Source organism: Zeus faber (genome assembly GCF_960531495.2).
Source record: "Zeus faber genome assembly, chromosome: 5".
Taxonomy (NCBI): domain Eukaryota; kingdom Metazoa; phylum Chordata; class Actinopteri; order Zeiformes; family Zeidae; genus Zeus; species Zeus faber.
In genome coordinates this window covers 5686432-5811431 of record NC_137192.1, presented here as the reverse complement: position 1 = coordinate 5811431, position 125000 = coordinate 5686432, and the positions used below count along the sequence as shown (strand labels likewise).

Below are 125000 nucleotides of genomic sequence, written 5' to 3'. Positions count from 1 at the left end.
AGACGCTAGGCCATTTGGAAAAAGCTGTGGTGTTGGAACTCACTCTCAAGCACGTGAAAGCCCTGAGTTCTGTCCTGGAGCAGCAGCAGCAGAAGATTATGGCATTGCAGAATGGCCTGCAAATCGGTAAGTTTGATGCCATTGATGTGTATGAACGGGAACTACACATTTGGTCTTTTACCTCATCAGTGATCGGGACTTATCTTTCTCCCATATATGCCCCCTGAAGGTTTTTGTTGGATTGCAAATTGGTACAGATTCTGGTTATTGAAACCTAAACCCTTCCCCCTCTCTCGTCAAGCAGGTGACCAGGAAGATGAAGCTGCAGAGAACAGCGAGATGTTCCGCTCAGGCTTCCACCTGTGCGCAAAGGAGGTCCTGCAGTACGTGGCCAACCAGGAGAGCAGCAGGGACCTGACCGCCGCCCACATTGTCAGCCACATCCACAAGGTCGCGTCGGAGGTCCTGGATCACCCAGTGAGCCCGCGCACGGGCGAGGCTGCCCGCAAGTCCTCGGAGAAGCCGGTGAAGGCCGTGGGGCAAGCCGCGCAGGTTTCTGAGGGCCACGCCATGAACTGCGTGCCAGTCATCCAGAGGACTTTTCCCCATGGAATGGGGGAGCTGAGTGGCAGTGACACGGACACTGATAGCGGTTATGGGGGGGAACATGAAAAACTGGACAGCAGATCTCAGCGGCCGATGTGCCATGCCAAGGAAGAGGGGCAAAGGTCTAAGAAGATGGCCGGCACCGTGAAGCGGGAAAGCGATGAGCCCAAAGCTAAGAGGTCACGGTCTGAGTCGTCTGAGGACGATTGCCTCAGTGTGCAAGCGGTAGGAGGTTCTGGCAGCTATGTGAGCTTCTCTCCCAACCAGCCCCCGTTTTGTGTGCCCTTCTACCTCATCCCCCCCGCAGCCGCTGCCGCCGCAGCCTATCTGCCTATGCTGGAGAAATGCTGGCATTCAGGTGGTATGCCCATTATGTACCCGGGCATGAGTGTCTCTGCGTCCAGTCTGCCTCCAGAGGGACTCTCTTCATCTCTGGGGATGTCTCCCAGGTCGGGCTCCCCCTCACCCAACCAGTCCCCCATGGAATCCCCTGCCCTTCTCCAGGCTTTAAGACAGATCCCTTCGCTCAACTTGGAGACCAAAGATTGAACTTTTTTTTATTTTGGTTTGAGTCCTGCTCACTGAATGTTGAAGGGTTGAACTAGTCGGCCCACTGGAAAGCCTCGGGGAGAGATATGGACGGAAGCACCGGCGAATCTCAAAAACACCACTTCAATCGTGTGATCCATCAGATCTCAGATCCCCACCTGTGCAGATCACCTGTCGCGTAGCTTTGAATCACTGTGAGGACAGTTGAGTCAATGTTGAAAAAGAGAAAAGAGACCGAGATCGAGGGCTCGGCTTCCTCTGCACGTTGTGTTGAATGTCAGAAGTAAAACAAAAAACATAATGCGATGCAAATATTCCACACCGCCCAAACCATTCGGACCCACCCTTGCCCACTTTACATTTTTAACGAATGTAAAGATTGAATAAAAGCCCCCTATAGATGCTGCTTGAACTATGACCTGCTGTGGGCCTGAAGACCTCCCTGTATTTCCCATGGAGCTCCGACAAATACGACTCAACATTGTTTAGACTTATAGCGACACCAAATAAGAGCCTGGTTAAGGTCAACCGCGGATGTTGAAAAACGAAACAAAAACAAAGCATCTATCGCCCGCTTCACCCACAAATCGCCATGCAGCTACACGGACACAATTGTTTATTATTGTTCCAAGAATCAAGGCGTTGTCACCACACCCGTCATGGCAACTCGTGCCTGTTGGAGGGTGACGTGACCAGAAATACTTTTTACATTTGCGTTAGCGAGGCGTTTTTTATTATTTAGTGCAAATAGATGGCGTTCCTGTGAAGTAATGTGTTGTAATTATTTTTGGTTTGGACTTAAACCTGTTTGTAAGTCTTTATTTTTGATACGAGACCCACCGTGCGTGTATTTGCATTGTAACCAGAGGGAGTCTGAGGTAGTTCCACGCTGTATACCAACAAGACATGTACATAGCATCGTGCTCCAACCAGATCCGCGTCATACTAACAAGGTTTTTAATTTGATTATTTTTCCCGTCTAGTTATTCCCGATCTTAGTCCATACTGTTGCCTTTACTGGTGGGAAGCAGACGCAAAGATGCCAGACGTTTTCCAATGTATTCGCGTTAAATCTCGGGTCTGCAGCGAAGAGAGAATGTATTGTCCAAACAAAAAGATAATAGTTTTGTAAAGGAAGAGGTACCAGGTATTTTTTATTTCGAGACGTGACACAAGTTTGTTTGTTGTACATACGGTATTTTGTCTAAAGTATTGTTGATATACATAAAAAAAAATAAACAATAATAAAGCTTTTTTTTTCCCCAAGGTGGATATTTCAAATGTCTTTCCATATCGCCCCAACGTGTTGCAGCTAGTCGAGTTGACGGCTCCCCAAAACAACACAGACTTACATAACACTTACATAACCCATAAAACAGCCATGCCTGTGTAAATTAATAGGGCCTCTCAGATTACAAGCCCTCGACCATTCAAATATAAGGACATTTATGATAAGTCACAAACACATTATGGGGGATTTGGAAGCCAGTCAGTTGAATTCAGTAATATGAATTAATAATAAATTAGTTAATTTATGATAATTCTATTTCGTCATCTTTTAAAGAAGATTTTCAAGTCAGTGAATTATATGGATAAAATGCAGACAAGCAGGATACCTTTCTAAACAGTAGTAAATCGTATTAATAATAAAATGACTTAATTGTAATAGCACTTAATAATAGATAATTTAATAAAAAAGATATCCTTATAATAGCGAGTTCTGCAATCCATAATATGAGATAATACATAAAATGTACAAAAGTTAATATAGATATATGTTGCCATTATTCATGATTCTCTTGGAAGGATAAAAGTTTATTTTGCATCTTGGACCAAGATGGACAGACTTGCTTTATGGTGTGATTTTAAAATGATATTCAGATTATCAGCTACATCCTTTTTTTTATATATGCAATGTATGTATTTTTTGCTGTTGATTGGGATATACATGCATACATTTAACTTTATCTATAACACAGGGAAGTTTAAGTTCAGGTTTTTCTCTTTTTCTTTATGGAAAGGGTCTGCAGAGCGTCTTGTTGAAGGGTGAAGTTGTATACAGTACTATTATACTCTACTATTACTATGCAAGTCGTCCAATGCACCTCCACCGCCACCTTGTGTCTTTTACGAACGGCGTTTTATTCACTGCGGGCCGCTACGGCCCAAACAAAACAAAACAAAACAAAACAAAACAAAACAAAACAAAACAAAACAAAACAAAACAAAACAAAACAAAAAAACCCAAAACAAAACAAAATCAAATCAAATCAAATCATATAAATGTAAGGCTGTCCAAGTTCCTTCAGATGAATTCAATTAGGTCCACCTAATGTTTTTCTGCCAATATTTAAATATCAGCCGATGGGCGTAGAAAGACACTTTGAGTCGACGGAGGAATGAATGTACTTTTCTTGTGAGTATAATAATGAAGGGGGAGTGGTGAGGGTTAGGGTCAGGACGGGGAGAGAGAGAGAGAGAGAGAGAGAGAGCTTTAAATAGTTTGGTTTCATCAAATCCAAGTTTCAATTATTTATTTATTAAATTAAGTTATATAATTTCAGTTTTTAATCGTATTAGCATTTAATGTATTGGGTTATTATATATATATATATATTTTTTTTTGCACTTTTAGCAGCACTTTGCTTGCTTTTTTTTTGGGCTAATATGAAGCACTTCATTGGGACACTGCTGTGTGCATGTGCGTGTGTGTGGGTGTGGCCGTGTGTGTAGGAGCTGGGAAACAGTCTGGGAGCCAGTGTGTAAGAGATCTAGTAGATCTAGAGATCTAGAGGTCTAGTATCTATTAAATATTATTATCAAACTTGTAATATTATCAGGTTATATTATTATATTTTAAACCATATTATACCATCATCAGATTTGTAATTGATCAGATTAGTTGTTATCTCATATGATTATTGTTGTTATTATTATGTGTGTGGTGTGTGTGTGTGGGTGTGGCCGTGTGTGTAGGAGCTGGGAAACGGTCTGGGAGCCAGTGTGTAAGAGATCTAGTAGATCTAGAGATCTAGAGGTCTAGTATCTATTAAATATTATTATCAAACTTGTAATATTATCAGGTTATATTATTATATTTTAAACCATATTATACCATCATCAGATTTGTAATTGATCAGATTAGTTGTTATCTCATATGATTATTGTTGTTATTATTATGTGTGTGGTGTGTGTGTGTGGGTGTGGCCGTGTGTGTAGGAGCTGGGAAACGGTCTGGGAGCCAGTGTGTAAGAGATCTAGTAGATCTAGAGATCTAGAGGTCCAGTATCTATAATATATTATTATCAAACTTGTAATATATACTTGTAAAAAAACATATTATACTATCATCAGATTTGTAATTGATCAGATTAGTTGTTATCTTATATGATTATTATTATTATTATTATTATTATTATTATTATTAGTAGTAGTAGTAGTAGTAGTAGTAGTAGTAGTAGTAGTAGTAGTAGTATCAGATTTATATTCCTATCAGATTATATTACTGTTATAGTATTATTACATTAAAATTAATTAATTATTTGCTATGCGCATAGTACATAATGTGATAATATAATAGTCATTGTAATAATAGTATTATATCTTGTTTTATTCATACATGTGTACTATGGCATGCATTTCTTGGTATTGATTTTCGATTGGTTGACAATGAGCTTCTTCGAAACTCCAAATGCAGAAAAACCTTGGTATTACAGCGCCCCTTGGTGTCCAAACTGGGTATTTCTCTCGAAGGAAAATAATTCCAGCAGAGCAAGCGACAAAACGTGACACTGAATTCATTTTAAATGCCTACACGTTCGAGTATTGCAGTACGTGCATACACAATTTCATGGATCGTATTCAACGTTTGTATGCAAGGTTTGGACTTAACACATTGAATATTATCGTCACTACGTCAACCATAAATGCAAACGAACCCTTACTTTGGCCATTTACATGTTTTTAATTGCATGGAGTTATTTATAACTTAGGGTTAGTTAGTTCGACTTGCAGGAAGTAGCCTTTACGAGTATTGTTTATTTTAGATTGTCAATTTCTTTCTATGTTATCTTTCTATTTTCGATTTCGAGAAAGACACATGATCCATTTTGTTCTTTATTTGATCGCATATTTGTTCTGACGTGTGCTGCTGTAACATCGCAATTAAAATGTCCTATAATATAATATAATATCATATAATATAATATCATATAATATCATATAATAATATGATATTATATTATGTATTTATATAATATAACATTAAATAATATAATATAATGACATTTTATGATATTATATGATATGATATGATATGATATTATATTATATTATATTATATTATATCATATTATATTACAATATATTATATTATATTATGGTATATTATATTGTATTATATTATATTATGGTATATTATATTATGGTATATTATATTATATTACATTATATTATATTATATTATATTATATTATATTATATTATGGTATATTATATTATATTATATTATATTATATTATATTATATTATATTATATTATATTACATTATATTATATTATATTATATTATATTATATTATATTATATTATATTGTATTATATTACATTATATTATATTATATTATGGTATATTATATTATATTATATTATATTATATTATATTATATTATATTGTATTATATTATATTATATTATATTATATTATATTATATTGTATTATATTACATTATATTATATTATATTATGGTATATTATATTATATTACATTATATTATATTATATTATATTATATTATATTGTATTATATTACATTATATTATATTATATTATATTATATTATGGTATATTATATTGTATTATATTACATTATATTATATTATATTATGGTATATTATATTATATTATATTATATTATATTATATTATATTATATTATATTATATTATATTATATTATATTATATTGTATTATATTACATTATATAATATTATATTATGGTATATTATATTGTATTATATGATATTATGGTATATTATATTATGGTATAGTATAATATATTATATTTTAATGTTTATTTGAAAGTTTGGTGAATAGTAAAGTGTGGAAGGAGCGTAGGAAGTGACGTCAGGGCGGGTTTTCATTTCCTGTTCGCGCTAGCCGTCACAACAAGCGGCGGCTGATTAATTCCGACACCTTCTCGGCAGCGGAGCTTTTTTCGCGATTTTTATTGACGCACGACTGTTTAGAAAGCTTGAAAAATGATTGGCGCTTCTTTCGACGAGGTTGGGCTGTTTGTGCTTTCGGCGGGTTCGACGAGTTAAGGTAACGTTAGCAAACAGGCTAATGCTTTGCAAAGTAGGGACTGTGACGTAAACTTGAGCTGACAGACGTTAGACCTGTGGAGCGACGGACATAGATTTGAATCGTTGTGTCTGAATGTGCTTTTTATCCGGTGTGGGGTCGCTTGTTTGTGAGGTGCCGTTTGTTGTTCATCAACAAGTGGTCTCCTGTTGCACTACTGTGGCAATCAGACTTTTTGTGCAAAACTCCTGGCAGCATGTGTCAATAATTGATCGATCAAACATCAGATCAGGTTGTTTCTATGTCTGGAATTAGCTCTTGTTGAACCCAACCCCTTCCGTTCTTATAGATAGATAGATAGATAGATAGATAATAAAGAATCAAAATAAAGAGCAGGAAAAATAATTGGCAATGTGCAATACACCTAAAAATGAAGCGAGAAATAGAACAAAATGCCAACAAGATAGTACTTTAATATACAACAAACCTAAAATTAGCTAAATAAATATAAAAAAAATTGCAGTATACAATAAACCAAAAAAAAAATGACAATTTTTTTTAAAATACATTTTTAGATGCAGTAGTGGCCCATGCTCGCATAATCAACATAATCAAATGTTTCGTCCTTTAAATTATTTTATCTATTTATGTGTTTTTAACCGCTGCTGTCCTGCAGGCAAGGCATGCAACAGAGGCTATTTTCTTGCATCCAAAACATTTAATCTGTAAGTCTTCCATTTCGCAACCTGCAATGGCAATCTTTAATAATCATCCAAAACCCACTTACGATAACGCCCTTCTTTGCATGAATTTTGGAATGTCAAGAGCACCGCACTTATTATTTTTATGTTTGTGGCCACCACCAACCCAGCTCTTGCCATGCTTTGACCAACTAAACAACTGATCATCACTGCTCCTCCAAGACGGGATACAAGTGAAACATAAACAAACAAGACAAAACACAGTTTATACGACAAAATTGGGGAAAAAAATTGGAATGACAATCTTTCCTGGAGTGTACATGGAACTTTCTGTGCTCTCCATCTGCCCTTTTTTGCCACAATATTACACTGTGCGATTGGGACAGATTGTATGTAGGGGGTGTGTCTCCAACCAAGCTGGGATGGATGAATCAGGGCAGATTTACTGTCTCCTGAAGAAGATTACAGTATGGGATACACTTTGCTGCATTTCATGTCTTATACACAGAATTTGTCTTGATTACGGTGCAATGACATGGCAAAGCATTAATTTCTATACAGGTACTCCTCACTTAAAAACCTACCTGTTTTACGACCGTTTGGACTTGTATGCCGTTTACAATACCGCAGCGTCTCGGCGTCAAGCATCTCATCATGCATCACTGTTCTCAGTCTCAGTCTCGTTCCCGCAGTCTGTCAGTATTCACTACACTAGCGTTCACAATCCCACGCCCCCTTGCCGTGAAATGCACGGATCCTTACTTATCGACCAATTCGCTTAAAAATCTGGTTGTATGAACGGAACTCAGGCGTTAAGAGAGAAGTACCTGCACAAACTACAGGAAAAAATACTGTAAAAAGTGTAGTACAGGGATATTCAACTGTATTTTGCTGGCTTAGGGGCCTGACAAATTAAACACTTGTTAAACAAAGAACGAAACGCAAAACCACCTTTATATTCTTCAAATTGTCTTAATCGATTTACAAAATGCTTAAATGTATTAAGATATTATTCCCTCAGCTTTCATGTTGAATGCACACTGCTTCTGCATATGGTTGTTGGTTGCATTTCTGAAATGAATGTAATTACACATTATTACTACAATCTAATTTATTCATTGCGTGGATAGGCCTGGGGTGGTATATGATAGCATTTGCATACACAGCCCAAACCTCAGAACACAATCTCCAAGTCTAATCACCCTTACAGATTAGATGTTTTTTCCTCTTTCACATGTAGGCCTTGGTTAAGTTTTCCCTCCCAGCTCCCATTGCTGAATCGCACCAATATTTTATGTATTATTTCTGCTTATTTCCCCCCCTGAACAGACATGTTCTTGCCATGCCAAATAGGCAAGGAGGCTGATAATTAATGTGCATTCATATGTTGCTGTGATTCGTTGCACCGACAGAAACACTGCTTTCATATCGGAGCCAATCAAGCACAATGAGCATGTTGATTTTGGAGAATTTTACCTCACATGGCAACAATCAAAGAAGAGTCACTTGATTTATATTTTAAATGCCTTTTGATCTCTCTCACACACACACACACACACACACACACACACACACACACACACACACACACACACAATTATTATAAAATTCGATCATGTACAATTATATTGTAAAGTAGAACAGTCAATAACGTCGTCACCCCCCGAGTTTGAATCACATTTTTAAAGTTTCGGCTTGACATGAAGGCTGCTCAAAAATATTATAGTATTTATTATAGTATACTATTATTCTATTGATGCCTCCTGTCAGCAATTAGGCGATTTCTATATGTAGAATTGTGCAGGACTTTGTGTAAGTGAAAAGGAGGCAAAGAGCACATTCTAGATTCTACTACGTAATGTGAGACGACTGTGTGGTGAAACTTCGTCTTATAGAAGGAACCTCCTTATCTTTAGAATCAGAGCTCAGTTTAGTACGCAAATGTTTGATGAACAGTAACCCTACATGCGTTGGTTTGAGTGTATTAATGGTTGAATTGTGTATGCTAAATGACATTTGTTCCTTAACTATCAACTTTCCGTCATCACATTAGCCCCACCAACCCTGGGTTGTGTTTTTTTTCACCACTTTTTGTGAATATTTTCTGACCTTGTTGCCTGGACTCTTTCCCTTATGAGATCTTATTCTTGTCCTTACACAGGGAGGGTGGGGTGGGGTGTGTGTGGAGGTGGGGGGGGTCTCTTTATTAAGGCTTGGGGTTGAAAAGAGCAGCATGCTAAGGAGGAAGACAAAGTGTATGTTCAACAGAAGCTAAACTGTTCCCGCCCTTTTTGCAACACTCTATTGTTCTCGTTCGATTGTCAATCAAATATGGCATTTCCAGTGCAGAGTGGGTATAGGAGCAGCTGGGCTATTAAATAAACTCAGAACAATATAGGATTATAATTTTTTTTTTAAGAAAGGACGGAACATTAACAAAGTGGCTGACTATTTGGAAAGTGGTATCTTACAGTAATATGTTTGAACCTCTGCTTTAAAGGTACCATATTTAAGCAATTTTATATCTTTCTACAATGTCAACTAAACATGTATTTATTTAGTACAGGTACTCCTCACTTAACAACTTACCTGTTTAATGACCGTTCGGATTTACAACCAGCTCTGACCAGTCTGTTGTACGTGGCGTGTGCACTGCGTGCGCAGCGTCTTAGCAACAAGCATCTCATCGCACATCACTGTTCTCAGTCTCAGTCTAATTCCTGCAGTCGGTCATTATTCACTACACTAGCGCTCGCAGTTTCCAAGACTGAAATAACAGTAAGGCTACCAGTTATGTGTATGTACATGTTTACCTTCAGTGTAAACATGTATATACACATGACTTACCAGTTATCTACCAGTTAGCTTAACGACCTAGTCGTAGGAACGGAACTTGGTCGTTAAGTGAGGAGTACCTGTATTCAAAAAAGAAAACCAGCATAACTGAGAGATCGGTTGGGTGGGTGTTTTTTTGCATACCGTAACCTGATTGGCTTACTGACTGTGAGTGACAGTCCTTCTATCTCCTGCCTGGTTTCTCACTGAGCAAGTTGCCACTCAAGCTAGCATGTGTCGAGAGGCAGGTTTATACAAAGTGAAGTGTCAGATATTATTGGCTGCAGCCTAGAAGCTACAGTAAACCACGCCTGGAGCCAAATCTCTGTTTTTTCAGAGGAACTCTGGAAAAATTTGTTCGAGACCTGTTGGGAACAAAATGCTAAAATATTTGGAAAACCTTGAATCATATGAAATGGGAACCATTTTTAAACCAACGTAGTAAAGTGTTACTGGTCATAATCTTGTTTTTTTTCGTTAACCCACTTTTTTGGTTCGCCTAGCCTGGAGGTTTACCGACAACTGCTACCGCTATTTTGTCTTTGCGTTTTTCCATTTCATGATGTCTTTCTACCCCCCACCTTTTTCCAGTGAGAGCCATGGACAGCTCGGTCACCCTGTGGCAGTTCCTCCTCCAGCTCCTGTTGGACTCCAGCAAAAAGCCGCTGATTTGCTGGACCAATGAGGAAGGGGAGTTCAAGCTACTGCAGGCAGAGGAGGTGGCCAGGCTCTGGGGTGCTCGCAAGAACAAGCCCAGCATGAACTACGACAAGCTGAGCCGTGCCCTCAGATACTACTATGACAAGGTATACCGCCCACTACTGGTAGCGCAGCACAGTGCAGTTTTTATAGTACAGGTCTATGAACGTAATATTGGACCTGATGCCAGCGTCCGTATTCGTTAGGCGGTAAGAAAAATCGATTCGGTTATGTATTGCGGTTCTGGTCACCAACAATTCACAAATCAATTTTTCCAGGAAGAATTGATTCGTAACTCACGGTTTCTGGGTAACATCATCCAAGTGCGCCATGATGTCATACAAGTGCGCCGCTGTATCCTTAAGACGTGCGGCAATGAGTCTCCCTTCGGCTTTTACAGTGTTGATGGGAAACTGGATATGACCACTGCAATATGCAAACATTGCAACAGCAAGACAAAATATTGTGGCAACACCTCAAATATACTGGTGCATCTCAATCGCCACCCCCCGGAGCTAAGTGCAGACAAGTTGCTAAGAGGCTACCGAAAGCAACCAGCCAGCCAACAGTCAAAGCAGCGTTGCAAAAATTACCAAGTAGATCGGAGTGAGCAAAATGAATAACAAGCGCAATTGCACATTTCATTTGCAGGCATTACGCCCGTATAATGTGGTCGAAAATGCCGGCTTCCGTAAAATGCCTCAAACACTTGAGCCCAGATATGTCATCCCTTCACAGATTTATTTTTGTATCCTTTACAGATGAGTCTAAAGAAACTCAACTCAACTTTATAGCACCTTTGCTTTACAGCCTTTCCTTTGCCTACAGCCCAAAGGGCTTCACATAGCAAAATTAAATGGACACAAATTACAACAATGAAACAATAAAATGTTAAGTCAATACACTAAACTAAAACACTACTCAAAAGAATTTAACTTAATATGAAAGTAACTTCAAATGTTATGTTATAGAGCAAATGTCATAGGCAATGTCAAATGGCAAAATAACACAACTTTTCATTTCAAAGCAATAGGCCTGTGATTTAAAGAGTAGTCAAAAGAAAATGACAGTACATATTGTATCACAATACTTGCAGAATCGCAATACATATTGAATCGGCACCCAAGTAATGCAATACATATCTAATCGGCAGGTCTCACACCTACCCTTCACCCACCTGTTACTATCTTGGGCTACAAAATGGCGGTAGTCATTGGTGGTAGTTTTAACAACAGATTCATGGTTATAACAAACATGATTGTATTAGTTTACTATAAATGTGGTTGATTCTTCAAGGGCAATTTTACAGGAGTGAAGGCTCCCCCACTTGAGGTCACAAACTGGTAGTATGTTTAATTTTAGCTAGCAATATATTTCACTCTTATCTGTACATACCTCACTCTAATCTGTACCTTACCTACAAGATACAGTTTAGCTCATCAGTCATGAACTACATTTGTCCAAGGGACAGAATTTTTCGAAGCCGGACTTAAAAAAAACAAAAAAAAAAAAATAATATTTAGGCCTGATTAACCTATTATTGTTTCATATTTTCCACTTCAAAATGAATGTATTTTATTAGCCTATATCAGTGTAAACAGACTCCTAACACCTATACTGCAGCCAGCCACCAGGGGGCGATCTAGATAATTCAGCTTCCCTTTTGGGGAGCTGTCATGTCTTCATCAGTGGTTCTGATGCTATTATGCAGTGTCCTGATTGATGGAAAACGCTTGCATGAAGAAACGCCTTGTGAATTGTTTGTCAGGCAAGCAATAATGTGACTCAAGAGCCGAAAGCGGAAAGTTACCTAAATTCTATATTATAGAATTTATATTATAGGGTATTCATCAACAGTTTGTTTGATAAAAGAACATGCTTTTATTCAACAAATTGCACATGAATACCCAACCAATTAAACAGAACATTAATTTAAATAAGACAGTATAAGAAATGAAAGTTTAATTTCCCCTGCTCCCTTTAAATCATTATCACTAAACTCAACAAAAACCTCTCTTGAAATAAACAAATATCTGGGGGAAAACAACACAAATGACCAGTTTTCTGATATTCCCATGGCGTAGCGTCACTTCCTGCTTTTTGAGCCCGTCCAACGGGAGAGCAGTGTGTGCTTCTTCTAACAGAGAACGAGTCCACTAGTTAATTGATCACGGATGCCTTCGTCCTTTCAGATAGATAAAAAAATAAAAATGAATTTTCTAAAATGAGATTATAAAATTATTTTTCTTATTCATCACGTTTCAGGCAGTCTTTTGCGATGTCTTTATGCACATGTTCATATCGCAATGACGATGAAAATACGATTTATCGGCTAGCACTACTAGATATCCTAAATACCGGAGCACATTTTCTTTCCTCCTCACATTATCTGAATTTATTAATATTCTGCTGGCCGGATTGGAAGCTTTGGCGGGCTGGATGTGGCTCGCGGGCCGCCAGTTGACGATCGCTGAGCTCTTATCTTTCACCACAGGCTTGACTTTAATGTGCAAAACCTAGACCTAAGATTACTTTTAATTATCTGGAAACAAATTGAGCCCTCAGAAATAGATCTGGCATTGTATTACATTGATGTCAGTCCTTCTGTATCGTAGCCACATCATATACGTATTAACCCATAACTAGTTGGTGTTTGCTACAGCTCAATCCTCTGCAAAGAACCTTGATTGTACCCTCGCTCTCGCTGCCTGTAGTTTTGGCCCTAAAAACAGCCTTCTTTCGTGGGCGTTCAGGGCCGGGCTGCTTCGGTATGTTTGGCTGCAGCATAATTGGCTGCTACTTGGGTAGAAGCAGGAAGGATGGAGCTGTTATACGCAGGTTGCTTTTCTGTGGTCTGACTCTGATCTGGTCTCTTAATTTCATGCATATAAAAAATAATTTAAAAAGCATAGCACTTTTTTAAAATCTAATCACATGGCATTGATCTAATTTAGCACCCATGCTGCCTCACGCAGTTTTTTATTTTTGAACTTGCCAGACAGTACAAAAATGTACAATCTGTGTGCCGGTGAATTTAACTGGCACAGAAGTACAGCGTTTATTAGCTTATGAATGCCAAACTGGCACTCCAAGTTTATTTTTTACCGTAACAGAAGGTGGGAAGAAAGCAAAAATATAGCATCTCTCCAAAAAAAACACACGCCTTCAGTTTAAACATGTTCATACACATGACTTACACCTAAATAATGTGCTCTTGCATGACTATAGATTCACCCTTTGAATATCATAGAAGGTTAATATTCAACTGGAAAAAATGCCAAAAATTGGCCCATTGTTTCCAAACGAAATATGACCAAAGGTCCTCCAGTAAAAAGAGGCAGTTTTCCTATGTTGTCTCACCCATTGCAATCTCAACCAATCATTTTGCTCACTCACTTTCTGGCAAACGACTATGTTTTTAATAGTCCAATATATTAACCGTGTTGATTGGCTAGTAAACAGGCCCAAGCATGAAAACATTCTTAAGTTGGCAAGGTGACAAAATGTATCTGTTCATAGTTGGCTTAATGTGATAAATTTCGCTGAAAGTAATTAAAGAACAATCACAAAGATGGCTATGCAGAAGCAGTATAAATCAATATGAAATAATACTATTAACATTTTTGGTGTGTATTTTCTTTTTCACTATAAACACCCCCCTTCTCTGCAGAACATAATAAAGAAGGTGAACGGCCAGAAGTTTGTCTATCGCTTTGTGTCCTACCCGGACATCTTGAAGGGGGACATGGCCACTCGGGCTGAGGGCGGCGACCTGGTGGTCCTGCCGCTGTCAGAAAGGGGGGACGATGGCAACGCTCGACTGGAGGGCGAGCTTGTAGAGTGCGGGGGCAGGGTCGGCACGGGGGCGCAGAGCTCTGCCGCCAAGCAGTCCAACCGCAACGACTACATCCACTCGGGCCTGTACACCTCCTTCACACTCAACTCGCTGCAGAACGGGCGCCAGCTCTTCAAGTCCATCAAGATGGAGAACCCCGCAGAGAGGAGGGCAGACAGGCGCGGCCAGGAGCCGACCCCCACCCCGCCCCAGCTGCAGCGGCAGCAGCCCTGCGTGTCGCCATCTGTTATCAAGTTTGGGAACGCCCCCCCCAAACCCAGCCTGGCCCCTCCTCAGGTCACAGCAGAGCCTGCCGCGACATCCAATCAGGCCGTGTATCCCCTTCAAACTCTGCCCCCCAGGGCCCACGACATTTCCACACACTCCTCGCTGCCGTCCCAGCCCGTGTACTCCTTCGAGCAGGTCCACCCATCCGAACAACAACAATTCAGCTTATCGGAACTCCCCACGTCGCCAAGCTCCTCCCCGACTCTCCATGCCGACTCCCCCGAGGAGCTGGGGATCTACAGCGACATCGAGTCCATCGCCTCTCAGCCCCAGGAGTTAAAAGTAAATACACATCACGCCAGGGCAAATAGGAGGGATTTATTATCGTGACCGTCTAAGATTTGACACAGTCTCTATTTGTCTCAATGTCTTGAGATATATTCAAAACCTTTTTGAATCTGTATCTCTTTCTTTATAATCTTTATAATCTCTTTTATCCAGTTTATAATCATATCCATGAGGAATTTTAGGTGAACTTCTCTTACCATTTAAATAAGCGGCAAAGCTTACATGGGTCAGTTAATAGGGTTAAGGTATCTTAATTTCACAATAATACAAATACCAGTGAAAGATGATGAGTTGTACTGTAGATCTATCTATAGTATACTATGGAAGCGTGTATGTAACTATTTCACATATGATTTAATGGTCAATTGTGATTGCTAGCTAGTATTGATCGCAAAAAAGGGGTCATTTTATTAGTGATACAAATGTGATTAATAAAAATGCCACTGAAATTGTGGTTTAATTTCCCAATTTCAAGTAATATTCAACTAAAATATGCTTCCATATTATGTACAGGTGGGTTTGTAATGCTGAAAGCAAATTATTATCTTTTAATCAGATTAATGTCTTTATAGTTAATTGACAAAATAATCTATCCAATGTTGTTTGCACATCGTAGTGTCATGGTGTTTGTGACTCCCCGCTGTCTGTCCACTAGGCCGACGGCATGGAGGAGGTGAGCGCCATGTCAGCGCTGAGCACCAGTGCGCTCGGCTCGGGGAAGACGCGCAAGGCGCCGAAGGTCCTGGAGCTGAGTGCCCCGACGCTGCTGGTCACCACCTCTGACTTCCCCACGATGAACATCTGCAGCCCGTCACTGCCGACAGCCTCCCTCACACCCGCCATGCTGCAGGTCAGAGCTCTATCGAACAAAATGAATTGGGCTGAACAAAATCTACCGACTAGGATAGCTTGATAAGGAGCATTGATTGCTGTAGAAATGTAGTGTCATTTTTCATCAGTTGGGGTTCAAAGGGAATCCAGAAATTGCAAATGTCTGTTGTTGAGAGATTTAGGACAATTCCATATTTGTAATTGATACAACTTCATAATATTGGTAGTCATCACTATCAATCATTTCTCAGATTTGGGCAAAAAAAACTCACTTACACTTGTTAATGCTGTTATAATGGTGATTCAACTTAGTGATGCGTCAGGGAAGGCTCCCAGCATGGATTGATGTAAATAAAGACATAATACTTGACATACAGTGGGGCAAAAAAGTATTTAGTCAGCCACCAATTGTGCAAGTTCTCCCACTTAAAAAGATGAGAGAGGCCTGTTATTTTCATCATAGGTATACGTCAACTATGAGAGACAGAATGAGGAAAAAAATCCAGAAAATCACATTGTCTGATTTTTAAAGAATTTATTTCCAAATTATGGTGGAAAATAAATATTTGGTCAATAACAAAAGTTCATCTCTTGTTATATATATTATATATACTTTGTTATATACCCTTTGTTTGCAGTGACAGAGGTCAAACGTTTTCTGTAAGTCTTCACAAGGTTTTCACACACTGTTGCTGGTATTTTGGCCCATTCCTCCATGCAGATCTCCTCTAGAGCAGTGATGTTTTGAGGCTGTCACTGGGCAACACAGACTTTCAACTCCCTCCAAAGATTTTCTATGGGGTTGAGATCTGGAGACTGGCTAGGCCACTCCAGGACCTTGAAATGCTTCTTACGAAGCCACTCCTTCGTTGCCCGGGCGGTGTGTTTGGGATCATTGTCATGCTGAAAGACCCAGCCACGTTTCATCTTCCATGCCCTTGCTGATGGAAGGAGGTTTTCACTCAAAATCTCACGATACATGGCCCCATTCATTCTTTCCTTTACACGGATCAGTCGTCCTGGTCCTTTTGCAGAAAAACAGCCCCAAAGCATGATGTTTCCACCCCCATGCTTCACAGTAGGTATGGTGTTTTTGGATGCAACTCAGCTTTCTTTCTCCTCCAAACACGACAAGTTGAGTTTTTACCAAAAAGTTCTATTTTGGTTTCATCTGACCATATGACATTCTCCCAATCCTCTTCTGGATCATCCAAATGCTCTCTAGCAAACTTCAGACGGGCCTGGACATGTACTGGCTTAAGCAGGGGGACACGTCTGGCACTGCAGGATTTGAGTCCCTGGCGGCGTAGTGTGTTACTGATGGTAGCCTTTGTTACTTTGGTCCCAGCTCTCTGCCGGTCATTCACTAGGTCCCCCCGTGTGGTTCTGGGATGTTTGTTCACTGTTCTTGTGATCATTTTGACCCCACGGGTGAGATCTTGCGTGGAGCCCCAGATCGAGGGAGATTATCAGTGGTCTTGTATGTCTTCCATTTCCTAATAATTGCTCCCACAGTTGATTTCTTCACAACTGTTTACCTATTGCAGGTTCAGTCTTCCCAGCCTGGTGCAGGTCTGAAATTTTGTTTCTGGTGTCATTTGACAGCTCTTTGGTCTTGGCCATAGTGGAGTTTGGAGTGTGACTGTTTGAGGTTGTGGACAGGTGTCTTTTATACTGATAACGAGTTCAAACAGGTGCCATTAATACAGGTAACGAGTGGAGGACAGAGGAGCCTCTTAAAGAAAAAGTTACAGGTCTGTGAAAGCCAGAAATTTTGCTTGTTTGTAGGTGACCAAATACTTATTTTACCGAGGAATTTACCAATTAATTCATTAAAAATCCTACAATGTGATTTCCTGGATTCTTTCCCCCCAGTCTGTCTCTCATAGTCGAAGTGAACCTATGATGAAAATTACAGGCCTCTCTCATCTTTTTAAGTGGGAGAACTTGCACAATTGGTGACTGACTAAATACTTTTTTGCCCCACTGTACATACACTCACTGGATACTTTATTAGGTACACCTTGCTAGCACTGGGTTGGACCCCCTTTTGCCTTCAGAACTGCCTTAATTCTTTGTGGCATAGATTCAACAAGGTGTTGGAAACATTCCTCTGAGATTTTGGTCCATATTGACTTGATAGCAGCACAGTTGCTGCAGATTTGTCGGCTGCACATTCATGACGCAAATCTCCCGTTCCACCACATCCCAAAGGTGCTCTATTGGATTGAGATCTGGTGACTGGAGGCCATGGGAGTACAGTGAACTCATTGTCATGTTCAAGAAACCAGTTTGAGATGATTTGAGCTTTGTGACATGGAAGTAGCCATCAGAGGATGGGTACACTGTGCTCATAAAGGGATGGACATGGTCAGCAACAATACTCAAATATGCTGTGGCGTTTAAACCATGCTCAATTGGTACTAAGGGGCCCCAAGTGTACCAAGTAAATATCCCGCACACCAATACACCACCACCACCACCACCACCACCAGCCCGAACCTTGATACAAGGCAGGATGGATCCATGCTTTCATGTTGTTTACGACAAATTCTGACCCAACCATCTGAATGTCGCAGCTGAACTAGAGACTCATCAGACCAGGCAACGTTTTTCCAATCTTCTATTGTCCATTTTTGGTGGGCCTGTGTGAACTGTGGCCTCAGTTTCCTGTTCTTAGCTGACAGGAGTGGCACCGGGTGTGGTCCTCTGCTGCTGTAGCCCATCTGCTTCAAGGTGCCACGTGTTGTGCCTTCAGAGATGGTATTCTGCATACCTTGGTTGTAACGAGTGGTTATTTGAGTTACTGTTGCCTTTCTATCGTCTCGAACCAGTCTGCCCATTCTCCTCTGACATCAACAAGGCATTTTCGTCCACACAACTGCCGCTCACTGGATATTTTCTCTTTTTCGGCCCATTCTCTGTTTACCCGAGAGATGGTTGTCTGTGAAAGTCCCAGTAGCTCAGCAGTTTCTGAAATATTCAGACCAGCCCCTCTGGCACCAACAACCATGCCACGTTCAAAGTCACCTAAATCCCCTTTCTTCCCCATTCTGATGCTCGGTTTGAACTTCAGCAGGTCATCCTCACCATGTCTACATGCCTAAATGCAATGAGTTGCTGCCATGTGACTGGCTGATTAGCTATTTGTGTTAACAAGCAATTGAACAGGTATACCTAATAAAGTGGCCGGTGAGTGTACATACATACATACTCATGGCTTATATTAGGCTTTTTAGGCTTTTTAAGCTGAGGTGTTTTACTTGTCCGATAGCCAAATTTAATCAAAATGGAAAATGTAGACCTATTAAAACTAACAGGCAACGTGGGAAGGAATATTTATCTGTTTTTATTGAATAAGGTTTCATTTGAGCATAAGGGGGTAGACATTAGGTGGGGGTCTGATCAGCCCTTAGGAAATTTTGAGCGTCAAACACTTTATTTCTGGTGAATTTCTTCACTTATTTGTGCCTTTTCTGCATCAATTTGTGGTGGTAAATAGCTTTATTTATGTAAAGGAAAACACAACACTATTCTTTTGGGGGGAGGGGGACAAATGCACGTGTTCTAAATTGAGGGTGGCGTGTCACCTGCATCCCCGCCAAAATCTACCTCGCCAAATGCAATCTTGGCTAGTAAACAATAACTGTTAAGAGGTAGTCTAGATTTTTCAGTGAACAAAGCTAAATGATAATTCTAACTGAACCATTCAAATGCTCTGCACTCTGTTAGAAGACAATGGAGCAAGAAGAATATATATGGTATATAACATTTTATTTAAAACAATAGGATAGGTTTTTTTCATTTAATGCCTCGCTTTTATTATAATTGTGTAATTTGTTTTAGAGGATGTTAATTGAGTCCAGTCACATTAAATCCTGATGAATAATGTTATTTTTTGTTGTGTAATCATTATAAACAAAATATTTCATACAATTTCCTAGTTAGAATAAATGATTGGGAACTGTAAGAGCCGGCTCTTTTCAGTGAGTCGGATCATCCAGCCCATTGAAAAGAGACAAATTTTTCAAAACTACTACAAGTCTTCTCCTACTACCTCTATCTATACCTCTACTATCTCCTCCTACTCTTCTCCTCCACCCGCTGCATCCTTGTTCGCTCAGTACGTTCTTCTCTGATCTGACTTTTTTCCAAAGTTTACTCGTCATATCACAGCATCATGTTCTGTTTAACGTTATTATCTTATCTTTGATATCACCATCCAAATCATATTTATAACATTAACTACTCTTATGGAGCGCGTGCTGTGCCTACTGGCACTCCTTACAAGCTGCCTGTCTCTGTTCTGCCCCTCTCAAGTGGACAAATCAAGTGGACATATTGTAAAATATATTTCACACATGCACTGCAACGCTGAATTTACCCGGACACTACCCGGAGTAGCTGTATGTGTGAACGCAAATATCCGAGTCATTTTGACCGGACATGACCTGGACTTTACCCAGCCAGCGCCCAAGTACAAAGTCTGCATAATGTCTGATTGAGCAGTAGGTGTGACCAGAGCAGATGTAAATATTTAGAAGACAATATGCAACCATTTTCTCAATTTCTTAGATGAATGCCTATTTTCGCTGAAATTAGGTCTTAAAATATGAAATTGAACTTGACGATGCCCACGGATAACCACCAGGAAGCAGCATTGTAGCGGTATTCTATCTCGTTGCCTCTTGCCTCATGCATCTTGTTTACACAACATTTAATAGCTACTACTCCACATCTTTTTGGAGACCAAATGACTGCGTGTCCCACCCAGGACACTTCATTAAATCTGTCGGGCCTGACAATAGCTAGCATTGTTCTGCTGTGAATTAACTGTTATACAATAAAATGAAGATATGGCAGGATAATGGAAAATAAACCTGACCTTTTCAAATCAAACAGTATAAACCTGAACATTTTGAGCGGTACAAACCTGAGGAATACCGATAATAAGCCTAAAATCCCCAAATGAACAGTACACAGCAAACATACTATTATTAGTATTAGTATTAGTATGAACACATCCACACCACAGGTTGTTGTACAAATGTATATTTTCCTTTATTATTATTTTTTCTTGGATTCCTTTATTTATTGTTGGTTTGTTTGTTTGCATGTGCCATCCCCCAGACTCCCACCCTGCTGCTGACGCCCAGCCCCCTGCTGTCCAACATCCACTTCTGGAGCACGCTCAGTCCGGTGGCCCCACTGAGTCCGGCCACGCGCCGCCAGGGGGGCCACCTGTTCCAAGTCAGTACTCGGTCGTCAGTTTCTTTTGTTTTCTTGTTCTTCCTTTTCTTCCTCTCGCCAAAACCTTCTTGACACCCCTTCCCCATTCTCTCTCTCTCTCTCTCTCTCTCTCTCTCTCTCTCTCTCCAGTTTCCCTCTGTGCTCACCCCGCAGTTCCAGATCCCGGTCCACAGTCTGGATGGGACCAACACGCCGGGGCCCATCTCCCCGGACCCCCAGAAGACATAGGAGCCACAGACTCTCACCCCCCTGCCCCACCCCTGGTGCTCGTATAGTCAGATGAAGCTAATTGACACTACACTCAACATGCGTTTTTGGGAACCTCTCGGGAGACGTTGAAAGCAATCAAAACAGACTTTCTTTGGCAGTGGGGCTGTTTCCTCAGCTTACCTCCGTTACAAAAAGAAAGTCTCAATTACAACGTGACGCTTGTAAAAATTTGACGGTAACCCGCCGATTGAAAAGTGACTTGACGCGCCCGAACCGAGAATGTTGAGGCGATGCTCCTGGGGAAAATAGACGAAAAATATATCAATCACGGTTTGGAGGCATCTGGAAGGGCAAGGGAAAAAAAAAAAAAAAAAAAAAAAAGATATTTAAAAAGGTTCAAGTCCCCAAACCTGGAATTGAGAAATTTTCACAATCGCAACAGCAATTTTTTGAAAGGAAACGTTGTTTCCTGTGCAAAGCAAGTGGGGAAATCTCTAAACTACCAAGAATTTGCAGAACTCGTGCAACGCCGCAGCATTTATCCAGCATGAATTTTCCAATCCCAAAGTTTTTAGTCAAATTTTGTCTCTTTTTTTTTTTTTTTGAACCCCTAACCCTCACACACAAATTCTATGATTCCTTATGAATACTTTTGTACAATTCCCTCATGTACTTTTGAGATCTTCGGTCAGCTGTCTATGGAAAAGGGGCAAAAAGGGTGTATCCATGGCAACTGATGCAGCTTGCAAGTCGAACAGCAAGTGGTTTAGGTGAACGTCTTGAAGCAACGGTTCGACCAATGGTATTTCAGATCTATTATATGATATATCTGAACCCTTGAACCCCCTCCTCGTTTCAAGGAATTTCCTTGTTTGTTTGTTTTTTTTGGTGAGCGGCAGTTTTTTTTACATGTCCCATAAAACAAGTGTGGTCCTTTGTGAGCAAGGACATTTGAAAATAGAATGGTGAACTCTATTCTAAAGCTATTGTAGAATTTCGCAGGTTTCTATTTTTTTTTTAATATATATATCTATATATTTTTTTCTTTTGAAGATGTAACAACCTTGTTCTCATCCAACGGGTAGTGACTTTTTATGTGTTTTCTTGACTCCCCCAACCATGGTGTGTGTTGTCCGGTCTGCTTTTTAAGTCTTTTAACCAGATGTCCTTCACGTTCTCCTTTCTCTGCTCTCACCAAAAGGGCAGGACTCAACGCCTCATAGTTGTGCTTGTTTACCTAAAAAAAAAAAAAAAAAAAAGTTTATCTCCCACCCCGCCCCTTTTATCTTCAATGTCAAAAGCTCAAAACGTTGATGTCAAAAGAATCAACAGCACTTGTGGATCCGTGGAAATGAGGAGCGTCCACCCTTCACTTTAGAATTGTGCGTATGAACAAGGCTATCGAACAAATTCAGTTTGCCAAAGAAATTGTGTTTTTCTAAACGGCCATTTAAGAATTTAGTAGAAGATAGATGAGTTACAGCAACTCTCGCCAGAATTCAATTGAGGTACACAGAAATGGTATCAAAAATACGCGTGTGCGTGCTTGTGTACACACATGTGTATGTATGTGTATGTATGTGTATGTATGTGTATGTGTGTGTATATATGTATTTTTTTGTTTTTGTTTTTTTTCCAGGGAAGACTGCACAGACGGGGCCCAACAAGTGTACTACTGTATAGCCATCAACCCTCAGAAGAACCTTTTTTTACCTTAACACGTGGCCATATCGTAATGAACCCCGAACCAACCCCCGCTCTCCAGGTGGCTCTACGTAAACGTCGGCCTCACCGACCTTATTTGCGACAGATCGGCCCTGAAATCCAGCGTGGCCCAGTCTCTCTGCGCCTCTCAGGTATCGAACAGAGACAGAGAAGCCATAACTGATGTTAACCAAAAACACCGCCTACACCCGCTAGCGTCTCAACGCCCTCGCCTTAACCTCAACCCTGACCCGTAACCTTAAAGGCGCCCGTATACTTCATGGGAGAAGGAAACTGAACAACTCGCAGAGTCAGTACGGGGGCTTTGGGACCTCACACTGAGGTGAATAACCTTCAATCAGTGCGTCCGGGTACAGCTCTGTTAGAACGAGTCCAAATCGTCACATGCTGCCCCCAGTGTACTGTCGGCTACGACCAGTCAACAATCTCAACAAGACTGGTTTTGTTTATAGCGTACTACCTGGTACGTGTGCTTTCTATCAATAAGTAGTTGTGACCTGCGGTAATAAATTATTTTTTTCTTACTCCTCCTGTTTTTCCCTGAATTTTTGAAAATTAACTCTTTCGAGGAAAGTCTTGCTGAGATAGCGCCCGTTTTTCCCTTGATGAGTGCCCACTCATCTGGTCACACTGGGAATGCTATGCTGGCCTTTGATCAGAACACTTCCTATCGCAGATGAAGTATACTGGAGCCATGATCCCACCCTTAACCCAGCTACCTGTTGCACCCACCTTAAACCCGAGCTGACGACTGTATTCAAATGCCGCCTTGGGCCATTTTTTGAGGGAATGTTAGCCATTGAAAATGTGTGCCCCGTTTTGGATATGTCTTTGAAAGCCATACATTCTGACGCAGGGTCGAGAGCTGGAGCCGGGGGGGGGGGCGATGAATCAAAGTTGTTTACATGTAATACTTTGCGCACACCTTTCTTCATGGCGTGTGTTTAAGCAAGTGTTCCTCTAACACGGGGACGAATAACCAGCAAAATGTCTTTCCTGGGAGGGGGGCAGTTTACTCAACTTATACACGTTAGCCCTCATAGCCCATGCAATCACAGTGCCTTACCAGAGCCTAGTCCGAGCAAAATCAACCCCCAAAACCTGAAGAGGTCTTTAATTGAATAGCGAACGTAGATTAGCTCTCTCATATATATATATATCTCACTCCTTTCTTTTTTATGTAGGGTGATTCTTAATATTACACAACTTTGAGACCAAAACAGCTCTATCTCCTATTTTGTAGAATTGTAGTTATTTAGTCATAAAGCTTATATCAACACTATGACTATTGAGTTTTTCTTTGTAAAACCCAGACGATAGAATGTCGCCTTTTTAAAATCTTTCCTTGGTCAACGTAACTTTTGATGTTTTGTTCCATGCATGTTTTTCCTCAGCGGTTGTATTTGGGAGGCGGCTTACTGTGGAGGAGTATAACGTTTTTTTATTTTTTTTAAATGTTGACTGTTTTGATGGTGTTGCTTTCGTACACGCAGATATGACGCAGTGTTTGCACTTCGTATTCTGGGATTCCTGTTGTATTGGATTCAAAGCTCTTTTGTCTAAGATTTGGGGAAAAGTCATATTTTTACCGATGCCAAGTTTAAAGTTGTTGACGTGAGTCTAAATTTATGCACTAAGTACTTTATACTGTAAATAAAGCGCCACAACTAAACTCTTTTCTAAATTAAAATGGTGTGGATTTACGACAGTAGGCCGTACAACAGAAAATGTCTATTTTAGCGTAATATTTCAACATAGCCGAACAGAATTAGTGGACTATATTATATTTTTGCATTATCTTTTTGTAAAGGACTATCAAATAGCCAAATCCCCCATGCCCCCTCCAGTACCAAGTGCATGTATGTTTTGGTATTCCTTTGAATGTTCCTTTTTACTCTTGTCAAGGGGGGGAAAAATGACTTCAGTTCTTTGTTCTTAACATTCTTTTCTATGTTTGTTTTTAAAGTTGTTTTTTTTCTCAAATGTTTACAAGCTGCTTGTCTTAAGTGGCATATATGTATGTTTGTATGTATGCGAGAGAGCGACACAGAGGAAGCACTTGCATGTCTGTATGGGAGAAATTAAAGAAAGAGCCTGGTGTCACTACGTGGCTGTGTCTAATATTAACATCCCACACAGGACCTCAGGGTTCCATTCATACAGTGAAGCAATTCAACACTTGTACTTGGAAGTCATAATATATCTGTACACATATCTATATATACACAAATATATATACACACACACTTTTTTTTTTAATCACTTGTATTTTTTCCTAATCAAACTTTACAATACGATAAAAATAGTTTCCATTGCATCACATCTCCCAATATGAGTCATAAGTCCACTGATATGTATTTAGATTATTTTTTGTAACGCTGAAAGGTTCCCGAGAAGCTCGACTTGTTAAAAAAAAAAAAAAAGTGTTTACATAGAATCGCCCCCCTCCCTGAGATCATATGCCATCTTCCCTTTATATTGTCCTCACTCGACACAAACTCCACACACTAGAGTCTTTGTCTTCTACGGCTTTGGTCTCGAGCTCTTGTTGCGTTGTGGGTCACATGCCTTCTGACTTCGACCTCTCTGTCATGGGGACGTCCTTGGCCGGATCTGAGCGATAAGATAACACTCTGTTAATCCCTGGCAGAAGAAAAAATGAAAAAAGATTTAAATGTCTATGTATGTGTTATATATCAATAACATGGCGGTTGGTGCAAAGGAATGCAGTTTAATGCTGCATTCAACTTGTGCCTTAAAATGTTACAAGAGCCAAACTTTTGAAATGACATTCCAGCATGATTTTATCTTATCAGAAGTAATACGGGGGAATTTGTATTGAGTACAATGAAATTACACCCTAGAAAGTTAAACAAATGAAGCAACCTGCAAGTACATCCAGCCAAATGTCTAAAATGTCCCATGTCAAAGTCTGTTTGGCAGTGCATGTGGCGAGATTTGTTTATTTGAATATACTACATTGTTATTTTGATTAAATATCAAGGGTTTCTTTCTACAAGTATCCTCCAAAACGTAGAGAACTACATTAAGAGGTGTTTGTACTTGACTTAAGTAATAGTGTCTTTTGCTCATGACTTGTGCTTGTGACTGAATTGCGAGTACGATTTATTCTTCACTAAAAGTGCTTTTCATATAAGCAATACAGTCAGCAATTCAGTTTACAAAGGGTTAATTCTCAAGTTTGAGTCTGCCAAGAATAGTAGGATTCGTTTAGTGCAACCAAAACTGCACAATCAACATTTAAACCTTAACTGTCAGAGATTTAAGGATAGGTTGGCTATTTTTCAATGCAGGCCTCAATAAGCTGTTGGCGCCTATCCATTAGAACTGTATGGATGGAATATTCATACTCTTAGGTTCTACTAAGCTGAGTAGAATGTTTAACGGAGGACCTTTATGTGTTGGGTTCTTTTTACACTCCTCCGAGTCTTCAGTACCTGGACGGCGCTGGGCGTGAACCCTCTGGACGTAGAGGAGCAGCAGGAATAGGGTGAAACCGATGCAGGACACTATGGTGCCGCACAGCATGAAGGCATAGCTTCCCTTACTGTTCATCACCTGCGTTGGGAGACAGTCACGGAATCAAAGGAAACTTCATAGAAACAACATTTGTGTTAAAGGTAACCACAGCGTGGTGTAGGGATTTCTTCTCACTGCCGATTCAGAGTCCTAAACATTAAGTGCTGTATCCTAATCTGATCCTTTACTTTTTGTGAGCAGTGCAGACTCAGACCATGCACTTAGAACACTTATGGCCCTAATATACTGGCTTCCAACTACGCGACAGATGTGCAAGATGGCCGCCCCGTGTATCCTGCATTCCTTTGGAGCGTTGGTTGTGCACAAAATTTATGCTACGTGTAGATACAATTCAACACATGACCGCGCAGGCAGTATATCAGGAAGTGACATGCTGGTCCGTAGCTGCTGAATGTGATCTTTTCCTCTCAAGAAGATATTCTGGTGTCGGCCACAGCTTCGGCCCTCATCTGCACACTGGCGGATAGATGTTTAAATCCTCCAGGCACACACTAAGTACGCAGGCAAGTATGTGAACAATGACGAACACGTCGCAGCCGCTTGTCTTTGCGCGTATTGAGGGCTTTGGACTTAAACCATGCACTGTACTCCATAAACATCTCAGAAGCTTCTATGCATCAACAAAGCAGAAAAATGCAAGTTTTTATTCCCAATACAAAATTGGCATAATGTTATATGACTACCAATATCCTATTGTAATCTGGTATTAGATGTCAGAGTTGTTAGGATACTGGTATGTGACCAACATTATTTACCAGTATTAGTATTGCTGCATGCTGGGCAGCTTCATTGCATTTGTGCACATTCATGCAAGTTCTCAGTCGGAGATTTCTCACCGATCCGACGAGCACCTGCAGCACCATCTCTCCTGTGCTGGCGCTGGTCACCAGCACAGTTGTGGCACAACCTTCAGACATAAAAGGGGGAGGTTGTTAGGGGCTAACATTCTCAACAGATCAGGAGCGTTTGAATGTAAACATTTTATTCTGAATATAATCTTATTCTGGTAATTTGTTTTGTACGTGTGCTTGTGGATGCTTTTGTGTGTGATACCTTTATAGTCCAGTATGTCCTCTGTGAGGGCCAGCATGCAGGGGAACACGCTGCTGATGGCCAGTCCCAGCACACACGTGCCCATGAAAAGAAACACTGTGCTGAAGTAGAGAATCAACAGCATAAACTGCACGATTATCACCGCCACCTGCAGTGAGACGCAGAGGACAATGGCATGTAAAGAGGGAATCTTGGTGTACAACAAGAGCAGACATAAAGAGCCACTTGAGAATACAACGCTAAGATAGAAAGTGGACTTGGCAGGAACAACCTGAAGCCGGTGTGGAATGGTACGAAAACCATGGTTGGGTGAAATGACCAAAGAACATTACATTACACGAAATTGTTTTTATCTCAGTTTTGACAGTTAGGATTTTACAAAGGATGTTGAGGAGATGGGCTTCACAACATGGGCTACTCCTGAGGTATAAATGTGAGAAAATGCTCAGGGACAGATGCTGTAACACTAGTGGACATGTCCTTATGTCATGTGCTGAGCGGCATCTTCCTTAAGATCTTCATGAAGTCCCTCCACCCGCAGAAAGTGACCATCATCTGGAAACGGGTCCCCAAGGGAGCTAAATGACTTTAGAACTGTGGTCCTGACCATCATAAATGATGAAATCCTTTGAAAGCATTCTCAAATAGAAGAAGCTGGCTGCACCCTCTGCAGTTTGCCTATCGGGCAAACAGAGGGGTGGAGGATGACCTCATCACCTTGTTTCACATCAAGAACTAAGCACCTTGAAGGTCCCAAGGTGCTTAGTGCTTAGATTTTATTTGTGGATTTTCCATCTGCCTTCCATCCCATCCAGCCCCATCTCCTGGCTGATAAGCTGCTGTCCAGCTTCCTGCTGGATCATCTTCTTCATGGTGGATTGGAGTCCACGGAGTAACATCTCTACAGCTTCCATCATTGTCCACTTCATCATGAGGCTGCAGGAGTCTGTGTGAGGACAGACAGATGACCGTGACAGTCAACCCCCTGCAGGATGGTGAGACGGGCCTGCCCTGTGGTGGACCAGTTTGTCAACTGAGCGAGACGGCAGCTTCTAGGGACTTAACATGTCCGAAGCAAAGGAGATGTCCATTGATTTTAGGATGTCTCGTCACTCAGTCTCCTCCTGTCTTCAGAGAGCAGGCAGTGGAGACGGTCAGGACCTACAAATATCTGGGCAGATTTTTATGGTCTCGATGGGAATTTTACGTGTGTTTTTTTAGATATTGACTCTTGGGAGGTTAGGGTTGTTTATTTATATGTATAATTATAAACTATCCTGGTCTTGTTTTTGTTGTCTTTTACTTAACTACACAACACATTTTCTAAGGACAAAACAGATTAATTTACTGAGAGGGATAGACAGACGGATCTGAATTTAAAATGTCCCATGCACTGCGAGGTGGCAATTTCCATTTACACAAATTCTTCTGGCTGAGTGGGAACCTGCAGGAGACGCTGTATTTGCATTGATGATCCTGGTGCTTGTATGCGCAGCGTTGCAATGATCCCTTTTAAATGTCGCCGCCTGTCTTTCTCACAGACATTACATCCCCACCCAGTCCAAATATTTGATTGCGCCTGGAAGGGCTGCACACCCGCAGCCTCACACATTAGTACTGTACGTGCTGAGCTCGCCAGGTGAGACGTGTTGGAGAGTTTCTCCTGCTTGGTCCGTGAGGTTAATCTGTCCCCTCCAGGAAAACAAAACTGAGAGTATTAAAGATATTTATTCTTCAGAATAAAGAGAAAGATTGAGTGCTGCTTCAAAGCAGTGTTCTGACCAGTCTGCCCCTACTTTACTTGACGAGGCCTTTATAGTCATGAGCGGTTGTGTCCCATTCTGAGACTTGCCATGTGATTGGCTGTTGTCTTCAGTAACAGCTGAGAAAACGTTTTTAGGAAAGAAAACAGAACACTATCGGTGCTGCTAAACGTACGTTGAGTGTTTACACAAATGGTCCTTTTACGAGCTAAAAAAAACAGAGATAACGACAAACATTTGTGACAGTGGTTTACAGGAATGTAAGATCTCTTGTGAAAGTCGGGTGTCACCAAACAACCACATGCCCTAGCATTTAGACATCACTTGGTGGTAGAATTATATCATCCATTAACCTTGATCATTATCTTTTCTCTCACAGATGGGAAAAATTGCAGGAATGGAAACAAATAAAAACTTGTGGTGGGAGAAAAAAAAGCAAATGTCATATAGGTGATGCTGCCAAAATCAAATCAAAAACAATTTACATTGACTTGCTTTACAGTAACAATCACATGACTTTCAGATTTCAAAGGTTTACAAAACAAAACGGTCTACTTTGGACGTTTGAAGGGTTAAGTACATACAGTATATTATTACTTTCTAACACTTATAGTTTGAATGTTAGTTTAGTATATTATTTCAGTTTGTTTTGTAACCCTTCTTGTGTTAAATATACTAACAAATATAGATTAAATCCAGCAAATCCTGCAGCATCTCCATTGTCAAAGGCCAGCATGCCAATGAGAGGTTCCATGTCAACAACGAGCCAATACCAACAGTTCTGGAGAAGCCTATCAAAAGCCTTGGCCGCTGGTATAGCACAGAACTCAAAGACTCGAAGCAGGTAGAACAATCAGCGGCCTCAAGCAGATCAACAACACTGCTCTCCCCGGGAAGCTGAGCTGTGGTGCTTTCAGTTTGGGCTGCTGCCCCGTCTCATGTGGCCAATTTCCATCTATGAGGTCCCTCTATCCCATGCCAGTCGGCTAGAAAGGCTAGTAAATGCACAAGTAAGGAAGTGGCTTGGACTGCCGAGATGCCTTACCAGCATTGGCCTGTATGGCAGCGGAACCCTCTCCCTGCCAATCTCAAGCCTGGTGGAGGAGTACAAATGTGCCAAATCAAGGCTGGAGATGACTCTCACAGAATCATCCATTTGTCAGAGGTGCTGCTCCAACCCCAGCGACGGGGAGGAAATGGAAGCCATCGGCAGCAGTTGCGGTGGCAAAGACGGCCCTCAGGCACCCGGACGTAGTGGGGCATGTCCAGCATGGCAGAGGGGGCCTTGGCTTGGCAACAACAACACCCACATGGCAAAAGGCTACTCCAACCGAACGGCGGCACATGGTTGTGGAGGAGGTGCGCCACCAGGAGGAAGCAGCCAGGTGTGCCAAGGCAGTCTCTCAAGCCCAGCAAGGCCGCTGGATGAAGTGGGATGGCGTGGAGAAGAGGAAAATGGTGACAGTGGAGCAAGATGTGGGGCATGGAGTCGAATAGGCTAGGTTTCATCGTCAGAGCCACTTTTGATGTCCTGCCCTCCCCAACAAACCTACATCTCTGGTATGGAGAGGACCCAGCCTGTCTCCAGTGTGCAGCCCCAGCAACCCTCAAACACATCTTGGTGGGTTGCAAGACCAGCTTAACGCAAGGAAGATACACACCTGGCGCCACAACCAAGTGCTGAAATCTTTGGCTGCCGAAATCGAGAACAAGAGGGTTACCACCAATGCCATGCCCAGACTATCTTCCCACGGAGAACAACCTTCATGCGGGAAGGGGAGAAACGGCGGACCAAGCCATCACTCCCTGCCAACTGAACGCAGCCCGGGATTGGGAAATGCGGGTAGACCTCAGCCAGAGCCTCACCTTCCCACCCAAATTGCAGTTACCAACCTGCGCCCAGATCTTGTACTCTGGTCCAAGTCCTGCCGGCGAGTCTTTATCATTGAGCTGACTGTCCCATGGGAGGAGGCCATCGATGAGGCATTCAAACGGAAGAGGCTGCGGTATGCCAACTTAGCAGCAGAGGCAGAGGGGCAGGGCTGGAACGTGAAGGTGTGGCCAGTGGAGTTGGGCTGCAGAGGTTTTGTAGCCAATTCCACCACAAGGCTCTTGAAGGAGGTAGGGATCAGAGGGCAGGCCCAAAGGAAGGCAATCAAAGAACTTGCCACTGCAGCCGAGCGGAGCAGTCACTGGTTGTGGCTGAAACAGAGGGACGCAACATGGGCTGCCAAATAATCATGTTGGTGCCACCGTGCGACACACACTCAGGTCTGATCAACCTGTGGTGGGCCAACCTCGGCAGAGGGTGTCTTGTGATAAATGGCCGAAACACCCAATGAAGCCGGGGCACACAACTGAAGATGTGTCGCATTGGTGGCCTGTGATCTGTGCAAAAGCTCACCCCACCCAAGATGACATTCCCAACCCTCTCAATTGTTGTGCTGAAAGTTTAGGGATTTTAACAATTAGTCCTATGAAGAATCCTATAAAAACATTGAATTCAGATAAGGTGCCAATCTCAGATTCAGGATTTCAGGGCCAAGATTCTACCATGAAAAGTTCCCAAAATTAAATGAGCCTGAACCCAAAACCAAAAGATGGCTGCACGAGTTGAATGATCTGATGTCAGTTCAGACGCCTTTCCTACCAGACTGAGGAGGAGCAGCCTGGTGGCGGTGTATCTGTAGGACAGGTAGATGGACGCCAGTCTGCCGGCCGTGATGGACACCCAGAAGAGGCTGACCAGGTAGCCCGCCGTCTTGTGGCGCATGGACAGCGGGGCGGACACGCCGTAGGTGTAGACGAAGCTGGCGTACGAGCCCTGGGTGGAAACAAAAAACAAAACACAACACATTTGGTCTAAAGTAGCGTGGATCCATCCTTTTTGGATAAAGCCTTTTTGCTTTGAGCCTTTTCAGTCCAAAACGTTTTAGTTGAAGCCTCATATCAGTAATATTTGCATATTTAATGACAAATATCTTTGTGAGTTACAAAACTCTTTATCAGAGTGACCATAACATTTTTGATCATTCAACCTAGATTGAACTTCTCCAATTTTTTAATACATATTTTCTTGTTGTGGGACATTTTTACTCCAATATCGCAGAAACGCCTCCTGTGCCAAACAGTCCCACAAGAAGAATGCTTGACTACACAGTTGGAGAAGTTGACTGGTCAGAGGTGACATTCACTCTCGATTGGACTTTGTCCTTCCCAAAGTTTAATCTCACTTTGAATCAGGGTTTTGTAACTCACACGGCCGTTTCTCATTAAATATGCAAATATTCACATTGACTAACGTCACAGGAACACCTCAGATGCAAAATTGTCCCACAAGAAGATCAGCTTTGACAGTCGGAAAAGTTGATTGGTAACAGGTGACGTCACCCTTCCAGCCCCGAGAACCAAGAACCAAAGTCTTTGAAAATGTTCACGTCACTTCCAATCAGGGTATTGGAACTCGGACAGCTCATTAAATATGCAAATATTACTGATTAACTAACATTCTCAGTCATTATGGTTGCACCGACTCGTGATCAAAGTGACCAGGTCATCTACAGAGCAGGGTACATGGTTTTCCGTCCTGGCTTTACGGATTCCACCACGCCCGTCTGGCTGTGTGGACGTTGTGGACGGCACAGAGTCACGCTTGGCAAGCCGCTAAAAGTCCTTTTGGTTTACAGCGTTTTGGTTTGTCACCGGCCATTGAACACTTGGTCAAGCGCCATCGCTTTTCCAGAAACGCCAACTTCGGCAAGTTGCACACCTGCCCCAGTCGTAACAGATTATAAATGCAAATTGTTCCTAAATTGGATTTTTTCTCTCTCTCTCTCTCTCTCTCTCTCTCTCTCTCTCTCTCTCTCTCTCTCTCTCCACTTTTCACAATTCTTAAGTCGGACGTCTCACTATGATGCCGTCAGTGAAGAAGAGCACGCCCCCGCCGAGAATATGGAACAGGAAGAACGTCGGAGGGCGACCTCGCAGACTGCTGGGATGGCAGCAGCCGAACACACTGCCGTGACCTGGGAAGACAAATGAAACGCAAAACGTTTATAAATACCAAATGATGCCAAAACACATATGTGTTTATGAGTGTGTGTTTTGGCATATACTTAAAGTGGACAGCCTATAGAGGAGCACGTCCATAATGCAGATATGTTCAATGGCTGTTTCTAAATAAGTGAATAGAGTCTAATAGAGATTAGTACTCTAAATACACTGTCAAATATGCAATTTCTTTTGAACAAAATAATATTACGGATTACCACTTTAATCTTCTAACATCACCTCCTTGGTAGACCCCTGAGCCTACGGAGGATTCTCCGGCCAGGAGAGGAGGGCTCGAACTAAAACAGGGCAGAAGCCTCTCGTGATACATCAGCGCCAACACCGCTGCAGGGATAGGCAGCTGGAGGAACACACACAGACACCCACACCGTTTACACACACCAGTGGACTCACCGGTCGACACTGAACCAGTTCAACAATACTGTGTGACCTACAAGGAGTGTGACCTACAAGGAGTGTGACCTACAAGTGACTCTTATCTGAATGATCGCTGACTGAATCGTGTCAAATATAATTTGACAAAAGGTTTTCAAACAAAGGCTTAGGTTTTCATGAGAGCAGACCCCAGGGAAGAGTTTGTAACACTGTTCAAGAAACCTTGTGTTGTCTTTCCCCCTCCCGTTAAAAAATGTTCCTGCCCACCCGGCTATTTTTAACGCTCAACGGTTGGTTATCTTTTGGCCCGATGTTTGCATTTCTGCACAGCATGCATTCAGATTCCGCCTTGAGGATCAACACCTATCTGTCTTCCACACGCATATGCTGTTTTATCTTTACTTCGATTCCAATAGCACGCAAACTGCTCGTCGTGTAAGTTTCACTGTTTCACCTGGAAACAGTCTCATTGGCGAACAGTTCCCTCCCTTGCATGTCAACTTTTGACTCCATTTCTATGTTTGTCGTTTACTTTGAACTCAGGTGTTCAGTGTTTGAATCAATATATACAGTAGTGGTTGGCCAAAAACAGTCTTCGAAATATCAGACACCTTTGACCTGACACATCAGAGGAGCTCACTCTCAAACTCTGTCCCTTTTTTAAGATTCGATCCTGACGAGTCACTCTGTAAAAAGAGCCATTCTATTTCCATTTCATTCCATTAATTTGATTTGGCTGGTGAAATGACTCAGAAGAGTCCTTTCAGCTCTGTCGGACACAGAATTCCTGCAAATACAAAAGTGTGTGTGACTCACAAACTTGGTGGAATGCAAGGCGTTTTCTATTCATTTAGTCCTATTATTTTCAGATTGCGAGTTGCAGATTCTGTCGCTCGCCTGCTCCCTAAATCGAAACACACGGAGCTTGTTTGGCCATGTTGCTCTTTTTGTTTATGAGCCCCAGTGAAGGCCTGTGTGTTGGGCTGCAGCTACCGAATCGCCAATGAAACAAATGAAACGACTCTTTTTGCCGGAGTCACTCCCGAATACAGAGTTGCTAAAAAGATTTGTTTGCTACAGACGAATTGTTTTGGAATCGTGCATCGCTGATGGCAGGTTTTGAGCTCACGTTGATGAGAGCCATGATCCAGAAGGCGTAGGACACCCTGGTAGTGACGATGCCGCTAGTATACAAGGAGACGTTGTGCAGCCCCGGTGTCTTCCCTGCCAGGCTGCTCCTCAGGTGCTGCAGGTCCGAGGAGGACGAGGAGGAATTGGCGGTCCAGTTGGCCCGCAGGACATAACTGTCTTCCGCCAGGAAGGGGTCCGCCACCAGGGGGCTGACCAGAGCCCCCAGGCCGATGAAAAAGTGCAACGCCTGCATGAGGGACCACAACATTAGAGTCCATTATTTGATCTGTTAGATTTCTATAGTGACAATTGACTCATTCTTTCATTCCATCTAGGATATCTTTCCCAGAGCTCTGGTCTTGGATAGTTTGGGTTTGGATAGTATTAATGACTGAGCCACCCATTAATAAGGGCCCTGTTTCAAATTATGAGCTATAATTACTTCCTGCATGAGGAGCAGCTTCATTTTGACGCAACATACACCACGACAACTTTAAAGGAAAATTTTACTTCCTTATTATTGTAATCCATTGTAATGCCAACATAGGGTGTGAGGATTGGTGTGGATTGGTGTGGCGTTGGTGTCGTGACCTAGAATTCTCTCTGACCTGCAGGAAGATGGCCGAATCCTTCTGGTACAGTTTGACCAGCTGCAGGTTGGCTATGGTGTCGATCACGCCCATGGCGGTACCAGCTATCGCCATTGCAACGGAGAGAAGAGCCACGTGGTGGCACAGCGGAATGGCGGCGAACACCAGCGAGATGATGAAGGTGCAGCAGCAGAGAGCGGCGAGAGAGAAGAGGAGTCTGGGAGAGGACGGGAGGCACGACTGTGAAATTCACATACTTATACCTGAATAGATCCAAAATGTTACCTAAAAAAATTAGTTCATTGTTCAGATCAGTTCCAATTTTTCAACGCTGATTGAAACAACAAGCAAGAATTAACTTTAAAATTACCTTTTCTTTTTCTCCGGGCTGTTGATTCAGAACTTTGATCCATCAAAGTCACCTTTGTGGGGTGGCATGTCAAAGAGCGTTTATTTACCTTGTCAATAGTGTGAATTATCAAAGGCCTCAAGCCCCACTGAACTGGTACTTCCTTTATCTACTTTGCTTTTGCCATTTCTCCTGCCAACTTTCCACTTGGCATCCATCATATTGGCATACAGTATGAGGTCACATTGGATTTCAGAAGATCCTGTTTTTATATTTATATATAATAGTAATAATAACTTAATAATAATTAGAACTATAATACTACTAATATTTAATTATTAATAACTATTATTGTTATTATAAATAATAATAATAATATGAACAATATTATTATGAACAATAATTCTGTTCATAATGATACAAAAAATAAACTAATGATAATAATAATAATTATCATTATAGTCTGAAATATTGTATTGTTATTATTGTTGTTATTATTATTTCACATAAATATTGTTTGAATGACTTTTTTCAGTACTTCTCAGGCTACTACTAACTTAGCTAGGTAGATGTTTTTCTTTCTTGATTCTTGATTCCTTGTCCATTCATGAAGGCTGGTTTGGTATTGGAATGACTAGTGACCGAGACCGCCAGAAAATACACTGTCAGTTATCACATGACTAATAAGAGATAATCGTTCCAACCAATCAATGTACAACTACGCTGTCGAATAAATTGTTTCTTTCTTTCGATGATTGTGTGGGAAAATGTGTTAAGCGCCAGAACATGCAATGGAAATCTTTTGTAAAGCATAATAAATGTGCTGGAACTTTTCACTGACATCAGTTAATATGTCTGTGCACCCCCCAGCGCACACTGCATTTGTTTACCAGCGGAGGCCCCAATACAGCGACCATGTCGGACAATATTACCCACAAAAATACGGGGAGAAGTCGCAAACCTGCTTGCGATTTTGAAGTTCAAAATTGAACGCTCATTTGGATCGATTTTCGATTTGGAATAGTGACACCCGTGCATCACCCGAACATTTGGCATCTTTGACTTGTATGAGCAAGTATCTGCCAAAGACCACGAGAGGCAGAAAAGAGCCGGGTGGAGCTCAACAGAGTACAAACTCACTGAAAACCCACAACAAAGTGATGAAGAACAAGACAAACAAGCAGTGGCTGGGTGAGCTCCTGTGCACACACAGCATAAAAGATCACATCAAGTTGGTCAGTCGAGCAGACAGTATTGTCACTCAGCCTCTGGCGAGGCAGACGTCTCCGTCCTCTTATTCATTTTGGATGCAGCCAGGCGTAAGGCTACAATTGTCAACATTCTAAGCTACGACACTGATGTGTTTGTGCTCATGGTATATTGCTGCTGGTGGGTATCACATGTCACCAGCAGATGAAGAGATGGGATGACACTTTCCTCAACATCAATTTCGGTAGTAGAGAATCTGGTTGAGCAATGTCGCTCCATCCTTGCTATGCATGGTCTCTGCGGGTGTGACACCACCTCCTATCCAGCCGGGAAAAGGAAGGTGTCCGTGCTCAAGGCCATGAGAGTAGTACCTGGTGACCTGCTTTCACCTCATCGGAGAGGGAGCTCCTGATTTTCAGATCACAGAGGCAGTGGGGGTGTTTCGTCATGGCTCTGTACAACCAGAGGAATTCTGCATCTCTAAATGTCGCCAGATGGAGTGCAGTCTGCACATAGTTTTCTGCTCTGATAATTTTGTGTATACTTGTTCTAAAAGTTGTTTCAGGACTCAAGTGTTCTACCTGTAAAACATTTTTTTGACTTGTATTATACTCCCTATAGAAATGTTAGAAATGGATTCAGCATCCTCCATAACCCCCAAGACCACTCTAACATTGTCCAAATCGGCCAAGCAGTTGCTAAAATATTGTCCATATACTGTAGGTTATTATGCTAATTAATGCCAATAATAAAAATTGCCCAACATATGCAAGTTAGAACCCAACAGTTTCTAAATGCTGGCAACCCATTCTGTACATTTATAATATAAAACACTGGAGTACTCAATATTTCTGGGTTCACATTGCTGGCAAGTAGACTTATTGTAACGTAGTGTGTCTGTGTATTTTTGTCAACAATAAAATAAATTTCCTCAATAAGTTGTACTTTGTAAATACTGATCTCTTTATGGGATTGTATATAGATACTGAAATCTTGAGCTCGTAACACTAACACAATAAATACATTGCTCCTTCCTTTCACTGTGTAATTTATTATGGTTGATGTTTACTACAATTCACAACGTCACATTGGTTGTGTTACTAATGGGCTGCGCTTTGTTTAAAGAAGGATACAGTTCATTTACAAGTGTTTATTAATGCACTGCGCTTTGTTTGAAGGCTAATACAGTTCTATTAAACGTGGTTATCAATGTGATGTGCTTTGTTCAAAGGAGAATACAGTTCAATTAAACGTGGCACTTCTCCACGGGTACTACTTTCAGCAAATTATTTTAAAAGATAATTAAGGTCATTAGTAATAAAGAAATAAAGTAATATAGGGTTATGCTACATTATCCACTTTCCAAACACAGCACCTACCTCATGAGTTATCAATAATCCGGAATTAGATGCTTCTTCTGCTTCTTTTGTGGTATTTAACGGCGGTTGTCAATCTGTAACTCTCCGTATGTAGTCTGTTAGAGTTTGTGTTTAAAATCCCTTAGTTAAAGTCGAATCGAAAAGTGCAGTGAATAAAAAAAATTGCGGCAGGTATTGTATCTTGGCTATTTACAAATGGCAGGTTTTTCAATGATGTCCCGTGTCATGCAATGATGACACAGTGATGATTCTTTGTGATGACCAATCAGTCTGAAGTGTTCTTCTTTTGGTATTGCTAACAGGATGACAAAAAAAAAAAAAAAATGTTTTTACAAACTTCTCCTACAAATATAGACCGATGTGGATCAAACCTGGACTACGGCGTGGATGGACTGCCCCAAATACAACTATCTATCATTCCTGTCCGGGGGTTCCACGGTTTCTGAGCACCAGATACTTTGTCATGTGATAATGACTAAGAAGATTAACAAAAACAATAGGGTTCCCGCCCTTCTGGCTGGACCCCTAATACTAATAAAATTAATAATAATAACAATAATAATAATAATAATAATAAATATAGCTGCAGGCAGCAATACAGCGTCCAGTTTAGTCGTGTTGGGTGCATTTTACAGTTTCCCAGGTTCTCTGATACACAGCACGATTTTCCAAGTTTACTCCCTTCAGTCTGTCTTCTCAGGGAGCAACCACTATGCATCCACACAGCGCAACCCTCCTGTCTTTAAAACAACCATCCATGTTTGCTTGTAAACCAGAACTTCACATTGTTAGAACTTACCATGTTGTCTGTGGAAACAGGGTGGCCGTTTGGTGCTGTGTTGGGCACGCCATTTCTTTGTTGCCTTTTTTTTATTTGGATTACATTTCCAGTGAGTTTCCATGGAACACGAGAAACGTTGCGGTATTCCGGTGCGTAATTACGACTGCACAGATTTTATTTTTCTGACATCTTGCTGGATCTTGAACGCGTCACTCAGTCGCACATTTCAGTGTGTTTCGAGAGACGCGCTGAAGAATTTTTAAGGATTTGTTTTTATTATTTTTTTCATTAATCCGGCAAAGCAATGTGGTCCATGGATTTGTAAATATCAATGAACAGATTTACTGACATTACATAACACTACCAGGTAAGAAGCCATATAAATATACACGTAAAACAATAGCTTGGTAACTTGTAAAGACTACAAAGTGTAATTTTCAATCGGAATCTGTACATTTATTGTAAATTATATGATGATTCCATAAAGCGCCTTACTGTAAATCTCATCGAATGCCATCTTTAAACGACACCTCAACCTTGCTCGTAGCTCACGCCGAAGTATGTGTTCCAGATAGTCTTAGCCGGGTTGGACATATTTCGTCGTCATTTCTGGCTCGTCTGTGCAATATCGATCAGAACTCGGTAGGTTTTATAGCTATTATCTGCTCCGATTTGGATGAAACTTCAAACACGAGGTCTTTGTGACAGCGCGGTTCAGACAAGACGCCACCGTGTTCGTGTGATGCCGAAGTTGGTGTTCCAGGTAGTTTCAGGCGTCAAAATTCCGATAATTTCCCCCCCCCGAACAATAACAACAATATAATAATAATAATAATAATAATAATAATAATAAACTTTATTTGTACAGCACAATTCACACAGAAGATGCAAGAGCTTCCGAGAGTTAAAAAAAAAAAGAGGGAAAAAGAGTAAATAAGTTAAGAATCCCACCCCACTTTGGAACTCACGTTTTCTTGAAGAGTCCTCCCAGGATGCTGCCCAGCAGCAGGAAGAGCTGCTGGGCGAAGAACACCCAGGTGATCTGCTGCAGCGTGGACCGGGTCTGGCAGCTCAGGTCCAGGATGGTGGGACCGAGGAAGGCGACGCACAGGCCGAAGCTGAAGAACACGCTCCAGTAGGTGAGGGTGCGCTGCCAGTGGGTCCTGAAGAGCCCCCACAGCCGCTCGTCCAGCAGCATCTTCGGGGTCTGAGTCGGACAGATTAAGTGGGACCGAAAAATACAACTGCCATCTTTCCTAGCACGACAAGTCATCACCAAACGAGCAACCGAGAAGGTAAAAAGTTTCATCTTCGCCGCAGGGCAACTTTTCCGTGGAACTGATTGGCTGTTTGCTCAGGGTTCCCCGCTGATTGGCCGTTAGGTCGAGGAGCCAGCTGATTGGCTGTCATTTCAAGGCGCTCGCTGATTGGCTGTTAGGTCAAGGCGCCTGTCGTTTGGTATTGGCATAAAAAAACGTGCAAAAGGAGTTTCGTCACCTTCAGGGTGTGTGACGCCATGTTCCTGTTCCATCAGGTCTGTTTCCTCCGTTTACCATGAAATTCACCCTTGGAATTCCGATTTAAATGGCCGTTTCTTTGTACTTTTCCAAAGAGGTTTGATTTTTCCCAGTTCCCGACTATCATGGAATCGGAATAACCATATAAATAATATTACGATATATAATAATGTAGTAATAAAATGATAATAATACTAATTATACTACTAATAATAAGAATCATAATAATTAATTATAATAATAATAATCCGATAAATATTATGAAAACGATTGGCCAAATGTCTTTATATTCTTTAATTCATGGCTGGACTTTCCCATGGCCAAAGGACCTGGTGTCAAATCTTATTTCTTATTTTGATAATGCAGCCCTTGTATTATGCAGCAGTTAAGAAGGGAACAATGACTTTTATTCAAAGAAATACACATGATTAGCATAGTATCTTAAAACTGCAAATACGCAGAAGCCTATTGGCCCCCATCGTTTTGATTTGAATCTTTTTATAATTAATGTTTTGATTCAGTGACACTGACAATACACAACACATTTGCGGGCCTCGGCAGCTGTAGTCCAATGGCGCCATCTTGTTATGTAACTAGTGACGTTCTTCGGCTTATCTCTAGAATATCTTCTATTTCTGCACATTTCAGCCAAAAAAGTAATGAGATGCAAGATTAAAAAACAAACAAACAAAAACACAGCAATCCGGAACTAGAACAGTTTTTATTTAATTATTAATTCATTAATTCATTAACAACTCAATCAAGTTTGGCTTCCTGGCAGTCACAGTACATTCATAAATTTCTCATTTTAATAACAGCATGGACAATCACATTAAAATATTGAATATCACATCTCATACAAAATCTAAACCTTTTCATCTTTTATAAAACATTGAGACATCATCTACAGTTTGCACTTTGTCATTTAAATACAGCCTGCGCTCGCTTCACTCAGCAAAAAAACCCACTGAGATGAAAATGTCTGCTAAAATACATTTATATATCAATATGTATATATTTCTTTCATTACAGTATTTAAAATAGCTTCATTTTACCACAACAAAACACTTACAGTAATACTTCTGCCACTGGGGAAGAGTGGAATGGAAGGAGTGGGTGAGTGTGGTTGTTTTGGGGGTTTAATGTACCCACAGAAAGATCCCACCTGAGGCCCAGCAGTCCTGCCCTCAATATTTAAAGATTTATTTTATATATATAAGATTTTTGCTCTTTTTAAGCGGAATTTGCCCTTTGCACTGTACTCTCATGCTCTCACACACACACACACACACACACACACACACACACACACACACACACACACACACACACACACACACACACACACACACACACACACACACACACACACACACACACACACACAAATCTTTAAACTGTTCAACACCCAGTTTAGGACCCTTTAGGGGTTATTGAGTGGGCGGAGAAAATAATTAAATGAAACTCAAGGTCACTTTGGTAGTCATGATGAGGCCCTGTTCCTACTCTCCCCCCACCACCCAAAAAAAATGTTCATTACGGAGCAAGGTCTTGACCTCATACACTTCTTCATCTTCTCTGGGGCATCATGGGGCGGTTTCGGAGACAGTTTAATCTAAAGAAGGACAGATTAAATGAATTTAAATGTATACAGAATTAAAAAATGCCTTTCCGAGACATTGCTTAAATTAAGAAGAATTAGTTATAGATAAGGAAGTCCCAGACAAAGGACTAGTCAGCTCCTTGTGTCTGGACTTGGTGCTGCTCTTGGTCCAGATAATCCATTTCCTCTGTTGTCAAGGTCGACCTGGAGGCCAACACCCATTATTCCAAAGATAAACCTGCATCTGGCCAGGTTAAAGTTAAGCCTATTTTAAACTAGGACTGAGAAAGGCCAGTTCTTCAATTGGTCCAGATTAAAACTGTGTTTTAGTCTATGATTAGGGATAGAATAAGATTACATCTGTGTTTGAGAAACCACCCCCATACTATAGCCTGGCTCCCCACTGGCAAATCAGGAGAAACATTTTGAAATAGGGAAGCTAATCACTGTGTCAATCAATCGCTAACGTACCAGACTTTGCACAGACCTTCGCAGACATTATTAGCCATAAACGGCAAGGCTAGTACCCTACTGTTATTGTTCAGATTTTTATTATTATTTTTATTCTCCTTGCCATTTTTTGGGCTAAAAGTGTCTGGAACACAACAACCGCTCAACCCAGGGACATGGTTGAGGTATTTTTAGAACCAGGACATCTTAGACATCTTGTGGTTCACATTTGATCCATACCCATCTACATTTGGAGCAGGAATTGTTGAAAAACAGATGAAAAATTTACCGGAAGTAGCAGAACGTCGGCGTACCTTGATTAGTTTGTGGAGCGGGAGTTTTGTGACATCATCATCTAATTTGTTATGTATGTCCGGGTTTTGTCTCTGCGGGGGCATTCACACCTGGTGAGGTGCACAGTGTAGGGCTGCACGATCAATCGTATTTTGATCACATCGCGATACGAACATGCGCGATAAACACGTCGTAAAAGACTGCCTGAAACGCGATGAATAAACTAATATTTTATGAAATACCTTTTTTTTTTAGAGAGCAACGCCATCTGCAATCGATTAACCAGTGGACTCGTTCTCTGCATAAGATGCGGATGTGAACATACTGCTCTCCGGTTGAAAGCTCTCCAAAACAGGAAGTAATGGTGCGTTCAAGGAACTCGGAAAACTTGGAAGTAATGCTGCATTCAATTGAACTCTGATAACCGTAATTTGTGTTGTTTTCCACCAGATTTTTTTGGTATTTCAAGAGATTAGAAATAATTGTGTTATTAGTTGTGTTGTGAAATAATTGTATTGTTTATGTACTTTCGTGTTTCAGATGCCAAAGAGAAGCCGAAAGTCTAAGACAATAAAGAAGCAGTGGGCAGAACATCCAGTCTGCGTGAACTTGGAAATTTGTAATTGGTGAAATTGGTGACGTTGGTAAATTAAGCTGTGTTTCATGGGAACTCTGTAAACTGTAATTTGTAACTAACACGACTTACCTGGACCCTGTGTATTGCTGCCTGCAGCTATATTTATTATTATTATATTATTATTATAATTATTATTTCGAGCAGTTCGAGCAGCATTAGTGTGTATAACAGTTTTACTTTACAGCTGTAGCCATGAAAAGTTCTGGACATCGTGCTTGATGCCGATCCTTCCCCGTTAAGAGGATGCTACTGGAGAGAGACCTTCCTAGAGACGGTTTTCCGTGTCTTGGATAAGGTTGATATGATAAGGTTCCCCAATGAGGTGGCGGCTAATGACGCAGGCCCGAGGAGAAAAGCAAAACAGAGGACTTCGGAGGACACTTATGGTTCTGTGCAAATTAGGGATAAGACTTTTTGTGTAAATATGGACACTGGCGGCGAGGACACGGAACGGGAAGCCACCCACACACACACACACACACACACACACACACACACACACACACACACACACACACACACACACACACACACACACACACACACACACACACACACACACACACACACACACACACACACACACCTCTGAACGTCACAGGTTCTGGAAAATCAGCCAAGCTATGATGCACTTTTTCACTAAAGCAACTTTCAAAGTAAAAATCGAATAAAGTCAACTGACTGCAAGACTGTGTTTGTTTCCAAAATCATTTGTTAATCAGGAAGATCTGTGGTTCAACTATTCAACTATTGTTGCTTAGGGGTGGAGGGTTGTTTCGTTTAGTACTTATTGTTGTTTGCTGCAGCTGATGGCCAAAGTTGTGACTTGAGACTTGCAGATTGGAAGGTATAAGCTAGGGCAGTAGATTGATTAGCATGTTCTATTGGGCAATCAGTGTCTTTAGCAGAGTCAAAGCATTGTTTATATACGATGTGGGAAGGTCGTAGTTCAAGAAAGTACCACTGGGTGAGTGTTTGTGTGTGTGTGGCAGGAAAGAACTATCCAGTGCGTCCGGTGTGAGTGACATCATAGGTGTCTTTTTAGGGAGTGTAAAATGTGTGTGTGTGTGTGTGTGTGTGTGTGTGTGTGTGTGTGTGTGTGTGTGTGTGTGTGTGTGTGTGTGTGTGTCAGAAGCCAAGTCCATCCAACGAAACCACTGACCGCGAGTCGCAGGACTCACTCGACTTGGAGATGAATGTTCTGGGCTTTTGTCTGTGATGTGTACCGCATGTGTGTGTGTGTGTGTGCGTGTGTATGTGTTGTGTGTGTGTTCTGTATTGGGTCTGCCACCGAGGAATCCTCTCCACTGCTCTCTTTTGGCGAGTTTAGGGTGTTACCGGTCCCACTAGAAGATGCTCTGTCTCCGGTTCTTCCCCCGACCTGAAATTAAATGGAAGAGTTGGACAAAACAAATTAAATTGTGGTTGGATCCACACCATTGAAATACTACAAGCATGGACAGCGGCATCATTTTCATCATAAAGTCAAAAGATGTTACATCTCGAAGGGGCGTTTTCGCAGACACAGATTAGGCCTAATTGTGGACTAAATCACACTTTTTAATCTGGACTAACTGAAATGGCCTTTCTAAGCCATAGTTGAAAATAGACATTTATGGCTAATAATGTCTGCGAAGGTCTGAAGGTCTGAGCAAAGTCTGGCACGTTGGCGATTGATTGGCACAGTGATTTGTTTTCCCGTTTCTAAATGTTTCTCCTTGTTTGCTGGTGGAAACCCAGGCTATATTGTTGTTTCTCAAACACAGATGTAATCCTAGTCAATCCCTCATCATAGACGAAAACACACTTTTAATCCGGACCGATTCAAGAACTGGCCTTTTTCAGTCAGTTTAAAATAGTCAGATTTGCCCTCGTCTTGGATTTCCAGATAAGAGATAAGAGCTAATCTAGGTCTAGGGCTTCCAGGTTGATCTTGACAATCTGGACTAAGACCAGCACCAAGACCAGACAGAAGGAGCACACTAGTCTTTAATGACCTTAGTCTGACCTAAATCATTTTTTTATTTTTTTGCAGCCCTGATCCACTTTAGTAGCAACGAGATGAGGCAGAAGAAAACTTAAAAGGTTCAGAGGTGTACTCGATAAGCTTTTTTGTGTCGATAAAAGCCCTCTCATCGATATAAAGATTATATGGTGCAAAAAAGGGCAGATCAGGCTTCTATAAAAAGGGTCTGCCTCATGCCTCAATCTGCTTTTTTAACACTGCCATGCGGTGATGACATCCCCCATTTTATATCATGTAGATGCAGCCCAATTCAGCGTACCTGGGGCCTGGAACAAGGAGCTACGATGGCCCGGATCCTTCTGCAGCTGGATCTCTCTGACAGAGAACACAGAGGCCGCTGGAGTGGGAGGAGAACAAACTTAGCATGGTGTTGGTTTGTATCGGCTATGTGTGTGTGCGCGCGTGTCTGTGTGTGTGTGTGTGTCTTACTGTCGGACAAACTGTGGATGTTCTCTCCCAGGCTCAGGAAGTAGGTGTGATGCAGCGAGGCCTCCGCGGAGATCCTACTCCGGGTGTCGTACTGGAAATAGTGCACGAGAGGGGTAGCCCGTTTGTAAACACACTCACCAGAAAATAAAAATAAAACTACAGGATGCAACTTAAAGGTTGAATCAGTAATTCTAGGGTCACACTGCCGGCGACGGGGCTGCAGCGCGAAGCCGAGCAGGTCTTGTTTTGGGGCTTCTGTGCCCCTGGTGTTTGTGGGGGGTTGGCTCAAAATCGACTGGCTGTTGTGGGTGTGCCAAACATTTCAAACCTCTCTACTTTTCCAGATTTAATATACATATTACTGATAGATGGTGCCGTGTTTACTTATTTTATTATTAAAATGGTGTCGTTTGTTTACTTGACAAAATAAATAACCTCTTGAAAAAAATTACTTAAATAATCATGCCATCTGTCCCTTAAAATAAAGAATTGTCCTGGTTAAGAAACATAAAATTACGTGTTCCTTATTTTACAATAGTTTAAGGGATGTTTTTTAATTAAAAATAATAGGAACAATGCAGCGGTCTGAGTGTCCATTTTCCAAGGCTCAGCACCATTGGGAGCGCATCTTCCCTTTTATTGGCTGTTGCCCGGCCCTAAGTGCTGCTCATTTGCATGAAGTTGAGACCTGCTCAACTTTCCTTGTCGCTGTGAAGATGTCAGCTCATCCCCGGTCATCGTTCCACCCCCTGCAGCTGGATTAAGCCGCGCTCCTTTTGAAATGCATTACAGCCTGACGCTTTACAGCGCCAGGTGCTACAAGCCACAGGAAGGCGATAACGCATGGACTGGGCATCAAATAGCTGTGGATACTTCGATACCCTACACTCAATCTCTGCTAAGATGTTTGACTTAGTTTAGTATTTAATCAAGAATGGACAACTTTACTGATATAGGCTTTAGTACACCCTGACTGCCATTTATGTCAAGGCTGCGGAGTGCGATTATTCTGTTTTGTGGGCTCTTACCAGCAGCAGAGCAGTCAGGAGGTCGATGCCCTCGGTGTCTAACCTGCAACGGACAATGACAAGAAAAGGTTTCATGTAACAACAAGATCTTCCATGTAAATGCCAAAATGATCCCCTTCTCTACTTGTGGAGGTTTTTTTTTTTTTTTTTACGAAGAGCAATAACCTTTCACCCCCATCTGTTCTACGTCATGTTGGTCAACATGCCACTGTATGGGTGAGCCTCGTCAAGATCAGCAAATCAGCCACACTACCGGCGGACACACCGTTACCAGCTATAAATATGGCTGCATGTCCAATGCACACATTCTCTTTTTGTTAGATACCCTGCTGTTTCCTTCTTTGTTACTGCAAGCGGCTCCACCCACAGAGCCAAGGGTGATACTATTGTTTTGTTTTTTATCCCTTATATCTTGTATATATATTGTATAATTGTATAATTATTACTACCGCTGAGGTAATAATTATACAACAATATATGATATATCATATTATACAATAAATATTATATATATATATATATATATATATATATATATATATATATATATATATATATATATATATATGTATGTATATATATATATATATATATATATATATATATATATATATATATGTATGTATGTATATAAACATATTTTTAATAAAATAATAAATAGTAATGATAATAATTATATAAACATACACAGTATATACAAACAGTATAGTCTAGTGTGTTATAGGATCCTCATCACCCCAACAACGGACTGTTCCAGCTGCTGCGGTCAGGCAAGCACCTCCGCAGTCACACAGCGAGAACAGAGAGACTGAGACGGAGTTTCTTCCCTCAAGCCATAAGAACTGTCAATGCTGAACTCACCAGGGGTCCTCAGAGCCACACACATAGGCTCCACTACCTACTGTACTATATGTAGCATACTGTACCGCATACTGTGTCACTGTTCAGGGTTGTTCGTGATGCCGTATTGCTGCGCCGTACTGTTGTATACTGTGCAGTATTATCCCAAACACTACCTCACTCTATTCACATGCCACTTTAATGCACATATCTGTATATACATAGGCATATTCCCTCTATCTATTCCATTTTATTTCATTTTATGTTTATTGTATTTTATTCTATATATTTTTATCTTATTCTATAAGTATTCTACTTACTGTATTACGTTTTAGGAGTCAGTTATTCGTTCTATTAGAAAGGAATTTTTTACTTTTATTTTTTCCTAGGACATATTGTGTGCTATCATTGCATCGTTGCATTACATTTCACTGCATATATGTATGAAAGTATGTATATGTATGTGACAAATAAAAATCTTGAATCTTGAATCTTGCCAGGGCAGCTGAGAGTGCTCATCTGCCTCCTCCAGCCTCAGTGCCTGTGCCTTCAGTGTTCGATCACGGCTTGCAGCATCGGTGACCTGCCAGGTTTCCGGTGCATCCGGACTTGATGACTGAATAATAGTCATCTTGGAAGTCACTTAGCTCCTCTGCTCTCCCCAGGACTCAGCTGGACACACTGATCACACTGATGCAGCAGCCTATGGAGTTGTCACCGTCCCTCAGGTTGGGCCTACTTTTGCAATGCTAGCAGGGGCTACTTCCGAGGCTGGTCGTGATGCGAGCCACCTCAATTGGCGCTGCCGTGGCACTATCAAGCCAGGCTGGCTTGCACCAATTTCCTGTTAGTGGTCTATCTGGAAGGGCTGCTGCAGGATCTACTGCCCCTGGTGAAGAAGCCACAGAGATGCTTCCAGTGGTTGAAGTGTTGCTTCGGGGGACAAGTACTCACGCTAGGCCATGGGGTAGTCCATGGCCTCTATGGTCCAGGTACGCCATCAGGTGTGAGTTTCCCAGTCCAATATGTCTTGCCATGGACTGCACTGCCGTCCATGCAGTTCCCATCGTCCCTAGGGAAGTTTTTGGGCTATCAGCAGAATCTGCTCTTGAACAGTCTTGCAGGACAAGGGAGCTAACGCAGATCAGCGAGGTTCCAGCAGGGCCCACTGTTCACAGTTTTGCTGGGAAGCGTATTGTGCGTGGTGCCCCTTCAATTTGCTCAACCCACTTAGGTGGACGCCTTCCAGGGTCCCACAACACTCATGCGCCCAGTGGTCAGCCCCGTCGGTGACGGTTGGCGGCCTCCAGTGCCATGCTTTACAGCTGAGCATCTCCATCAGGGGTGCCAGTGTAACCGGTGCCTAGAGTCAGGGTACAGACTGCAATTCAAAACCAAGCCCCCACCCAGTTGCAGGGCATCATTACTAACATTACTTACATTACAGTCTTATTAAGATCAAGACAGGCTCTCAAGCTCTTTGAATAGAGGCCATGTGTCTTTCCATTCTTCTTTCACCCCTTTCCTAAATCTCAAGGTATTCCTTGAAACACCTTTCGGGGTTGGGGGTTTGTGTAGCCTGGAACCAGCAGTTTGTTTATTCCCTCTTTGAAACAGGGCTCGCTGAATCAACATTGAGGGGCTATTTGGCTGCCATATTAAGAGTGCTTTCTTGCTTGCCATTGCCTCTGGAAGGCGTGTGAGTGAATTACATGCACTGTCTGTACACCCCTCATGTATGCGGTTTGAGGAAGAGGGCTCAGCCATATCTCTACATCCAAATCCTGCTTTTAAACAAAAAGTCCTACCTCCGTCCCTTGTTTCTCGTCCATTGGTTTTGGAGGCTTTCATCCTCCACCTCATGACTCTCCTGAAGCAGTCAGAAGGCAATTACTGTGCCCTGTTTGGGCCCTGAGAAGCTATGTGGCTCGTGCCAGCACAATTAGAAAAACAGATGGCTTTTTGTTTGCAATGGAGATTAAGCGTGAGGCCAAGCCTTGTCTAAGCAGCGTCTGGCTCACTGGGTGGTTGACACAATATCTATGGCCTCCAGCAGTTCAGGTGTGCCCCCTCCCACTTAGTGACTCAGTGATACCCCTACTCCATCAGGGGTATGGCTGCCTCATGGGCTTTATTTTGGGGTGCTTCGCTGGATGATATTTGTACAGCAGTTGGCTGGGCTCCATCCATAACCTTTGCCAGGTTTTATCACCTAAATGTGGCATCATCATCTGTGGCCTCATCTGTCCTTGGGGCAATGGAGCACACCTAACGGGTGGACACAGTTCGGTGTAGTTTGTTTGTTTGTTGGTTTATTATTTTCTTGGAACTCCTTGCAGAATTATTCAATACAAATTTGTATTCGAACTGAAATTCTCATCATGAGCTTGGTTGCCGCACTACACCCCCCTCCTGACTTAATTTAGTGTTTAATTTATCATACAGTGACATGTTGATCGACATGAAAAGGAACAAATGGCTATAGAGGGTAACCTCGGTTCTATGAATGAAGGTAGACACAGCAATTGGTGTGGTCACTCTGGGAATTCTATGGCCTTCAGTCAGCAAAAGAGGATGTGTGAACGTACACGCAGCCATATTTATAGCTGGCGATGGGTGTCCACCAGTAGTGTGGCTGATTTGGATCTGTCCAGGAGAAGGAGACTGAACATCTCCTAGACAGCTCTTCCTCTCAGCGAGGCTGACCTATACAATGGCATGTTGACCTTCATTCATAGAACCAAGTTTTGTTTTCTTTGTCCCTTGATTGAAAAAAAACAACCCCTATTTAGATACATTTACTAATTGGAAATGAGCAGATAAGACTAGATGTCAATGTAGGGAAGGCCTCAATGGGACGCCGGTTCATGCCTACGAATCAGCACATGCTGCTGACGGGATAAGAAATGGATTAGCTTATACAATTTGTATTTGCAGCGCGTTATTTGACCTCATGTGTGTCGAGGTCGGTGAGACACACTACAGACGAGCTGACGAGAACTACAGACGAGCTAAATGTACTGTCCTGGCAGAGAAACACTTCACACTCTAGAGCTGGTTTATAGAAGCCTCATTGACAGCATTAGGTCTTTTAATATGTCAACATGTGTCACGTGGTAAGGCCCAGTAAATAGTGTCTGATTCGTACTAACTTTACAATGAGTTCTATTAGCAGCCCTCAAGGACTGAATTCTAAACTATGGTTATGTTTACTTCTGGCTCCTTAATTATTATTATTAACCTGTCTTGCAGTGCTTGCCTACACTGATGCTGCCTATATGTATTGTATTGACATTATTTATTCTGTTGTGTTATGTTTTTTTATGAACCACATAATGGCAAATTTCCACTGTGTGGACAATAACGTTTATTCTATTTTTCTATTCTATACTATATAGGTGCTGTGTTCTCACTGCAATGGCGCTGATTCAACACATCACAATAATTTATTTTACAGCCTTCATTCACACTGTCCTGTAGCAGCTTCTAAAGACGAGCGCTTTTGAAAATTACAGTCAGTGTCACCTCGGCACGTGGTTGATGAGCGCCTGGGCTCTGTACTGGGGAAACAGGTATGACTTGAACTCCTCGCTGCTGCCGATGCCCGGCCAGGTGTCCTCCCTCGGCGTCCCTGCAAGAAGACGGGGAGGACAGGGAGGAAGAAATAGACTTAAAAAATGTTTTTTAACATACTATCTAGTGGGCTTTGTTACTGCACTGGTGTCTCACCCAGAAGTCTGAATACTAGGTTTAGCTCCTCCTTCACTGTGGCACCGGGGAACATGGGACGTCCTGTCGCCATCTCATACAGGATGCAGCCCACGCCCCTTTCAGCAGGAAGTAAGAATGATTGTAAGAAAATACATCAACTGAAATTTGTTTTTAAAGTTCTATTTCGTTTTTAGAAATGAGGCATAGTGTCTGGCGGCCTGCGGGGTGTCGACAGAGGAGAGGGGCTGACATCCAGGTGACCTGCGCTGAGCACACTCGGCTACCTGGATGGGCGCTCGGGGCTTGCAGCTGGATGGGGCCTCTGGCCGGTTGCGGCCGCCTGTGGGGCGGGCTGTTCATACGGGGTGTCCGTCTGTCGGCACAGGACCTGGCTCTGTGGTCTGTGTCTGGGTCTGCAGACCTGGTTCTGTGTCTGTGTCTTTGTGCCTGCACGTGGGGGTGGGTTGTATGTGTGCGACTCAGGGGTGCAGGGTTTCAGAGGTGCAGGGTCTCAGAGAGGTGCAGGGCCTCAGGGGTGCAGGGCCTCAGGCGTGCAGCGCCTCAGGGGTGCAGCGCCTCAGGGGTGCAGGGCCTCCTTCCGCTCTCTGGGACTAGTTTATGCTCCTCAGGGCCAGGCGTGGGTGTTGCTCCGCGGACTTCTGGCTTCTCTGGGGGCTGGGGGGTCTTCTGTGGCTGCAGGGCAGGGTGCTCGGGGCTTTCCTGCGGTCGCGGGGTGTCTATGTGGCCACAGGCCTCAGGGATGGCTTCAGGGCCTTTTCCACTGCTTGGAGGCTCTACGATATAACCCCAACCTCATACATCAGAACCAATGGGGACAAGTCCCGTACACTCAACAGTGGACACTCACACGCACACACATCACATGCACACGCACACGCACACGCACACGCACACACGCACACACACACACACACGCACACACACACACACACACACACACACACAGTGTCATAAACATTACATTTTTTGTTTTTCAATTAAACTCATGGATGGTATTGTGTCTCAGGGCTCTTTGGATCACTGAAATAAATCTCAGACACCTGTGATAATTACTTTGCCAGGTGAGCCCAATTAAAGGAAAACTACTGAACAAGGACGTTCCACGTTATTAAGCAGGCCACAGGTTTCAAGCAATATGGGAAAGAAAAAGGAACTCTGTGCTGCCGAAAAGCGCAAATAGTGCAATGCCTTGGACAAGGTATGAAAACATTAGATATTTCACGAGAACCTAAGCGTGATCATCGTACTGTGAAGAGATTTGTGGCTTATTCAGAGCACAGACGCTGAGCACAGCTCAGATTAAGAGAGCAGCTGCTAAAATGCCATTACAAAGCAGCAAACGGGTATTTGAAGCTGCTGGTGCCTCTGGAGTCCCACGAACCTCAAGGTATAGGATCTTCCAGAGGCTTGCAGTTGTGCATAAACCTACTATTGGGCCTCCCCTAACCAATGCTCACAAGCAGAAATGGCTGCAGTGGGCACAGAAATACATGAAGACTCATTTTCAAACAGTCTTGTTTACTGATGAGTGCTGTGCAACCCTGGATGGTCCAGGTGGATGGAGTAGTGAATGGTTGGTGGATGGCCACCATGTCCCAACAGGGCTGTGACGTTGGCAAGGAGGTGGCGGAGTCATATTTTGGGCCGGAATCATGGGGAGAGAGCTGGTAGGCCCCTTTTGGGTCCCTGAAGGTGTGAAAATGACCTCGGCAAAGTATATAGAGTTTCTGACTGACCACTTTCTTCCATGGTACAAAAAGAAGAACCGTGCCTTCTGTAGCAAAATCATCTTCATGCATGACAATGCACCATCTCATGCTGCAAAGAATACCTCTGTTTCAATGGCTGCTATGGGCATCCTCCCCTGACCTCAACCCTCTTGAGAACCTTTGGAGCAAAGAAATTCCAGCAGAAACTCTCCAATGGGGATGGTAGCTCAGGAGGTAGAGCTGGTCGTCTACTAATCTAAAGGTTACTGGTTCGATCCCAGGCTCCTCCTGCTAGCATGCTGTAGTGTCCTTGGGCAAGACACTTAAGCCCTAATTGCTCCTGATGGCTGCGTCCGTCGGTGTTTGAATAATTGTAAGTCGCTTTGGATAAAAGTGTCTGCTAAATGCAATGTAAAAAAACTCACAAGTTCAATGGATGCAAGAACTGTGAAGGTGATATCAAAGTAGGGGGCATATTTTAACATGTAACTTGGCCTGTTAAGATGTTTTTGATTGAAATAGCTTTTGATTTCAGTAAATATCACCTCCTAATGCTGCACATTCAACAAATGACCATTTTCAGTTCTTTACAACCTATAAAATGTTGTGCATAATAATTTGGAACAGTGCATTTTGAAAAACATACTGTTATCATTGGGAGGTTTGTTCAATAACATTTGAATTATACCCTAACGGTTGGTGACTTGAAAATTATACTGACTGTCATTTGCATCGACTACTTAGGAAAATCAGAGAAAAATATCATTTGCATAATAATTTGGAATGCGGTATAGTCTTCTATCCAATGGGGGGATCTGAGCTCCTCACTCAATATTTTCAGCTCACTAATACCCCTTTCCCACTGCACCAATAAACTATAAATAGACAGGAATATCCATGTATCATTTGATTATTTCATATCCGATTTACAATCCAAAATCAAAATCAGAAGATATTGACATTTTTTCCGCATGGGGAACCGTAAAAATGTTGTGAGTGTGGGGATCGCACCATGGGGAGCACAGTGGGGAACCCCTACACTCCGGGAGCTCCAGCATCGCCCCAAGCTGTTCCCCACTGCCTGCCGCTGAAGGACCAATACTCTATGCTGCCTGTGCGCCATGCTGCTTCTACTGTAGTGTTGAGTCATTCATGAACAATCCGATTTATTTGAACGGCTCAAATACTTTTTTTCCTGCCACCAAGTTTCAGTGTAACGCAACCTCTAACTGTTACTAAGTTTTAGGAGGACACAACATATACAGTTACTAACATGGTAACATATAAATAAAATGTCCAGTTTAAACTTCAAATGAAAGTCTCTTTCACTTCAAGTGCAAATATACCTTTTATTATATTTATATGATACTTGCCATTCCAAAATAAATTGAAAAAAAAAAAGATATAATTATAGATGACCGACTCTTCTCACTCTCGTTCACTTGAACTCACCGTGCATTAAACTTCTTCTTCTCTTTCTTTCGGCTGCTCCCGTTAAGGTCGCCACAGCAGATCATCTGCCTCAAATACCTTCTGTTCTGCGCATCTTCCTCCCTTACACCAACAACCTGCATGTCCTCCCTCAACACATCCATAAACCTTCTCTTTGTCCTTCCTCTTTTCCTCTTGCCTGGCAGCTCCATCCTCAGCATCCTTCTCCCAATGTAACTCTCTTCTCTCCTACACACGTGTCCAAACCATCTCAATCTGGCATTTCTCATTTCTCCACCACACTGCCCAGCCTGAGCTGTCCTTCTAATGTACTCATTCTTAATCCTTCACCTTTCTCCCGCACTCTCCGCTGCTTTGGATGGTCGACTCCAAGTACTTGAACTCATCCGGCTTCTCCACCTCCACTCCTTGCATTCTCAGCTTTTCGCCGCCCTCCCTCCCATTTAGGTACATGTATTCTGTCTTTCTCCTACTGACTTTCATTCCTTTTCTCTCTAATGCATGCCTCCACTTCTCCAGGCTCTGCTCAACCTGCTCCCTACTCTCGCTACAGATCACAATGTCATCCACGAACATCATAGTCCACGGAGACTCCTGCCTGATTTCATCTGTTAACCTGTCCATCACCATTACAAACAAGAAAGGGCTCAGAGCTGATCCTTGATGCAATCCTACCTCCACTTTGAATGCCTTCGTCACACCTACTGCACAACTTACTACTGTCTGACTGCCCTCATACATATCCTGTACCACTCTTACATACTTCTCTGCCACCCCAGACTTCCTCATGCAATACCACACTTCCTCTCTCGGCACCCTATCATATGCTTTCTCTAAATCCACAAAGACGCAGTGCAACTCTCTCTGGCCTTCACTGTACTTTTCCATCAGCATTCTTAAAGCAAACATTGCATCTGTAGTACTCTTTCCTGGCATGAAACCATACTGCTGCTTGCTGATCCCCACCTCTCCTCTTAACCTAGCCTCCCCTACTCTTTCCCATAGCTTCATGCTGTGAATGATCAACTTTATTCCCCTGTAGTTCCTACAGCTCTGTACGTCTCCCTTTTTCTTGAAAATTGGTACCAGTACACTTCTTCTCCACTCCTCCGGCATCCTCTCCCTTTCCAGGATGGTGTTAAACAGTCTCATTAGGAACACCACTGCCATCTCACCTAAACATGTCCATGCTTCCCCAGGTATGTCATCTGGGCCAACTGCCTTTCCACTCTTCATCTTCTTTAATGCTGTTCTCACCTCATCCTTGCTAATTTGCTGCACTTCTTGATCCACTATCCCCACATCATCTACTCTTCTCTCCCTCTCATTTTCTTCATTCATCAACTCCTCAAATACTCCTTCCACCTTCTCAACACACTCTCCTCACTAGTCAGCACATTCCCATCATTATCCTTCATCACCCTAACCTGCTGTACATCCTTTCCAGCTTGATCCCTTTGTCTTGCTAATCGGTTCAAGTCCTTTCTCCTTCCTTACTGTCCAACCTCTCATACAACTCGTCGTATTCCTTTTCCTTTGCCACTTCTCTCTTCACCTTGCACCGCATCAACTTGTACTCCTGTCTACTTTCTTCATCTCTCTGACTTTCCCATTTCTTCTTCGCAAACCTCTTCTGCTCTATGCTCTCCTGTACTTCCTCATTCCACCACCAAGAGTCCTCGTCTTCCTTCCTTTTCCCGGATAATACACCAGGTATCTTCTTGGCCGTCTCCCTCACCACTTCTGCATTTGTTTCCCAGTCATCTGGTAACCATTCATTCTCACTTATTTCCTGCCTTACCTCTTACCTAAAACGCATGCAACACTCCTCCTTTTTCAACTTCCACCATTTTATCCTTGGTTCAAGTTCAAGAGATTATTTGTCGATAAAAGTACCGCTGTGTATCAGTGGCTGTTGAGTGAGACAGAGGGAGGGGAGGGCTTACAGAACCACAGGTCGTAGCATCAGGGATGTAGTTTATATACTGAATAAATGTATGGTATTGTTATTTATGGATTTATTTATTGTTTTCCATATGTATATCTATATATATAAATACATATATATCCTTTTTTTTGCGTAGGTTCAATTGGCATTTCCTACCTGCGTGTTTTGATCAAGAACTGCGTTGTTGGTACACAACATGCGTGCAGGTTGGCAGATCTGATGTTATCATTGTTCCCCTTTTTTTTTTTTTTTTTGAAATTACAAAATTTGGGAATTATTTTTTTCAACAAAAATTACGCGCAAAAGGTCTGAAATTTAAAAGTTCCGGTCCAATATCATACTTTACAACTTTACATTATGGTGTACTTGTAGTTCAATATGCTGAACCATGACTGCAGTTTCTTTTAACATGGGAAATTCTATTAATAACCAGATATTGTGGTGTCCTTTAATCTCATGTAAATGTCCCTCACAGTTAATGGGGAAATAAATGTCAATATAGACACAGGCATAACACAATTATCAAGCCTCTGGTAATGTCACGCACACTTCAAAGAGGGTTGATTACAAGTGCGACCATGTACGGTTTGAGTGTGAGCAAGCGCTCTATTGAACCAGCACATCGCCACTGGTTTGAGGGGAGCGCACAGAGCATAAGCGGGCACATGAAAGGTTTCCATCGCATCGTTTTCCCAAACATAGACATTTCTCAAGTCCTTGATGCTTAATTAATACTACGCAGGGTTTCTCTCACAAAGTGCTAATGAACATGTAAAAAAACACACACACACACACACACACACACACACACACACACACACACACACACACACACACACACACACACACACACACACACACACACACACACACACACACACACACACAACACACACACACACACACACACCAGCCACAACATTAAAACCACTGACAGGTGAAGTGAATAACATTGCTCATCTCGTTCCAATGGTACCTGGGTTGCGGAACGCGTCTGCTAAAGTGAGGGTGAATTAAAGTTTACATCTTCAATTTTGCTAAATAAATCTAGACCGTGGGCATGGAATTACAGGGAAACGCTCACAGTTCAGAACCGTGGTTGCTTGATATCACGGTATACCTTGAAACGGTATAGCGCTACATCCCTAGTGCCCCTGCTGACCCCTGTCCAATGCCGGAGGGCTGACAATGGGCAGGTGAGTGTCAGAACTGGACCATGGAGCAATGGAAGAAGGTGGCCTGGTCTGATGAATCATGTTTTCTGTTACATTATGTGGATGGCTGGGATTAGGGTCCAATCCGATCGAGCATCTGTTGGATGTGCTGGAACAACAAGCCCGCTCTATGGGGCTGCCACATCGCAACTTACAGGACTTAAATTAAAGGATCTGCTGCTATAGTCTTGGTGCCAGATACCACAGGACACCTTCAGAGGTTTTGTGAGTCCATGCCTCGACGGATCAGAGCTGTTTTGGCAGCAAGAGGGGGAGCTAGACAATATTAGTGGTGGTTTTAATGTTGTGGCTGATCGATATATATATATATATATATATATATATATATATATATATATATATATATATATATATATATATATATATATATATATATATACACACACACACACACGCACACACACACACACACACACATATATACACACACATGTATAAACTGTACATATGTGTATGTGTGTGTGTGTGTGTGTGTGTGTGTGTGTGTGTGTCTGTAGATATAAATATCATGTTCTGTTATTCATTGGAATTGAGACATGTGGCAGAAAATAACTCAGGGCGAAAGACAAGCGAGAAAATCTTGTCCCTGCATGTGTGATTGCTCCTTAGAGAGCTGATAATAGATAAAATGTATCCAACACATACACTGACCGCTTAGCACCTGTTAGTAACGGTGTCCCATATTGCGCCACGGCGCATTGATTGTCGGTTTGAACAGACTTCTTTTGACCCTTTGTCGTTATTTTTTCTTAGCTTTCATTTTTTTAGTCTCTTTAGAATTGATCTAGAACACTAAGAGAAGGTCTCACCACATGTCGATGGGCGTGGAGTATTCGGTGGAGCCCAGGAGCACGTCCGGGGGCCGGTACCAAAGAGTCACCACCTCGTTGGAGTAGGTTTTGGTCGGGACGGACTTGGCCCTTGCTAAACCTGGAAAGACGCAAGGCAAATGTCACGACAACGCCAGGCAACACAGTACAATGCAACAGATCCACAATGTTAACACAAGAGACAACGCAACTCAAGACAAATAACACATGTAACACCCAAAAGACACAACACCCATAAAAACCACAACGCAACAAACACAACAACAGAACAGACACAACAAACACAAACAGCCCAACACAGCATGAACACAAATTAAGACAACACAAATAAGGTAACATGAATGACACAAACAATACAAACATAACTGACAACACAAATAACATCACACAAACAACTCAACAGACAAATCACAAATAGCACAAGTTAACACAACAGACACAACACATCACAAATATAACAACACAGCACAAATAACAAAGCAAAATACACATCACAACACAACATATCACAAATATAACAGAAAGACACAATAACACAGAACAACAGACACATCACAACAGACAAAACACAAACAATACAACACAGCACATCCCAGTCAGCGGTTTGAACAACACATTCCACTTCAACACGGTCATGCATCATTGTATCTGGACTATCCTGGATAAGCATTAGATTAGACAGATTCCACAGAACGTGTTTGTGGCAGTGGATGCAGTCAGTTTTCCAGTGAGAGGACATTTCTACTGAAAAAGAGCAGGTTTTCCTCCTGGGAGTCTTCCGGACGTTCAAGCCACAACACAAAGTCACCGTCACCATCGTTCTGCTTTGACACCTGATCAGTTACCTAGTGCCATTATATAAAAAGATTTTAAACTGTTAAGAAGAATAAGAATATTTCTGCTGCGTCCTACGTCCGTCCGGGTCAATAACGGGCTTGTCGGCTCGGCCCTCACAATTACTCCCTCGCCGCACAATCTCAATGCCCTTTAAGGGACTGCTGTCCCTTTATAATGGTGCTATCATGTCCTTGTCTCTTGTTTTTTCGAAAAACTTTCCCACAAATAAGCCCCCCTGGCCACTGTTTCCGCAACCGTGACAAAACTAAGCTAAAATTCAGATAAGGAGGGAGGGAGAGAGAGAGGGAGAGAGAGAGAGGGCCACTGTTGCTAGGTTACCATGGGAGAGGTGCTAAAGCAACCGGGACAGCTCTCTGAATGGCGGTAAAAAATAATTGGACCTTGGCGGAAAATAAATACGCTATTATTTCTAAAGTGTGCCTCCACATTTGCATTATAATTACGCAGAAACATGGGCTTCTGTGTGTTTCTGTGTGTTAATGTGCGATTGGGGCGCATTTTACGCACCTTTTCCGACAGCACCAATGATACACACGCCAGCGATGGGGTGCCCGCGATCGGCATGCCAGAATAGCGTGTTTTTATTTTAGATGTGGGTTATTTTATTTTACGTCTCCTTATGGAACTCAATAAGTGCGTATGGAACAATATGGAATGAAACTGTGCGTAATGGGGACACGTTCTCTGTGACTCTCTCCCCGATCACCCTCTCTCCATGCATTATGCGCAGAAATTAATCTTAACTTAGCAGTGTTCACAACCGTGTCCGGGCACGGATGATTCACACATATAAAAATACGACTGCTCGACTTCTCAGTCGACTGATGGGTTTCAGACTGATGATTCAACTCGTCGACTTTCAGGGGGCAGTCCTATATATATATATATTTTTTTGTTTACAGAAAAAATTTTAGTTCTCACTGAATCTTAATATTACATTGTAGAAATAATGATAGTTTATATTGTGTTGCATTTTGTCTTTTATGCACCACATACATAGAATAGAATGAAATAATTCTGATTCTGTGTGTGTGTGTGTGTGTGTGTGTGTGTGTGTGTGTGTGAGTGAGTGTGTGTGTGTGTGTGTGTGTGTGAGACTGTGTGGGCGCGCGTATATGCCCCTCCCGCTTTACCGAAATCGGCCAGCTTGAGCTCTCCCTTGTCGTTAATCAGAAGGTTCTGGGGTTTGAGATCTCTGTGCAGGATCTTTCGATTGTGGCAGTAGGAGAGGCCGCGTAGTAGCTGAAACATGAAGATCTGCAGATGGGACAACAGAGAGAGAGAGAGAGAGCGAGAGAGAGAGAGAGAGAGAGAGAGAGAGACAAGAATGGAAGGATTACTCTTGACAACCTGATGTCAGTAGAACCAAAGTTGTTGGAAATGAAGACCATTTCCATCACAGCAAACTGAAACGTCAACACTTTCCTCACTTTCATCACATCAAATTTTACATACAGTGCATCGGAAAGTCATTGGAAATAATTCAACATGCGGCATCGCTCACCTTCACATTGTGTATGCTCATGAGGTTGCCGCAGCTGTCCAAGTACTGTTTCAGATCACTGTCCTGCAATGGAAACCAGAAGCAGCCAGTGTAATCAGCCAGTGTGTGTGTACGTGTGCGCGTGCGTGCGTGTGTGTGTGTGTGTGTGTGTACATGCGTTTGTGATTTCCGCTCACCAGGTACTCGAAGACCAATGTGAGGCAGCGATCTGTGTGGATGATGTCGTGCAGCGTGACGATGTTGGCATGCTTCAAGTTCTTCAGCAAAGAGACTGGGTGGGAGGTGAAGAGGGAGAGGTGACGTCGTTATATTTACCTCTACGCAAATCACAAAATAAATGAAAGAATTAACTGCAAAAGGTAGTGTCTCTGAAATTTTCTCTAGATGTTTGGGTGGTTTTTTTTGTCCTTCCATTTTTACCTCAAAGTCAACAACAAACTTTACTTGGAGGCAATTGCAATGCTACCATTGGCCACTAGAGGGCACTATAATGCTTAGAAACAAAAAAACGTAGGCTCTTGTAAATTGAAATTCAACTTACAACTGACCCCTGCATACTTGAGGGTAACATTTTGAAATTTGACATTTTTGTTTTTTCACATGATGAAAGTGTAGAAGTGTAGAATCAGCGCTTCAAAACAAGATACCACTTGTGGGAATCAAGCAAATATTTGGGAAGTTACGACTTATAAAAGATGAAGGTTGTGGAAACAGAAGTTCTGAGAAATTAGGCTTTAAAGTTTTAGAAGAATTTCCAGACTTTTACAGCACAAAATACACATACAGGAACACAATTAGTGCTTAAGATGGTTACATTTGGACAGTGCTGTACTCCTTCAATGAGATCATGTTGAATATGTTTTCCTGAAATAATATTTGAATCATTAATTTATAATACATATTGGAAAGTGCATAATTCAAGTTAATCCTTTAATTTTAAGTTTTAAGTCAAAATCTTCCCCCCATTCTCTTCTCTTTCATTTAATTTTTTTCAAGTTCATGCTCACTATATAAGCAGGACCCCTCAATTATTCTGTAACTTCTAAACATTCTTATTTACTACATTTATTGTTTTAGAACAATGATAGTTTTTACGAAAGTGGGACTTTTCAGAACACACACATGAAAACCAGGGTACAGCAATTCCCAGAATGCAACTGGCGGGTCCTCCCAGCCATTTGCATTCTGGGAATTATTGTTTTCTGGGAGCACCCTGCTCCGCCACCTCCCGCTGCCAGTTCCGCAATATGATTGATAGCTTCTGCCACCCTATTCTCGTAATCGATAACAACAGGGAGATGATGATGTTACGGAAAAGTTGCTTCAGGTGTTTGTTGTTTCTTTAAAACATTGTTTCCGGAAGTGACGTCAGCTTTTCTTCTTCCTGTCCTCTGATGCAGTGTCAGCACATTTTTTTAATCACACAAACGAGTTGTGGTGCAGTCATTCAGGAGTCGATACACTTTATAACCTTATTTTATCCAAACGCTTTCACATTCTGACTTCACATCACTCGGAATATCGAAGGATGATCTTGATCTGCATTTGCACCAAAAGAAACTCTAAGATGTTTAACAACTTGTAGGTGAATAACTCAACTAATTCTGATGGAGCACATAGTCTGAACTTGTTAATATTTATCTATTATTTTGAAATCAAATTCAGTTTTAAAAATATGTTGAGCGATAGAAAACAACATAAATCTAATATAATCTCATTTTGGACAAAAAAAAGGAAATTTCGATTCACACACAGCCCACGCCTTCCTCTCTACTGTGTGTGTGTGTGTCTGTGTGTGTGTGTGTGTGTGTGTGTGTGTGTGTGTGTGTGTGTGTGTGTGTGTATTTGTGTGTGTGTGTGTGTGTGTGTGTGTGTGCGTGTGTCTTTGTGTGTACCCTCTCGGATAGCCGTGCACGGGGCTCCCTCATCGTGCTCCAGACGAATCTCCTTGAGGGCCACCAGGTTTTCCGTCAGCTTGCTCCTCCCTTTAAACACTGTGGCATATGTCCCCTAAACACATGCATGCACACTTTAGCAGACTGCTGATGGCTGTAAAAGAAGCTCAAATTGATCCGTTCCACGGTGACGGTTTTTATCAGGGGATAAACACTGTAATTAGGCAATAATTGGAAAGCTAGGCAAACAATTATATCTAATTGACAGAATGTGATATACTTGTACATCCCAATTACTGCAATAGAAAAGCCATTAAGTAATTGGGCATAATTATGCTCTGATCATAAATTGTCAGTCAATATTTAATTGAAACTATAATTTGTCAAATTCCACATATTTCATGGAGGCAAAACAGTCACAGTTTTTTTTATAGTTTTTAAACTGTGATACAACAATCCACCAACTGAACCTGCTTGCATAGGTAAATCTGTTCAGTCAATACAATTTGTAGTAACGCAGATCTTTGGTTTCTTGTAAGACCTTGCATTAAGCTGAAGTCGATGGATCTCATTGAGAACGGAGGAAATGTTCACCAGCAGTTCAGCAAGGGCAAAGTAACCCCACCACCTAACATGTGCTAATTCTATTTTATATTCTTCACAAAAGAATACTGTTCTCTCCATTTTAGATAATCTATCACGGCCCGGGTAAATCTGTTACCGCCGCCATCACCCATGCCAATCCGGGCCCTAGAGTAGGAGGAAAGGGGAGTAGCCTTTGTGAGCCAAAGTTCACACTGATTGAGCATGAAAAGCATCTTCTCCAGAGCTGCCATCAGCGAGGCGCTGGGCTTATGTGGTCAGCTCATCTATAATCAGTCAGGACCATTAAAGACGGTAAACAGCATGAGGTGAATGCATGCATGAGGTTTACAGGGTTATTATTTAACAGCATTGCCGACGTTTGACTGCGCCGCGGTATGAAAGGGTGTCTCTATTCAAGAAGGATGGAATCAGACAGATTTAAGAAGAAGAAGAAGCATCTTTTAATTATTACGCAACACACCACACTACAACACATGCACACACACACACACACACGCACATGCTTTGGTTGGTGGCCGGTGAAATGAGGCCTCTGCATTTAAACCATCCTGGCTTGTCCTCCAGGTGCACAGCGACCAGCAGTGGGCAGCATTCGTGGACACGCCGAGGGGACCTGGTAACGAGTGTCCATCGCTGGTCAGACGATGATGTGTGCATGTTTTTGCTGGGGGTCCTTACTGACGTTAGGTGGAGGAAACCCCATGTGAGCACAGGGAGAACATGTAAACTCCACACAGAAAGGCTCTAATTTGGGAGATAACCCGCGGTGCCAACAGCGCCCCAGGCGGGAACCGAACCCAGGACCTTCTTGCTGTGAGGCAGCAGTGCAATGCACTGCTGCACTATAGCATAACGCCGTAATATAAGGAATAAACGTTACGTTATGATATAAGGGGTGAGATGCAAAATAGATTAAATGGAAAATGGAGCTAGCACACAGGGCTTGGATAGATCTGTTTCATTTTCGTGTCAAATTCCACAGAAACTACGACTGGGCAGTGGCATTGTTGAGGAAGACTCTGAAGGCCCTAATATACTTGTTTCTAACTACACAAACGTGTATGCAAGATGCCTTACCCTGCGTTCCTTTAGAGCGTTGGTTGTGGATGTCCTCAGAAATTAACGCTACAGGTCCACAAGATGCAATTCAACACATGACCAGGGGTAGTATATCAGGAAACAAAATTACTCGCGTTTACAGTGACAAATCTTCTTGCCAGAATAGCTGGTGTGAGATCTTTATAATTTTACAAGTAGACGGATCCCTGCAAAAACAAATGAAACAGGTCCGAAACCGTTGTGTACAAGCACGGAGGGAGATGCTGGAATAAAGGAGCGGGGACAATGACACCCACCATGAGCTCTGAGCACTTCCCGGGTTTACCCTTTTATTATAAGCGTACATTAAATAAGTTTCGGCGCGTTCCTTCCTGTATAAAAGGAGCGACGAGCCCTTCTTTAATGAAAAAAAATAAAGGTGTATCGCCTCCCCCCTCTCCGTCGCGACAGATCCACACTGGGTGTCTGCGGCATGAGGTTTATAGAGCGGCTCGGGCACTGCCTGCTACGAAGCAGGACCTTCAGCCCTCAATCGCACAAGACGGCAGTTAATCTGGGGGCTGTTCACGCACGTTACATCGCCGCTAGGCACGTGCTGCATCCAAGCGGGACCCTCACGGCTGTGCGGGGGCATAGCATCTCATGGGACATGTCCCCACTCAGCCTGCGGTGCATTGAGATGGAGGTAGGATCAGTGGAGAGGGCGCGTTCACAAGGTCCTCTCTTGGCTGACGACGCATGGAGCAGCAGCCAAGGGAAATATTCCGACCGCTCACACTGCAGTGCTTCAACATTTCAGCCTCTTACATCTTACCCGAACCTCCAGAATCAGTGAGACCGGGCTCCAGGCGTGGGTACACACCACAGCGGCGGTAGCAGCACACTCCACGGAGACGTGGGCGCTCCCAGTAGCGCACGTTCATCCCTGCATCTCTACCCCCCAGGTTGGGACCAGCAGCGGCGCATGCTGTCAGGGATCTGGAAGAGTGTGGATGTCCCACAGGTGGCTGCTCGACTATTATGCAAGCACTATGCTGGGTGGTGGCCTCTCTGTGTGCTGCTCCAGGGGACCTGGACGACCTCCAGATCCTAGCTCCCGCCATGGAGCAGCGGTCGCTCACACAAGGCCCCTGATCCCTCACCTCACAGACCTGGGGTTGGCAATAAACTAAGATAAGATAACTCCCATACCCAGCCAGCAGGTGATGTATCTAGGACTACAGTTGTACACCGTACAAATGAGGGCACGACTGTCTGAATCACAGAGGGCGGATATTACATCCGCCCTCGGGAAGCTCGAGGGGGCAACTTAGTGATGGCACTGACTATCATGAAGCTACTCGGGCTCCTGGCGACAGGCCACACAGTTGTACCATCAGGCATCCTACACAGCAAAGTATTCAGCGATGGTTTGGAGGACTGCGGTTTAACCTGGTGCGCCACAAACCATGTTTGCTGGTTGTGCCAGGTCTCTAGACACCTAGTCTTCCAGAGAGAACTCCAGACCCGCACACAGGGTGTGCATCTGGGTCGAGTTTGTTCTACACTCAGGTTTTCTCTGATGCCTCGTTGGTGGAATGGGGAGGGACCTGCCGTGGTCAGGTGGTGAGCGCCACATCCTGAACCTGCAGAGTGTGTTTCCCGTCTTGAAGCACTTCAAACCCCTGATATGGGGCCAAGATGTGCAGATCAGGTCATCCAACCGGGCTACAGTGGCATCAACAGTCAGGAGGGTGTGAGAACACCAGCGCTCCATTACGCAGCCAAAAAGCTGTGCAGATGAGCGCTACTATGGCTCCACTCTCTGTCGGCGAGCCATAACCCAAGCCATCTGAACGTGGGGGTGGACCTCATTTCACTAGGAGGCCTCCATGAGGTAGAGTGGAATCTCCACCTGAATATAGTGCTGCAGCCATGGAGACTATGCGACATAGCCCTATGCGCCATGAACCTACTGTCGCAGGCTGGGGCTCGGTGACCTAATTACTGGTCCTGGGACGCCCCTGTTAGCCTGGCCTGTTAGCGGCACAGGCTGGAACAGCATGGGCTGTCACAGGCTGTGATCTCCACCATAGTAAACATTCATAGACACAACGTGTTTGAGCGGTAATGTGCGGACAGGCAGGTTGACCCCTGCCTGCTGCAGCGTTGTTCAGATATTGGAATTCCTGAAGTCTCTCATGGACGAGCAGCACACGGCGTCCAACATCAGGGTGTACGCTACGACAGTGTCATGAGGTTTTCGCGAATGGGCCGGTGTTTAGTCAACTGCTAGTGAAGCATTTTCTCATGGGGCTGCGCATGCGCGTCTCGTGACGTGAACGGTCACCCCTCGTTGGGACTTCGGATCTGGCTTTGGACGCGCTCTGCATCTCACTCGCTCTGCCTCGCTGCTTATCGCTCTGACTTCTGCAAAGCATGTCAGGGATCTGTGCGCTCTGTCCGTGCAACCTGCCTGCCTAGCCATTAATGGCGATCTCAGCAGCGCAGTGTTGTGACCTAACCTGGCATTCACACTGGTGACAAGCTCATACAGATAGAGGTTGGTTACCCTCGTATACTTTTTCCCTCCTCCTCACCAGAGTGTGCAACAGGAGCTGCTTCATTGTCTGTGTCCCGCGCGCATGCTGGCGTGCTACGTGAACTGCACAGCTCCAATTCGGTCGTCATGACAACTGTTTGTGGAAGGGGGACACTTGGCCAGCCACTCTCTGCACCACGCCTTTCTCATTAGCTATGCAAATCTATCCCGATTGCTTATGAGTCGGCGGGTCAGGCTACACCAACCGCCCTCCGTGCCCACTCGAGGTGTGGCAGCAAAGACTGCCCTTTTTGAGGCATCAGGGTTCAGGAAAAATCTACGGCAGCATCCTGGTTGTCACCGTCACCATTTGTCCATTTTTACCTGCATAATGTATCCACAGGGTCTCTTTCCCACTCAGCGCTCGGCGTTGCGGCCAAGCGAATATTCTTTTTCACGGGCCACTCCGATTTTCTGTAGTGTTGCCTGTGTTTAGTGGCTAACATTTCTCTGTGTATAGTGTGTGTGGTGTTGTTTGCTTCCCATTGGCCCTTCAGTAGGGCACGATTGGTTGCCAGGATTGCGATGTGCATAGATTATGTTCACTGGCAGCTTCGGTTGCTTCAGCCTTCGCCCTGGACCGTTATACACTTGGTGCATATTCGAGTCAAGGGAATAGAGAATCGGAGTCTCTGCTGCTTGTATACCATTAGGAGCATAGCCCCTAAAGGGCGGAGCCTCCTGACAAAGAACGAGATATATTTCAGTTATGTAACTACAGCTCTATGAAGGAGGTGTAATTTCAGGAGTGTATTTCAGGAGACGATTAGCGGTTGCCAGTGGTTTATAAAACCATGCTGCTCCATCCTGATTGGCTGAAGCAAATGTATGAATAAATTATTAACAGTCTGCATACGTGGTTGTATGGATACCATTAGGAGCCTTCATCGAACTGTAGTTCCATAACTGCGGTAACTCTCGGTTCGCTAGTTTGTGCTAGTGATGCAGTGCATGTTAAGATATTTCTGCTAATGAAATGAATCAGAAGACTTCCTGTAATGTGATTGCTAATTGCTAAATTCTGCTGATCACCCTGAGAACCATCTCCCCAATCCACTGCTACATGGGCTTTTTAGCTAACTGTTTTCTTTTTTTTCTTTGTCTGTTAGCCAACATAGCTAACTGGTTAAATGGCTATCCCTCTTGTAAGACACGGCAAACAGCTCAGAATTCAATGGTACAGCAACCTGTTAAGCTCAATATGCAGAGAGAGTCTGTGTGAGGAAAAGAGTGGTTAATGAAGAGAATAGAACATCTAATACACCAAAAAGAAAAAAGATATGTAGTGTTAACGTGACCAACACAATGTGTTGTGTGGTATTGTACCTCCTCCTGCTTTCAGCTCTTGCAAGTGGTTTATAAAACCATGCTGCTCCATCCTGATTGGCTGAAGCAAATGTATGAATAAATTATTAAGAGTCTGCATACGCGGTTGTATGGATACCATTAGGAGCCTTCATCGAACTGTAGTTCAATAACTGCGGTAACTCTCGGTTCGCTAGTTTGTGCTAGTGATGCAGTGCATGTTAAGATATTTCTGCTAATGAAATGAATCAGAAGACTTCCTGTAATGTGATTGCTAATTGCTAAATTCTGCTGATCACCCTGAGAACCATCTCCCCAATCCACTGCTACATGGGCTTTTTAGCTAACTGTTTTCTTTTTTTTCTTTGTCTGTTAGCCAACATAGCTAACTGGTTAAATGGCTATCCCTCTTGTAAGACACAGCAAACAGCTCAGAATTCAATGGTACAGCAACCTGTTAAGCTCAATATGCAGAGAGAGTCTGTGTGAGGAAAAGAGTGGTTAATGAAGAGAATCTAACATCTAATACACCAAAAAGAAAAAGATATGTAGTGTTAACGTGACCAACACAATGTGTTGTATTGTACCTCCTCCTGCTTTCAGCTCTTGCAAGTGTTTCTTAATTGATTCATTTTCAGCGACCCTGACATTCACTTCTCGGCCACCGTAGGTAGACGTAAAAACATTTATTTGAAAAGAAAATTCTCATAATACAGAGTTTAAGAGTTCGATTGTTGTAAGGGTTGAATTGGTACATACCTCGCCAAGTTTGCCCAACTTTACGTAGGTTTCCAGCTTCCCGAAGCCTATGTCGGACTGATGGGTAGAGGGAGGGAGAGAGAGATGGAGTCCATCAAAACTACGAGCTAACAAAAGCGACAGAATACTTCAGCTGATATCTGCCTTGATGGCAGCCTTCCGATGGCATAAAAAGATTAACAAAAAATGTTTACGTCCCACAGGTAACAAAATATGTCCACAACAAAATCTTCTTTCACAAAAGTAAATCCAAAGTTAAGTAATAATTCCTTATATCACACAACCACAACTATGGTAAGAAAACTGTGTTGCTCTGCCTAAAACACCCCGCCCACTCCTCCGGCCCATAGAAGGAGACAGATGACTCAACAAGCCGCTCAAACAAGAGAAGAGTGGAGCGTGAAATGATCAAAGAAATCAGTTTTTCTTATCATTTGGTCTCATTGGGAATTTCTGCTGTACATTGTGACAATACATTGTGTGATCTCATCACGCTCACGTGATTGGACAGCTGCACAGATGGACTACTGCTGCAATTTTAAATCACAATAGTAAGATTGCTAATTTTGAAATTATGTTTATTATTGTTCATTATTCACTATGGAACAATAATAGAACATAAAACTGTCCCTGAGTTCCAATAAAATACATCAAGGAACGGTCATTGAGTTCCAATAAAATAGAATATGGGACTGTCAGCAAATTTCAGTAGAGTGCAACCTGTAACTCTAATTGAGTTACAGGTTGACATACAGTATAACTAACATGGACATGTCCAGTTCAAACATTCAAATTTAAGTCTCTCAGATTTTTAAGTGCAAATATGCCTTTCTATTATATTTATATGGTACTTGCCATTCCGAAATAAATTGCAATCGTTGCAAAAAAAAGAGGAATAATAATAAATGGCCGACTCTTCTCACTCTCGTTCACTGGAAGTCCTCCTTTGCTCACCATGCATTAAACCAACTGAAATAGAATCGAACGACTCTTTTTACTGAGTGACTCATCAAGAACCGAGTCTCAAAAAAAAGTTGAACCTTTCATCACAAGCTCTGCTCGTGACGAAAGGTTCGACTACGAACAACCAGAGCAGACACTCTGCTGGAGTGACAGCAATAGATACACAGTCTGCACAATTTTGGAATATTGTCAGGCAATAGATAAATCATTTATTTAAACCTCTTTGTTTACCTTGAAGTCCCTTCAAACAGCCGACATTTTCTTTCTTTCGCTCTCTTTTTTGAGAATCAACTAAAGGTACGCAACTACGTTACATTACATTGGTATCGGGTTTGAGTATTGCAGCATTATCACGAGTACATGAGCACTGTATTAGGCGTGTCAATTTTATATATCTGACACTGATCGGCTGGTCACTGGTCATGGCCACCATGGTCACTAGCTGATCGATCGGTGCATCTCACATTTTTTGTGCAATGATAATTACTCCCCCACTTCCCCTTTTACCTCAGCAATGCAGCGTTACGCCTCAGTGGATAATAAAGTACCACTGCGCATCAGTGGATGTTGTGAGTGAAAGGAGAGGGTGGGGAGGGGTTACAGAACCACAAGCACAAGGTCGTAGCATCTGGTCCAATCCGAAGGATATAGTTTAAATACCTATGTAATATAAATGTACGGAATTGTTTTGTATTGATTGATGGTTTTCCGTAATTAAACTACAATAATATATATACTGTATACTGTGTATATATATATATATATATATATATATATATATATATCTTTTTGTTTTGTGTAGTTTCAGTTGGACAGTAAGGAAGGAGAAAAGGACTTGTACCGATTGACACGACAAAGGGACCAAGCTGGGAAGGGTGTACAGCAGGTTAGGGTGATGAAGGATAATGATGGGAATGTGCTGACTAGTGAGGAGAGTGTGTTGAGAAGGTGGAAGGAGTATTTGAGGAGTTGATGAATGAAGAAAATGAGAGGGAGAGAAGAGTGGATGATGTGGGGATAGTGGATCAAGAAGTGCAGCAAATTAGCAAGGATGAGGTGAGAACAGCATTAAAGAAGATGAAGAGTGGAAAGGCAGTTGGCTCAGATGACATACCTGGGGAAGCATGGAAATGTTTAGGTGAGATTGAAGGTGCATTTCTAATAAGACTGTTTAACACCATTCTGGAAAGGGAGAGGATGCCAGAGGAGTGGAGAAGAAGTGTACTGGTACCTACTTCAAGAATAAAGGAGACGTACAGAGCTGTAGTAACTACAGGGGACTAAAGTTGATCAGCCACAGCATGAAGCTATGGAAAAGGGTAGTGGAGGCTAGGTGGGGGATTGGGGGAGAGGTGGGGATCAGCGAGCAGCAGTATGGTTTCATGCCAGGAAACAGTACTACAGATGCAATGTTTGCTTTGAGAATGATGATGGAAAAGTACAAGGAAGGCCAGAGGGAGTTGCACTGCGTCTTTGTGGATTTAGAGAAAGCATATGATAGGGTGCCGAGAGAGGAAGTGTGGTATTGCATGAGGAAGTCTGGGGTGGCAGAGAAGTACGTAAGAGTGGTACAGGATATGTATGAGGGCAGTCAGACAGTAGTAAGGTGTGCAGTAGGTGTGATGAAGGCATTCAAAGTGGAGGTGGGATTGCATCAAGGATCAGCTCTGAGCCCTTTCTAGTTTGCAATGGTGATGGACAGGTTTACAGATAAAATCAGGCAGGAGTCTCCGTGGACTATGATGTTCGCAGATGACATTGTGATCTGTAGCGAGAGTAGGGAGCAGGTTGAGGAGAGCCTGGAGAAGTGGAGGCATGCATTAAAGAGAAGAGGAATGAAAGTCAGCAGGAGAAAGACAGAATACATGTGCCTGAATGGGGGGGGGCAGCGAAAAGCTGAGAATGCAAGGAGTGGAGGTGGAGAAGGCAGATGAGTTCAAATACTTGGGGTCGACCATCCAAAGCAGCAGAGAGTGCAAGAGAAAGGTGAAGAAGAGAGTACAGGCAGGGTGGAGAACAGTGTCCGGAGTGATCTATGACAGAAGGGTTCCAGCAAGAGTAACGGGGAAGGTCTACAGGACGGTAGTGAGACCAGCAATGTTGTACGGTTTAGAGGTGGTGGCACTGACAAAAAGGCAGGTGGCTGAACTGGAGGTGGCAGAGTTGAGGATGTAGAGATTTTCATTGGGAATGACAAGGATGGACAGGATTAAGAAGGAGTACATTAGAGGGACAACTCAGGTTGGACAGTTTGGTGGAAAAGTGAGAGAGGCCAGATTGAGATGGTTTAGACGTGTGTAGGAGAGATGCAGAGGCAAGAGGAAAAGAGGAAGACCAAAGAGAAAGTATATGGATGTGGTGAGGGAGGACATGCAGGCGGTTGGTGTAAGGGAGGAAGATGCGCAGACCAGAAGGTATTGGAGGCTGATGATCCGCTGTGGCGACCCCTAACGGGAGGAGCCGAAAGAAGAAGAAGTAGATTCAGCTTGCAGTTCGTACCTGCATATTTTGACTAAGCTATACCACCTTGCTTGGCACACAAAATGTGTACCAAAGTATATTTGGTGACCCATTTCAGCAATTTCTATTTCCATTTTTTTATCCGTCTGAGAGAACGACATCATCCGCGATCAATTTTAGAAGACAGGCTCCAAGCATGAACTGATGCTGCGTCATTGGAACTAGAAAAACTGTAAGTGATGCTGCGTTCAGGGGAACTTGGAAAACACCTGTATCAGCATCGGCTGTTATTTTATGTTATTTTAAACATCAATATCGGCCCAGAATTTTACAATCTGTGCATCCCTAAGACATAATAAAAAAAGTTGAGAGATCATATGGGATTGTCCAAAAGAAAAAAAAGCAAAGGTTTGGTTCGGGTTAAGAGGTAAGAGACGGCCGTTGCTCCTATGTTCTCAATGTCCATATCCATATCCATGTCCATTCTTTTTCTATTCTAAAAGGGTCAGCTCTTCATCTGTTCATCTTGGACTATAGGTCTTTGTAAAAAATAAAAGAGAGCCAGGGTGTTCCCCAGAAAAGTTGTTAGGCCGGGTGGCAAGTATGGGGACCGGGGAGGAGTGATGCTGAGTGTCCCCATTACACACGGTGCTTTTTTTTTTCGTTCAATAAGGAAACTGAGTAAAATAATATACATCTAAAATAAAAAACACAATGTTTTTGAAGGCTCCAATGCTTGATCTAAATAAAAGATGAATAGATCCGGGGCTATTTTTTTATTAATCAAATTTTTGTTTAAAAAATATAATAACATTTAGATCTGAGCTATTTTAGACATTTTTTATGAACTATCCCCATTTGTCCTTCATTACTTGTCATGTACATTTTACATGTTAACAAATAACTGAAAGTTTATATTGTTTTATGTAGGCTAAGTGACCATAATGTGACACTGAAAAGCAACACTGCTGTTTGTATCGAGTCGCACGGGAGAGGAAAGCAGCGGCGCATCATACAAAGGATTTCAAGCGGCGTACTCCAAACCATAATGTTTAGTGAAGGCGCATGTGGCGGTTTCGGAGCACTGGAGGTGGTAGCTCGTTATGGCACCGAAATGAGGCACCAAAATCTTTGTTGCGATTCGGTCTGGTAGATACCGATCGTATCGGAACCTGTGCCATAGTGGTACCGGGTTTTGTGAGAGAGATAGAGAGAAGGGTTTGCAATACACTGGGGGAAACCCTGACAACAAATCAGCTCTGAGACGCTGCAATATCGCTAATACAGGCCACAGTAGGAAGATGAATAAATTAATGACAATTAAATGAATTGTGCTAGCCGGTTCAGAGACCGGGAGGGGTTTGGGGGGTTTTGTGACATGGTTTTGGGGTGCCACTGACCAGCGAGGCGCGGCGGGACATGCGGCTGAGCGGCTTGCAGGGCAGCGGCGATGTGTCGCTCTCCAGCTGTAGCTTCTTCAGGAACTCCGGCGGCAGGCGGATGTCCATGGGCAGAGACATGCGCTTGCTGATGTCCTGAAAGCACCCCAAATCAGAACAACATACAAACCAAGACGACACTTTTGTTTGACCAAGGACACACTTTTTTTGGAAAACAAACTTCCAGTCTTCCAGCCAAAATTTGTTCAAAACGTTCTTTCTAACTACTCTGCGAAATTGCACATTGTTCACTACATGGGCAATTTATCTGTCAAAACACATTTGGCTCTCCCTGTAGTGGAACCACTCTGCACTCTGCTTAGCGCTCTTAGTCAACATGATTTGTTCACTTTAATAATACATTTTGAGGTGCTTTTTGGGCAATTTCTATTGGAGTACATAGTGTATGGATTTTTCAAGTGAGATTTGGAACGCCCAACAAAATGGCTACAACTAAGCCTGATTTACACTGAACATAAATACATCCACAGTGCATTGCAGCTTACTGCGTATGGGGATGCGTAACCACAGACTGGTCAGACTGCCGATGCTAACCCCTGTCCACCACTAAAAGTGAATACAATTCGCACGTGAGCTCAGAACTGGACCATGGAGCACTGGAAGAAGGTGGCCTGGTCTGACGAATCACGTTTTCTTCTCTACATTATATGGATGGCCAGGGTTAGGGTCTGATCTGATCGAGCATCTATTTGATGAGCTGGAACAAAAAGCGCGATCCATGGGGACCCAACTTTGCAACTTACAGGACCTAAAGGATCTACTGCTAATGTCTTGGTCTTGTGGAGTCCATGCCTCAACAGATCAAGCTGTTTTGGCAGCAGAGGGGGAGCTAGACAGTATAAGTGGTTATTAGTGGTGGTTTTAATGTTGTGGCTGATCGGTGTATTAGTGGTGAACATGGCAACATCCAATGTTAATTAGAGGGTATATATGTAATTTTCAGTTTAAAGTAGGTTGTAACAAGGGCGCTTAGCAGTTGCTTGGCAATGGTGGCTTCTGGCTGTAGCAATGGTGGCGCCTAGCAGTTGCTTGGCAATGGTGGCTTCTGGCTTCTGGGTGTAAAGCTGGCTTTAATGTGTATCAGAATGCTTGTTTGTTTGATTTTGATTGTGAACGTTATAGGACATTACAGCCAAATTGTTATTGCAAAAAAGATTTTGATTACGACTGTTGTGAATGTTTCTAATAGAAACAATACATCTCTAAGATGCCAGTCCCTCCCAGTGACTTTAGCCCCTTTTCCAAAGGAGGGAAGACAAAGTTCAAAAGTGGAGAAAGAAAAGTCCCTGCAACCAAGGTTGTTAAGTCTAATAAGTTTCTGACCCAAGTTTTGTTTTGTTGTCTTTTTCCCCTTTTTACCCACTGAGTCACACCTCACCCCACCCCCTTTTTAACTGTCTGCTGTTATTTGCAGATAGGAACGTGATATAGAGTCATGGAGTGATTCACACTCATTCCACTGGGACTTTTTTTTATTGCAATAGGTTCTGTCAATTCTGTCAAGAAAAATGTCTGGCGCTATGGGATTTTTAATGACTTGGCTAAGTCACTGCTTCTGGTTTACACTGCCTGAAATAAAACCTGGAACAACTATCTGTGCATTATCTTTAGAAATATGACTCATGATTTGTTTACTCTCTTGAGAAAAACCACAGAGATGTATTCCATGTTTGGATTCCATGTTTGCAGTATATGCAATTACAAAATATATAATGGTTGGTTAATACTTCTGCATCTCAGTAATTAAAGAATAACAATATCTATATATACAATATTACCAAATCGGGAGTTCAACGCTGACTCCTGCCTCTACAGTCTTCTATGCTGTTTCTAATTTGCTCAGTATTGTTCCGTAATTTGTCCAGTTTTGCCAGAACTCTGTCATTACCTCCATGGAGAAGCGTCTGTGCTGGGCCTTGCTGCAGTAATGGAGCTGGGATGGAGACTGAGCGCCTGGCTCTGGGCTCACTGGGCTGGCATCCTGGGAAGGGGGGCCAAGGGTGTCCGGGACCACCAGGCCTGGGTATAGCGCGCACACACACACACACACACACACACACACACACACACACACACACACACACACACACACACACACACACACACACACACACACACACACACACACACACACACACACACACACACACACACACACACACACACACACGCTTAAACATTTAATCAGTTTGGATCCATAAACCCACACGCACACACACAATCTTAATCATCTGGAATCTTATGGAATTATATATCATGATATCTGTACTACACTTAATTTTTAGGGACACTAACTTTTTTTTACACACTGGGAGGGGGAGGTGTAATACTGCAAGAAAAAATGTGTACATTTAAAAAATTCTGATATTATTCAAGATGAAAGTCAGATAAAAGTTGCAATTCTCGAATGTACATACTGTAGGTGTCATGAATCCTCCCTGATCTCCCAGTGTTTATTTTTGCTGTCATGTTTTATTTTCATCTGGTCATTTCCTCATGCCATGTCACTAACCTCCATGTCATTTCAGATCTGGCAAATCCCTTTTGCTTTGCTGTCACTCCCTTGCCTTCACCTGGTTTCCCCCGCCTGCAGTTCATTCCCATGTTAGTCCCTCAATATAAATACCAGTTCACTTCCCTTTGTTCTCTGCCAGATTGTTTCTTGCATTGCGCTAAGCTTTCCGGCACTTTCTGTGCACAACAACAAGTTACTTCTCGTGCTTGTATTCATGCCTGCAGTAGATGCATGTGTCAAATTATACTTTTCAATTAGATTTAGCAAAGAGGAAATACTCATGGGTTTAGCCTAAAAATCATAATATCATTATAAGCATACAGACAAAGAAGAGATGCAATTGTCTATTAGTTTATTTTCATAGATTTTGCATAATATTTGATTATGATCTTCTATTTGACATATTCAGGAAGTGAGATTCTGGTACTGGTTCAGTTTCTGGTTTTGAATATCACAGCCACTATGGCGCTCCCCTTTGGTCGTTAAGAGTGATGGGTCGCAAAAGACTAGTTGCCTGTGCAAATTAGTTCACAAATTTTGGTATATTTGGCATATGTATTTAGTATATCCTTCGATATAAATGAAGAGTCATGTAGCGGCACCAGCCCTCCAATGCAAAACGCAGGCATTGCATTGCTAAGGCAACGCCATGCACCTGACTCTCTTCATGGTGAACAAAGGGTCATTCCTGACACACATACATGAAAGTACCTGACAAGGCTGTATCTGAAAGGACAATCGAACAGAAAGAACAGCATGATGTCTTTGCAACCTTTTCATCCAGGATTACCGTGGTTAGAGGTACAGAGGAAGGGAGAGAGAAATAATCTATACACGCGTAATAGAAATACATTCTAGTCACCCATACATTTGTGATGATGTTTTGTGTCTCCAGAGATTATCTTTTTTCTGTTCTATGTCCTCTAAATCCAGACCTGCCAACCTTGGGAAAATATTTTAAGTACCACAATAGTGTAACAGGGAAGTACTCCATCAGTTGTTCACACCATAGCCATCTTGTAACGAACCTAATCACATCGTATGCGGGCTACTACAGTATACTGTATATTAATGATGTTATTAGGATATACCCCTTGAAATGCATCATCTCATGAAGTTACCATGAGAGAGAACATGATTACCCACTAGAGATACACCGATTGCAATTTTCATTTAATTGTATGTTCATTATAAACCATTGACTACTAAATATATTTTAAATTGTCATGCAATCATTCTGAGTTTCTCCGTGATCGAAGAAATCAAATTTTATTATCATTTGGTCTCATTATCTAGATCACGCTCACGTGATTGGACAGCTGCACATACGGACTACTGCTGCAATTTTCAATTACCACAATAGTGAGATTGCTGATTTTGACACTGTTTATTATTGTTCATTATTCACCATGGGAAAATAATAAAATATGAAACTGTCCATGAGTTCCCATAAAATACAACAAGGAACGGTCACGGAGTTGAATAAAATAAATATTGGACTGTCATAACTTTTAGTATAATGCAACCTGTAACTCTCATTGAGTTACAGTAGGACACAACATACAGTATAACTAATATGGAAATTTCCAGTTCAGTTCCAGTCCCTCTCACTTTTAAGTGCAAATATACCTTCCAATTATATTTATATGGTATATTCCATTCCAAAATAAATTGCAATAATGCAAAAAAAATAATAAATAATAAATAAAATAATAATAAATGGCCGACTTTTTTCACTCTCGTTCAATGGAAGTCATCTTTCGCTCACCGTGCATTAAACCAACAACCAAATCGAACGACTCGTTTTACTGAGTGACTTGTCAAGAACAGTCTCAAATAAGAGTTGAACCCTTCATCACGAGCAGAGCTCGTGACGTGCTCGACGAACAACCAGAGCAGACACTCTGCTTTAGTGACAGCGATAGATACGCAGTCTGCATAATTATGGAATATTGTCAGGCAATAGATAAAAAAATTCTATAATCTTCTTCGTTTACCTTGAAGTACCTCAAAACAGCTGACATTTCTTTCTTTCGCTCTTTTTTTTGAGCGTCAACTATGTTACATTACGATGATATCGGGTTCGGTATCGCAGCATTTTTACGAGTACGAGTATATGAGCACTGTATCGGGCGTGTAAATTTGACTGCCACAGAATCTTATATATCTGACACTGATTGGCCGGTCACCGGACAATCAAAAACCAACAAAAAAACAGCTAATCAAGCTGAAAACACGCCAATTCTGGTCACTGGCCGATCAATCGGTGCATCTTACGTTTTATATGTTAACATTACGGTCACATTTTTGTACTTGATTATTATTCCCCCACTTCACATTTTACCTCCGCAATGAAGCGTTACGCCTCGGTGGATAATAAAGGGATGTAGTTTAAATACCAAATAAATGTACGGTACTGTTTTGTATCGATTGATTGTTTTCTAAATTACAATACTAAATATATGTTATATATGTACGTATTTATTTATTTATTTATTGCGTTGTTTCAGCTGGCATTTTGTACCTGTGTATTTTGACCAAGAATTGCATGGTTGGTACACAAAATGCATGCAGGTTGGCAGGTCTGTAAATCCTTCCAGCAGGATGGAAGGGGATACAGGAGACATGGGAGACAAAGCGGACCATAACAAAATGTGAGAGCAGCAGCAGAGAGGTCAGCAAGTGTTGCGTCCATGCCTGAACGCGGCCAGTGAGCTGCACCAAAAAGTGACCTGGCTCAACAAGCCACCCTGGGGGCTTGGGCCATGCTCGGTTTCAGGTCTTTCACTTCACGTCTATGAAAATTGATATTACAGGGATTGTAAGTAATACCGTTAATGAAAAGCATGGAGGATCACTCTTTGATGATCGATTTGGCTTATCTGAGCCGAAGGTTTCTAGGAGGCCATTTAGATGCCACCCAGTCTCCAGGTCAAGAGACAGGATGATGAGGCCCATCTGAAGCTGCTACGAGGCCATGTCCATTGTACAACATCCACCGATCAAGATAAGCGCCTCACATCTCCACTTCATAAAGGACTCCTGACTGTGTGTGTGTGTGTGTGTGTGTGTGTGTGTGTGTGTGTGTGTGTGTGTGTGTGTGTGTGTGTGTGTGTGTGTGTGTGTGTGTGTGTGTGTCTTGACAGCATAGTCAAGAGAAGGGTTAAAATACCAGGTCTCACATGGCAGAGTACCATGTACATCTTTGCTGTCCATTCTTGAGACTTCTACTTGGGACTACACAGTTTAGCATTTTTTTTTATGTCATACTGACAATTCTGCAGTAATACTAATATTCTGTGTTAATGTCAATAATACCATTACAAATAGTAATAACAAGAAGAAGAAGAAGAACATTAAGAATCAAGATTATTATAAAGATTATTTGGAGCTCTGCTTATATTACACATTTTAAAAGTGAACATTTGTCAGCGGAGATTGCAACAAAATAGGGGACATTGCTTTGGCATGTTGATTTCGGGGACCAAGATAAGTGAATTTTAACTGACTCGTGTCAGAGGCAAGGGGGGGGGTGTCGTCATGCTCCACATCCGAATCAATATGCAGAAAAGCGGTCGAATGTAGAGAGTGTGTGTGTCTGTGTGTGTGTGTGTGTGTGTATATGTGTTTATGTGTGTCTGTGTGTGTGTATGTGTGTGTGTGTGTGTGGTGGGGGGGCTGTTGGGTTGGCTCACAGGACGTAGGCTATACACACAAACACACACGGCAAGAACATTCATTTACCATTTTTTTTGGCCAGTTAGGCTTATGTGAGTCTAAGCTGATTTTTGGGATGTCCCACTAGATTAGACCCAATGAATAACATAATTTATTGTGCACGCTGACGGTTGACAGCCGTCCTAAGGGGATGCTGATACCTACGATACATGCATCATGCTATGTGAACCCAGTCTGATTGACTTTTGTTCCTCTTTTGCTTTTTGTCTCTCTTTGATGCAGCTGCTAACAGCCTTAAATGTTTAGCTTTTTTCTTTTAAACCCAAAGGGCCACCTGATATTGTATTTCTTAAAGATTTTAAGATATTTTAATCACGGCTACTCTACTCCCCTGCAAGGTAGGATTTCCTTTTTCATTAAAAATGTTAAGAACACACAAACTCAGAAATTGTATTGATTCAGGGAATACTACTTTTGATATACCTGTATGGGACAGTTCTACCTGCCTCATATTTACCCAAATTTATGTTGGTTTGTGTAAGCAATGGAATTCAAGAGAAAGCGCAAAAAAAGAAAATCATCAATACTCACTATCCAACCTCAAAATGAGTGCATTGAGGTAAGGAACATATTCAGCCAAATGTTCTTCAAAACATTTATACATTTACCTTAAGATGAAGAGCTTCCATTGAGAATTATACTCACTGAACACTTTATTAGATACACTATACTAATACTGGATAGGGCAGCCTTATCCCTTCTTGGCATGGATGGAAGATGTTGGTAACAGGTAGGTTGGGACCATGGATTCATGCTGTTGGCGCCAATTTCTGATCCTGCCATTTGTGTGCCTCAGCAGAAATTGAGATTCATCAGACCAGGCTATGTTTTTACAATCTTCAACTGTCCAGTTTTGGTGAGCCTGTACCCACTGCAGCCTCAGCTTTCTGTTCTTGGCTGACAGACGTGGAACCCGATGTGGTCTTTGACTGTTGTAGCCCATCCACCTCAAGGTTTAGCGTGTTGTGCATTCTGCAATGTTTTTCTGCTCACCACAATTCTACAGAGTGGTTATCCGAGTAACCGTAGCCCAGGGGTGGGCAAACTTTTTGGCTCAGGGGCCACATTGACTTTTAAAATTTGACAGACGGGCCGGGTCAGCACAAGATGCATACATATCAAACATAAAAATAAAAAAAACATTACAGTGTTAATACACTTACCTTTTAGTGGGAACAGTGTTGTTGATCACCCATTTTTGCCAGCGCATCCAAATCTGGTGTTAGTTTGCTGTGGCAATTCTCAGAACAGATCTGAGGTGTTCATCACTCAACTGGGATCTGTGGGGTGCTTTGTTGGTGTTAATCACACTAAAAGTCTGTTCACACACAAACGTAGAGCCAAACAACACCAGCATCCTCTGTGCCATCTTCTGGATGTTTGGAAATTTGGCTGCACTTAATGAAGCATAAAACTCATCCAGTTTAAGAGAGTTGAACTTCTCCTTTAAGACGGTGTCACATTGGAGATCAATCAGTTCCAACTGCAACTCCTGTGGCGCCGTTTCAGGGTCTTGTGAAAAGGGACATGACACCAGCTGAAGTGACTTGTCAATTTTTCCAAAATCAGAGAACCGACGGCAGAATTCTTCACGCAGGTCATCCAGTGATTTCCTGTATTTTTTCACATGTTGCGGGGCCTCTTTCAACGTAGCCAGTGTGGGGAAATGAGCGAATGACTTGTTTGGCATTTGCTTTGAGAATAAAGCTAGCTTGGTTTTGAAGGCTCCGACACTTGTATGCATTTCATGCATACAAACGTAAATGTATTTCATTTCAGCTCATTCATGTGTGTCAGTATGTCCACAGCAAAAAAGCTAAATCACAAATCCAATCTGTGTCACTCAGCTCAGGAAACTTGTAAGCGTTCAAGTAGCTCCAAAAATGAGATAATCTCCTGTTTGAGCTCCCACACTCGTTGACATACTTTCCCCAAACTCAACCAGCGGACATTAGAATGGTAAAGCAAGTCCCTGTGATCAGTGTCAGTTTCTTCAAGAAACTTAATAAACTGACAATGTGGAAGTCCCCTCGCTCGAATAAGGTTAACAAGTTTTACAACTGGCTTCACCACGTGGTCAAGCTGCAATACGGATTTACACAGTGCTTCCTGGTGAATTATGCAGTCGAGGAAAATTACCTCCTGCTCAGGGTTGTCCTCTTTCGCCCCCTCCTGGATTCTTTTGAGCAGTCCAACTTTTTTTCCCGTCAGATTTGGCGATCCATCTGTGGTAACGTTGGCGAGCGTTCTCCAAGGTAGCTTGATGACCGCCGACACACTGTCATACAAGTCCTCTCCCCGTGTTTTCCCTTTTAGGGATTCCATAGCCAAAAACTCCTAATTTTTCTCAAAATTGTCATTAATCCCTCTGATAAAAATTAAAAGCTGAGCGGTGTCCTTTATGTCATTACTTTCGTCCAGTGCCAAAGAATATAATGTAAATGACTCCGCTTTTTTGTTTAGCTTTCTAGCTAGCTTCGTCAATTAATTCAACACGGCGAGTCACTGTCCTGCGTGATAAGCTAATTTTTTTAAATTTGTTCTTGCTCCCAGGACACAAGATACCCGCTGTCTCTACCAAGCACTCTTTGAGAAACTCCCTTTCGGAGAAAGGCTTGCTGGCTTTTGCTAATTTGAATGCCAGCAAATCGTGCTTGATTCTTGGATGGCAGTTTGTCGGATAAAGGTGTTTTGCCAAGCCTGCAAGCCAGCTGCCAACCTCTGAGCGGTATGCGTTGATTGGTTGTTAGCGTAATTAGCACGCTTGGTAAAAAAGTGAGGGCTGATGTATTCCTTTAAAACCGCAATCGTTTCTTGGCAAATAAGACATACAGCCTTTGACCAGACCTAGGTAAAAAAGTATTTAGTTGTCCATCCCTTATTAAACACTCGGCACTCACTGTGGACTTTTCTTTTCTTTGGCCCACTCTTACGGCCATTCTCTGTTTCTCTGTTACCATCAACAAGGCGATTTCCGTCTGCAGATCTGCCGCTCGCTGGATGTTTTTTGTTTTTCACACCATTCTGAGTAAACTTTAACAGACAGTTGTGTGGAAATCCCAGGAGATCACCAGTTACAGAAATACTCAAACCAGCCCGTCCGGCACCAACAATCAAGCCAGGGTTGAAAACACCGAGATCACATTTTTTCCCCATTCCGATGGTAGATGTGAACTTTAACTGAAGCTGCTGACCTGTATCTGCATGATTTTATGCATTGCACTGTTGCCACACAATTGGCTGATTAGATAATTGCATGAATAAGTAGGTGTACAGGTGTTCCTAACAAACTGTTCAGCGACCCTACGATGTGCCAGATCACACGATCACACAACGCTATTTAAAGGGCACATTAAGTCGTTGTGCAGTCACAGTTCAGGCACTTCCTGCCTGAGGTTTTTACTAACTGTTCACCTTACTTGGGTATATAGTTTAATGTCTTATTGTCACTGAACCTTAAATTAACGTTAACTTTCTTGGATGATCTTATATGAGTGTCTCTGATTTGGAAATTAAGAGTGGTAAAATGAACAAGCATACGATTAAAACTATGAGGAAAATCCAAAGAGAGCAACTGCTTTAACAACATTGGACAACTTCAACCCACCCACCCTCTGGTAATTTAGCTGGTTCTTAATGTGTGTGTTGAGGTATGTTAGGTAAGTGGAAGTTCAGAGAACGTGAGAGGAGAGTTGGCACCAATGTCACACTTACCCTGAGTGTGTCGGATGTTGAGCTGGTTAATCTGCTCGGTAAACTCGTTCTCCTCGATGGTCTCTGTGCGTGGGACGGAGAGAGAGAAACGCCTTTTGAAGTTCTTCATTTTGTTCATGGTGCCAAGGAGCAGGGTCTGGACAGAGAGAGGGTGAGTGGGAGGGAGGTGGTTAGGCGATGATGCCAAGGGAAATAAAAACAGAGAGAGCGCACAGGTTTCACACTGCGCATAAACAGTACAGTGCCTCTATTCAAAACACTTCATGGTTCCTTTAGTTCGGGCGGGAACAGTTATGAATGCCAGGACACATTTTTTATCACTGCTCCATCACTGTCTATTGAATAATACATGTACTGATCCTCTAATCCTACTATCTATCCATCAATGCATCCATCTGTCTGCATGTCTATTTCTCCCTTGATTTCACACATTCATCCAGACCCATTCACAAGGTCAGCCATCGCCAACTGACAGTAGCCCAATCCCAAAATGGAAAAAGCTTTCCAGCGCCTTATTTTATTGTTTTTTTTCTTGTTTTTGACGCCACAAAAAATAAGTAAAGAGAGAACTTTCCCCCATGAATGTAGTTGCTTAATTTGAAAAGCAAAAAATGAATAAAATCTTACGCCACCTACAATCAAACTAGCCACTACAGAGTCCCCTAGGCCACTGTAAATTGGTGATCATACTGTAAACCTACAGTAGTACCGAGCACTAGGAAAGCCGCCCACACAATAGGAGTACACATTGAGGCAGCTCGTGATGTCTCCATGAAGGCTGCTTGCGCGCTCTCTCTCTCTCTCTTTCTAATGAGGCAATAACCGTGGGATGGAGGCTGATCAATGGTCTGCTCATTTATGACATGGACCGCTGCTCGCTCCACAGATTACATAACCGGTAGCCCGCCCCGATGTGTTTACTCTCTCTCTCTCTCTCTCTCTCTCTCTCTCTCTCTCTCATGGAAGGTCTGCGTGTGTGCATCAGCATGAGCATGTCCACCCTCATTATTTCGATACCTGAGTATTTAGTGTGCCTGCCAGGAGACTCCCGAATACCCATCCCCTTGCTATTTTTATGACTTGATAACCCCTCAGGGTATTACTGGGTCTCAGAACAATCAGCAGGCTTTGGTGGATCACTTGCCCAGGCACAGCACCTGTAACACCTCCAGACTGCTGACCGTGTGAATGGATTCAAGCATGCATGTAAATTGATGCCCCCGCAAACCTCCTCAATGCAAACGCACAAACAAATGATTATTCTGATCATATGGTCGTAACGTGTGTCTCATTTAAGTATAGTGTCCTGTGAATGAAACAGGATGAAACAGACATTGATTTCAGGAATGTGCAGTACATGTTTCATGTTCCCAAACTGATTTTACAGTCAGGTCAAAATGTATTCTACAATTAATATCAATATGACACCTTTACTCAAAACTAAAAGCATGACTACTTTTTTTTTTTTTTGTTTCCACATGTAAAAAAAAATGAAAAATGCCCTTTGCAAAGGTTTGGGAAGCCTTCTAAATTACTCTTACCTTTTAGAATGAGTTTTATGAATACCAGACTGCCCAGGTAATTTATTCCTTAGGGCTTTAGTGTCAGTTAAATATTATTGTTTTTTATTCTAAGGTCATTCCATGCCTTATAAAATAAAAGACTGCAGTGGCTGTTCTGTCTAGAGTTAATGAGTTGTCCAAGGATGTCAGAATCAAAATAGTTCACTTCCACCAACAACGGCTCCTTAACACTTGTTGCATCAACTTTTGTGATCTGATCAGGACAGACCGCATTAACTGTCAGGTCTGGACAGTATCAGATCGGATCTGACATCATCTGAGATGCGTTCAGCCAGACCTCATCTCAAGGTGGTCTGGCTCGCATTGTGATAGGATTTCATAGAAGTACAGTGAACAGATCACTGGCTACATCAGCAAACCACGGCCCATTCCCTCAAACCCCACTGATCCCACCGCAAACAAAACTCACAGGAAAGTCACCGGATGGGTGCACAGAAAAGGGTGCGCAGAGGTGAGTGTGCTGGCACTAGAGATGCTTAGGTAGAATCATATGATGTTGCTCAAAGGAATCTTTTCCCATTTGGAAGTTCAGCATCCAGTTGGTGTTGGTGAAGGGCCTGTTTACAATATGCGCGCTCACATACAACTCTCTGGACGGGAACCAAGATCGCACTCAGCATTGTTATGCACAAGTACACTGATCGCCTTCGCTACGCTAACTTTAAAATTGCACGTCTGGTCCGGGACCTACCACTAAATATACTTTAAAATAACAAAAGGGTTCCATGGCACCCAGCATCATATTAACCACAAAGTAATAATAATAATAGAGCTTACATTCAAGTCAGAACGCTAGGTCTGTGAGCCGATCTGGTGCCGATCACAAAAGTTGCATTGAAATGACAAGTGTAACCGAGCCCAAGGACAAGGCTATAAAAAAATTCTCCAAACATTTAAATGTTACTCCAATACTTCCACTGCCTCTGCGACCCGGACCAGGGTAAACGGCACAAAAATTGAATGAACAGTTTAACCATTAACCAACATTAAGAATTTCGACCAATTAATACTATCACCTAAACCGTTTATTATCAACCGTTTATTATCAAAAATTAAACAGAACAAAGGAACAGGGCATGAGTTTCTCTGCGCCCCATCCCCATTCCTCCAAATAAAACAAAAAACACACTGGTTTTATTTGGAGGAACGGGGCGTGGTTATCCGTGATATGGGCGCATGATGAACCGTGTTTGCGTATAAAAATATATTTATGATTCCCCTTATTTATAATTGTAATGCGGGCTCAAGGGCATACAGAGGAACGGGGTACGAGTTCCTCAGTCCCCTGCCCCCGTTCCTCCAAATAAAACAACTAAAAAAAAATACAGTTTTTATTTGATTAGGAGGAATGGGGCGCGGCTCCAAGATCAGGGGGCACGGAGAGCTGTGTTCCAATATAAAAATATACAGTGGGGGAAATAATTATTTGATCCCTCACTGATTTTTTAAGTTTGCCCACTGGCAAAGAAATGAACAGTCGATAATTTTAGCGGTAATTTTTGGTAGGTTTATTATAACAGTGAGAGACAGATATCAAAAAGAAAATCCAGAAAATCCAGCAAACCCTTGTTGGCAAGTAGAGAGGTCAGACGTTTCTTGTAGTTGATTACCAGGTTTGCACACATCTCAAACCCATCCACCACCCATTTTTAGTGTCCTGGCTGAGAGAAGGAGGTTGTCACCCAGGATTTCACGGTACATGGCCCCATCCATCTTTCTCTCGATGCGGTGAAGTCGACTTGTCCTCTGAGCACATAAACACCTCCAAAGCATAATGCTTCCACCTCCATGCTTGACGGTGGGGATGGTGATCTTGGGGTCGTAGTCGGAATTCCTCTTCCTCCAAACACGGTGAGTCGCATTGATACCAAAGAGCTCGATTTTGGTCTCATCTGACCACATCACCTTCTCACAAGCATTCTCTGAATCATCAGGTGTTCATTGGCAAACTTCAGACGGGCGTGTACATGTCCCTTCTTGAGCAGGGGGACCTTACGGGCGCTGCAAGATTTTAATCCATTACAGCGTAGTGTGTTACCAATGGTGTTCTTGGTGACTGTGGTCCCAGCTGCCTTGAGATCATTAACAAGCTCCCCCTGTGTAGTTCTGGGCTGATCCCTCACCTTTCTCATGATCATTGATACCCCACAAGGTGAGATCTTGCGTTGAGCCCCAGACCGAGGGAGATTGACGGTCATTTTGTGTTTCTTCCTTTTTCGAATAATCACGCCAACGGTTGTATCCTTCTCACCCAGCTTCTTGCCAATGGTCTTGTAGCCCATTCCGGCCTTGTGCAGGTCTACAATCTTGTCCCTGATGTCCTTAGACAACTCTTTGGTCTTGCCCATGATGGAGAGGTTGGAGTCTGATTGATTGATTCTGTGGACAGGTGTCTTTTATACAGGTAACAAGTTGAGACAGGTGTCTTTTATACAGGTAACAAGCTGAGACAGATGTCTTTTATACAGGTAACAAGTTGAGATTAGGAGTACTTTCTTAAAGCAAGAGGACTAATCTGTGGGAGCCAGAGCCTGGTTGGTAGGGGATCAAATACTTATTTCACTCAATGAAATGCAAAATAATTTATATCTTTTTTTTTTTATGTGATTTTCTGGATTTTCTGTCTCTCACTGTTATAATAAACCTACCAAAAATTACCACTAAAATGATAGACCATTCATTTCTTTGTCAGTGGGAAAACTTACAAAATCACTGAGGGATCAAATAATGATTTCCCCCACTGTATTTATGATTCCCCTTATTTATAATCACAATTTGTAAAGTCCAATAAAAAAGACTGTACATTTTTTTTTTGGGACTGTGCCCTAATATATTAATCTTGTCTGATAACGGTTAATGATTGGTTGACTAGGGTCAGCTATCAGTCTGTTTTTGTTTTTTAGCCAAAAACATCCTCATAAAATGGAAGATAAATGGAACAGATAAATTAAGATAAATGGAATCTTTCTTGGAAGACAGATACATTGACCCAAAACCTGGTGAGAAATGCTCAGATTAACCCACACATTACTGCAAAAGAGCTGCAGAAGACAGCAGCGGACATTTCTTATTTCAAATTTTTATAAAATATTGAGCCAAGATATCCATTGCAGAGTTGCCAGCCTTCCCAATAACGTCATCACAAAATCAAGTGTCTGAAGTATGCAAAAGAAAACCTTGAGAACTCTGAAGCCTTGTCTGAAGTCTGAAGCCTGAAGCCTGGAACAATGAACTGACTGACAAAAGTCAGTACCAACATTATATTGTTAGTCGCACCTTAAGAAGGCATCTTTGGGGAAAAAGGGGTGAAGCATTTGTAGAGATGCACATCTTACCAACTGTCAAGCATGGCAGTGGAGCTACAGTTTTATGATGTGGAGAGGCAGCTGGGTGCACAGGAAATATGGTAGGCATGGAAGGAAGAATGGATTCCATCAAATATCAAGAGATTCTAGAGGCTGATGTTCAAGACTCAGTGAAGACACTGGGCTGGGTATTTCAGCAAGACAAAGACCTAGGGCAGCAATTCCCAACCTATGGGCTGCAGCCCACAAGTGGGCTGCCAAATCATGGGCAAAACACATAGAATCTATTGAAAAAAATATATATATATATATTAAATACAAAAACGTTCTTAAATGTAAAAAGAAATAATAATTTCATGGTATGTTTTCTTTAAAACCTTCAAAAATGTACCATCACTGATAGATAGGAACTTATGTTAGGGTGTACTACATCCAAGCCGGACCACGACTGACATGTATCTGTACATTTTGAACTTGCAGTGATAATCAAAATGGATAGTTGGCTAGCATCAGGCACAATGAAAATGAAAGAGGCCACTGGTACATCAACCACAAGCGAAGTCCCGGGACAGTCCCTCCAGTTCTTCTACATTAGCTACGTATAATTGTTTCTATAAAGCAGAGCGAACAAAAAACATGGGCAACTTTACTGGAAACTGTGTTACGGTCTGGGACCATCAAAACATTCATTCATCATTGAAACAAGCATTTTGGGGTGCCCAACCTTTTTCATTCCACTATGGTTATTTTAAGCCTGGACATCTACAATTATCAAATCAGTCATGATACACAGGGCTTGATATTAACACCCGCCAACCTGCCAAATGCGGGTAAAAATTAGCTGTGGTGTCTTTGTCACCAAATCATTAACTCACCTTTCAGTAAGTGCTCGTATTCTTGCCAACTAGGGCTGCACAAAGCCTTTGGGCTTTGCTCAGGATGGATGTGACCCTGATAAAAAAGTGTCTTCCTCTCCTCACTTTTCCATTACCCTGCCTCGGTGCCTGGAATTGAACTACAGGTCTCTTGCTTTATCCACCCTGCCAGTACAACTTAAGTGCATGTTTCTTTATGGAGAAAATTGCTAATTGTGTGTCCTTTTGCCAGAATCTACAAGTGCGTGCCCATTGCATGTGCACACGCATGCCCTCTGAATAGCAAATTGGTCCATTTATCTTGTTTAGAGACAACAGACTCTTCTGTTTGGATAAGGGTGCATTCTGGGGCCCTAGCACGTCCAGCCAATCATAAAATGTTTTTGGTGCTCTCTCTCTCTCAATGGCAGGCTGTGGTTGGCCCAAGGTTGTGTGTTACTACACAATTTCAGAGCTGCATCTTAAGAAAAAGAATCTTTATTTGTCACACACAACAAGCATTCATGCAGTGACAGCAACCAACACACACATCTTTCAAATGGTGGCGGGTGAAATTAGTTCTCTGCATTTGACCCATCCAGGCTTGTCCTTCCTCTTGGGGAAGGACAGGAGCAGTGGGCAGCATACAGCGAAGCACCTGGGGACCTGGTTACAAATGTCCATCGCTGGTCAGACAACGATGTTCTGCATGTTTTTGGTGGGTCCTTACTGACGTTACATGGAGGAAACAGGGGGGAGAACATGGGGAGAACATGCAAACTCCACACAGGAAGGCCCCTAATCAGGAGATAACCCAGGACCTTCTTGCTGAGAGGCGGCAGTGCAATGCACTGTGCCACTGTACCCACTGCAGTGTGCCACCGTACCCACTCTGTTGAAAAGCAAGGTGCCAGCTTGCCTCAGTTTACAGCATCGTCGCGATCCTCCCCGGACAATAACAAACTTGCAACCAGTTTCCTTGAGAAAAAATTGGTGCTGGTCAACATGTCCTGGAAGATATCAATTGCCCCGACAAATGGGAGCGATTCCGGTCAAATATTAAATGTGTTTATTGGGTATAAAAACAATTGATAAGCAGAGAATGAGATCATAAAGGCATGTTGATGTATGATATTTTTTATTGAATATTCAAAATAAAATAAGTCCCGTCAGTTAAGCTATTTTAAAAATAAATAATTTAAAATTATGAATATTACTTCTTGAAATATCCGTTCGTGAACAATAAGTAGCAAGTGCGGCTGCTTTAATTATCATTTCACAAAAATAAAATTTTGATCAAATCAAAAACAAATGAAATATGGCAAGTGGGTCTTAATAAAAAAATAAGGTTTGTGGAGTTGTCCTTCTTCGTCGGGACGTCACGTCGACATATTCCATATCATGAATATTTACCGTCTGCTTTGGGTCCGAACTTAAATATCCCCAACGTGATTGGTCAGAGGTGAAGCTTTCAGATCAGCTTTAGATCGTCCAAACTGATTGGCTTCCCGATGCAACTTGCCGAGCGCGGAAATGAACAGATCTGTGGACATTTTATTATCAAGTGATCCACCCAGCACTAATTCATATTGTACTTGGAGGGAATTATTTTTACCGACAGATTTAACTATGTCTGACTTTTCCTGGTCAAATACCAGCAATTACTGGATATGGGAAACACTGCTTACAACAGCACCCAGACTCTCCTTTCTGCCTATTTTTTCTTCGATCTCACCCATCCCTCTCCCATTCTCTTCCCATAGTATCTCTTTCTTTTTTAATTTCAACAAGATGTGTTTCAGTTATCACAACCTTAACCTGCCATAACAATTTAAACACTGTCATGCACCTATCAATAGACGCATATGCAAATGTGCACACACATTTTCACCGGGTGTCATGACATTTTACTGCATATATGTATGACCGTATGTATATGTATGTGACAAATAATCTCTCTTGAACTTGAACTTGAACATTTGAATTCGTAAACTAGGAGTGTGCTAATAAGTTGGGCACTATGAGTGTAACCTGTACAGACGTTGTGTGTTATTTTTCTCTGACTGTTTTGGACCAATATCCATGACCAGACGAGCAAAATTGTTCCAGTTCTTCTTCCATAATGCAGTTTAGTATCAGGAGTGCAGAATGTACAGTACATGAATTCATGACTGCATGAACTCCCTTCATCACTATGTATCGGAGGCATCATGCAAGCCAACACGCTTGTTCTTAATTCTGGTGTCGTTGATTGTGCCATTTGACAGCAAAGCAGCTGCCACAGCACACATGTGGAAGTTCCTCTCGAACCAGGAGTTCTGGGTTTTTTATATGCTCTGATTCCAGACTTCAGTGACAATTTTGTACTGCTCATGACTGTCTGCATCCAAGAGAACAGTTGGTTGTACGCCCTAATTTGATGAAGCATTAAAAAGGTATTTCCGAGAGTTTGAGAGTGTCGGACTGCCTCTAAAAACATAGAATAGTATCATAGTGGGGCGGCTTCTTTTTTTTTTATCTGTCATTTGACAGATGCCAGCCTTGACAACATGGAAATATAGCAATGTGCTGTCGGCTGTGGGTGCTTATTCAGAATGGGGCCAGCCAATAGAAAAGTATGCAGGGCTAGTTTAGCCTCTATTTATTTTTACAGGTCAGTGGTCACAGTCATCAGAAATATGACATACATATCCAGTAGCCCATGCTCAAAACACACGATGCACGTGTGTTGTGTGTACGTGCATACACAGACCATTAATTTTCCCCACTCTCTGTCTCTCACCCTCCCTCACTCTGTAGCACTCAATTTAGCTTGTTTGCTCTTTCATCCTTTCTATTCATTGAAATTGAATATTTGAACGACCTAGCTGGCTGGTTAAAAGTGTTCAGATGAGCCATAAAGGATGGGTTCTGTATTGTGTTTTTTATTTTCAAGCCAGGCCATACTCAAACGCGCCCTTGTACAGTACCAGCCAGGACTTTAGCCTTATCAAAAACGGGATGGTATCAGTCTGCACATCCCATCTAATCTGTCTTCGAGCCGATATTGCAACTGCGCAATTCCTTTGTAACATATGATAACATGTCTGATAATGATGCGAGAATGACTTTATGGTGCCGTACAAAAGATGTCTGAATGTGCCATGGGCTTGAATGCTGACTTTTTTTTGCATGCTTTTTTGAAGGCTATTTGCTTAAACGGTAATTGTTTGATTCTTACTCCGAGAATTTCCCAGCTATCTCTGAAAGTGTGGCTTTCGCAACTTCTCCCTGACGGCGTCAAAAGCAAAGAGAGGTTACCGAGGCAGAGAGGCAGCAAAAGTAAACACTAAAGCAATTTCCAGCACTGATAGAGAGTGTGACCTGTCAATTGTGAGGCACAAGAGTTAGAACGAAGGAGACAGTGCCAAAGGCGCAGCAGGTTACAGAGCACATACTGTATGTCTGTCTGATGGGTAATTTTAGAGAAACAGAGGAAACAGTGGCTACCTTCTTGTCAAACCACCCACAGTGTTAAATTAGCTGTATTGCAGGTGTTTTTAACCTGAAGATATCTAAAGACATCAGGAAAAACAACAAAAGTAGCTTGACACCACCTTTTTCTTCGGGATCATTACATTACCATCTGCGATAGTAGCGCACACACACACAGTGACAGTGTTAGTTAAAAAAAAACCACAAACGAGCACCACAGTATGGCTCTAACCACGAAACAGGTGGGTTTGTTTAAGCCCCCCCAATTTTTTATTCGAGTAATCATCTATTTTTTTCCACGCGTCTATTTGGATTAGTCTCAAATGCAATGGAGCATGATTTGCCCATTCCTCCTCGCAAAATTACTCAAGCTGTCCCTGGACAACTGGATCCTACAAGGACATACATTTTTTTCATTTTAACCCACTCCAGCCTTGCTCTGGTAGTGTGTTTTGGGTCGTTGTCCTTCTGAAAGAGAAACTTCCTCCCCAGTTGAAGCTTTCTGGTGTAGGGGAAGAGGTTTTTATCCAGGATCTCTCTGTACTGAGCACCAATCATCTTCCCATCAATCCTGACCCGACTGCCAGTCCCATCCCCATAAAATAATGTTACCATCACCATATTTTACAGTGGGGAGGTGTTACCTGCCTGATATGGCTGATACATACCACTTACTGTAGTGTTCAAGCCAAAAAGTTCCACTTCAAACCACAAGACTTCCTGCCACATCTTTGCAAGTCATTTTGCAAATTCTTTACGGGCAAGGACATTTTTTCTTTTTTCAGCCAGGCTTCTCCCACTCTTACCACTCTTCCATTAAGGCCATTTTTTGTGCAGTGCCTTGGAGAATGTTAAGACATCAACATCATGTTCAATCTCAGCTACCGACTAGTGCAGCTCAGTCGGAGTGACAGTTACCGTCGCAGCAGCCACTCTAACAAGTGTCATCCCTGTTCGGTGACTAACTTTAGACGGTGGCCTAACTAAGGGCGGTGTGGCTGTAGCTTCATATTTTTTCCACATCTGTATGTTGGACTACACTGAGCTCTGAGGTTTGTTCAGTGCCTTTGAGATGGCCTTGTTTTCTCACATCTGTAATCATCTCTAATTATATTGTGCACATATTTTAAATGCTTTTTTGGCGTTGGTTTTGTTTTCATCACAAAGAAAGGTGATCCATAAATTCTGTAAGTTGGTTGAGTTGGTAAAGTATTACAGTATATTGCACCTGAAAAAGGTCAAACTTGTAATTACAAAGTGTTCAAATACTGTTTTGGTTTGGATGCCTATTTAATTGATATGATATGTTTTGCGAATCAACTACATAGAAGAAAATTAAATGTGAAAAGATTTTCCAGAAATCCCAGCTACGAAAACATTTGTCATTTGGCTCTCCATGTTTTAATAATCCTTGTTTATCCTCAAACTTATCATACAATTTTATTTTTATTTTTTTAAATTAATAATGAAAAAAAATGTATGGAAAAGCCTTGTATCCTTTGTATCACGTTCTGTCATGGCATACTCACATCATGTCATGTTTCTCTCCTTGTGGTCGCACCCCAAATCTTACCACCCCTAGTCAACAGGAGGCAACCGTGATAAAAAAAACTTTTTGATTTATTCCCACCATCTCGCTTGCCAGCGGCCAGAGACGAGCTTCACAAGACAACAAATGCTCCCTTCTTTCTTTCATTGTGTTGTCTTTGTCCCTCTCCCTCCCTATCTCTTGCTCTCTTATCCACATGCAGTTTGCATCTGCAGCATGCAGACAGCATGCCCTGTTTTTTGGGTGGGGTGCAGTGGTTTTCAATTGAGCCTAAAGTGTTACTGTCATAGTCATAGACAGTAACAATATAATCCCTCTGTCTTTCTGTCTCCCACTCTCACTCAAGTGTGGACTCACACTGTTTTTTCCACCCCTTTCCCTCCCCATGCCATCCCATCCCATGCGACCCTCTCCATGTCTGTGTGTGCACAGTGGATCTACTGTACACCAAGGGCTATGAGAGAAGAGCAAACACCTCCCGCTGTTGGGTCAGCAGCAGACTAGTCTATTGTTCTCCAAGCCACAACCATGTGCATTATGGGCCACTTGTGTTGCGGTTGTTATTGTTGGTTGTATGAGGGCTACACTAGATGGAAAAGAATCTGTGATTAGTGGTGCACTTAAAAGAAAATACTTGGCGAAGGTCAAATCCGGATTTCCAAAACCGATAGTCAAATAAAAAACGGGCCTCTAATAAATGCTGGGGGCATGGTCTACACTAACAAATACAAGCATGCCTAAAAAAAAAGACCGGGGGAAAACTGCTCAGAGCTGCGGCGCTGTTCCAGTACGGAGCTCCGCTCCCAAACAAAGCAAATAAAACATTGTGTTTTCATTGTAGATGTTTTTAATTTACTCCATTTCCTACTGCTGCGTAGCAGATCACTTATTTTCACCACACATTTGTTTGCATGGCATGGCACCCAGACGGAAGGTTTATTTAAAATTCATACTAAAATAGGATCAAATATACTTATTAAACGGAGGGTGTTGGGACCTACGTGACATCCTGCACCCCTGACATTTTGTGACGGTGTTAGGAGGGTTTCTCCTCGTTTCATTTCATTTCAAAAAAGAGAAGTTTGAGGCAAATCTCGCTGAGCTGGTTTGTGCATACAAGAATATTCATGACCCGTCTTGGCACAAGTTAAATATTTAATAGAGGTGGGCAGATCGATATCAAGAGTTTCGATACTAGGTCTCGTTTTGAAGATCGATTCTAGCATCAATAGGGTCGATACCAAAAAAGGATCAGTTTCTCTCTCCAAAATAAGTAAACTAGCTTTTTTATAAAATTCTATGTATATATTTCATCACTTGTGGCGGCTTGGTGCCCGTCACTGTTCGTGTGGTGTACTGGAGATCCTTTCTGCACAGTGATGTGTTGGTTCTATGAGTCGGCTCCTGTGGACGATGGGAGCTGCCTGGCATCTGAGGGTCAGTTTATTTTTTTCTTATTTGTTTCACTTTGGTACTAACATTACAGTCAGAGCAAAGCATTGTGAGACCTTTGTATGGTGCGCCATTTAAATATAAATGTAAAAATGTTGTTTTATATTAATTAAGGTATTCTGCAAATGATAAGGTCTAGTATAATGACATTAAATAATTTAAGTGATAGATGTGCACACATACCAATCAAAGGTCAAAATATTGCTAAACTTGGCTGAATTATAAAACCCAGAAATGGTATTGAATGAAGAGCCATTTGGGAGCCAAAAGTGAAAATGATCCAATTCACTTGTGACCCGTCAAGTACGGCAACTTATTGATATAACTTGCAAATGTTAAGCCTGCTTCCAATAAGGGCCTGGTACCCCCTTCAGATGAGGTAAATATTAGCCCTGCTCACTATATAGAAATTCGGTATCAAAAACTACAAGATGATGAAAAAGAAAATCTGTCCTATGAGGTATGAGCCAGCAGTAATGGCTGCTCCCTACATTCTGTAAAAGGAAAACACTGCCAATAGCGCAATTAGGCAGCACAATGCCGGTAGTAGCAGCTATTTACTTCATTTACCTCGCCTATAAAGAGACTGCAGACTCGACAACTTGCAACACTTAGTCTTTAAAAGACTGTCTCTGAGAAACCTTGGATAAATCCAGTGCTTTTATGATGTAGTTTGAGCGTCAACAACGCGCCACTCTCTTTTCGCTCTGTGCGCTGGTCCTTCACAAACAACTGACAAATGATTCCATTCCATTGTCAGGTTCCCAGATGTCATTGGAGACGTTGACTGCACACAGGTTGCAATAAAAGCATTATCGTTACACATTGATTGTGTGTAATTCTATTATGTGCGTGTAATGTTGATGTGTTCAATTGGCTTTATTGGCTTTATTGAATATAGTAATACAGTATGTTAAATCCACTTCCTCTTGGAGGAAGAAATTCAAAACTTTTCTACTAACACAACTAAGGGCCCAGATTCAAATACAAATATAATACTATTTTGAGAGTAGCATTCATATTTCATTGAGGCTTAAAACTAAACATTTAGGTTTCTGCTCGGCTGCTTCGATTCCCAGCTCAGCTTGAGCAAATTGAACAGGCTTTTTCAATGTGTATATTTAGCATTTTCATATCACATATACAAGATTAATATATTGTGAATCCCTACTTTGGAGGTTAGCACCTTTCATAAGAATCACCATTCACAATTTGCATTCATAGCCTCCTTGCATACAGCCTGATTCCATGTGCATGAACACTTTTCTGTTTGCTGCTCTTGTATAAGCCCTTTTATGCTGCAGCCAGACTCTTTATCGCAGTACATCTGACCACAACCTCTTTGAGCTTTCTGTATTTTGACTTTGCTTCGCCAAGCTGGTAACTGGTTGGATGAACAACAGTCTAGTTAAAGGGCAGCTAAGTGACAGTCAGCGCGTCCGGGCAGCTCAAAGCTGACAAGATCCCTGATGAAGCTGTTAAGAGACTGGGACTGATGTCAGAAACAGTAATATCTTCCACTAATGCCTGCGGTACAGAGGAAAAATCCTTCTATGCTTTAGCTTAGAAGGGACTGCTTTGACTTCACATTGCGCTGGTCTTGGTGCCAAATACAGTAGAGTAGTACATAAAATAGGCTCACCCTGGCTGACTTAACCCATTCACCCTTTATCATTCAGTCTGCCTTATTTAGAGTATGTCTTATCACTCCTTTAGCTTTTGACTAATCACTTGTACACTAACAAAACTGTGAAAGAAGCACAAAACAAGCGCCTCCGCAGTCACACAGTGAGAACAGAGAGACTGAGAAGGAGTTTCTTCCCGCAAGCCATAAGGACTGTCAAGGCTGAACTCACCAGGGGTCCTAAAAAAAAGCACTGAGACACTCACACAGGCCCCACTGCCTTACTGTACTGTATGTAGCATACTGTACTACATACTGTATCACTATTCTGGGTTACTGTACACTGCACTGTATTGCTGTTCTGTTCGGTGTTACTGTATTGCTGTGTAGTACAGTTGTATACTGTACTGTATATCTCCATCGTACAGTTGTATACTGTACTGTATATCTCCATACTCACTTTATTCACATGCACATATCTGTATATACAAATAGCCCAAATCCCATATACATAACTCTATTCCCTTCACTTCTATTTTGTACCCCCACTCTGTATTATCGTTTTGAGTGTTATTTTATTTAAATTTTATTTTGTTAATATTATTCTATTCACTAACTGCATTAGGTTTTAGGAATCAGTTTGTTTTAGTTAGTTAGCTCGGTAGGAATACGTTAAGCTATTATGTTCGGTTTAGTCATTTTACTGCATATATGTATGAACGTATGTATATGTATGTGAAAAGTAAACCTCTTGAATCTTGGAAAGCTTCCTTGTGTGTGTGTGTGTGTGTGTGTGTGTGTGTGTGTGTGTGTGTGTGTGTGTGTGTGTGTGTGTGTGTGTGTGTGTGTGTGTGTGTGTGTGTGTGTGTGTGTCTTTGATGGCAATGTAGAGCATTCAGGATCTACCTGCTCTATTGAGACGCAAAGTGTCACAAATGACAAAAAACTTGCAGGTTAAAAGTCACAAAATGTACACTAACTTAACTACTGAATAAATAAATAAATAAATAGATAGATAGATAGATGGATAAATACATGAATGAATAAATGAATAAATGAAGAGAGGTGGATGTAACTACTGAAGTGAGAACATGCAAACACTAAGCTGATTTAACGTAACTGGTTAATGCCCTCATTTGGCAACTAGTGCTGCTTCAATGGCCAAATGTAAATCCTAAGCAATCACTCGTACAGTAGGTTGAAAGATTCAAGTTCTGACTGTGGTGCTGCTAGGTCTGTACCCTGTGCGACAGGTAAGGTTTCTGATGTTACAAGTACAATAAAAGTAAAGCCAAGTGGCTCAAAGAGAATAAGGTGTACATCTTTGATATCAAGAAGGCTTTGTTCAACTTGTAAGACACAATGTCAAACATGTTGTGAAGAACAGGCAATAACCAGAAAACTGCAAACTGGATATGAAGGAAATGCAACAAATCCTCTTTCCACTTGCAATAGGTGCTTACTGCTTTACTTCTCTATGTGCAGGTATACTACTGTAATTACAATTCTATGACTCAAGTTACAGAACAATAGGATGGTGAAAAGAGATTAATGTTACAGTCATTATAATTGAGTAAATCATTAATTAATTAACTTTTTTATTTATTTGTGCATTTTTTTATATTTTTATTCTGTTACTAATTATTACATTATTAAGATTTACACATTTTTTCAATACATGACAGGAAGTTATAAGATCAGGCACAGTTATCGGTTGCTTGAAGAAACAGCAGGCTACAACACAAGCAACACAACACTCCACAGGCCATGTATAAAGGTTTGCCTTTGAACGTAATTCCTTTCCATGATCTCGTGTTGAGGAGATGAAATGCATCCCTTTCAAACACATGACATGGAAGAGGGCAAAGGACTTCACAGGACTAACACTACAAACACATTATGAGGCCTATGAATAAGGCAAAACATAACATCCATGCATGTAAATAGTGCACACTCACACACACTGTTAGACTCACACTGTACATATCCAGTCGGCTACATCTGCTCGACATCATTGGAAGAAGGCTTTCTATAGTTTCTTGGGGAACACTGTTGTGATGAATCGTAATGCAAAAACAGCAGCTTCCTGAGCTGAAAATACCAATATATCTGCCACAAAATCACCTCCTGACAACAGAAGAGCAAAAATGTCTCTCTATGTGGCTTCTGTTTCGGCATTTAAGATAAGATTGTACTTCATTGATCAGAATGCATTTATAAATACATTCAAAGTTGACTTTATTTATAACACGGCACACACACCACAAAATGCACTCATGCGATAACGGCGACTAACACACACATGCTTCAAATGGTGGCCGGTAAATGAGTTCTCTGCTTTTAACGCATCCTGGCTTGTCCTTCCTCTGAGGGGCAGCCAGGAGCAGTGAGCAGCATACAGCGAGGTGCCCGGGCACCAATTACAAGTATCCATTGCCGGTCAGACGACGATGTTCTGCATGTTTTTGGTGGGGGTCTTTATTGATGTTACAAGGAGGAAACCCCATGTGAGCATTGGGAGAACATGCAAACTCTACACAGAAAGGCCCCTAGTCAGGAGATTGATAGATGAGATAGATAGAGGTAGATTCATTTCTTCTCATTCAATTTCCTTAACAGAAAAATCTCCTAATACAGCTTTAAATATATTTTAGCCCAATATCACAGCTTTAGACCTTTATATCTGTCGGCTTGTGTTTTGTCACAATCACAGTGTTTATGTTCTATCATTTTGACGTGCATGTTGGTCAAGTGAAATCCTCCTCCGGGGTTTCAGCTCAGTGACTCACTTGCCTCACACACTGACAAAGTGCACGCACATGCATGCAGGACACACACCGTTCCTCAAGGTGGCCCTTCCTCTGTGTCAGCGCAGGCCGGCGCCGGCCTCGTAATAAGCCATCGTGGACAGCAGCAACCACGAGATACGTGAAGTCATGGGAGAGAAAAGGCTGCAATTACCTGAAAGCTCCTCCACACCTCAGCAGGTCCCGCATGACGAGACAAGAACAGTGAGGCATTAGTGACCTGTCAGCGCCGAGCTGCCAACGACCTTGCAGTCAAAGTTCAGCGCCCACCACCTAACCAGACAGGCCTGTCACGTTGTGAGTGCTTGGTGAGGGGCTCGGTAGGCCCAAGATCCGTGTTTTAATATACTGTATATCGTCGGCTGCTTCAGGTAAAGGCCGTGTTTATTTTTTTCAGATTAGATGGGGAGATTAGCTGTGAATGCACAAGCAGCCTACATGCGAGGAATCTTTGGAGGGAAAATATTGAGTGAACAATTAAAGGGATTTGATAATGGAGCACTTTTATGCTTCCAAATGGTTTTGTGCTTTTGACAAGGTATAACCTATGGGAGGCAATCAGCCTATGGATGAAGAGAAGTAATCTTTTTTTACAGTTAAGTAGAATAGGGTGCTCTGTTTTGTAAGAATGTCATTTTATCGGCTTCATGATGTTACCAGTAAGCACAAACACAAACACAGAGAAACATGAGGACTGTATAACTAACTGGACCCAAGTGGCAGATATGATAGTGTATGACAAATACCATCAGTCACTACAGAGCTCAATGATATACAACTCGACATATTATAAACATTACTCCACATCAGAAATACAAGGGTAGTAATCTACATTTGGGTTTCCAACCCATTCACTGCTCCCCTGCTAAAAATGGTACTCAAAATGACAACATCACTAGGTACAAGGTCTAACACTAGTTTCATATGCCAATAGTCATGCCTGAATTTCAACCTGATTGTTGCTCTCAAAGTCTTATCTCGAATCAAAGTCTTATTCTAAAAGTTGGGAGTCCTAAGTGAGACCAGTTAAGCCTTAAAATGCCACCACCAGTATTTTTTGCATGTTTGAGCTAATGTTTTTCTATTGTACTCCCTGCTACATCAATTCCAAGATCACCAGCAAACAATTGACAACTAACTGATCATTGGGCTTGGTCAAGCACCGGCTGCAGACGACAGCATGCTGCCTCGCATCGGCTGAATCAGCGTCCACGCGGCGCTGATTGGTCCGACTCGGGGCAGGGAGCTTTCTTAATGTTTGTCTGTCTGTCTTGCAGAGGGGATTGGTGCAAAGGCTTGTCAATGACCAGGAGCCAGAGTGCTTATTATTAGAGATTTTTATTTATACTTCTGGCCAGCAAGCCCTTTGTTGCTCGATATAAAAACTCACGCCATGTTGGCGACCCACGGCAAAAAGGACTCCGTCTCCCTCCCTAAACCCCTACCTGTGAGCAGAGACACCCACAAGTACCAAAACCTCAAAATTAATGGTGTGGTATTATCATCCAAGGTGACATGCCTGCTCACTGTGAAATAAAACCTTTTTTTCTCACTTCTGTGTCTCTGCCAGAAAGCAACTACAACCTTTCAAAGACAAATCTCTTTATGCTATCTTTATTGAGAAATACTCTAAAATACATTGAGGAGAAATTAGGCAATTACTAATTTTGTGGGGTATAACGGAAAAGTAACATAACGAGTAGTGTAACGAATTACCGTTGGCAGGTAAGTAAAGTAAAAATAATACTTTTGAAGAGTAATGAGTAATAAATTACTTTTTTGAGTAACACTGGTGGCGACCAATATCAAGAAATTGACTGGAGATGATCTTTAAGCATAATCCTAAAATTGTACAGTGGTTCTTCCACATTGAAAACTCATGTCCAATTACACACTTCTTAGAAATATTAAGTTTCAGTGGTCTCGCTGGGTTAGGCAGTCCTACAAAGTCAAATAACAAAGCCTCTATTAAAGTTAATCAAGAGGCATGTGGCCCTTTGCTGAAGCTACATCAAGCGTAGAAACAGTACAGGCTTTCAAACACAATTACGTAACAAACCAAGTAAAAGGGTTTTACCCTTGACTTGTACCTGACTGACAAAAATTTTGTGGCACATTTTTATTGATGCAAGGATGACACTGGAGACCTTTAAACAGAAGAGTCTGAGGCACATGTACGTATGTGCAGGCATACGGATAATGCAAACCAGTGTTGTAGCCATTAGTGGAAAAAAGGCATACTGCAACAAAAGTTCACTTTCCTGTAGCATCGTATTACAGATTTTGAAAATGAATAATCTATAGCGCCCTGATTATCATTTTGTCCACAAAATGTGGCTTTCTTTTAATCACAATAAACCCCATCGGAGAGAGAGGCTTTTTTCACCAGAATGAAGTAAATGGCTTATAACACAGTGACTACAACATCTTATGTTTTAAATTCAGTAATCATGTTCCATGAAGATTGTTTTCAATTCCAGACAGTTTTGATCGGTTGAAAGGTGAGTCATTTTTATATATGTAATTACCACCAGTGAATTTGACTACTGGCAAGCTTTAGAATGGGACTCAGAGCCTCACTATTAGTGAGGCTCTACACTAGGTATAGTATGTGAAAAAGACTAGAGTGAAGGAAGTGACCACCAAGGTAAAAGTAATCCCTTGTTGTTTATGGTGGCGGAAACATTGTTGTCTTGCGGAGAGATCAACCTATCTTTATAGTTTCTACTAACATAAACAGCACAATTAACTCAACTTACATTAACTCCCTGAAGGCTCTGTCCCACCACAAGCCCCTTTAACCTGTTTGCATAAGTTTCCTTTTGCTGACCAACTGCTCTATTATCCCATGAGTCAGGTTTAATAACTGAGTGAACAGTATATAATTGATGTGCACTTGACGTCTAGCACCAACTGTAACTTCGAACTTTCGACAAAGTGGGTGCCAAACGGGCTGAATCAGCATGTCTGTGAGGATCAGAGAGTTAAATTGAATACTTTTTAAGACAATTTTAAGAAGAATTTTAAGAACATTAAGACTGATGTCAGGTTAGGCCCAAAAAATAAATGTGATTTGCATTTTCAAAAAAATGAGGGCTCGAGACTTGTGACCCGGGAACATTTTTGTAAAAATGAATTACAATTTTAAACAAAACAATTTCCCATCAACTGGCAAATGACAAATTGTGCAGAGTGCGCATCTATCACTGTGACTGCAGCAGATGTCTGTTTTTAGAGAGATATTTTTTGCGCCTCGGTTCCTGACGATTCACTCAATAAAAACAGTCGTTCGCCAGACTAAGTTCTATGCATCACTAAGTTCTGTGCATCACTAAGTTATGTGTGGCTGCCATTGGCTTGCCAGTGTTAACACAAACTGTTAACATGGAGATAACTTCCTTATGGCATACAATATCCAGATGACTTGATATGATCCCCAAACTTAATAAAAAAGTAGTATAAATAGAATTCCAAGGAAAATGAGTTAATTTGAATGTCAGTGATTTTATGGTCATCTAATTGGTCTAGCCTTATATTGGTAAAATAAAGTATACTTTCAGTCAACATGCATGCATGAGAGCAAATATTTATATAAGAATACAATTGTTTATTTCCTAATCTTTTGAATTGTTTTGCATTCATGCCAAGAATCACTAGGGATGGTAAAAACAGTTTTTTGACGGCGGTGAAAATAATTAGCCTGGGACTATTCTGAGCCAGTCTATTTCAGTCCATTAAAATTTTCTAACTGTTCGATACATCCACGTGATGTTTTACTCGCTTGAATAAACTAAATGGAAAACAATTTAAGACTGAAACTTCACTATTCACATTTTCACTATATGCGTGAGCTGGTGCACAAATAGGGTATGTGAGATGGCTAAATAAGGAGCAAAAATTTCCATAACTCACACTGTCTAGGCTATTATATATGTATCCTATATAGTGTGTATGTATGTGTGGGGGGTGGGGTGCGCTGACCCTGGTGCTAGAGGGGGTACGCAGCTTGAGGTTGAATGTGTGAAGACTGTCATAGGTTTAGGAACCACTGAACTGGATGATTCTATAAACTGTTATATCATAACCCTGTCCTTTATGTTAGATAGAAAGGTAGGTGATGAAGTGCTTGAATAAATCTAACATAACCTTTTTTTGTAGAGGCGGTATAGTGTAGCAGGTCTAGAGGTAGAGTATTAGCTTCAGCAGTAGGTTGAGGGTTTTATAACATCAGAAATTTTGTCTCTGATGCAGAGAATCTTCAGTGATGTTCATACAAGAAAATGTATGAATAATCTATCTAATACCTAAAATCAAGATAATTTTCTTATGTTGAAATTAAAACCTTATTAATTCAGATGTAGTGACTTTAAAGGCCTAACATTTGTTTGGTTTTTAACTGAATTTAGGATGTCTTAAGGACCTCCAGACATCCTGTGAATGTCAGGTCCGTCCTTGTTCTGTTTATGAAACATGACAATCAACTGTAAAAATCGGATTCCATTCTTTCCTGATGTGACACACACACACACAGACACACACACACACACACACACACAGACACACACACACACCCACACACGGATAAAGGGAAGTTTTGTTTGAGCAAACCAGCCTAGCCCTGCAAAACAGGCCAAGATGAACAGGATGTACAATATACTTAAGGCGATATCTCTCTCTCTCTCTCTCTCTCTCTCTCTCTCTCTCTCTCTCTCTCTCTCTCTCTCTCTCTCTCTCTCTCTCTCTCTCTCTCTCTCTCTCTCTCTCTCTCTCTCTCTCTGTGTGCTGGATTAGACTACTGTTTCAGAGTGTCCTTGCTGTCTCGCCACTCACTCTAACTCAGTTTACACCTGAGCACTGATGCGTGCCCCTCATTAGGTGTGGGGGGTGGCGAAACCAGATACATGGAGGGCTTGCGTGCACTTAATTTTCCAGAAAAGACACATTTTCCTATATTCAATTTACACCTACTGAGTTTGCACACCTGTAACCCCCCCCCCCCCCCCCAACACACACACACACACACACACACACACACACACACAACATTAGAGGATAATTAAAACGGCATTAAAGTCTCAAGATTATGAGGGAAAAATTATCAGATTAATAAGGAGGACTGTCCTATTACTGCTGGTGGGTATTTAGGTGTGTTGTCCTTTTAAACCATATGCACACACAGACAGACAGACAGACAGACAGACAGGGTAAGGCTGTCAGTCGAACTGAAAACAGGCAGATAGAGTTACTCGCTGGGCGGTGAGTTGCGTTTTCCAACTGGCGGCAAACCAAGGTGCTACTAACTTACAGTACGGGGGTGAAGGGGTCATCCACGCAGGGGGGCGGCAGGCTCCTCTCCCTCTCTCCTTCTCCCTCTCACTCTCTCGCCTTCTCTCTTCCCCGCTGTCTTTCTGTCTCTCTATCCGTCGCTCTGCAGCCCTCCCATGCGGCGGTCTGAGCGAAGTAATCCCCAGCTGCGGCGGCGGCGGCGGCGGCGGCGGCGACAGGCACCGTTAAAGCGGAGGAAGAGGGGATGAAGAAGGAGGAAGAGAAGGGGGAGGAAGAGAAGGAGAGAAGGAGTAGGGGGAGGAGGAACGAGGCTGACAGCCGGCCGGCAGCGGACGACGCGACCACGACGTGACAGCTGGGTGCCGCCGAGCGATGCCCTTCCAAGCGGCGGCGCGCGCAGCGAAGGTACGCCACAGCGTAAGTGTCGCAAAGAGCACCGCGCGCACTGCACACACGCGCACGCGCCGGAGGAGGAGGCGCTGCGCAGAGGCGTTCTGTGCGCCACGCGCGTCCCCGCCCCTTCTCGCGCCCCTGTCCCGCCCCTGTTGTTACGGCAACGGCCAATCACAGCGCGCCCCCCCCCCCACCCCCCCCCACCCCTCCTCCGGTCGGCCGTACCCTGCGAGGAACGATTCCGCTCGTCTTTCGGGATTCGGTACCTGACGAGTGGCTCAGCGGGGGGGGGGGGGGGGGGGGGGAGAGCGGTTCGATTTTCGTTTGATTCGGTTGGTGTGACGCAGGCACGGTGACCGGGGGCAGGACAGAAAGAGTCAGAAGAGTCGGTTCGGCTGTGAGTTGTGAATGGAACTCTCACAGGAGTCATTTCGTTCTTAATTCTTCAAAATTGATTTCGGCGGAATAATGTCAAGAGTGGGTTTGAAAAATATTAAGATTTCTATCAAAATTATTTATTTTGGTGTAATTCAAATCGAATCAGTCATAGATAGATAGATAGATAGATAGATAGATAGATAGATGACAGACAGACAGACAGACAGATAGATGACAGACAGACAGACAGACAGACATAGATAGATAGATAGATAGATAGATAGATGACAGACAGACAGACATAGATAGATAGATAGATAGATAGATAGATAGATAGATAGATAGATAGATAGATAGATGACAGACAGACAGACAGACAGACAGACAGACAGACAGACAGACAGACAGACAGACAGATAGATAGATAGATAGACAGATAGCTTAGATCAGCCAACAAATTTTCAAAAACAAATGACACAGTATGCCTGTGCTATTAATGTGATATTCTCAAAAGCAGCATGAGTTTGTGCTCGTCTATATAAGTGTGTGTGCGTATGTGTAGTTTTGTGTTAATGTAGCTACGCCAGCATTTTAGGTTGCCAACTCTCTTTTGTTGTACTTAAGTATTGCTAATGGAGTGACTCACCTGTCAGAATATTTAGGGGTCAGATATGCAGGAAAAAGTGTACTGCATAGGCCTACAACTTTTTTTTTTTTCTGTCACAGTCAAAAGGCGTTTTTTATAACGCAAGCAAAGAGTACAATGGCTTTTTATGACGGTACTTTGTGTTGGGCTCGATAGAGTGCGACACCTATCCATTACTTTTACCAAACAGTGTAGACTTAAGACTGCAAGTAACATGAGAATTAACTTACACTATTCAAGTTATGCTATTATTACTATTATTACAACTATTCAAATCAAGAAAATCAAGGGGGGGAAAAAGACAGCATAAAGAAAATCAAGTTGCCTTCCTGAATAGGTGACATTTTTGATAACGTTTTGTAATGGGGTGTTTAAAAACGTGCTTTTTTTTAGCCTGGTTCCACTATTCAAACTCTCAGTTTAGACTGAACTGCAGGATGTTCCTGTTCGAGAAGGGGTGGAAGCTATGACTTATGTGACTAATTACCCAGAGCATTGTGTTATTTTCATATCAATCCTCTGTTTTGTTTTTCATCCTCAATGAGGTTTTTACTTCCTTTTTTCATCTCTAACATTCTTTCAGACTCAAAAAAACAAGCCGTGATTGTGGTTGTGTGGTGGTGAGTCAAGGCCGACATGGAGCGTCTGGGGCGCTTCCAGAGGTTGGAGTATGGAGGTGTCCCCTACACCTAGCAGCGGAGGGACGCAGCCTGGCGGTGGTTGCAGCCAGAGGCCAGGACGGCAGACCAGGTCTTCTATGGTGCTAGACCGTTCCCAGGAGGGCCTTTCCTCCTGCACGGCCAACTGGGTCCAGTACACAGCCTCACCTTGGTGTAGGACCACAGCACAGCATACAGCCACACCATTGCCTAAAACTGAGCCGGCAGGGCAACCTGCCCCGCGTCCGTCCCAGGCATTCAGCTGGACCCAAGCCTGGCACCCCGGAGAAAGGCAGCTGGGTATTAGCCGGGCCCATCGGTGCCACAGGACACCCCACCCCTATACCGCACTAGAGAATTGTAGATTGTATCAGGTGAGCCATGGCACTCAGTCAAAGGAGGAAATCACCCGGTTGTTGGTGCCAAAAAGCCGCCAGGAAATGCTTTTCCAGGCGGCTCACCAAAACACAATGGCCGGTTATCTCGATCACGAATAAAAACACCACAGCGGGTAATGGCCCGCATCTATTGGCCAGGCATTTGGGCGGATGTGCGTACAGTAAATGGTGCGCTGCATGTCCCGAATTTCCAGTGGTTAATTCCCCGGCCATGCCAAAGCACCATTAAGGCCCCTTCCCTTGGTCGAGGTACCATTTGAATGGCAGGGTATGGACCTCATGAGGCCATTAGAAGGGAGGGCACGCGGGTATCACTTTGTGCTACTTCTGGTAGATTACGCAAAACGATAAACCGAAGCAGTGCCATTGCGCAGTATCTTAGAAAAAAAGTGACCAGGGCACTTTATTCATGTCACGTACACTTCAGGAGCTATAAGAGCTGTTGGCTATGTGCTCAATTCTGACCAGCATCTACCACCCCCAGACCGACAGCCTGGTGGAGCGGTTCAATAAAACACTGAAAAACATGGTTCGTAAGTTCATGCAGGACAATAGCTGAAATTGGGATAAGTGGTTGGACCCTCTGTTGTCTGCAGTGCGGAAGGTACCCCAGGCCTCCACGGGATTTTCTTCCTTTGTACGTCTGTTCAGCAGGAGACCCAGGGGGGTGCTGGACCTAATTAAAGAAAACTGGGAGGAAGGTCATAGCACCAATAAAATGAAATTCAGTACGTTATGGGCCAGCAAGCAAAACACCAGACACTGGTCCACCTGTCACGGGAGAATTTGCTCCAGGCTCAGGAACCTAAGCGTCGGCTGTATGTCAGAGGGGCGTGACAGAGATCATTTTTACCAAGGGGAGACAATGTGCTGGTTTTGCACCCTACACCCAGCTCTAAATTACTCACCAGGTGTCAAGGGCCCTTCGTAGTGACACGGCAGGGAGGTTGATTATGAGGTCGAACGGACTGACAGGGGTGGGACGACTCAGGTTTATCACCTCAACCTCCGAAAAGCATGGAGGGAGGGGGCCTCCATTTCTCTGGCCACCTCGGTGATAGAGAGAGATGAGTTTGGTCAAGTTTCAAAAAGCGACCAATCAGACTCCAACCCTTTCTGGTAACCATCCCTCGCTGAGCCAGGGTGGGGACATAGCCGCTTTACAGCAGCCGTTTGCTGAGGCGTCCTCTCCCCTGCCAGGCCGCACTTCGCTCACCGCTACGTAGAAACAACCCTGGGGGTGAAAATACACACCCGGCCTATCACCTGCCCGGCCGTAAGCACATAACCGTCTAGGCAGAATTGAAGAGGGGTCTTCCAGTGACTGGTGTAGCCCCATCGTGCTGGTTATCAAGCCTGATGGATCTATTCGGACTACCGGAAGGTGAATGAGGTGTCAAAATTCGACACATACCCGATGCCTGTCTGACTGTCGGCCGGACAGCTACCCGGCCTCAGTCAGGCGGTGGGGGTATGTGGCAGATGGAGGGGCGTGGTCGAGCCGTTGACTGGATGCAAGGGGAAGCCGGATTGGTAGGCCGGCTCCCCTGGGTTCGGCGTCGATACCGGCTGTGGCAAATTAAGCTGTATGGCCAGCGGCGTCTGGGGAGAGGTTTCTTAATGTTTGTGTTTGTCTTTCAGCGGGAGAAAGTTAGAGCCTGAGAGAGTGCTTGGAGCAGAGCGCTTGCTAACTGGCGTTGTGAAAACCTCCGTCTTTTGTTTATCCTGACTACCACTTTTATTACTATTATCATTACCATTACTTCCGCATTTGAGCATGATTTCTGTTGAAGCACCTGGATAAAACCCGGCAAGCTGGTGAACCGTCTCCGAATCTGTCTCCCCCAGTCATTCCACCAAACCAGCGTAGCCAGCTGGCTAAGAAGTGGGGGTTTTTTTCCACTTTGGATGGAATTGCGTAAAGGTTACAAAAGTATGTAAAAGGAAATGTCTAAGTACCAACAGTTCAAAGGATTCAACACAGGATTAGGAGATGAAATACAAGTTCTGACAGATAATTTAAAATGATCTTAAATTATTTAGGATTGTTTGATGTTGGCATCTGGGCTAGCGATTGGACATTATACGATTTTATCGCGATAAAAAACACTCAAGATAATTTCATTGTGGTGAATTTCCATTATCGGGGAAATCAGTATGTGATAATATCTAATCACTGTCGTGGAGCTTGTGGAGTGTGTGAGCTCCTTAGGCATCTTAGCCAGTTCACAGATGCACTTTCTGCCTCCTGGAGCACATCAAAATCAAGATCCTGGTGCAGACCAAGGAAGACCCACCACTGATCAGCAAGAAGAAGGGGATGATGAGGGAGGACCTTGACTCAAGGTATCCGGAGAAAGCAGAGAGAATGATGGATGAAGTGTGTTCATTGGCCCTCTAGTGTGTGTGTGTGTGTGTGTGTGTGTGTGTGTGTGTGTGTGTGTGTCTCATGACAGGTGAGGGCAGGGGTGAAGGTAGTATGCATGTGTCTTCCATCTGGGCCTACGACTCCCGGGGAACGGACTTTGCACCCAGGACTCAGTATGGGTCTACTGTTCGGAGAGAAAGAAGGGCCTCTACCCCAAGCTGTTGAGCCAGTGGGCTGCCCCCTTGCACCGTACTGGAACAGCTGTCAGACGTGGTGTACAGGGTGCAGCTGGTCAAGCGGTGGCCCTCCACTGTGACCGGCTCGCTCTCTACCGGCCCCTGGCTCCAACCATGTAGGTATCGGGAGCTATGGACCAGCTCCAAAAACCACCACTTCTGCGTAGGAGATCGCCAATAGCAGCGCTGTCTGCCCCGTCCCTCCGCCGGCTCTGAATCTGTGGGATAACCACGTCCCATTCATTTGCATATAAGGATTGGAAATGTGGCATTATGAAATAAAAGTGCCATGAAATAAATAAATGTCATATTTTCACATAGGTATTAGGCATAGGCATTTTCATAGGCATATTTATTTATTTAATATTGGAAGTGGCGTTCCATATCTCTCTTGTCCAGGGGTTTTAATTTGCTCCAACAAGTAGGCTGAATGGCTTTCATTTGTAAGTGGATTCTTTCAAATGTTTCATGCAAATTAAATGGCAATACTTCAGATGTCTATTTCTTGAGATGAATGCCTGTGGACAGCTTCTCCCTTGCATTGTTAAAAAGTCAGATGTAGCTACTTTGTAGCTATTTGGTCCAAAGCTCATCTATGGCCTATGGTCGAACAGTTTGTTTGAAGTCCCCAAGTTAAGAACAGAGTTTGTCAAAACAAAAAGATTTTCAGTTCTCTGAGCCGACAGCTTGGAACGAGATCCAAAACACCCAAAACCTCAGGAGTTTGTCTCTTTGAGGGCTAAAACTCTGGGTAATGAAGCTGATGTTTGTAATTGTTTTACCTGCTAGATTCATACTTCTCACAAGGTGTAAATGTTATCTTATGTATTGCACTCCCTTTTATTGTGTTGTGTTTTCATGTAGCATTGTCTGCTGCTCTCTTGGCCAGGTCTCTCTTGTTAAAAGAGATTTTGTAAAGGTTAAATAAAATAAAGATATCTTAGAGCTGGTCTAAGGGCTGTAGCATTCCTACATAATTATTGATTAAATGCAAGTAGAGGCCACGTGCAGGTGGTCCTTAACAAAGTTTTGCTGAATACTGATAAGGAACTGAGTGGGAAAAAGGCACCAGATTTTCTAGCCTGGAAATGAGAGTAGGAAAGAAAGCAAATAAAAAATGAACAAAAAATGCAACCTCCTTAAATAATTCTCGACGAAAGGATTAATTGGTTTGCCAAAGAGCTAAGAGAAATCCTTTCTGGGTTATGGCTCCTACCCATTTTGAGGAATTCCTCTCCTCCTCAGTTCACTTTGCATGGACAATTTTGTATTAATGATACTGGATCAGTACGCTTTGTCTATCTATGGCAGGAATAGTGTCTGTTGTACCGCTTATCTCTGCTCTAATTCTGAGTATCTCTCCCTCTCTCCTTTTTTTTTAACTGTACAAAATCCAGTGTTTTTATCATGTGATCCAGGGCTGTGACTCATGTCCACCATCACCATGAAAAGTTGACACAAGATAAGTTGGGCTTTGAGAGCGGCATTGGATATACCTGAGCATACGTGCAATACTAAGAATGAAAGTGCACACACACTTCTTTAGGACAAAATAATCTACTGGAATTCTCTCTCTCTCGCTCTCGCTCTCTCTCTCCCTCCTGTGATTAGATTGCCTTGTCCTTCTGTACCATTTCAAAACGTACACACTCACACAAACACACCACAAGGACAAAGCATGACAGAAAATGTAATCACAATCCCACCGGCACCACACAGACTGTTCCACACTTCCACACAGCGAAGAAACACATGAGCTGAGTGTCTTCTTCTAAATTTTGTCGGTAATTCACCCCTCTTTCTCTCACACACACACACACACACACACACACACACACACACACACACACACACACACACACACACACACACACACACACACACACACACACACACACTCTCTCTCTCTCTCTCTCTCTCTCTCTCACTTCATTCCATGCCGCTCCACTTCTTTTTTCTACAACTCACCACGTGTGGGTCCAAAGGCTGTTTGTTTGAACAGTTACAGTCCCAGAGGCACAACACACAAACACACCCCAGACTATGCGAGGGGACACCCGAGCAACTCAAAGTGTGAAGCAACCGTTGTATGAAGTCGAGAGTCTCCATCAGAAAAAGGATATATTAAATGTCCTTCAAAATAAAAAAAATAATCAAATGAAGGTGGGGAGGAGCTAAGATACAGGGGCCAGCTTGTGCCAACCTTGGATAACTCGATATCAATGTGACGAAGTGACGTGGTAAAACAAAATACATATAAACAAAAAAGAACCATTGATCCCATTAAATGTTACAGGTTATACAGTCAATTAATCAATTACTGAAAAATAATAAACATAGTCTCCTCAAATTCATAATAATACTCAAAAAATGTAGTCTGTAAAAAAATGCTAGATCCCCATACCACCACCACCACTTCCGTTATTTACAATAGAAACAACCATTAAATGTATCTGACAAAATGACAGTAGGGGCAAATTTAAAATTTATTATGGACCCCTCCCATAGTACAGCGGGCTTGGGAAGGGGTCCTTTAGGAACACGGCTGTAACCTTTCGGCTTTCATGCCGACAGAGGATCTTTTGTTTTGTATTTATTTATATTTTTGCTTTCGACAGAGGGAAAAGCAGAATTAATTACCGACACATTAACAAGACCGCGTGGCCCATCAGTGAGTACAGCTAATAGGAAACAATGCTGTTTTTTATACATGAGAAAAGTTCGGGAAGACCTGGTTGGCAACTGCATTCATGGATTGAAATAACAGAACCCCACAATGGACACTACGATGAACTAGCACACTCACGGGAGCAAGTGTGTACAGATTGAACATGACGGAACCCAGCTGCACAGAACACCGACAATCTGCTCCAACTCAAACAAATAACCAGCGAATTGCAATATACAGAATATATGTATGAATGTATGTATATATATATGTATGTATATATATTCCAATTCGCTTGTTATTTCACTTGTTATATACAGTATATATATAAAGAATAACAAACACTGCGTGAAACCAAAGTGGAGGACCTCAAGGATTATATTGATTATTATTATAACGAGTACATAATGGAACAGGACCAAGACTGGAACAATCCAGCAAAAAGGGAGAAGACAGACTCGCAACCAACACAGACGATCTAATATGCAGCGCTGTAGAGGTTGCAAGAAGCTGGACATGCTTGGTCCGCTTGTCTGAGACATTTCCGAGATCAAAGCCAGCCTTGATTTCCTGCACCGCATGGTCGGCAAGATGCAAAAAGACAACGTGGATCTAAAAGCCTCGCGAAGTGTCTCACAACGGAGATGAAGGTTTTATAAAAAGAAATCAAATAATGAAGGAGACTATCCTGGATATCCAATCCAGAAGTATGCGGGACAACCTCATCTTTTCTGGGACCCCAGAGAACAACACAGAGTCCCCAGAAAATATGGTGAAAGACTTCCTCCATACCGCACGGAAACTCTCCACGGACACCGTGTAGCAGATCACCTTCCACCGGGCTCACCGACTGGGACACTGCATGGGGAAACTTCCCCGATCCATTATAGCAAAGTTTGAACACTTCAGGCACAAGGAGCTGGTTAAAAGCAAAAGAGGAGAACTGAAAGGAACCATGCTGAGTATGAAAAACCAATTCCCCCAGGAGATCAACGAGCGACAGAAGGTGCTGTACCCCAGCCTGAAGGAAAACCAACAGAAGGGTAAACGGGTATCACTGGTTGTTTATAAACTTTATCAAGATGGTCTGTTATTCCGAGACTCCTCCACCACTGATGTAGAAAGATGTAGAAATGAGCATCCTCTCTATGTCAGGACTGAAAATATTGCTCACTCTCATCATCTCACCTTCCTAATCCCTCCCTCCCTACTTCTCTCATCATCTCACCTTCCTAATCCTTCCCTCCCTACTTCTCCCATCACTCTCACTCTGTTCAGTCTGTCACTATATCTATGTCTAACTCTGCAATGTTCTATGTTTATCTTTGTCTATTTTATCTACAACCCTGTCCTTTATGTTAGACAGAAAGGTAGACGGAATCGGTTTGGCTTTTTTCTCGGCTCTCAGAGGCCAGCACTGCAGTTTCCACCTCCCCGTCTCCCCCGTCTCCCCTCGAATTGTCCAGCAACTGCTGCCGCAGTGGGAGGGAAGAGAATGCATACAAGCGACCCCGAGGCCACCAGTGCATCGTGGCCCAATGGGGGGTCGTCGGTCGGAATGGAGTACCATAGAGGACAAGGAGCCGCATCTCATGAAGCGAACAAATGTACTTCTGTTCGGCAGAATCAATGCCATATCATGTCCATAACGAGCAGATAAAGCACCAATCCACTGCTTGTGGATATTGTTGCATGGCTAGGGAGTGGAATCCACCCTAACGATTGATATAAGCAATCGTCGCGATGTTGTCAGAACGTATCAGTGTGTGGTGTCCCCTCCCCGTAGTGCAAGGTGCAACAGAGCCAACCGGACTGTTCTCCCCTCGGCCTCGAGGCCCCCAGAGTGCCTGCTGACCATCCGGCCCTTGCAAACAGCAGCCCAGCCGTACAGGGAGGCATCGTTTTTTATCACCAGGGATCACCAAATGGACCCTGCTGAACCCCTTTTAGGTGGTTTCAGCCAAAACCTCAAGCCATCTCGACACTGGCGACACTCGAGGTCCCTGGATGGATGCACCCACTGTTTTATAAACCAGCATTGCAGGGGTCTCATTCTGAACAGACCCAGTGAGACTGGAGTGGTGGGAGCCACCATCAACCCCAGCAGGACCATAACCGGAGGGCCAGTGTGCAAGCTGCAGGGACCGCAGCCAACCTCCTCGTCGGAGTTGTACACGCATCGACTATGAGTCCAGATCGAGACCTAAGAACACAGTGTGCTGGGCTGGAACCAGAGTGCTCTTTTTCTAATTCACCAGAAAATCCAGAGGTGGTCGGAGATGGTCAAGAAGCACCCCGGTGTGGGAGAGTACCAACTCCCTCAACCCTGCTATTATCAATAGATCATCCAGATATGACAGAACCTTTATTCTCAATAGCTGCCTCCGCACAAATATTGAATATTTTGGGGGCCAGAGAGAAACCAAATGGAAAGAAAATTAGCAAATCTCAAACCTGCGGCTATGCTTAGTAGGGGACATAGCTAGGTATGCCAACTCTGACTCGGTGTCCAGGGTCGACCTTTGGTTGGACAACTGGATGGGGGAGCGCGTCTTGTTTGGAGTGCCCCACAACGACCTCACCTCCTTGGTAAAATTCTCCAGCACCGGACGGTGATGCGGGCAGGGAGGACGATACTGTAGGGAGGACGAGCCTGTAAAATACACACCGGCCAAAATGGGGGGAGCAGTGGGTTCGAGGTCTGCCCATGGAATCCCCAGCTTCATCACAGCTCACTCCAGGAGACACAGCAGCTCCTGGTAGAAAGGCCCCTGGGACAGTTTGTGAACAGCACCTTGTGTCTCCTTACCTGGCTCTTCTTATTCTCTCTGTTAATTTTCAGGCAGATACCCATAGAAAATAATCAATGTAAATATCTACTAACCTTGCTATTGTCTGATACTTGGCAGTCTCTTCCCATTACGTCAGCCACTCGGAGGACAAACAACAAAAAAAACGGATCCAGAGATTAGATAGATAAGGATATGGCTTTATCTAAAATATTGATTCCCACATATCCTCGATGCCCATCCCTACAAGTCAAGCCATTGACATCACCCCACCAATCCCAGGAGAAATGCGGCCCAATCCAATCTTGTGTGATGCAAAGCTTGACCCGAATGGACTGTCAATCATCTTTAACATGATGTATACACCCTTAATGTGGTATGAAAGAAACCCCTATTTAGGCAAAATTGTTGGGGGATAAACGAGAATGAGCAAGCCATTCTTATCCACGCCAACCACGCCTGTAACAAGCGGTAATGGATAGCGTCAGGGAATCTTTTGAACTGGGTTTGACATTGTCGGGCTGACCTATGTTCATTTCTTGAACCCAAACCCAAAGCGACTGGTCCAGGACCATAATCATCCAGTAAGAAAATTGGATATATGGACCCAAGATGCTACTGGGCGTCTTTACCACACCTTCATTCAATGGGAGATCAGGCCTACCCACCCATACCTCACCAAAACTCCCATACACTGTTGAGTTTGGCAAAAAGGCTGTGTACCTAATACAACACACTGGAGCTCTCATTGTGACACAAACATTGTGGTCTCTTCTCCCCCTTTGTGAGGTGGAAAACTACCAGTTTGCCTTGACAAGTCATTTGATTGCACCCTAAAGGATGCTGCATCCATCAAGGCCACAAATCTGGAGCTGGAAGCATGGCTGACAGCAGTGGACAAATCGGGACTGCCTGTTTAAGTCAAGGCCTGGATTCATCAGCAGAGTGTTCAGATTCTGTGGCCCCTGCTAGTCTAGTTCCCGATATCGACTGTAGAGGGCTTTGAGAGGAGAATCAGCCATTACCTCCGCAGATGGCTGGGCCTGCCACGAAGCCTGAGTAGCATCGCTCTGGACAGGCAGAAAATCAAACCTAAGCTCCCCATTAGCAGCCTGAATGAGGAGTTTATGGTTACCTATGCAGGAAAGGTGCTGCAGTACAGGGAATCAAGTGACCCGAGAGTCTCCCAGGCTGGCATAGTAGTCAGGACTGGGAGGAAGTGGAGGGTGTGGAGGCAGTCGAGCAGGGTGAGTCATGCTTGCGTCACAGCGTGCTGGTCGGCCCAGTGGCATCTAGACGAGCAGGGCTTGGTAGCATTCTAACCATGCGCTACGACAAAGCCCTGGGCAAAGACCAGGTGAGAGCTGGTTTGGAGGAATTGCGTGCTACCCAGATGGCGGGGATGCGACAGCAAGGCGCATGGATGAAATGGGAACAAGCTATGAACCGCAAAGCTCCTGGTCCGAGCTTTGGAAAGCTGAGCCTTACCGGATCAAGTTCTTCATGTCCGTCTATGACGTCCTAGCCAGCCCATTCAACCTTCGGTTGGGGCAAGGTTGACACACCATCATGTCCTTTGTGTCTCAGAAGAGGAACGCTAGTGCACATCCTCAGCTGTTGCCCAAAAGCCCTGGGAGAAGGACACTACACCTGGCACCATAAACAAGTGCTGAAGGCAATAGCAGAAGCCATCCAACGGCATCACCCAGAGCAAGCCTCTCCGACCAGCAAGGCAGGCGATTGCCTGCCTTGCTGCCTTCCCAGAGCACATCGCAGAAACCACCTTGAGATCAGACATAGTGCTGTTCTCAGATTTATCAAAAGATGGTCCTGCTTGAGATGACCATTCCCTGAGGGAGAGGATGGAAGAGGCCAATGAGAGGAAGCGCGTCAAGTACGCTGACTTAGTGGAGGAGTGCCGCAGGCTGGGGTGGCGGGCACGGTGTGTGTCAATAGAGGTGGGCTGTAGAGGTTTCACACCTCGGTCTCTCTGCAAAGCATACAGCCTGCCGTGCATCACAGGTGCGCGCTGGAGAAAGGCCATCAAAAACACCACAGAGGCAGCTGAGAAAGCCTCAAGGTGGCTGTGGAACAAGAGGTTGATCCGTGGGTACATGCTACTTAGACACAAGTTGGGACTCAATCAAACCTGACTGGGTCGCCTGGGTGACCCAGTCAGGTTTGACCCGAAACACCCAATGACCCCAGGTTCCATCACTGCCGATGGGTCTAAGTGCATCAGTTGATGTATATATTTAACCATAGACAGATGTCTACCAAATTTTAAGTTAATACTGTAGATGTGGAATTCCAACCAGCGATCGATTTTCTTTCATCTTCTAAGAGCCCTTGCTTTTCTTGCTGATTGGAAAACCCCCAAATGCTTCACATAATTCTAGCAAACTAGTTTGCAGCAGCATATATTTTCTGCCTTTTTAATCTAATTTCATTGCACTCCACCTTGTATATGCTCTTGTTTCCCATTCCAATTTCAAAAATATATACAGTATATACAGTATATTGGTTATTGAAGTGCGTGATGAAGTTGCATGGTGCCATCAGAATATGAAGTCCTTATGAAAATCCACTCTCTTCTTTCTTTACTTTTTGAGATAATTTGTTCCTATACAAAAATGCAGAAAAGCAAATGTCAGGTGAAGAACTGAAACCCCCCTGAATGAAAGGCATTTGACACAACACTGGGGTGATTTTCAAACATTTCATCAGTTTTCGTTGAGCATGGGTACATGATCTAAAACATGTTGCATTGGCCTCTGTGAATTATCTCTGTATACACACTTCCGGGGTGAGATAGTTGTCTTTTCAACCTTGACGAGTACAGCTTTCCTTTATTTAACAGAAAATAAAATCAAGTGGATTCTGTGACTGTTCTTTATTGCCTGCCCCTATTTGGAACTTATTGAATTCTCGGCTGAGCCTGTTTTGAATAATGGTAATACAGTGAGGCTTTAGAGAAGGTAAGATGAAAGGGGAACGAGAGCAGAGTGGGTTCAGGTGAAGGGGGTGGGAGACTACAAAGAATGACTATTAAACAGCTAGTAAAAAGGCCACCGCCATTTTGATGTGCTGTCGGTTTACACTATTATATATACACTGTGTGTGAATACGCTGAATAGAAATTTGGACGAGCGCGAGCTACAGTAGACCCCTCTGAGCTTCCAAGTGAATGACTGATGGACTGATGGCAATATACGGACGAGTTAGCTCCAACTGTTCAACGTTTTGTTTAAGGTTTGAATGTTAGGTTAACATTCCACTGCTACATACTAAATGGATTTAGTATTAAATTAATTTACATTTACAAATAATTACAATTAATTTTAATATTTGAAGATTATTGATGAGTTAGAACTGGGGGCGGGGGGGGGGGGGGGGGCAAGGGCGTTAAAAGACTAAAAGAGTAAAACAAACAAAACAATGGACATTCATGAAAAGTTGACCATCGAGAAAAAAAAGTGTTTATGCAGAATGAGTAGACAAGTTAAATTACAGAACAAGAGGGTAAATGTCATGGAAATGTTGCCATGATGATTTAGAGGGTCTCTATGGGAGGCTAGAGCAGGTCGTTAACCTATCTCCTGACAATCCTTGAGTCGGGTATTCTACAATAGTGTTCTAGAAAACTTTCCGTCAAAGTTGTCGCACAAGGGTGATGATGCCATGTTTACTGTCATCTTGAACTACACCTCTGTTGGTATGTTCATCCTGAGGATAAGGCTCTTCCGTCCTGGTGGTCCTGCTGCAGTGCTGTTATGACTCTTCTGTAGGTGGTCCAAGTTTTAACTCCCTAAAGCAGTTTGGGAAGGACAGGCTTTGCAGGGTTTCGACTTGGACCTTTACGAGCTCTCCTCATTCTGGCAAAGGCAAAGTGACAACGCTATAGCTCAAGCACTGATGTACCTCTTGAGGGAACAGCCCAGAATCTAGTGCCAGGGATTCATGAAATCCAGGGAAACATCCTTCCTTCATGGGGTTAGAATTAACTGAGGTTCAGGAGCAGAGACCACACCCCAACCACACCTACTACCAAACAACTTTACATACATATACTGTAGCTGTCAGATCTACAGGACCTGTCAATTGGTTGTCTGAGCTTTTGCACTACAGCCAACTCACCGCCTTCCTGAAGTGCAACGCTTCTTCAGACGAAGATGGGTTTGGCATTTCACCCGATCTGCATCACGATGAGGACATCTCAGCGATCCACCTCACGATGAGGACATCTCATCGAGCCGCCTCACGACGAGGATATTCTTCTAACTCTTCAGCTCACTAATTTCATCCCTGTGCCAGCAGGCTGAACCAACCATTCCCCACGTACATGAATCCCCCAATCTCCACCCCTCTATCCCTTTTTCAGCCAACCCCTTACCGCTGCGGCTAATGCAGCCCCCCCATTATCCCAGGGGCCGCCAAATGGCTTCCCCTCGGCCAGCCAACCATGACAGGGCGACAGGTCCCCCTGATCATTTCTTCCTGCTCTATCCTGTTCCGCTTCGACCCTTCCCCTCCCCACCCACACCCCCAGCATCCCCATATCTTTTCTCAACATGCTAACCTTCTCCCAGCAGAGACCGCACCACCTCTCCAAACTTCCCATACACCCTGGCTACAGCTACCCCACGGAATTCGCCATACCTCAGCGTCTCGCCCTTCACCTGTCGCAACCTCCATCTGTGAACTAATTCTCTCCTCTTCTAACATTGCAGCACTTCCGGGTCCCTACGCAATGACATCACACTGACTGCTGTTTCCTGTGACATCACCACTTCCGCTACAGCTCCAAAGGCCTCTGCTCCAGCGATATCGGAAGCCCAGGTCGTATACGTGCCTCCTCCCTCTATGTCTGATTTTCAAACTCTTCATCCCCCTCTTTTCAGTTTCGTGCCCGCACCAACCATTCCCCACACACATGCATGCCCAGCCGGCGCTAACTGGCCAGCCATTCACGGCAGGACAATCTTTTCTTTCTGCTCTATCCTGCCCCCCTCGACCCTCCTCCCATGACATCCAAGTTCACCTCATTATCACTACATGCCGTCTCTTGTAGAAATATTTTCAAAAACACTGGTGTGGACAGGAAATATTTTGAATAAAGAGAGGGAAAATTGTGTTTTTAAAAATACCCACATACATGTGGACAAGGCCTAGGACTCTTTTCCCTACCAACACCAGGAGTCAAGCCTCCTGGTGTTCTATCCTTCATCGCATGCCAAAGCACCAATATCATACCCTTACCATCTCTTTTCTCATCCATCATCTCATATCTTCTATTACTTTGCATTTGATCTTCAGTCAATTACAACTCAGTTGATCTTTTTTTGGTCTAACTTGTGAAACAGCCATAGTGTATAATGGCAATTTAACCAAAATGTGGACACGGGAGGCAGATGGAAGTTCTTAATACAGACTGGGGAATGGTCCACGCTCAGGTGAATCCAGGTAAAACAGGCAGGCTGGCAGAGGAAGCTAGTGGCTGACAAACTGGAGGTGGACGGACCGGTAGATTCAAAACACGGAACAGGTAACCCCGGAACAGATTACCCCCGAACAGGTTACCCCGGAACAGGTACACTGGAAATGGTTACACTAGAACATGTGACCGGTAGGGACCAGAACAGGCAGGCTAGAAGCGTAGTCAATAGTCAAAACAATCGAACACCAGAGGTAGGGACCTTAAATGCAGGTCTTTAATTGCTGGCAGCTACTGTTCCCAGAGTGGAGTGAGCCAGATTACTGATGGCCAACAGCTGTGGAACCAGGACCTGAGCAGAGGATGGAGATATGGAGAGGTGGGGGGGGGGGCAGACAAAAACCTACCAAAATCTGTCATTCACAACAATACTGAAAAACGGGGGGGAAAAAAAGGAAAACCACACACCAGCGCACAGGGGGATCACAGGGGAGGAGGCCGGGCAGATGTGACACATCATGATGTTCAAGAAACTGTAATTTGCAATCATCCATGTTCATCTGCTCCACAATGCTGCTCCACAAACACAATGGGCACACTTTTGATATCTGGGAGGTGATACAGGTGAAACATGGAGTGTGAAAAGGAAGGGGTCTAATCCGGCCTGTCGGATGATGTAAGAATTTTTTATTTAGCAAAACATTAAAAAAAAGTCATCAATTCACTCAATCCTTATTAAGACACTCATCAGAATAAGTAAAACTTAGCTTTTGAGACCCCAAAGTCTTGATTAATTTTGTATTTCTCGTGAGACGTTTCTTCTTTTTCCATTGACTTCGATTCAGTTGGAGGCCAGCATCTAGTGGCCAGCAGCTGAACTGCAGTTTAAAGCACTTCAGCATTTGCTTCAACACTCAGCCGTGATTTGACATGAGTTATAATATGCAAATCTCACTAGAGGTCTTCAAAATCCTATCTAAGCCAATTGCTTCCTGAAGACCACTCTATGTTGTTAAAGCTAGAACAATGTTGTCAGCCTTTACTTTGCTTGACACTGTTTTATAGAAGCAGGCTTCTTGTTCCATACACATCAGGGCAAGTCTTTCACGACGCAGTTCGTCAGTTTTATTTATTTAACAGGAAATGTCAAATTTGGCGCAAACCAAAACTCAAACTCAAATTTGACAGCTTTGATGTGCAGTTGTATACCATCAGGAGGAAACGTCCAGACAGGCACTAAGGCGGAAAATGCACATCTGGCCGACAGACAGATGGCCGGTCAAACACACTGAAGAGTGGAACACGAGCAGGTCCGCTGGAAGTGGCATTGCTTCTCTCTCTCTCTCTCTCTCTCTCTCTCTCTCTCTCTCTCTCTCTCTCTCTTGCGCTCCAACTTCTGTAATTACAGTCGTGTGCGACTTGAGGTTTATTATAGAAGTTCTCCCGGGCTCTTCCAGCTGTCAGGCTCCTCATGCAGTAAAGATAATTACTTCTTCTTCTGTTATGTTGCACTCGCGCACACACCCCCACACACATACACAGCGACTCAACTTCACACACATCCAAACCCACAGACAGACTATTCATCTACACAAGCCATGGAATGTAATATAAAGTGGAAAATTGTTGGAAATATAGTCACTGAAAACAAATTTGCAGCTAATCTGATGTCTTTCTTTATGTGCGCATGCTGCTGCCGCATGATCTCATCAGGAACTAAAAATACTGAAATTATTATGATTATGATGTCTTGACAGAAACTAATCAGAATCAGAATCAGAAATACTTTAATAATCCCAAGGGGAAATTACTTTACTTTGAAAACTATTGCTGCACTGTAAAAAAACAATAACATTGAAAATAATTAGCCAAATTATGAATATTATATAAAATATAAAAAATATATATTTCAATAGAAATATATATTTAAAAAGAAAAAATATGTTATGGGGCAGTCCACAAACCACTTTATCCTTGAAATGAAGAAAATGTCTATGTGTAGCGTTACCCCAGTTTGGTATTTAATATTTAATAATTAATTCAAAATTAATAATTCAATCAATAATCAATAATTAATCATTTTGTTTAGTCAAAGGAAACAAATGTATTTAATTTATGTAAATCAGTCATCAAGCTCGATCAGTCAATATCATGTCTAAAGTGTGCAGTTTGTTTCTCTTTCAGTGATTGCAGCACTGACGGGAGCTAAATATCACAAAACAATGTCCTTAATAATAGAATAAGCATTTATTTATTATCTAAAATACTTGGTAAGACAGTGTAATGCAAATAAATTATAAATAAGAATGAAGTAACAGAAAATCAATAAAAACATACTGAAAGCATTAACGGAAAATAAAGTCACGGCTGATTGGCAGTAATGGAGATAGTGTGTGATTATAGCTATAATAAAGGGACCGGGCTATTAAATATCATTCTAAATTCTAATCTAAAGGTTTAATATAGATTATACATCAACTCTGATCACATGCAAGGCAGAAGGAATATTCTGTCGGTTCAAATTACAGAAGAGCGTATGTTCTGTTGTACAGCTGCTCGAAGTGCGGAAGT

The 125000-nt window shown here is 42.7% G+C and overlaps 4 protein-coding genes across 6 annotated transcripts in view; 2 read left to right on the top strand and 2 right to left on the bottom strand.

The window, feature by feature from the left end:
* bhlhe40 (basic helix-loop-helix family, member e40) overlaps nucleotides 1-2422 on the top strand; it is a 3649-nt gene extending 1227 nt beyond the window's left edge. For 2 of the 3 annotated variants that reach the window (XM_080001389.1, XM_080001387.1), the window contains exons 4-5: nucleotides 3-126; nucleotides 302-2422. In XM_080001389.1, coding sequence (XP_079857515.1) covers nucleotides 3-126; nucleotides 302-1155 — 978 coding nt within the window. In that variant the 3' untranslated portion in view covers nucleotides 1156-2422. The remainder of the gene's footprint in view (nucleotides 1-2; nucleotides 127-301) is intronic. The other variant, XM_080001388.1, reaches the window with a different exon arrangement.
* A 3914-nt stretch (nucleotides 2423-6336) lies between these two features.
* On the top strand, nucleotides 6337-22218 carry elk4 (ETS transcription factor ELK4). The gene is made up of 6 exons (XM_080001407.1): nucleotides 6337-6476; nucleotides 10583-10797; nucleotides 14361-15095; nucleotides 15757-15951; nucleotides 21063-21182; nucleotides 21312-22218. The coding sequence occupies exons 2-6, from the start codon at nucleotides 10591-10593 to the stop codon at nucleotides 21408-21410; spliced, it is 1356 nt and encodes a 451-aa protein (XP_079857533.1). The 5' UTR covers nucleotides 6337-6476; nucleotides 10583-10590; the 3' UTR covers nucleotides 21411-22218.
* A 3459-nt stretch (nucleotides 22219-25677) lies between these two features.
* Nucleotides 25678-40577, bottom strand: mfsd4aa (major facilitator superfamily domain containing 4Aa; the record flags this gene model as incomplete). The annotated part of the gene is made up of 10 exons (XM_080000425.1): nucleotides 25678-25730; nucleotides 26576-26696; nucleotides 27515-27585; nucleotides 27732-27879; nucleotides 32145-32318; nucleotides 33404-33519; nucleotides 33785-33905; nucleotides 35070-35318; nucleotides 35680-35878; nucleotides 40348-40577. The coding sequence occupies 10 exons, from the start codon at nucleotides 40575-40577 to the stop codon at nucleotides 25678-25680; spliced, it is 1482 nt and encodes a 493-aa protein (XP_079856551.1).
* Nucleotides 40578-45131: 4554 nt separating this feature from the next.
* Nucleotides 45132-106600, bottom strand: cdk18 (cyclin dependent kinase 18). Its single transcript, XM_080000953.1, has 16 exons — nucleotides 106480-106600; nucleotides 84527-84662; nucleotides 76448-76578; nucleotides 74500-74634; nucleotides 69677-69733; nucleotides 63367-63481; nucleotides 61648-61742; nucleotides 61472-61534; nucleotides 61101-61224; nucleotides 59089-59209; nucleotides 51933-52030; nucleotides 51729-51834; nucleotides 47364-47406; nucleotides 46336-46426; nucleotides 46166-46243; nucleotides 45132-45261 (listed from the first exon to the last, which is right to left on the bottom strand). Exons 2-16 carry the CDS (start codon nucleotides 84642-84644, stop codon nucleotides 45227-45229), a joined length of 1410 nt encoding a protein of 469 aa, XP_079857079.1. The 5' UTR covers nucleotides 84645-84662; nucleotides 106480-106600; the 3' UTR covers nucleotides 45132-45226.
* Between the last annotated feature and the right edge of the window lie 18400 nt (nucleotides 106601-125000).

Bases quoted from the DNA above. Each gene is read 5' to 3' on its own strand.
- elk4 (XM_080001407.1), top strand. From the start codon at position 10,591: ATGGACAGCTCGGTCACCCTGTGGCAGTTCCTCCTCCAGCTCCTGTTG. The intron at 10,798-14,360 runs GTATACCGCCCA...CCTTCTCTGCAG, and splicing joins TCAGATACTACTATGACAAG to AACATAATAAAGAAGGTGAA. The intron at 15,096-15,756 runs GTAAATACACAT...TCTGTCCACTAG, and splicing joins CTCAGCCCCAGGAGTTAAAA to GCCGACGGCATGGAGGAGGT.
- cdk18 (XM_080000953.1), bottom strand. From the start codon at position 84,644: ATGAACAAAATGAAGAACTTCAAAAGGCGTTTCTCTCTCTCCGTCCCA. The intron at 69,734-74,499 runs GTCAGTGGCACC...TCTACCCATCAG, and splicing joins TGTCCCGCCGCGCCTCGCTG to TCCGACATAGGCTTCGGGAA. The intron at 45,262-46,165 runs GTACGCTGAATT...ATTTAATTTCAG, and splicing joins CTCCTTGTTCCAGGCCCCAG to GTCGGGGGAAGAACCGGAGA.